General features: G+C 47.6%; 5 protein-coding genes across 5 annotated transcripts; 3 read left to right on the plus strand and 2 right to left on the minus strand.

Annotated features, from left to right (window-relative positions):
• The first annotated feature begins 15,227 nt into the window (after positions 1 to 15,227).
• LOC128717002 (dihydropyrimidine dehydrogenase [NADP(+)]) lies at positions 15,228 to 19,582 on the plus strand. The gene is made up of 5 exons (XM_053811407.1): positions 15,228 to 15,275; positions 16,083 to 17,382; positions 17,666 to 19,203; positions 19,277 to 19,434; positions 19,495 to 19,582. The coding sequence occupies exons 1-5, from the start codon at positions 15,228 to 15,230 to the stop codon at positions 19,580 to 19,582; spliced, it is 3,132 nt and encodes a 1,043-aa protein (XP_053667382.1).
• Positions 19,583 to 21,157: 1,575 nt separating this feature from the next.
• Positions 21,158 to 24,881, plus strand: LOC128718548 (uncharacterized). The gene is made up of 5 exons (XM_053812174.1): positions 21,158 to 21,598; positions 22,043 to 22,819; positions 22,889 to 23,130; positions 23,307 to 23,844; positions 24,222 to 24,881. Exons 1-5 carry the CDS (start codon positions 21,158 to 21,160, stop codon positions 24,879 to 24,881), a joined length of 2,658 nt encoding a protein of 885 aa, XP_053668149.1.
• Positions 24,882 to 28,585: 3,704 nt separating this feature from the next.
• LOC128712030 (outer dynein arm-docking complex subunit 3) lies at positions 28,586 to 30,545 on the minus strand. The gene is made up of 2 exons (XM_053806928.1): positions 29,365 to 30,545; positions 28,586 to 29,297 (listed from the first exon to the last, which is right to left on the minus strand). Exons 1-2 carry the CDS (start codon positions 30,543 to 30,545, stop codon positions 28,586 to 28,588), a joined length of 1,893 nt encoding a protein of 630 aa, XP_053662903.1.
• A 5,712-nt stretch (positions 30,546 to 36,257) lies between these two features.
• Positions 36,258 to 109,568, plus strand: LOC128718593 (neurogenic locus Notch protein). The gene is made up of 11 exons (XM_053812218.1): positions 36,258 to 36,339; positions 66,698 to 66,776; positions 83,643 to 83,914; positions 84,004 to 84,205; positions 91,272 to 91,405; positions 98,787 to 99,299; positions 99,364 to 99,546; positions 102,423 to 108,034; positions 108,113 to 108,437; positions 108,629 to 108,988; positions 109,054 to 109,568. Exons 1-11 carry the CDS (start codon positions 36,258 to 36,260, stop codon positions 109,566 to 109,568), a joined length of 8,277 nt encoding a protein of 2,758 aa, XP_053668193.1.
• Positions 109,569 to 120,903: 11,335 nt separating this feature from the next.
• On the minus strand, positions 120,904 to 123,934 carry LOC128718559 (uncharacterized). The gene is given in 4 exon segments (XM_053812185.1): positions 120,904 to 122,106; positions 122,108 to 123,388; positions 123,435 to 123,737; positions 123,848 to 123,934. Coding segments are annotated over 4 exon segments (2,874 nt in total).
• Between the last annotated feature and the right edge of the window lie 20,245 nt (positions 123,935 to 144,179).

A 144,179-nucleotide genomic window follows, 5' to 3' on the forward strand; every position in this document is an offset into this window, starting at 1 on the left:
TAACACTAATGAAAAGATGGTGAACATTGTGACTGAGAAACATACAGTCCCCCCTTCCAATAAAGCAAAAATGCTAGCAGCAACAAAACTTCTTAATTATTGTTTCAACAGCTAAAACCTGTTTGAAGCATACTTTGTCCTATAATGGGGCAGAAGCAATGGAGTGGTTAATATGCTTTGTTTCGGCCCCAGCGCAGCCATCGGGTCTAAGTTTTCGATCGAGCGCAAACGGAACAGCAAAACATACCCATTACGTTCCCTCACCGGGAGCGCCTTTGTTTGTTGTGCTGGCCGACTCCTGAAAGTATGCAATAACTATGCGTGGAACAGTTTTTGGTCAGTGTGCGGCGCATTTGGAGATTTGGTCAGTGGGGCTTGGTGAACTCTCAAGCCCCAACCCCGTCGGATGGTTACTGGGCTAACTTTGTATTGCAAATTGCATACTTCCAGGCGCACGTTAGCAGAAAAAAAAACAGCTCCGAACCGATGTCCGGCGAAAGGGATCTCAAGTTTTACCCTTCCAGCAAGTGCAGAAATATATTACACACAGTTATTACAAAATCTTCAGCTGCTTCACCCGGTGCGAACGCTGCTAAAGCACCAGTTGGGATTTTAGCCAGTTATGGGTGAGTCCCTACTCAATTACCGACACAATCTCTCGCCAAACATTCGCTTCGTTTAGCTTGCGCACGAAAACACAACCAAACCGCTGACCGTGTTCGCCTTTTGTTGCACGTCGATGCATTAAAGCGTGTTCAACATCATTTTAAATTAGTGCGCTAGTATGGCCGCTTGTAATCCGGGCCGACCCAAACCAGTCGTATCAGATTACGCTCTCGCCCGATCGAAAGCGTCGCACCTGAACAAAGCGGGTCGTTCGTGCACAAGAATCAATCGAACCGTACCGTGGCAATCTGCCAAAATGCACGAATCAAGCAGGTGGAATAAGGATCTTTGTGTATGTTTTTTTTTAATCCTTCTACTGTCTTGGCAGCTGCTCGCCGCATTCTTTCCGACGGTCAACCGATGGAGCGCTGGCGCGGCAAATGATGGGATGGAATGTAAATCAGCGTGCAAATAACAGCGAAGCTGTACAGCTTTTAATAATGAACCATTCTAAGTTAATTACACAGCCCGGCAACCGTTTCGCCAACGTCCCGCCCTGTTGCAGCCTGCATTAAACCTTCGACGTCTTGATATCGAACATCTTACACCGCACATCTTACCGCACTGATTTGCATGCAGACGCAACATTCTCCGAAATGCATAATGCATGAATTGCTTTCTATCGCTTTAGTGTGTTTTGTTTGTTTTTCGTTTCGATTTTGCGTGCTACCGATTCGGCACAAATTGAATAAATAATAAATTTTCCCACCATCCCGCCTTTTGCGCACGGGTATTGCATACGTTCCGGGCGCATCCGAGAGTAAAGTTGCATACATTACGAGGTGTACGGGGTTTTGCGTCGGAAAACAATCAACGTACTGCAGTCACAGGTGGCGATCTGAAGAAGTAAAAAAGCGAACGCCAATTTTTGAGAGCTTGTGTGACAGTTTCATCAAGGATGCTGATCGTGTTACGGGCGGTGGACGGCTTTAATTAAACGCACCAGGCGTGCGATTGACGTACCTTTAAGAAGCTTTTTTTTAATTAATGTTGGAATGAATTGAATTTTTCCCACTTCTCCGTCAGGGTTGTGGTTGATTGATGCGCTGCGTTGTGGGCATTTGATAGATGGCAGGATTCTTTCGCATCTTTCACTTACCGGCCAATTACAGTTACAGCTAGCAGTACGTTGCTTGCAAAGTTGAGCCTCGCTTGCTTTTTTTCCTTGTCTCGGCTTTTCTCGTTTAAGCCTACACTTCATTCACTGCGGTACAACATAATCCTGAAAAGCTTCGGCGGCTTAAGTGAACGGCTGCCCGGCAAATATTCGCCGTTGTGTTGTTATTATTGCACACGCCTGGATGGTATGCAATGCATTTTTTTTCTCATCCCGATATCCCATAAAAAATCCACAAATACATTTGTTTCACATACCTTCAGGCGCACTAAACGATTAAAAAGGGATTTCTGACGGTTATATTTCACTAAAGCTTTCGTTTCACATTAAACGATACTTTCCGGCTTAAATGTACCAGCATCCTGCTTGTAAAATTTAATACACCCAACCATGGCAATGGTGTTTCGCGCAAATCATTACCAAATCACTAGCAAACGCCCCGCCGCAATCACAATCCAGTTTGGATGCGGTTTTTTTTTTTGTAATTTTTTTAATGTATGAAAAGCGTTAGCAACGCATATTTATCCTGTTGTCGTTTGCCAATCAACCCATCAGACGGATAAATTGTTGCATACATGAGCCGTGAAGGGGCTGCCATTTTTTCTTTTGCTTAGTCACACACACACACACAATCATTAGGCGAACGGTTGTCATCTTGATACACCTACGTCTACGGTTGATTTAAAATTTGTGACATTCGATTTCGTGCGCGTGTGTGGTTACGGCTTACGGGTTGCTTTACCAGAGTGTTCGATCAACCCTGTTGTTTCTTTTTTATTATTTCTTCAAGCGAAAAAAGCCTGACATTCTCTTTGAAAAAATCCTTTAATTTGGTATGTTTGCTAGAAGTAACCCGATGGGGATGAAATGCTCGATGCTGCTGGAAGCATTCGCGATAATTCATCCCTCGGGTTTTTTTTGTCAACCTGCACGTAATGAGATTTGGGAAACTCGTTAGTCGTCCAGGTCATTTGAAAAAAAGAAACCCCGTTCTTGTTAAGCGGAAATCTCGTTAGCTGACAATAGATCGTTCTTCATCCCAAAACTCCCACCGAAAACTGCACCTTCCCTGCACGTGATTGTAGCCAGTCCTGCGGGGCACTGTATCCGGAACGAGCTTCGCGCTTCCAGCTTGGTTGCACTTTGCCGCAGCCGAACCGATGTAACGCGCAAAAATGGCCAACTAGCGTTTGATTGATGTGGCAGATATGTGGACCAATGGTGGAGGAGGGGAAGGGGTGCGGGGAGGGGGTTTTGATAGATAGTCCCCGTTACCAAGTTCATTGCTACCTCCAACGACCTCGTCTCGCTAAGGTCAAACGGGCCATCCATTCACGACCTACTGACACGCATGCGAGGGAGCGGGGGTTCGCTGTCACCGCCGCCCACCCAACAGGTCCGTTACACGCACACGCGCGCATCCGGGCACCGTGGTAAGGGGTCACGTCTTTCGGTAACCTATAAGACCACGACCAACGAGCACATCCCAAGAGGGGGGGATTGAGTTGTACAGTACCACCCCCCGTAACACTGACTTCCGGACAACGAGTTCCCAAGGGGAAAGAAACATCATTATTCTTCTGTACGTTTGTGTCACATACACACACACACACACAGTGCTGGAGTGTGCAGCATGCAGTGCAACAAATTGAGTTCCAGCCAGCTGACATTCTTTTTTACCCCATTCCGGCGTGGTGGAATCGCTCGCGTAGTAGTGGCCCCGGGGGCAGTTGATCCTGCCTGAACTTCTTGGGGACTTCCTGCCGTAATAATGTAGCAGCTTCCGTGTCGCAGGCTGGGATGCCGACTACCCACTTCCATTTGCGTAATCGAAACCACCCCGGGCAGTGTGACAGCCGTAATAAAAATGTTCCCCCTGTCCACCCTAGCTATTAACTATTCACCTGGCTGCACCTACGCTCGGCGTTGTCCAAAGCCCACCAAGTGACCTGGGAACCTGTAAAGCTGCCGCTGATATCCGACCCGATCCCGTTGGAGGAGGGATGTATGTCCAGTGCTGATTATTATTAACCACCACCACCAGCAGTTGCGCACGAAATAAAAATAAAAGCAACACGATCCACCCGCGGGCCGCTGGCGAAGGCTTCTTGTTTTATTCCTTGTGCTCCTTTGGAAGCGCACCCCGATCACACAGCGTGAGCGGTAAGGCTAATAACCCACAGCGATCACATTTAGCACACCGCGCTCACGAACCCGCTCGGCACGAATATCCGCCCGTAACTAAACGCACCAACACCGTCCGATTCTGCCGTGTTTCGTTCGTTTCGTTCGTTGGAAAGCTTCCTTCCCGAGACCGGGTCAGCAACGGATGCTCGCAGTGCGTGACACGCAACCACCTGCGTACGGAATGGTACTGAATCCCCACGGCGTCGACTGTTGTCGCAACGTTCGGCACCGAGCCCCGAGTCCTGTCGGGCGCTTCGGGTTCGCTTCGGGCGCGCCGTTCGGCGCTATCGCAAGAAGCTGCGAACGGGAGCGTTCAACGCTGCATTACTGGCGCGGTTTGCTGCCGTGCTGCCAGCGCCGCCCCACGATCCATCCAAAGGATCGGAAGATCAAAACAAAGGTGTCCCGCACCTTTTCCGCCTCCCCCCCCTGCCCGGGAAAACCTGTTGAAGTGGGGTGCGCCGAACGAGGGCAAGACAAAAATGTCGCCAGTAGTGCAGAAACACACGCTGCGTTCCGGAAATGTTAAAAGTTTTGCGCTAAAAATGAAGACATGCGGACAGAAATAGCTACTGGTCCACGTTTCACCACATGGACATCACCTTTTGCTTTCTTTCTTTGTTCCTATTCCGGACACGAAATTGGCAGGAGTTGTGAGCAGCAGGAGTCCGGAGCTACTTTCCTTCCCTGCATAAAGATCTCACATGGGGCACACATTCCGCACTCCTTTCCAGTGAATTTCCTTTTCTCGCATTAGCTGAGCGGGCAGTGTTGCCAGCGCTGTCAAATACTCATCACACAACAATTGCCGAATGATTGGCAGTGCGAATCCCCAAGCGAAAAAGTGTTGAAAAATCAATCAACTGGTGAGGTTCGGGAGGGGTGTTAATAGGGCTTGCTGCGTTGTGTATTTATGGTCTGTGGGTATAATACTCGCCAGTAACCCAACTACCAAACCACTTTTTTTCTAATCGCTTCAATTAATTCAATCCATTTGTAAAGGCGCACCACTGCCCACTGTTTGACCTCCTGAGCATTGACTGTGCTTTGTTGATGTCCAACGGCGCCAGCCCTAATCCGCACGGTTAAGTCTCCGAAGAACGGGCTGCACAGGCAAGAAAGAACTGCTTCCGAGCACTTCTGGACAAATAGACACACACACACACACACACACACATCCACACATCCCCCGTGTAAGAAGAAAGAATACCCACAAAAGCTGCTTACTCCTCGCTTCCTAGGTTTGCCAGGATATTCTGGGACCGATTACGTTACCATTTATCGTTGGTTTTATTGGTCATTTAGGCTAATGTTTACTGTTATGATAAGGACTAGCCAAAGTGAGTATCTCCCCTTTGCGTTGGTTGTGTGCTTACCTTTCACTGGCTGTGTTCTGAGCGCTCCGGTGGCTTTGGACGAGCACCGATTGGCTGCTTCCGGTTGACCACACCAGGTGGCTAATCAAGCACATGTCGGATGTTGTCGAAGTGTGTGTGGAGGGGGGGATAGAAGCAGGAGTCTGTTTACATATGTGAGATCTCTTAACCTATCACACACACATGCACATTGCCACAACAAATTCACAATCATCAAATGAAGATCAATGCGAGATAACCGTGCTATATTGTGGAAAGAACAATTGCAGACATCGAAAACGTTGTCCGCATTCTTCACATTATGGCGTTACTGTTGCTGAATTCTTTACCCGGTCAAGAACGTTCTGCATCCGACAAACGTTACCGAGCCGTTCCTCACACATAAGACACCACACGGCCGCTTCCACCCGCGAGGAGTTCGGTTTCGGCACCTGTCAGTGAACGGGAACGTCAAGTGTGGCAGGGTGTATAGTTTGTCGGTCGGATAATCTTTGCATCTTACAGGGTCTCCCGGTAACAGGGAGCATGAAACGGAATCGGTTGCGTTAAGCATGAAATTGTGCCGCCCGGTAGAAAATTGGAACCGACGTATTTGGGGGCATTGTGCTCTGCCTGACTGCGTCGAATTCGCTCGCCTTTCTTTAGAGATTGCTGCGCTCCGGGCTGCGGGAATGACTGCAATAAAATTGATGATTGGGTAGTAATTTCTACAGTTGGCACTCGCAGCCAGGCCCACCATCCAGTCCGGGCGGTTACAGCGGTTTCGAGAGTTTCAGTTAGCGTAAGGTCATAGTTAATCCTCGTCATACCCCGTAAGCGATACAATCGTAAAACACGACATAATTTCCTGGCGTGACTTCGAGTATGCCACCGATTTGCAAGGAGCTTTCCCATCCCTTGTACGGTTGGGCACTGATTTTGGGGGCGGAAAGGAATTAGAAGCCAACAAAAATAGACTCACACAACCACGCAGTGCAATATAAACGCGATGGGTTCTGGAAATCCCTTGCCTTTCGTTCTGATCAGCACACCATCAGCACAATCTCGCAACTGCCCCCGGACGGGGCCGGCATACGAGGGGTTAGTAGTTGCTGTTTTATCGCTCTTTTGTTCAGTTTGTTTTCGTTGTCGGAAGTCGTTACAAAATCGGGACGAGCCATTCTCTCTGAAAATTGATTAGTTTAATTGGAGATCAATTAAAGTAATCAATTCGGACGCTTTATTGGGCGGGGTCCCAGAACGGAACCCGTGCGTTGCTAGGTCGATAATGATGCTGTTCTGGGACGATAATGTGACTGTACAAATAATTCTTGTTTTTTAAATCAACTATTGGCGGGTAAAGTAAACACAAATCGTTTTGTTAATTGCAATTAAATCTGCCTAACAGCAGCTATTGCATGGAGGTTCGGGACAATCAAAACCATTCCACGAACGGAATGCCATTGATCGAATGGAATATTTTGTTCTTCAAGCATTGTCACAGCTAGTGCAGGGGTTGCCATCTGTTGTTTGATAGCTTCCCAGCTTTTTTTTGAATCCGTTCCGAGATTTTTTTTTTTACTGCGTCCAATTTACGGTAGAACGTCGATTATCCGGCCGACTGCGGACTGGCCGCATGCCGGTTAATCGAACTCCACGGATAACAGGTCCTTCTGCTTTAAACTGAAGAAGATCACCAGTCAACGCTTTAAACATTCATATGTTATTAATGTAATAAGTAAGAGTTTATTAACAATATGGAACATTTTTCAGGGAGTTTAACTTGGTAATCTCTCTACAGAAAACTCTCAAGTTCCTCTCGGACCAACCAGTTCAACGGTTAAACAAGTCAAAACTATTCCATATCTATTCCTATCATTTTTTAGCTCACGGATAATCCACCCGCCGGTTAATGACGCGCCGAATAATCGATGTTCTACTGTATTTTTGAATCCCATACATGTTTGAATGCTACTTTATCGAGCGAACTTCGCAACTGAAAACATCTCAGCCCACTCGGTGCTTCTGACCAGGTGTGAAAACATTATGTTGAAAAATACTAATAATGAGGATGCATGTAGATATAAATATTATTTATAAAAGTTGTAAAGTAATCAACATTTCTGGAACTAGCCATGCGTCTTAAAAGAGAAAACAATAAGTATTGAAAAGACCATGATCTCGAAAGTAATCCGTAGTAAAGTCTTATAGGTTTTACGGATTGACGCCACATTTTTACTAACCGCGTTGATGGTGTTCCTGTATGTTAGATTTACCGTCAAAAAACCTTGGTACGGATTTAAAAATACATGGGACGCAGTGAAGAAACTTTGGAAAACTGTCCAAAAATTGCGGGATACCCTGTATTGGAGGCAAGAGAGGATACCCTGTATTAGAGAGGTGTTGGAGGTAAGAACTGCTACAATGCAGAGCTGAAAATCTGACAGAATATTCTACAGTATTATAATATTGCAACTTCAAAAGAGAACGATCTATTCTCCAGAAACTCTAAAAACTTTGTGGCTAAGTTCGTCAAGGTTACAACACATGGTCAAGTTGTATGGTTTATATGGGGAATTGGTATTTGCGTGAATCGCTAGAACTCGTTATTTCTATTTCCTCAAGTACTTCATGGACAAGCGGAGACAGTGGAGAATTCTGTCTAAATAATACTGATATAGATGGCGCTTGCTTCACACGTTTGCACAACACTGGTTTGTATCCGATTCAGACTAATTAGTCACTGTTTACGCAGCACCAGCAGCAATAGCGACTAAAACCCATCCCACCCGGAGTCTTGATTCCTCAACAAGATATCATGCAGCATGTGTGATTTCCTGTTTAAAACTGTATAAACTCATTAAAGCGGGAAAATTTATCAGATTGTTTCCGTTTTCCATGGCTCACTTACTAACAGACAAGCCCACAGTTGGATCAATAGCCGCATAGCCTGGGGCAGGGAAAAAGTTTATTCGCACCGAAATTCACGAGATCCTTCGCCGAGCCGGACGCGCGTGGTGAAGAACAGGAGGAAATTACTTTGATTAACTCATCGTGTTTAGTTCTTCTTCCGTGCGGCAATGATCGTCCCATGGAAAGTTTAATTAAGTTAAAGAGCTAACACTTACCCTTCTTTAGGCGAACGAATAGCCTTAGCGCTGGACGGATGTAGGCGAGACATACCATTGTAAAGACCCATTTCGAGGTGTGGAACAACCTGTCTGTGGGTGGTGTTTTAGTAATTTTTAACTTCGGACACCTTCGACCTTAGAAGTTTGGTGGGTGACCACTTGGGAGTTCCAAGTTTCTTCAGCTCAGTCTAATCAGTTCTTTACTGTCGTGGCAACCATTTGATGCTGGCCGGTACGTGTTCATATTACGGTTCAGTAAAATGGTTGAACATAAATCTAGCGCACCATTATATGCGATGACCCAGTACGTTGTCCAACCATGTAGACGACGTGCCGTTTTATCAAACGTTTTCGGTTCCTCGCACCAATTCTTTCCATCTGTGCATGGTGGCAAGCACACACAAAAAAGTGTCTTTTCCAGTTTGCCTTTAATCTTTGCGCTAGATAATATGCATCGCCGCATGTGATTCATGCAGCGTGGCAGATATATGTAACCCCTTTCCAACACGGGGCACTTCCTGCAATTATATGAATGTAAATGTGTCCCAGCTAACAAACAACCGTCAACTGTAGGCAAGTGTTGCAAAATCTTTCCCTACAGCGCAGAATTCACACACGGGTACACTTTGAATGATGCACAGCGAAGGATGCACATTTAGCAGCTTTTCCAACCACACCTGTGCAAACATACGGAATGGACGGGAAAAGAATGCAGGAAATTTGATATGCATGATTGCAGGAAGGAGATATTACTTCCACCGCCAAACGGAAACGCGCGGCACATGGAGGAGTGCGCGATGACATTACTTTCATAGCCTGTACCATCTCAACCCGAAAGAGCCGCCAGCGTGCTCCAACCGAACCAGTTGCTTCCTTTACGCTCTGCCTAGCGCATTGTCTGGCGGGACGCCGATACGCTTTTCGACAAACCGGCAAACCTCGTCAAACCAGTTTTTTTTTTTTGGGAGTGGGAATGGAATTTCGGAGTGCCGGAACACGGAACTCGGCGCCGGACCAAGGTCACTGGTTTGATACGCGTGTCTAGTAGTGATGTGCACAATGATTCAGAATGAATGAATGATGTAAAACCTACTAGGGAGTGAGTTAATTCTAAACTCGAAGAAGAGTATTTATAACTCGTTGCGATTGAACTCATTCCCAAAGAATTAAATGATTCAAAATAATGAAGAATTAATTCTCCACGGCAACCTTCAACTCAAGATTTAAATTGTGAATGAACTCTTGTGGGAGGTACTTCGCGATTTAATTCTTTACGGCGACCTTTAACTCAAGATTTAAATTGTGAATGAACTCTTGTGGGAGGTACTTCGCGATTTAATTCTTTACGGCGACCTTTAACTCAAGATTTAAATTGTGAGTTAACTTTTTTGTTAGTTAACTCTTGTGGGAGTCCCTTGGTGATTAAATTCTTTACGGCGACCTTTAACTCAAGATTTAAATTGTGAGTTAACTCTTTTGTTAGTTAACTCTTGTGGGAGTCACTTGGCGATTAAATTCTTTACGGCGACCTTTAACTCAAGATTTAAATTGTGAGTTAACTCTTTTGTTAGTTTACTCTTGTGGGAGTCACTTGGCGATTAAATTCTTTACGAAGACCTTTAACTCAAGATTTAAATTGTGAGTTAACTCTTTTGTTAGTTTACTCTTGTGGGAGTCCCTTGGTGATTAAATTCTTTACGGCGACCTTTAACTCAAGATTTAAATTGTGAGTTAACTCTTGTGGGAGGTACTTCGCGATTTAATTCTTCACGGCGACCTTTAACTCACGACTTGAATTGTGAGTTAACTCGTGACTTAATTCCTCACTGCCTTTAACTCCAGATTTAATTCTCCCCTCCCCGTTACTTATTTGAAATTATTAATATCTTGAAGAGTGAGTATAAGAGTCAAATCTTCATTCTAACTCTTCCACTCGTCCACTAAATCCTAAATCAAAAACCTTAAATTTCCCATCTCTAGTTTCTAGCACTCACAACGCAATTAAACTCCGATCTATACATACCCGAAACATCACCAGACCACTTGGTGTAGGTTATGAAAATTGATCAGAATTTAAATAGTCAGATTACAGGTGAGTGCCAACGGCGTACGGCAGGGGTGCTAAACAGGAGCGTTTGTTTGTCTCTCCCTTTCAGTTATTTGCCTTGCCGTTGGAACACTTCCAGCTGATGTACCATTTCCTGGGACCGAGTGTTTCGGTACAAAGTTCGGGATGTGCCGGTGCCGGATATAAATCATTAGCCACTTGCAGCTGACATCCAGGCAAGTTTCCCGTGCACGGATGTTAATGGAAAAGTTTCCTAATCATCGTTGACGTTAGTACGGGTACGCGTATGTACATCAGCTTTCCCCAAAATAAACACCCAGTGGCATACCACGCCACGCAACATCGGATCATCTTAAGCCATTCCAGGAGATAACGCACCCTCGCTGATACCCTTCCGCTTCGCTGCGTCCATTTGCGGCTGTGTCGTGCTGTATCAAACCGAGCGCACTTCTGACGCAGTCAGAAAACTCAAGAGACTCTACGTAACGCTCTTAATATCGGGATAAAAACCATCGCTCGCTCACGTGGCCCGTCGGGACATTAGCCTGCGGAGGTGAGGCAACGGAGTTTCGCACAGAATCGCTTCCAATTTTTTACAAGTACCTCATCGGCTCGGTTCGTTCGCGCTTTCGGGTGTGGTAGATCAAAGCTTCAAACACTGCCGGCCCGTCCACTGTCATCGGTTGTTTGTTTCTTCTGCTGCTTATACGGCGAAAAAGCAGCCTCGCTTTGTGTGCGGATGAAGCACAGAAAGCAACAAACAGAAGAAGGAAAAAAGTATGCAATCCTTTTGTCTGTGTGGCGCAGTCCCTCCAAGCCTGTGGCACGTTTGATTACTAATTAACCGAAATGGAGCTAATGGATAGGAAAAACGAAACACAAAAGGGCGAGAATTCTTCACCACCGTTGGTGTACGTTGATGCTTTCGGCGAACATCATCCAAAGTCACTGTTGGTCTCGTGGGAAAACCCCCGGCTAAGATGTTGGCTCTAAAGATAAAGCATGTTTGATTTCTAGCCTCGATAAGCGCCGACTCCACGGCGGTAAATGAAAATCGAAAAAGCTGAGCGAGAACGTTCCAATTTTTGCGATGGCTTTTAACACCGGCTCACGCTCAACAGTTTCGCAATGTTCCGACCATCTTACCAACCGATGGGAGGGGGCGGTATTAGGGTGGCCGGCTTGCTTATCTACCCCGACCACAGTGTCCGCTGCATCTCATCATTTAGACATCAGTGAGTGGCGTCGTCCGCTGCCAAACTGGCACGGTGGCAGGGATAAACAGTTCCGAAACAACAGCATATGCACCCCATATTGATTAGTTGCTGCAAATTTATCCATCATCACTTTCCAATCATCCTTCACTCGGTCCTCTCCCCCCAAAGGCAAGGCGAACCGTTACTGTTTGTTGTTTTGCGTTAGCGTTACAGCGTCTATTCGGGGCACTCTGGGACGGTGAACTTTTCACTGCGTTCGGAGTGTGTGTGTGTGTGTAACAGTGTGCGGGTGGAGCAGGTTACGGTGGAACAGCGCGAGAGAAGAATGACATTGGAAGAGGGAGAGAGAAAAAAGAAAGAAAGAACGGATGACAGCCCAAAAACCCGTCAAGACACCGAAACCATTTGCTGCTAGTGCTGCTTCGGCTCGTTATCAATTCACACCACGCTTGTCGGTTACCGATACAGGATATATTGTTCCATATTCATCAGTACTTGCCAGCGCCAAATGGAATGTCGCTAGATTTTGGTGAAGGATGGAAATGGTGGAGCAACTCGTACGGCGTACTGTGTGGTTTGTTTCTGATACTTTCTTGGTGTAAGATTTCGCTTAACAGTACGCAGAGCGAACAGGGAACACACAAACAAAAAACCACTGGTTAAACGCTAAACTTCCTGAGTCCTGGCGGTAGTAATTACAAGCGCTCTCCCTCTCTCGTCCTCTGCTTCCCGCATTCTTCGCAAACGCGCTACGTGCGGCATATGCCAGGCATGTGGGGATGTAGAAATACTGATGCGATCTCCCAAGAAAGCTCTGTATTTGTCTAAACACTGCTCCGGTATGCCGTATCATTTGACCCGGCACCGCCAACCAACCGTAGCACAGTGATTTATGTCCCTCGATGGGTTCCAAGGACCCACCGAAGGAAGTGCCTGCTTTGCGTCAATCCAGCGCTAGCGTTCTGGGTGGTGGTGAGGGAATTATTATTTTATTCTCGATTATTATACCAACATTGTTCTTTATTTTTTTATTTTCTCTTGCTGTTTTTAGCTGAACAACACAACAGCAGTGGGACTTTCGGTTCCTCGCAACGCGTAGAAGCAAGTGACGCACACCGAATAATGTGAACTTTTTGACATCCAGCGATTACGGGTACGCGATGGCTGATGGCCGGACCGACTTTTATTTCACGCTTCGTCGGAAATGGTACGCCAACGGCTGCAAATGGCATCACCCGTGCCGACAATCCGACCCACCCTGGCAGCAGTGATGGATGCGCGGTGAGGATGATCGCTGACAGTGCAGGGCTAATTAAATCAAAAAACCGTTCCCAAAAACGTTCTACTGCGTCCTGGCCTTGCTGGTGAGATGGGTAGAAGCAGCCCAGAGTTATCGCATGTTTCAGCAGGATTTGTTTTTTTTTTGTGTTGTAGTCTTCCTTTTTTGCTGTTGTTGTGCCATGACGTCTAGACAACGTTTTCCAATTGCGCTACTGTTCGAGGAGATAATTCAATAGTCGCCGGAGGTGGTGGAACTTTTAAACGCTTTCAGAATATACTTGAATGTTTCAATATGTCGATTGCAACATTCAGAATTACCGCGCAACGGTTAAACACATATCCAAACAACTAAACGCAGTTCTATGAACATTAATATTAGCTGGAGGACTTTTGTTGGTCTAATTTAAAATTGGTATCAGCAGGAGTTTTGACAACGTGTAGCTGAGCAGAACATCAGTACTAAGTTTGAAATCTAAATTGTAAGTTTCTTATGTCTACCAATCATAGACAGAGGAATCAACATGAGTCAGAGTCAGAGTCTTGCCATCTGAGTTAGCTAAAAGTTCTGCAGAGTACATCAGACAAAGTAATTCCAATATTTCTCAAGATTCGCACGTACTTTAAAACCAAATTGAAGCTTCAATGATCCTTCCTTTCAGAGTCACTTCCCAACGAAAGAGTACTGTTCCTTTCTTTATACAAAACTGAATAGAAATTAGGACTCCAAAGTACCTAGAGCTACAAAAGAGGCCTCTTGCCATCTGAGTTAGCTAAAAGTTCTGCAGACTACATCAGACAAAGTAATTCCAATATTTCTCAAGATTCGCACGTGCTTTAAAACCAAACTGAGGCTTCAATGTTCCTTTCAGAGCCACTTCGCAAGGAAAGAGTACTGTTCCTTTCTTCATAGTTATAAATGAGACCATCAGACGACTGTTTAGAAATAAGGACTCCAAAGTATCTAGAGCTACAAAAGAGGCCTCTTGCCATCTGAGTTAGCTAAAAGTTCTGCAGAGTACTTCTGACAAAACAATTCCAAGATCTCTCAAGATTCGCACGTATTACAAAACCAAATTGAGGCTTCAATGATTCTTCCTTTCATAGTCACTACCCAAAGAAAGACTACTGTTCCTTTCTTTATAGTTGTCCATCGGACGACTGATTAGAAATAAGGACTCCAAAGTACCAAGGGCTACAAAACAGGAAATGAATTCTTCTTTGTTCTAGTAAATAGATCTCTAGGCGCTATTAAGAAATCTCTGCCCTCTTCCAATACGATATGTTTGGCATCAAACCGTCAGAATACCCAGTCGCGATGTTTGTCAAACAACCAATCAGCAAACTGACAACAAGCCAAGATTGCAATCGTCATCGCTATGCAGCCTCTGGTGCGGTGCTTATCACATTGCCGGGGCAGTACAGCTAAAGCGCTCAACATCGTGTGAGCTCCACCACCATGCAGCCAATAAACGATAATAGGTCGAACCGATGGAGAGACAAAGCGTTAGCCGATATCGCAGGCGTCCCCCCTCCTAGAATGTTTAGACCATGCGCGTGTTACCATGCACAATCAGCTGCTACCGAACGACAACATTCCGTTCGTTCGGCAGTGCCTCTACCAACGTCACCACCGCTACCGATGGCTGCTACAACTGCCGCATCTACGGCCAATCAGGTTCTTGAGGGCCGGTGCCCACCGTGCCCCACTGTTTGCCCACATCTCGTTCGCTGGCGGCGTAGATAACATGCGACCCTAGACCAACCACGCAGAACCCGTCGTTATGTCGACGATGGTTACAAGCGCGTTGCGCCGTTGCGCTGGTCACATTCAGTCTATACTCAGTGGTCGTGCTGAGTAGCCGTGTGTCTGTTACGTGGTGGAATTTACGTACTAGGTAAGCATGGACAGGTTTTTCTTTCACTCGTGCCGGATAGAACGCAGGTTGGTGAGCATGGAGGCTACGCTTGGTACAAGTGCACTGCCCCCCGTGAAAAGTGAAAGTCTGTCTGGGAGAATGTTCCGCCAAATTCTACGAAAGGCATCGGCATCGAACGAGGGAATATCTACCAATGTATTTCCATTTATCTTCCTCTATTACGCTTCTACTGAATCGGCCCTCCAGGGGTGCTCAACTCCACAAGCAACTCAACACCCGCAATCAACAAATCGTAGTTAGCAAACCGTGAGAAGCGAAACATCTCAGCATGAGTTGTGCTAGTGTTTTGACCAGCAAAGACCTGCCGGACATTGAGGTAAGCGTATAATTTTCAACCGCAGGTTAACGGCATCAACCATCAGGCAACCTTCATCTTCAACCGCACCGTATCACCCGTATCACCTTCGCGCAATTGAGCGCAGAATTTCGCTGCGCAATTACGTCAACCTTCCGCTGGGCAGACATTGTGTAACCGCCTGGTGGGCAAGTCGGCGTATCAGTTGATGTGCCCCGACCGTGGTCTGAGCGGAGCAAATCACTTACACTGTGAAACAAGAACAATCAGGCGGTGATGGTTGCTCCGATTGCCGTCATGCGGGCAAAGTTCAATAGAACAAACACAAAATTAGCATTGTTCTTCCTCTTATCTCTCTCTCTCTGTTTATCTCTCATTCATGAGATGGTTTAATGTGCTTTGTTTGCGTTACTGGGCGACTGAGTCAGTTAACCATGAGCTAATCAGTTAGAAATAATCATCAATTCCGCTCATCCACGTATCTGTTTCATTCATGAACAATAAATCGCTCAACTTGTCAACAGTTCATAAATATCAAAACGCACGTCACCGACATCGGTAGATTATGTGGTCCCATTATGACATCAATCAGTTCACACATCAACCAATTTTCATACTCCAGCAAGGGATGCAATCGACACAATCACACCACTTCTTGCTGCTGTGGAATGGATGATTAGCGGTAACTTTAATTACCATAAATTCTCCAATTAGTCATGTGTTGCCTATGGGGAAACATCGTTCCGTAGAAGTATCAACCCGCAGCAGGTGTGTGACGGGGTCGTTCAATGAACCATTACATATTCGCTTTCATTCTCCCTTCTACAGAGCCTGCTCGCTCTCAACCCGCGGGTGAAGCAAACCTGCTCGCTCGTACCGACGACCGTTACGAAAAAGGTGAAGAAACACTGGAAGCGCAATGTGGACAGGTCGTGCACCAGCTGCACACCGCTGACGAACGACTTCTCGGACATTAAGCACACGACACTGTCGGAGCGGGCCGCACTGCGGGAAGCGTCACGCTGTCTGAAGTGTGCGGACGCACCCTGCCAGAAGTCGTGCCCGACGCAGCTCGACATCAAGAGCTTCATAACGAGCATTGCCAACAAGAATTACTACGGTGCCGCGAAGGCTATCTTCTCGGACAACCCGCTCGGGCTGACGTGCGGTATGGTGTGCCCGACCAGCGATCTGTGCGTGGGTGGTTGCAATCTGGCCGCGGTGGAGGAGGGCCCTATCAACATCGGTGGCTTGCAGCAGTTCGCCACGGAGGTGTTCCAACGGATGGGCATTCGACAGATCGTACCGCCCGGGGTCGCTCCGCTGAAGTACCCGAACAAGCGTATCGCATTGTTGGGTGGGGGGCCCGCCTCGCTATCCTGTGCCACCTTTCTCGGGCGGCTCGGCTACCGTGATGTGACGGTGTACGAGCGTCGCTCGTATCTGGGCGGTTTAAGCTCGGCCGAGATCCCCCAGTACCGTTTACCGGTCGATGTGGTCAACTTTGAGGTTCAGCTGGTGAAGGATCTGGGCGTACAGTTCGAGCTGAATCGATCGCTCTCTATGAAGGATTTAACCGTGCAAGGTTTGCTGGCGAGCGGTACGGATGCGGTGTTCCTGGGCATCGGGCTACCACAGCCGAAGGTCGACAAGGTGTTCGAAGGGCTGACCGAAGAACAAGGGTTCTACACTTCCAAGAGCTTCCTGCCGCAGGTCGCGGACGGTAGCAAACCGGGGCTGTGCGGTTGCAAGCAGTCCGCTGCCGCCAAGCTGCCCGTGCTGAGCGGTAACGTCATCGTGCTCGGGGCAGGCGATACGGCGTTCGATTGTGCGACGTCCGCGCTTCGGTGCGGTGCGCGCAAGGTATTTGTCGTGTTCCGGAAGGGTAATAACAATATTCGCGCCGTACCGGAGGAGGTAGAGCTGGCACGCGAAGAACGGTGCGAGTTTATCCCGTTCATGTCACCGAAGGAGGTCGTTGTGAGGTCGGGCCGTATTGCGGCAATGGAGTTTTATCGCACCGAACAGGACGAGGCTGGTAATTGGGTGGAAGATCAGGATCAGACCACGCGGCTGAAGGCTAGCTACGTTATCTCGGCGTTCGGTTCCGGGTTGAACGATGCTGACAGTAAGTGATTTGTAGATCTAAACTCTTGAAGTGTAGTTAGGAAATCTATTTACCAGAATCATTCGTATGAATCTTCAATAGGAGGAGTGAATCTTATGAAATTCAGGAAGCTTCATCAATCCTTCCAGACGAATGAATTCTCAAGCATTCCTGAATCCTCAAAGATGAATGAAAATTAGCAGATCTTTGAGGACTCTTGAATCTGCAAGATTCAGATTCAAAGTCGTCAACACAAATTCTTATTCTTGGGTCCTGTACTTACTCTGGGCATACCTCTTTGCAGCGATTGCAGCTCTTGATGGATTGAAGATGAACCGCTGGGGTTTGCCTGATGTCGACCCGAAGACACAGCAAACCTCCGTGCCGGCCGTATTCTGCGGCGGAGATCTGGCAGGCGCCGCGGAAACGACGGTAGAATCGGTCAACGATGGTAAGACGGCGGCCTGGTACATGCACTGCTACCTGCAGGGTATATCATTTGACACCAAGCCCGAACTGCCGCTGTTCTACACCGAGATCGACCAGGTCGACCTGTCCGTGGAGGTGTGCGGTGTTAAGTTTGAGAATCCGTTCGGGCTGGCGTCAGCACCGCCGACCACCAGCACCGCCATGATACGGCGCGCGCTAGAGCAGGGTTGGGGCTTTGCGGTGACGAAGACATTCGCCCTCGACAAGGACATGGTGACGAACGTGAGTCCGCGCATTGTACGCGGTGTAACGGCCGGTCAGAACTACGGTCCGCAGCAGGGTGCGTTCCTGAACATTGAGCTCATCTCCGAGAAGAGTGCCGATTACTGGTTGACGGGTATCCGGGAGCTGAAGCGTGACTTCCCGACCAAGGTGCTGATTGCTAGTATCATGTGCACGTACAACCAGCAGGACTGGGTGGAGTTGGCATCGCGAGCTGAGGCAGCCGGCGCCGATATGCTCGAGTTGAACCTATCATGCCCGCACGGCATGGGCGAATCGGGCATGGGATTGGCCTGCGGCCAGGATCCGGAGCTGGTGTACAACATCTCCCTGTGGGTGCGCAGTGCCGTGCGCATTCCGTTCTTCGTGAAACTTACGCCGAACATCACCGACATTGTGTCGATAGCGCAGGCAGCGAAGCGGGGAAACGCGGATGGTGTGTCGGCCATCAATACCGTGCAGGGGTTGATGTCGTTACGTGCCGACGGTACACCGTGGCCAGCAGTCGGTATGGACAAACGTACTACGTACGGTGGGGTGTCCGGAAATGCGACCCGCCCACAGGCAATGCGTGCCATTTCGCTCATCGCGAACAAACTCCCTGGCTTCCCAATCTGCGGTATTGGTGGCATCGACTCTGGGGAGGTGGCACTGCAGTTCATCCAGTGCGGAGCACCGATCCTGCAGATATGTTCCTCCGTGCAGAACCAGGACTTTACCGTCATTGAGGACTATATCCTCGGGTTAAAGGCGTTACTGTACCTGCGGGCTAACCCCCCACCAGAAGCACTCCCGTGGGACGGTCAGTCACCACCAACGGCTAAGCTGCAGAAGGGCAAACCGGTCGCGCCGCTTCGTACCGATGACGGCAAGCCACTGCTGCATTTCGGCGAGTACAAGAAGCAGCGTGAAGATAAGCTCGCCCAGCTGCGTGTCCAACATGGACCGCTTTGGGATCCATGCTCGGAAGAGGCTCTCAATGGTACGAACGGTCACGGTACTGGTACGGCAGACACTTCTGCCACAAACAGTGTGCCCCGTGTACAGGATGTCCTTGGAACTGCTCTGCCTCGCATTGGTGACTATAAAAAGTTGGACAACACCAAGCAGGTGGTCGCACTTATTGATGATGTAAGTAGAGTTATCCTAACCAATTCTTAGACGCCACTAGCTTGAATCTCTGAAATCTATTATCAATACGCAGGATCTTTGCATCAACTGTGGCAAGTGCTACATGACCTGTGCAGACTCCGGGTATCAAGCGATCGAGTTCGATCCGGTAACGCATCTACCTCACGTTAATGACGACTGTACCGGCTGCAACCTCTGCCTTTCGGTCTGTCCCATCATAGATTGTATCAGGTACGCGCGAAGGTCGCGATAATGTGTGCAGCCCCTCATTGATGTACATCTCTATTTCAGCATGGTTCCGAAAAAGATTCCACACGTCATCAAACGTGGCCATCCGAATGTGAATGTCGCGGTACATGCGCTAAGCCCATCACAGTAATACGGAACCCGCCATAAATCCGCCGACAACGCCTAGTGAGTGACGTGGACGATGCTCTGGTTGCGTAAATCATACGTTTAGATGAATGTTCATTAGAAACATAAGTGTTGAAAAACTGTATATCATATATTAACAAATAAACAGCAACTAAATGAAAAGTGCTGATCGATTCTTGCTGGGAAAACAAACTTCACTTTTCAACTCTCCCATTTAGAACAAATCGCTTAACGGCAGTGTTTTAGAACAGAACCGAAATTTGAACATTTAATTCCAAACTCGAGCAGTCTGCATGACAGCTGTAGCGTTCTTGATACAAAATTCGAGCAGAAGGTGTTCGCAACAAAAGTACGAGCAGTGGTACACTCACTAGGCTCATGGTTTTTTTTCTATTTATTGGCTGAAAATTATGTAAAATTATGACGGAAATTGTTATTTATTGAATTATTGAACTAATTTGGTTTCTATAAAAAAAGAAAGAATCTACCGACTTCATCGTATAATGTTGTCGTCAAACAATGTTGTCGTGAACTGCATGTGTTGTCTCGAACGATACAGAGCTGCTTCTTCCTTTTCACTCTTGAGAAATAGGTTCGATATTTCGTCATATTCGCTCGTACTAACATATATTCCAAGATGTTGAACTTTAATCGCAATAGAAGATGAGTTGTTTTACTTGAAAACTAACTTTACAGAGCGACCAATGGAACAGTTAAAAGAAAATATAATCATTTTAAGCAAACAATAACATTGTCTTGCTATCTCACTCTGGTACGTACCGGCAGTTTGGTTTTCAACCTTTTGCCTAGAAATTTTTCCCGCCCACGGATAAAAGGTATCTGTTCGTAGCAGAAAATGCAATGTCAGCATAAAAGCTGCACTGTTGCGCTACTCAGAACAGACATACTCTATCGGTGCTGTCACACCTGAAGTGGTAGGTGTAGCTGCACGGTGTGACAAAATTTTTCAGCTAGCGTTCGTAGAAAATTTACCATCATTCTCCTAATCGTTCTGGTACGGTATGGATGTGCCGTGCGCATGCTGAATAATTGTGAGCAGGAATTCGAGCGTGTGTAGTGTTTTCGCATCTGGTAGAAATATTCAGGCTCAATGTTCGTGTGTGCTGTTGCGTTTGCGTTTCTGTGAATTTCGAATTAAAAGTGTAGGATTTTTGTTTCGTTGGTTTTTGGAAGATTTTATCGCAACGCTACGCGCCATCGCCCCAGGTATGTAGATGGTTAAGGGATCGCACATCCTTGTGTGTAGTTTCCAAGAAGTAGTCACACACGCGCGTACGCACACACACTCGCACTCTCACATGCACTGAAAAGAAATATTCTTTTCTGTGATGTGTGTGGTGAGATCTGCAAAGTTTGCTTACGGCTTGCTCTGCTTGTGCACAAGAGGATGTGAACCCGTTGTAGGTGAAACACGAATAATACAGTGCATGAATCTTTTGTTTAGTTGGCAGGTTGTATTCATGGTAGACACGGTTTCGGCACTGTAGCAGACGCACAGGCCGCTACACATTCGCATTGCTGCCCCGTATTCTTCTAAAGCCGTTGGCGTGTGTGTGACATGCTTGGCTCACCAGTGGAAGTGCGGTACGACGATGGTGTAGTGCTGATACAGACCGATGGCGGCGGACCAGCACGTGCCAGCGATGGCGGCGATGGGGCTACTGACGCACAGGACGCGAACCAAAGCAGCAGCCAGGGAAGCATTGCTGCCACTTCAGAGTCGTCTAGAAGCATCATAATTCGAGATGGGCGTAGAATAGAAGGATGCGGCTCAATAACGATCGTAACAACACCTAATAATTTAAAAATTAGCATAAACACTAAAAGATACGATCGACAGAGTGCATTTCAGGCAGCAAAACGGACCCTTGCGAACGATCTGCGGAATAAGTTGGGCGAGTTGGACGAGTTACTGAAGGCGTCGTGTGATAACGATGATGGTATCCAGCGTGGTGAACCATCAGCCGGCATGCGAAGCTCACCAGTAACTAAAACCCACGTTACCACTAGCCACGGAATGGCGGAAAACACCTCCACGACTAGCGCGAAGGAAACCGGTGCCGAACGGAGCGTCCCTACTAGCAACGGAATGGATAAAAATACCGACACGATTAGTGTGACGGAAACCGCCGGTGCGTGTAGCTTAGATACGTTGCAAGAGCCAATATGCTTACCAAACGATGTACCCGTACGGAGCACTAACGAAACTGAAAACTTCTGTTCTGGCACCGTTGATCTAGAACCCAATCGGGGCAGTCTGATGCGGTGCGGTGATGCGACAAATCGGCATTCCTCGCGCTCGAGCAATGACGAAGATGGTATCCAGCGTAGTGAACCATCAGGCGGCAACCGAAGCTCACCCGTCATCTCACCGAACGCTATCACCAGCAACGGAATACAAGAAAATATCCGCGCGACTAGTGTGACGGAAACTGGTGCCGAGCCAAACGTCACCACTAGCAACGGAATGGAAGAAAATTTCGGAACGATTAGTGTGACGGAAACCGCTGGTGCGTGTAGCTTAGATACGTTGCAAGAGCCACTATGCTTGCTAGACGATGTACTCGTACGGGCCACTAACGAAACTGAAATCTTCTATCTAGGCACGGTTGTTGATCTAGAACCCAATCGCGACTGTCTGGTGCGGTTCGGTGATGCGACCATGCGGCGATTCTCCCGCTCTAGCATCACACGGTGCAACGGAAACGATCGGCAACTAGGGAGCATCACACAACCAGTGACGCAGAATGGTGACGAACGGCAGCTGGACCAAATCGTATCGCAACCTCCACTGCTTCGATTTCCGCCGGAGTTCTTTTCGATGGTTTCTATCACGCAGCTGCCGTACGATTTAAACAATCTGAAATGGGATGCGAGCCATCGGGTTAATACGACCGGCAACTATTGCTACTGCGGTAATGATGGCGATTGGGCGCGGGAAATGTTACAGTGTCGCCGCTGTGAGCAGTGGTTCCACGGGCGGTGTGTGCGTAGCTTACAGTTTCCTATTTTCCACGGCGACACATTCTACGTGTTTATTTGCTCGATCTGCAACCATGGGCATGAGTTTGTGCGTCGGCTTGTGGTCAGTGCCAGTAACCTAGCACATCTGGTGCTGTACAACCTCATCATGCGTAACGGTCGCCGGTTCTTCAGTTTACGCACGGCGATACTGCCCTACATCGAGGATAATCAGCGTACACTGCAACTTTCAGATAAAGTAAGTATTGGGTATGATACTAATCGATAGTAACTAATTTTTGTTTTGCTTCCCTACGTTCTTTGGCAGTTTTTGAAACTCTCCACTAACGAGAGAGCGGATCTGTTGCTTAATACATTGAAGTGCAACAAGAATCGATTCTATAACGGCAAGGATTTTAACCTGTCGTCTCAATTGTGGTCTCTGAATCAACCCTTACCACCGCCGGTTGAACCAATCACCATTCCGATACCACCGGACGAAACTGTAACAGAAACAATACTGCAACAAAAGCTGGAAAATACGGAACATTTTCGGTTTCTGCCAAGGGTGTAAGTATAATTGTTCTTTTTTTTGCTTGTCTTGTTCTAATTACTGAAGCTCAGGTTGATTCAAACGTTCTTGCGGTTTGGAATCGAGTGATAGTTGTAGTGATGAAAATCGTATGTCCCTCCATTAGTAGTATTGAATTATACACGTGTTAACCCCATTTTCGTTTCATCTGCAGCTACCATGAAAGAAATTATTTCATGGATGGCGCCACTCGCGAACGGATGGTCGGCTTACCTTACGCCAATCATCCAGAATCCGTCGAGGATCCACGGACGGAATTTTGTTTCCTTGGCGAATTCTTTTCGTCCACACCGGCATCAACATCAAAACAATCAACCATAATCGATCCACCTTCTGGGGCAGCGTCATCAAAACCACCAGCATCGTTGGCACAATCACCGGCTGTTTCCAGCGATGGGAGTAATCGACGAGTCGGTGCGAGCCGACGCAAGCGTTGGGGCATCCGACCCACTCCGGTAACAATGCTGATGCCAAGCGGCGGTCTGGACAAAATAATACCACCACCATTAAATTTCGACGGGCCCAATAATCCTTTCTATGAGGAGGATTCTACAACATCGGTATCGACCAGCAACGGGCGTATGCGGTACGCCTACCGCAAGTTGGGCACCATGAAACGCCGCGCATGTGATGACAGTCAACCCTACATGTCGAGCACAAAACGACGTAAAATGGGACACTCGGGTAGCTCGGTATGTATATTGAACAATTGTTTCCCCGGGTGATGTTAGTGAGAGTATGAAATGTGTAGTGGAAAGATATAGGGGTGAGAGATTGGAAAGACTTGTTATGGTTTCTTTGGATATTCCGTTTGCTTTAATATGTTGCAAATGCATTTGTTGCAATGTGACAAATGTGGGGTTTGTTGATTTTGAAGGAAGAATGCGATCTTTAAATTTTTTTTTTAATGATTCGAGATATAGTAGAATCTATACTCGAACGCGCGGGGTGCCGAGTATAGTTTCTACTATACTTGCCAAAGAAATGTATTTGTTTGTTTTGTTGTTAAATAATTTGTAAAATACGCTTACCCTAAGGATCGTTATTTTTTCCGTCCTTCTTCTCACAGTCTTTACGGAGTGCTGCTAAACCGCGTATCCGTCCCATGCGCAAAAGGGCACTATCCGCTGTGGCGGAAGAATCACTCGAGGATGTTTCATGGGACAATGTACAACGTCACTACAACATTGAGCCCATTATGAACGGTGGAAACTTGTACTTACAGCGGCGTTCGTGCGCAACTGGCTCCTCTTCTTCGGGTATGGCCGAGCAAGCGGATGCGACGGTTGCTGCCGGCCAGGTTAGTTCGGAGGGCTCAAGTATTGATATAAAACCGTTAGCGAGCGGCCGCCGAACGTCAGGCCGGCTGATAGCGCTCAGAAACCAAAACTATTCCGAAAAGCGCAACTACAAGCGGCGCCGGAGCCAGGATACGGTGGAGCAGCCCGACGGCTCTGATGTATGGCACCGCCGACCCAAGTCGGGCACCGTGACCACCACCACCGACGACACCGATCAGTCTTACGGCGATCGAGTGTCTCCATGTAGTTTTTCAACGAGCGGCCAAAGCAACTCGTGTGAGCTGCGAAAAGCATACTCACAGCGAACTAAGTTTTTCACAACACCGGCTAAACAACAGCAGGAGGCCAGCTCTGCGACATGTACTGTGGTCGGCCGGCGCATTCTCCCTGACGGGAAGCAGGAATTTTTGATCGAGGAAACAAACTGAAAAGGGAACCGTCCACCCCTCTCTCGGGTTTCTTCTTCGAATTGCAAAATGATGTCCATTCGTTTCCTTATTGAGTTTTTTTTCTGTTTGACGGAACTAAAACCAACAATGCGGATGCATCGATTTAATCGCTGCATGTACATTCCTCCCGTACAAGAGGAAATAGATTAGTCGTTTTTCTAACCGAGAGAGTTAGGAGTGGGATGGGTAAAATTTCGTTTGCTCACTTAAGGGTTTTTTTTGTTTAATTTTTTCAAATTTGTTTTCATTTTTCAAATTTGTTTTCATTTTTCAAATTTGTTCAAGTTGCGGAAAGCAGTAAAAAAAAATTTTCCAATAAGCATTTTCAACCCTTTGCCGAAGGTAACACAAAGTTATAGAACTTAAACGAAACTGATTAACAATTTTCCAATATGCTTCAATTATTTTTTTACGACAACACAAAGTTATAGACATACCTCAACCTAAACTGCAGAAATATCTTTCCAATACGCTTTTTCAACCCTTTACAGAAGGCAACACAAAGTTATAGATTCATAAAACAAAACTGAAAATTGCATATATTTGTCCAAATACGTAGCGATAAGGGCATATTCATATTTTTTCCCTTCAAAAAACACAATTACTACAGATGTATACGCGCATGTAGAGACCGTAAATCAAGTATAAGAGTGTTCATCGGTAATCTAGCGCATTCAGGAACGTATTTACAATATTTTAGTTTTGATTGTATAAAATGAGTTTTCGCACCATTCCCAGCATCGTTACGTTTAGTTCGATGCGCCTAGCTGTGCTAGGAGAAAGATGTTGTAGTTACAGAAAACACTCCGTGCTGCTCTCCGGTAGCAACTCTTTTATCAACCGTGAACGCGTGATAATAATAGATTTCTGTAAGAACGGCAGAGTATCACCACAATATGTTATCGAAACTACAAACATACGAACAAACAACCAGCGAAAAAGAGCAAACGAATGAATTGTATTGTGTTTGGGGGAAATAACACGCAAATTTCTCCAGCAGGAATCGTATCAACGGCATAATTTTTGTTTTCATTCATTTCCAACATAATTTTCTTCAAATGTATACCATATTTTCTCGTGCGCAAATCATTGTTGTGTATCGCAAACCTCTTTTGTATCCACGATTGTTTTAGGTCGAATAATAAGCGATGGTGTACTGTAAATAAAGTCACAGAAAGCCAGCAATGGCACAGACCTAGACCTCTTGAGGTTGTTGTGCCGATAAGGAAGAAGAAATACTGTAAGGGTGGTGCTATAAAACACTGCAGAAAAATACGTTGTAAACAAACATCTTCGTACTGAACCTAACTCATAAGTCTGTTAAATGAAATTGAGAGTGCATCTGCCGCAACGGTGCATACTAGTCTGTGAAGGGGGTGGCAAACGGTAGACAACCGCACAAGAGAGATGGAAAGAGGCCCTAGCGTTTAAGTGCATATTTTGGTGCTGTTTGCCAAGTGCAAACGTTAGCGCTCATCGCTTATTTCAGTCAGCTTACACACGCGCGGAGAAATGTTATATTCCATTCAGGTTAAGTTAAGGTACAATTATTTATCGCATCGTAACGAGCGTTCCCTCCCCGGGGTCCGGGTCAGGCCATAGGCTGATCCCCGGAACGCTGGAAACGGGCGTCATCCTATTAAAATGCGAGCGCAACGCTCATCCCCTAAGGAGTTTAGTGTAAAAAAAAGGAACAGTTTTAAGTTGCTAGCCATTTATGTTGATCACTGCCCACTGGTAAACATCTCACTGCCTAAGTTATCTTTCACGCACGCCCAGGTTTAATGCGCCTTTGGATGTGCAAAGCTCAACCTTGTTGTTTTTAAGTCTAACAAACAAAAAACCGCCTAGTATAATTAACTCGTTCGGGAAGGACGTGTAACGCATGATAGGGGGAGGGTTGTTAACAGACCCTCCCACCCCCACCAAGCTCATATTTGGCGCGCATATACATTCAGGTGTGTGCGTTGGCCAAACAATCACCAAAACGAAATGTGGTGCGAGGTTAGAAATGAATGTACAATACAAAACAAGATGGCACACAAAGGATGTGCCGTGTGTGTGTGTGTGATCGCGCCAACTAATACACTTGTGTTAAGGACAAGGGAACTGAACCTTACGATATACGGTGGCGCTTATGTACATGGGTGTGTGTGTGCGCGCATCTCGCCGTACGCACAAAATGGACGCTGTTCCACTAGAGCCCACACACCATCCTTCTTCCGATACCCGAAATACCCGCAACCTCACACTGCCAATGAGATGTGATATGGTGATACGATGACGGGAACTGTCCGAGAGTAGGTACATCGTGGGTTTTTTTTTTGGCCGAAACCCGCAATTAAACAAAAGTAGCCACACATACTAGCTCGAGAACTGCGCTCCCATTGCTGCGCCCGTTACTTGGTTGCAAACTCCAATCTATTGTCTTTTTCCCACTATCCGTCTAGCTCTCTCGCTCTAGAATAAAGTTTTTCATGCACACTCTTGCCATGGAGCACATTAGGTAATAATTGTAGATAAATAAACTAAGGCAAAGAGATGATGTGATAAAGGGCAAAATAGAAAGGGGGAAAGGGTGAGCGAGCGAGTGAGGATGGATGGGAAGTTTAGAGGGAACAGAACTTTTAACACGCGACCGATGGGATCGTATCCAGGGGCCTACTCTAACTCACACAGGGATTTAGTCAACGAGTTTTGTTTTTTGTTCTTTTACTAGAAACGGAATCAACGGCTTTGCTTTAAATGCAATTTCACAATGGACTGTCAATTAGTTGTTAAGTGTAACGCGGGTTAGGTAATCACTGATGTACATATAGATATGATTGTGCCCCTGTGGCTCCCGACGAGCCCACCCCCCGCGAAATTCGCACACAAATCCCAAACCACCTCACGATGGTACGGGACTGGGCTCCTGTACAATCTATGTAATAATAGTTGCATTAGTGTGGTCGCGCGAAACAACAATCGTTTCGCATCAATCGAAGCCTCTCGAACCTAACTAGCGAATCGTACGTGTAAGTTTGCCAAGTTACATTGGGAAGCGGGGAGAGCATAATAGGAAAACAAAATAAACGAAAACACGAAAACAAACAAATAAATGTTGCAAAAAGAGCTATAACACTACCGTGAAGAAATATAAAGATGAAATACTTTAGCAAAAAATTGATAAATTATGGTGTTTTGGTTTTATTTTTACATGTTTGTTTTGTACAATAGCTTCCAGCGAGTTCTTTTCAAAGAGACCTTATAGGATGGTAAGTAGATTGAGTTGTATCTAACATGGTAAGCTCTGTAATATCACCATAGAACGAACTCAGTGCCATGGATGAGGCTGTTACTTTGCATCATGATGATAATGGTTTTCTTCGAAATGAGATACTTGGTATAAGTGATTTAAAGAGGTGCCTGTGGGATAAAGACTACGTTTCGCTGTCTTGTTATAAATCTTTGACCAGATACACGAAGTTTCTTCCAGTATTTCAATCACTTTTTGGTGGTGCTTTCTTTGTGATCTAACCTCGACCGATAAGCAGCGTGTTGGAGATAGGTAAATGTGAAGATTTATCGTACTGAAATATCTCGAGGCCACTAACCAGCTGGATCAAGCTATGGAAGTGAATGCGCACGGCACGGTAATTCTTGAAGCCCAGCACGAACGCATGAGCAGATGTCCATCCGTACTAGCGTCTTTTCGGTACCGGCATCCGGAAGCCCTTGCGCCGTGATTTGGCCTCAATGATCATGTTGGCCTGCCGTTTCAGGTAGCTGCGTGACGGTACATCACCCTCGTCGTCGGACAGTACGACGGTCGTGCCCTGGCCGGGTGAGGTCGACGAGATTTGCGTGGTGGTGCGGCCAGCGATCAGGTTCATGTAGACGGGCGGATAGGCCGGTGGCTTTTCGCGATCTTCGGCCGGTGAGGAGGTGGATAGGACGCTGCTGCCAGCGGCGGATGCGGGTCCACCCGGACCAGGTGACAGCTGCTGCACGGACGGCGTTGGTGGCGTGGCCGGTGACGTGCCCATTACTGCCGGCTGGCCCGGCTCACCCTCATCCTCCGACAGCCCACTGTCAACGTCGGCCGCCAACTGACCGCTGGCGATGAGCCCAAGCTTGATGCGTTCCTCCAGGAGATTGCCGAGCTCCTCGACCGCCAGCTTGCCGGACGTGATATCTTTCAGCTCGGCCGGCTTCAGCGGCGTGCGGCGGCCGTACGGTGAGGCCGTATCGAGACTCTCCTCAATTTCGCGTAACTTCAGCAGTAGTTCGATCAGCGCATCCTTGATCGTGTCGAACACGTTCCGCGTGTACTCGATCGCCTTGTCGCACTCTTCGCGCCGTTGCTTCTGCTCCTCGATGGAGTTTTTAATCTTTTCCAACTCCTCCTGGTTGCTGTAAAAGGGAAAAGATAAAGTTGGAATAAAACGACCATAACCTTAACGTAACCGCATCAACGTACACATCACTATCCTTGACGTCGGCGAACTTGAACGCGTCCAGCTGCGCCTTCATCAGTTCGCGCTGTGCCTCCAGCTGCTTCTTCTCGTTCTCGGTCACCGTGCGCAGGTAGGTGAGTCGGGCGGACGCTTCCCGTTGTGCCAGGAACCGGTCGACCACCTCACTGGCCGCACTGACACCCGTCGCCTGCATCAGCTTCTTGAACTTCTGCTCCATCTCCGACGCACCGTCCTTGTCGTGCAGGCTGCTCCCATCATCACCGCCCTCACCACCCCGCCCATGTTCGCCCGATCCGGACAGTATGCTTTCCTGGTGGATGAGTGTTTTGCCGGACGAGAAAATTTTCCGCTCCAGCCGTTCGAGCTCGAGCTTGCGCTCCTCCACCTGGCGCCGGAAGTCTTGTGCCTGCTTTTCACGCGCCTTGTTCGAGTAGTGTGTCGTCTGCTCCTGCCGCTGCAGTATCGTCTTCGTGCTGTCCCGCATCTGGACCGCCTCCTTGTGCACCTCCTCCAGCTTGTTGATTTCTGCCTGCTGCTCCGTAATAGCCTGTTCCAGCTCCAGCAGCGAGCTTTCGAACTTTTCCGCGTCGCGCATCAGCGACGACTTGATGCCGCGGTACTTCTTGCGTATGTGTTCCGCCTCCATCCACTGCACCGTCGTGCGGTGGATTTCGTTCTCCAGCCGCGTAATCAACTTCCGGTTTGCGTCCTCCTCGATCGTTTCTGGCGGATTCGAACCGTCACACTTGGCGTCGCGATAGCCGACGAGCGCTTGGTACTGTTCGACCAGTTGCTTGAAGTGGCGCTCCCGCTTCCGTATGCGGTCCTCCGTCACATCCGTCTGCTTGTGCAGATCGATCACCTTCAGGTCGACGATACGGAGCGCGTCCCCGACCGATTTCGCACCGGGCGGCAACGGTACGCGGCGCTTGATCTCCTGCACATTCTTCTGCGCCTTGGCGCTGGTCGGATTGTGCAGGTAGGACAGCTTGTTGGTAAGGTCACGCACCTCCTTCCGCAGCTCTGCCATCCGGTCATTCTGTGCCTTCTTCTTGTCGTTCCATTCTTCCGTGTATGCCTTCTTCTGGCCTTCGGCCAGCATCACCTTCTTCTTCAGCTCCCCGATACGCTTGTTCGTTAGGGCGAGATTTTCCGCATTCAGTATCGGTTTCGGTGTCGACATTTTGAACCGCGCGACGTACACACGCCGTACTACAGAGGGAACTGCAACCACCGCACGTCACACGCTTTATCGATTCAACAATGTGCCAGGGTTCCCGGGAAGTTTGTTTCTCGTTGCCGGTGGCAACTTCGCTCCGAAGTGATGTCTTGCTCCGATAATTCTATTCTCGCAAGGTTTGTCGTCATAGCGAAATAACCTCAATGTAGATATAACACAGGAAGCTCTCACGATACACTGTTACAGGGAATCGTGAAGTTTCACGTATCTTAAATTTCCATCGTATTCGAAACAGGATGCATTATCGCTTTCATGTGAAAGATATAGAGCGGGAATCGGTAATGAAAGATATCTTGCTTGTGCAACATTGACTTTACAGAGCTAGCTGTATTGTCTACGCTTGTCAAAGATGTCATTATTGTCTTAGTTCCTGATGGTCATCTTCATGATGCGGAAAACAGGAACGTTTTCGCTACTATATCTTCTCCTGTAGATTGTGTCAGTCTTCAACGTCAAGAGACTTGTGCTCTGGTTGGGGTTTGTCCAGTTTTATTCGTGCTCTCTCTCTCTCTCTCTCTCTTTTCTTGGCGTAACGACCTTCTAGGCCATGCCTGCCATTTCTGGCTTACTAGAATTATTTTACCACGTAGTCGGATAGTCAGTTCTTGTTACGGGGGATTGGTCCGGATGGGATTTTGGACTGGTCCTGTTCGTGCTAAATGTTGTATAATCCTCTTTTACCGTTCCTTTGGAGAACTAAGGGCATTCAGAGGGTATTTCACAGTAGTAGATCTTCGACTGTGTGTCATAGATGTCATTTGGCTCAAGCATATTTTGCACCAGACCCAGTAATGGTAGAATCCCATTTTTTCCACCTGAACTCCAAATCTTCACATCGCGCACGAGCATAATTTCCACATCGACCCGACGACAGTGCGCATTCTGCTCGATTCGGATCGCCAGCTCGGTGGTTCATTTCCAACCCTCATGTTGCCGTTTCGTAGCGGATTGTGCGTGTTCATTCCGTTGCACGGCTGTGTCTGGTGGCGGAGGGATTCATTCGACGATATCCGTTGGGCGATTTAACTATGTTTTCCCCTCCCTATCGACCACTTCGTAATGCTACGATATTTTGACCCGCTTGTACAAAACCTGTTCCTCCGCTGAAGGAGTGGTGGTTTTGCGTCTGTGCGGCTAGAAATGCTGCTAGAACGGTTTATGTGTCCGATGGTTAAGGACAGCAGGGCACGCGTACTGCACGTAGGGTTTATGTGCGCGTGTGTGTCTCGCTTGCTGTTGTGCTCTGCTTACTCCGTGCCTTTTGGTTTCGGGAGGTTTTATGCCAGCCCTGCCAAGCGTGTGGCATGCGTTTTCTGGTAGACAAGGGTCCTTTGTTATATTTTCGTTGCCTTTCATTTGCGACATTTCATAGCTGCCTGTGAAACAGTACAAAAAAAACCCCGATTAAATGCTGATCAGAAAATTATTTGCAACGTCCAGTTGCGACGGGAAGAATACATACGCGCTGCTACCGCGCCGAATATAATAAACATTCCGCGACCGTTTGTTTGGGGTGGTTACGAGTAGTCTAAACATTGAAGATTCCTAAGATCCGGTGGTCGGTGGTCTTCCCATTTCCAAATAGCAGCTTTCCGACGAATTCGAGCATGGCACAAAACGGGTCCAAGAACAAATCATCATGCAAATGTAAACCATCGTGCAAATGTAAACAAGCGGCAAACATCCAGTGTGTGCACTTTTGTACGGCGAGAAGCGCAATATTTGCTGACCGATTCGGTTTCGTTCCCTTTGGAAGGGCTTGGATTGGATTGTTTGCCCGACTCCCGAGGCAGAGCGAGAGATGTTTCTTTGCTGCCATCATAAAACGTTCCCGCAATGTTTGGAACTGGGTACAAGATTCCAAAGGTCCCATGCACCGTAGTGTATTTCCGCTAATGCTTTTAGACCCTACAAGTAAAAATCAGAACTTTCAGGGTGCGTGAACTGTATGAAACCTCATTTACAAGGTGACTAATTTGCCTGTGATGGGTGCTTTGGTAGGTATTTCTTTGATTGTTTGCTGATTGATGCAGTTGCCACTTTGCTGCGCAAGCTACTTTTAAGGCGGAAGTATGCTTTAACAACTTCTTCAATGTTGCACATTTTTCCTGCACTAGCCGGACGGCTTCGGCATAGGCTCTCGGAGGCTGTCCTCTTGAGTTTCCTCAACCAAATGTGAGCGGACCTTCGGTGCAATAGTTTCATTTACTGCTGCCGGGCACAATTATGCTGCTCCATGCCTAGTTTCATTCCAATATCATCGGTAACAGCGCGTCCTCCACCTCGTTGCACATTAGACCGCACCGAAACCACTCATAACCTCAACGTCCACTAGAGGGGAAGAAAATAAAAAAAAAACGCGAAAGAAGCAAACAAAAAAACAGCAGGCCGAAAAAGTATGGAATTAAACAAGAAAACAACCACCAGCACAAGCTTGCGTTGGTCGCTTTGTAGAACGGCACGGCGAGCAGGGAAGGAGACGGGGTAAGATCGACTGCGATGAGAGCAAGCGAAGGCGCGCGATTTTCATCTTGATCGAGTTCGACACTCTCGAAAAAAAAACGAGCCTTCTGAACAGGCAGACAATGGGAAACGCACCCGATGCGAAAGCGAGCAAGCAACACAGCGTGCTGCTCGCACACATTTATAATGCGTGCACTGCAGAAAGAGAGCGCGCACACACACTGATTATTTCCTGCAGAAGGAAGCGAAAGAGGTAGTAAGCAATAGAAGACAACAAAAAAAACCGGTTACTGCCATCGACCCCTAAAGGCTGGTTGGGTTCTTTCGTGCAGTTTTGGGCCTGCCGAAAAACGAGACGCACAACGGTGAAGAGCGAGACAGCGCCGGGCAATTTAACGATGGTGGTGATGTGTTTGTGGGTTTGCTTGAATTTTCGGATAGGGTTTTATTTTTCTCAGAAAATTGTGAAACTTGTAAACCGCTCGAATACTTGCTCACTCAATTCTGATTAGCTATAGCTGGATGCGTGTGTGCGTTTTATATGTCGCGGATGATTTATTCACTCGCCTTCGCTTTCTCGCTCACACGTAACGCTTTCGCCGCTCTTGGTCACACTAACGGCCGCTTATATCCTGCTAGAATGTAACGATTTAAAAAAAAAACACTATCAAAGTTTGTTTTTTAATCTTTTTTTGATAAAAGTTATAAATGTTTTTTATTAAATAATTATTCATAATAAAATAAATATTATTATGGAGTGAAAAAGATCGTAACGGATCCTGTTGCTCCTACACGTCCAAAAACAGCACCGTCGCCATCTTGAGCCTGTGTCGCATACACGCATACACATTGGCCGTGCGTAAGCGGCTCTGCTGCTGCCGTTTACCCGTTTCGCTTTTGCGCATACGTCGTCCCGCTCGCACATTCGCACGCTCGTGGGCGCGCAGCGCTGTGTGCGTGCAGGCCTGCGCACGGAGCGTGTTTATCGTGAACAGTGGGATTGTACGGTACGGACCAATGGTCACAGCGGGTAAAACCAACACACACTCGAGCATATCGGATATTCGAGTACTCGAGCAGTTTGATTTGAACAGTTGAGGCGTGCGGACGTGCAGTACGTCGTCCGTGTCGAGAGCACACAGCAGCTGTAGCAGCACACAAGGGTGCTGTGGAAGCAATATAGTGTTTTTTTTTTGTTGTTGTTTGTGTTGTGTTGCCTCCTTATTATTATATGCAGTACGTATCGTTATATTCCCGGGGGAGATCCATTGAACTTGGAGCAACTGTTGGCTTAAGTCAAACAGCTGAGTGATTCGTGTGGCGAACATTGTGCATTGTTTGGCAAGGATAATTGGCAAAGGATATGCCAACTGTGAGGAATGAGTGTCACAGTGTGACACTGTGGGTCAGTGTGTGTGGCAACTAGGTGATATCAGTGCGCGAGGAACCTGCTGCTTAGGCTAGATCCTACAAATCCAGTGATGATCGTGCTTGTTGGTGTATCCATCCTACCAACAGAAAGAAAAACTCACCCTTCGATCAATCAGCATCCCGCACTGAACGCCTCGACTGCAGAGATGTGCACCAATATCGCGTTGTTAGTACAGGAAGAAGTAGTATAATTAACACAAACACACACTGTACCGCCGCGGATGTAACGCAAGTAACCACAATCAACCCGAGAGGAACAGAGATTCTTCTATATCGACAGTCAACCTCCAAAGCATGTTCCCTGTAGCGAAGTGGTTTTTTTTGCTGTTGTGTTGTATTAATTCGAAAAATTGGTGCTCTTCCGTTTGCCTGCAATAAATCTTCTCATTGTGCGTGTATTGCTTTACCGTGTGCGTGGTGTGCTAGTTGTTAATGAGAAATATTTTTCAACCCAAAAGCGATATAAAGAAAAACCTCCTCCAAGAGTCTTGTTGTGAAAGCCGTTTCGGGTTTAAAGTTTTGTCCCATCAGTGAATTTTCCATTGCAGTGCATTTGGGGTAATGGGAGCATTCTGGAGCAGATCTCATGATTGAGGTTATAAGCTCTTTCCCCTTTTTTTCCCATTCAGTGATGGAAGCCATGTGTGGAAAGAGAAAATAAATTCAAGGAAGTGAGTAAAATAGATAGAGTGCGTACGTGTGTAGGTCCTTCTTTTGTGCATGTGTGCGTGTGTGTCTGTGTGTTTGGAAGAAAGGGAACAAGAGTTGGGAAGTCGAAAACATATCCACAAACACCAAGGGTTCTTCCGTTTGAGGATGAGCCGTTAGCGCCTTGCCACCAGGTGGCGCTGTTCAACGCGTTTAGTATTCAGTTCGCTCCATTTATTCGCTTCTTATTCGGGTTAATTTAGGGTAAAAAAAAAAAATATTTCAACAAAACATAATCTTTCGTGTGTTCGGTAGATCGTGTTCAATTCATATTTATAAATTTCTTCTTATTTGATTGTAAATTTCTACATTTCAATTCAACAGGAAACCGTAAAGCAAAATACACACACAATTTTTTTGATGCTTTTTTGCATAAGTGCTTTAGAAATAGTTGCCGTATCTCGCGTGTGCGTGTGTATGGGTGCGTGTGTTTGTGTGTTCCGGTACGTGTGCCCAGCGCGTTTGGGCCCGGCGCAATGTTTAGCCGACGCAGAAACGATCACCGGATTAAACCACTGAGGTGTTGCTAGCACCCCGGGCAGGAAGGAGTGTAATAGTGAAGGCATATCAAGAAACGGGCAAACAGGCAGGGTAAGAGCCTCCCTGTGCCAAAGAGGAGTGCGGGTAAAAAAAAGGACTCACCGCGGGGAGCGGGAGTGTGTGGGCGAGCTACGAAATCCCGCCATCCTCCTCCCGGAATATTCGCGGCAATATTCCCGAGTGCGTAGTCACGTCGGTCGCAACGATCCGCGTACAAGAATTGTAGTGGTGTGAACCGTTGTTCCTCTCTCTCACACTCGCGGGGAGTGTTCCAGTATAAAGGGAGAGAGGGAAAACACCAAGTCTCAAGTCAGCGACGAACTTCCTAGGACTCTTGGAAGCGACGACCTCCACGTGTCAACCGTCCGTTTGCTGGTAGTAGCGTCCAAAACGGAACCAAACGCTCAATCATCACATTCCGAAAAAAGGATTTAGCTGGAGCAGCAGAGAGAACAACTCCCTTCTTCTCTCATTGGCCAAACCAACTCCCCCACTCCCCCCCCCCCCCACACTATGATGGGGAGCCCGGGAAGGATAACGGGCGTCACCGTCCTGCTGGCGATCGTGCTGTGCAGTTTCATCGGTAACGCATCCGGTAAGTAGTTTTGAGTTTTAGCTCTTGAAGAAACATTCCAATTTCCCGACGACACTCGGCGATGGTTTGGGAAGTCACCACAGCTTAACACTATACCACCTTGGTTCGTCCTTGGTTGGGAAAACTCCAAGACTTCTATAGCGCTTCCAAGTTCCCGACGACACTCGGCGAAGTCACCACTACCACCAAAGAGTGAGCCTTTTTACTGGGTATGGTTCGTCCTTGTCTACAAGACGGTAAGGATCGCGTCCCATCAAAAAAAGGCCAAGATCTCGTGCTTACCATCTGGTGATGGTCACATTGAATGCGGGCCCCCAGGTGCACATTTCTGTTCGCCTTCCGCTATAGCGAGGACCCTTCCTTTTTTTTCCCTCCGCTTGATAGTAGTGGTGGAATGTGTTGCGTCTAACGCACGGTTCTTGTGTGTGCGTGCATGTGCATACAAACGATCCGATCCCCTGCGGGTCGCTAGAGTAGGATATTCGAGTCCTACCAGGATATAAGGGTGCATCCGGCATCAAATGTTCCTTCACAACACATTAACGCACACACACACGCACGTCGGGTCAAAGCCAAATGTTTCACAAGGGTCGAAAGATACGTTGGAGATTTCAATACCTCCAGGACTGGTGTACAATGCGATGAAAAACACCATGTGTTTTACATTACATAAACTAATATCAACTTAGAGATACATCATATTCATTGCTTAACAGTTGTAGAATTTTTACTGAATGTTTGAAAATTATATAACTGTTCTTTAACAATTATTTTCAATGAAATGTTTAGACTTCAGATTTCAAAAGTGATACGAGTTCTAGTAATTATTGTCATTATAATAATATTATATACTGTTATACATCACTTAAACACCAGTCAATTTTTTAAATAATTTTAATTTAAGTACCAGCGTTTTTTTTTCGGTAAAAAACTGTAGCTCTTATTTTTTTAATAAATAAGCATACTAAAATAATTCCATCGATAATTAGCGCACAATATACATTTTTTTGGTTGATCCCACCGTTGATCCCCACTTTATTCTAATCTTTTATTAGTGATCTATGATTTTTTGTTAGTAGATATTAAGAAATCAGACTTTTTCTTTCGATTTTCTTAACAAATCACTCCAAGAATTGTGAATTTTAGGTTAGCTTAGCTTTCTACTTGGTAATTAAACCATCAGCAATCAAAAGCTAGAAATTTGTTACTTTAAACACCAATCATATTGACGTCCGGATAGAATTGGAATAGAAATTTCATATCTCCTAATGAATATTTATCGTCGCTTCACCAAGCATCTCACGAGTGTCCTTTCCCTCTGGTGCTCAACAACTCCCCGGGCAGGTGTGTAATAATCTTGGCAGAAGCGCCTTTTTGAAAGCACTTCCGGATCGATTCACCCGCGACCAGTACGATTACAAACTCTTCCATCGAAGCGAGCCTTCCCCCCCATGCCCAAAGCTCACCTGTTTGCTGCGCGGTAAAAGCAGCTTACGCTAATGGTGGAGGATGCTTTAAGCGGATTCATCATCGTTTCACCGAAGCAATCCTACTCGCTCCTAGCGATACCGTTGGTGATTCGGAATCGTATCGTTTCTCACGGTTACCGTACGTGGCGTTTCCCCTGTTTTGATTGGCAAATTTTTTGATGCCGATTATTGTTTTCGTCTTCGCGGTGCGGGTTTTTTTTTTGTTGGTCAACAGAACCCGACTGTGGACGGTTTTTCCGGCTCGCGACGCACGTATGTGTGTATTTGTGCGTGTGAATACATCGCCAGAAAGGCCGTCACCGTCTAAATAGATAATGTTTTTGCAAAACTAATTTTCAGCAGGATTTGCATAAATTTCGAAATGAATTGATCATAATATAGCAAGGGGGGAGGCAAACAAAAAATCATCTGGTCTAGGTGCATAAATTAAATTTGAGCATTTAATGCACATCATAGGAAAAGAGGAACAATTTACGACCTCGCTCCATAAAGCACACCCCCTCCCCCTTCCTAAAAAAAAAAAACAATCCGTCACAGACAAGGACGACGGACGAACGGGAGGATTAAAATGTAATTCCCCGAAACTATGGGACCGATAGCCGTCTCGATACGCCGGACAAGGATATTGGAAAAAAAAACACAAGGTGCCAAGCAAAACCCGCGTCTCCGGGCGTTGATTTATGTGCGCATTAAAACGATCAAACGCCCCTACATTAGCGGTCACTTAACACGTACGAACCACCGAACCACCGGGCAAGATTTATGGTGGCATCGGTGGGTTAGCATTGTAAAATTCACACAGTTTGCAAATCGGCGCGCAGCCACAAAGCGAAGTATCAATGTTGGGGCACTTGCTAATAGGATGATTTTTCGGGCCAAAGGGGTTTCAATTTGGCCACCGGGATCACCGGGGAGCACGCTACGGATCATTTGGTTTTGCGGTATCCTGGTCACGGCACCAAAATATGTTTCATCCCTTCACCTCGTGCGGCGCTGGTTCGGGTGCGAATTCGATGCAGTTTTCGATGGTTCATCGTGCAATTATTGTACTGCACCATCGTTCCGCAACGACGTGGGAAACAATAAACAGAAAAAAGGGCTCGAACATACTAGCAATGGTGGCCAGTGTTAATTGTGGGCACACGTTCGCCCACCATACCGATTTCCTTCGCGGCCGCGCGTGGTGTGCGAAATAATTTACGATTTGCATATGGAGCTGTAAATAATGCACATAAACGGATTGTTCGTCCCGGCACCGCACCATGGGCTGAGGGGGGTGGGGAGCCCTAAAAAACCCTCCCTTTGCTTGCGGAGGGACTGACGGAAGCTGCCGAAGCGCATGTTCATTTTATGACTTTATTTTGCAGCCCTGCTTGCTCGGCTTGGCTGTGTGCGTTTGTGTGTGTGTGTTTTTTTTGGGGCGATAAACGGCTTGTTAACGGCATTGATTTTACGAGCACCGGTATGCAATACAGCGTCGGTGCGTTCGGCAGTCATGAGGCCCGGAGCGATCCGTTGCTGGTAGGATGCAACCATAATACCGTCAAAGGATGTTTGCACAGGGAGGTGGCACCGGATAATGATTGGTTTGTTCAGCGGTTCTCCCTCCACCTCCGTTGCGTTAATCTCCCATTAGCCCATTTTTGTTGTTGTTGTTGTTGTGGGGTTTTTAAAATTATTTTTCGGCAGAACTTTTGGTGGCCCTTATCGGGTTAGGCCCTTTCGGGTGTTATTTCCACCGCAGGCCAACGCCCTGATTAAATCCAATGTGACGGAATGTGGTGTTGGTCTGTGGTGGTGTTTTTTTTCTCTTTCTCTCTATAGTATGGGTGTGTGTGTGCTGTACTCTACAACCCTATGATACCCTTTCCAACCCTTTCTTGCCAATCTCTCAGCATCATCTTCGTCGGCCCTTCCCTTGGGCGGGTTCGAGTCGCCTTTGCGGTGGTTATTTTGCTTAAACCCTTCTTATTTTTTTTCGTTCGTTCGCCTTCATCTCGCCTTGCTGTTACCTTCATCTTGCACCGTTCGCCGGTACGACATATCTCAGCACAGGTGCGGGTGGGAATGGGGATTGAAGCGGGCAGCGGAGTTTATATCGAAAACAGGTTCTCGCTTAGTTGTCCACATGCCTCTCATCGCTCCTCGATGATCCCTTTGGTCACCTCTTCGCCATGATCTCGCTCTCTCTCTCTCTCTCGCTCTCTCTATCATTTATTTTCTGCCCTCTCCATTTCGGTTTGTGTCCTGAACTCGCGACACAAGCACCAGCAGAGCGCATATATATTTATATATACACACCAACATACGTTGGTGCTGTGGGACCAGTGAATGGGGTACCCACCCTGTTAACTCCCCCCCCCTTCCCCCTCCACGTCTTCCCCTGTATGTACTTACCCTACGTCAACAGAGCAGCAGCGAACGCGAAAACCAGAAACGGCTTATAGATGACGACCGATCGACGACAATCTCGCTGTGTGCGCGGGGTGTGATGGGGAGGGGGGGAGTTTATGTTTTCTTCTTCTTACCGCCAGCCCCCCAAACATGCTTGTAGTGGTCTTTTTTTTTTGCCGCTTTTTCATTTCTTCAAGTACATGTTGCATCCATCCAGCGGTGGTTCACACCGACCGATCCGAGCGAAATCCAAGCGGAATCGCGTTCGGCCGAAGCAAATGACCCCTCTCTCCCATCTCCGTTTTCCCTCCCTGGGAGTGAGGGGGGGGAGGACCAAAGCCACAGTACCACCCCCGGCGCTCTGGGATTTGTTGTGTTTGGGGCCTAGGTCTAGACGGGCCCAAAAGGGAAGGGCCATCCAGCTTACAACCGATGCTGGCACTAGATGTGTGTGCGTGTATGTGTGATAGCAAACCACCACGTACTCGTCCAAAGCTACATGTTACAGTAAAAAAAAGGAAATAAAATCAAAACTAACGCAAAACAAAAAATCACAACCCAAAATGCACCTTTTGCATCAATTAAAAACAGCTTTGCTCTTGGGTACAAATGACACACAATTAATATATAATAAATTTCCTTTTCTCGGCACCACCTTTCTTGCTTGTACAACTGCAGCAAAAAAAAAAAATACGAAACAAAAACAGAAAAAAACCATCGCTGACACCAACAGACCCGGGCCGAAATGAACCGAAAAAATCAATAGACTTAAATGCCGTGGTGGAAACGAACCCGGTTCGGTTTGTTCGGTTTTGTGCCGCGACGTGTGCTTTGCCGCTGTATGTATGGACCGCGATATGCAGATGGAGCGCAGTTTCCCAGCCTCGATCTCCTACCCTCCCCTCCCCCAATTACTCGCCCTTCCCTCCGCTCCGCCCGTGTGTGTTCCAGCTCTTGGTTACGGTCACCTTATTCTACACACACACACACACACCGCGCGATCGTCACGATCTCCCTGTTTGGTGAAGGGGGGAGGGGGGGGGGGGGGTTCCCTGCTGGGTCCCCCAATCCCACCCGTTGGTTTGGTGGCGTGCGCCCGTTCACCCGGTGGTAAAAGTCAAATGAGAAATAAAGTAAAATATGTAGGTCGCCCTTTTGGTGTAGGACCCTTGTGTGTCGCTGTTGCCCTGGGGACTACCACAGACAGTGAGAGCGAGATCGCGAGAGAGAGAGAAAGAGAGAGGTTTTTTTTTGCTTCCTTCTGTTACATTTTCTCTTTAATCGAATTGCCCCAATCGGTTCGGTTCTTCCTAGCCCAACCGTGCTGTCTATTTATGCAAGTGTGTATGTGTATGTGTGTGTGTGTTTTACAAAATAGAAATGGCGCAGATCGGGCTGCGTTGCTTTCGTTTCACGGTTGGTGTTGGTGGTTGATATGAAAGTGGTGCAAAGCTTAGACCTTAGCCCCGGGGCCTTGCAGGACCGCCGATGGTTGGTTGTCTTTTTTTGCTCGGAGCAGTCGGAGCAGTCGAAAACGAGCAACCAAAAATCTCAATCTCACCAGCCAAAAACCAACCGCTTTCGTGCTTGGAGATGATCTGGATTATGCTTTATATGTTGCTTTTTTTTTTATTTGCGGTCCCGCCCACCCGCTTATGCTCGATGCTGCCCATCCCGGGTCGGTTGTTTGTCTTTTTTGGTGTAAGATGTCCGCCTGGATTCTGCGTCCAGCCCCCCTCCCCCGGAGAAGGTGCCCGAAAAATGCATCGCGCGGCTGTTTCTCCCCAAACGCCCGACATGGTTCGACATTCGAACCTATGCATATATTAGCATAAATCTGCAATAAAGCAGTCCCGGCGCGACGTGATCGCGCAAACCATTTCCGAAATAAATCCCCGAAAAGAGAGAGAAAAAAAAGCGCGACCCGTCCACCTATATGATGAATATTGTTTCCGCTGTCGCGCGCAAACGAGATGGAAGGTGAAATGTGTAGAAGAAAAAAAAAACGCACACAAACACACAACAGGCCTGTTTGGCCTTTTCGGAAGGCACAAGTTGTGTTCGGGTGCTGCCCACGCACGGGTTCGACTGAAAAGGAAAGGTTGTGCGTTTGGGTTGGAAATGTTATAGTTTTTTTTTTGTGTTTTAAATTCAGCGCCGCACATCCATCGTTGCTTTACATGTTTTTACTTTTGCTTTATTATGTTTTATTAAAACACGCTCGCATTTCCTTCCCCTACCGCCCACAACTAACCTTATCACTGTCAAAACCGTGGGGTTCGTCGCTTGCCTTTTCTTTGCGCAAGTCTTTCGTTTTGAACAGCGTTTATTCGCTAGAATATCGACTCGCTGTCGTTGGGGATGGTTTTAATGGGCCGCTTTGGTGCGAATTTAGGGTCATAAATGGCAGCTACCTGTCTTTGGTGTGCCCATGTTGCACCCCGGGACACGGAAGGACCATCAAAGCCAGCTTGCACCTGGCATCGGTGTTCGGTGTTGGCTGCGGGAGTTGTTTTATGGCGGACCAAAAATTGCTGTCCCAAATCGGACGAGCGTTTTCCTGCTCCGGCGAAATCCGATCCGGGATGGGTCGGCCCAAATCCTTCAATCTCTTCTTCTCGGGTGTGACGGATTTGGCCCGTTCGGATGGGTTCGGATTTCCAAAAAAAAAAGGCTCGTTACCTTGTCAAGGGATGGCTAGCTATAGGTTTATTGTATCCGTTGTTTTTTCTTCTTTCCATCCCATTATGAAGATGGAAGAATGATATTAGAGTGAGAAAGAAAGAGAGAGAATGAGAGGAAGAGAAGGAGTTTTTTTTCTTTTCGCTATCCTTTTGAATGCACCTTCTTGTGCAGGCTGCTATGAGCACTAAATGCAATTTCAAAAAGTAAAATAAAGTTTCTTATTTTAAAGAAATTATTATTATGGTCGTATTGTAATGCAGGGGCACAGAATACGATTTAAAAAAAATAAATAAAATAATAATTAAATAAAAAACTAAATTAAAACAATATAAGCACGCATGACAAAAAACAAAAGCTCAGGAAAAATCCCTTCTACACACGTCTCTCAAGAAACCAAGAAAACCAATTCCCTTTTTTCACCGTTCTACCGAAACCGCGTGGGCAAAAGGGCTTGGACGATGGCGAGAACAACCCGTTGATAATGGGCGATCGCCAAAGAAAGCGGAAGATTTCGCTGCCCCATCCGCGAGCATTAGTCAGAAAATTCCTCCCGTGTAACCATCTTCACCCTCCCACCACCACCACCAGCACCAACCCCAAAAAGCCACCCTCTGGCGTCTTGATACGTACAAGCGTATTCGCAATACCGATCGCACCATAATTGAGGACAGTGTAAGGAAAAGTAAGAATATAAAGAGAGAAAGAGAGAGGGAGAAAACCCAGGGTAGAAAACAAGAGGAGAGGAAGAAAAGAAAAAGCAGCTAGCTGAAGCAAGATTTTCAGAAAACACAACGCGCACATACACACATCCAGATAGACGCTGGGATGGAATGCTTGTGTCTACGATATTATGCTGCGTTCTCCCGCTAGATGTGCCTGCTTCTATTTCCCTCCGTTTCTGTTTCTGTGCGCCTCCTCGCCGTCGCTTATCCTTCTTCGTTAACCATTTTGTGATCTTTCTTCTACCTCGCTGTCGGACTTTAATTCGATATCGTTTCTTTCGTTCTGCTTGTATGTGTTTGGGTTTTGTGATTTTTTCTTCTTCTGTGTGTTCTCCCATTCTTTTTTCACTTCTAGTTCGTCCGTTGTTTTTCCTTCCTCCTGCATAAACGGCCGTGTGCGTACTTGTGTTAAACTTTTTCCTTTATATTGTGTTTTATTTCTATTCGTTTCAGTTATTTTCGATTGCTATTGTTCTGTGCGCTCCACATTTTCACGCTGTTCTCCGAAAGTATTTTGTTATAGTTTTTTTGCTTTACCTCTTGCCTTTCACCCTCTAATCACTTTCCGCCCGCGGGAGGGTGGATGGAAATAGATTAATAATTTTTCAGTAGCCATTTCGCTCAGTAGCCACCAGCGCTGTTGGGTGTGATATTTGGAGGCCGTAGCAAGAATGATGCGCTGTGAAAACTGTACCGGATATCCAGTGCAGGAATTTTCTTTCCTTACACAAACACACAAACGCATACACCTTTCCATCACACTTGTTGTGAATGCAGTGGAATGAACCCTTTCTTCTTCTTCTTCTTCTTTTTTTTCCTTTCTGCCCCCTCCCCGGCCTGTCCCAAAAATGGCACACACTGGTACTTAATAATTGCGGGTAAATGTATTCCGCTCACATACACCCCGGGCACCGTCGGGGTTCGCTCTCGCCTCTGTTGCTGGCCGAAGTTCGGGACCGCCGTTTCGAGGATGCGACTGTGTTGACGGGTTGATGATGATCGCATATTTCATACGCGCACACGGATGGCATGATGACGGGCCGCGGATGACAATCGTGTTGCGGACCGCGGAGTTCAGGGTCACACGCGAGCGTCATACTATCCTTTACGTCCATCTCTTTCTGTCTCCCTCTATCTCTCTCTCTCTCTCTATCTCTCTTAGTGTTAATCACATTTCGGGCCACACATTGATATGTGTACGTGGCCATAAAACTAAACAACACCCCCCCTGCCCCCCTTCAGGGGAGATTGTAGGGGATGATGATGTTTTGCATACAATGTTACGATGATGTGTGCACATTCTGTTCATCCCCCGGACACAACAAAACGGCTAAAATAAGCAAATGGTGATACTGCCATAAATAAAATAAATTTTTATTTATCATATCACAATTTGAAAAAAAAAAATTATAAAATAATGGAGTTGCAAAGAAGTTTTCCACCCCAAATTTTCTAGAGAGGGATGCAATAAGGGGAAAGAAAAACAAAAAATGTAAGACCCACTTAATGGTTTTTTGGATTTTTTTTCCACTTTCCTGGCGCTTATCCTATTTGCCCAACTAATTACCAGTTCAACAAAAAAAAAACCCCTCGAACGTGTGCGTTAAGTGTTTTGTTTCTTATCTGTTTTTTTTTTTGCTGTTTTTTGCACAATTTTGTGCAATCTACTTTAGTTCATTCTTTCCATGCATGGTTCTAACTTTCCTATGGTTTTTTTTTGTGTAACGTTTTTTTTTTTCGTCTATTATTCTTTTTACTCCATATTTTTCACCCCTTCGTGATCCCCCACCCTCCCGGTCCAGCTCTCCCCTCACGTCTTATGACTTCTGCACTCCACGTTTCCAGTCTGGTCAACGCTCCTCATACCAAAACAGGAACATATGTCGAGTGAGTTGAAGGGGGTGGGGGGTGAAAGGGGGTGGAGTTGAACGAACAAAAAAAAAATTAAAACAAATCTTTGCCTGCTCGCTCGCCCCAATACGATGCCGGATTATGATGAGAAGAAATAAAATATTTTATATAAAAAACACACACACACTCACTCACACACACATATGCGCAACATGATGTTGGCACTGATCATACGGAGTGAGAGAGAAAGATAGCGCCCAAGTCATCATTACACGGTGACGCAGCGACTTCCCGTTTTTCGATCGTGGATTTTTTTGGTTTCTTTCTTACACACACACACACACACACACACACGTTGAAAAGGAGCAATCTTTCGCTCCACTCCTCTTTTGCTCCCAAAATTTTCCTCCACCCTTCACCCACTTTCGGGGGTGTCGGGGTGGATGTTGGATTCAATTCTCCTCCAGCTCCACATTTATTTTTCATTCTTTTTTTTGTGGTTTTTGCTACCCCGAACGTCCACAATGTATTCGTGCGTTCGTTCTCTTTCTGTTTCCCCTGCTGCTGGTGTTGATGTTGTTGATGTTGATGTTGTTGTTGCTGAAGTGTTTTATTCCCTTTCGCTTTGGCTAGCATTTTTGGACTTGACTTTTTCGATTCGTATTTATTCGTCTTATTGCACACGGCCACACTAACACACACACCTATGGTGGCTTTCTCGCGATGATCCGTCTCTTTCTTGTCCAGCAGCATGAAAGGCTATTGTGCTCGCCTGCTCGTTTGGCTGTTTGCGATGGGATGCTGGGCATCCCGTATCCAGTTCGGGTTGCTTGTAATGTTCTTCTTGCTTTCGCTGCTTCTGCTCCAATCAACTCCGCACCCGCAATCCCCCCATACCCCTATCCTGGAAAGGGGAGAAGTTCTCGGGCAAAGGCTCTTTTGCTCGGCAGTGCCGGACGATGTTGTTCTTTGTTCTTGCGCCTTCTCATCCCATATCGCGGGCGCTTCCATCGGTCCCAGGTCGCATCTTCAGCCTTCACCACACCGTTTCACGCGATCCACCTAAAACGGGGCTGGAAAAGACTAATGCGCCTTCCCTTCTATGGTCTGTTCTCGTGCTTCCTTCTTATTTTCGTTCTCTTCCCGTCTGCAATTATGATACTTTTTTTTATTACCGTTGTTGTTTCTTTACCTCGTTCTCGCATCACCTCCCCCCCCCTTTTCCCCTTCACTTCCCCTCTCGTTCTCTTCATTACAATTTTATGCTTCAACCCCCTCGGGCGGGGTTGGAGATCCTCAAAATGGAAACAGATTTTTAATGTTTATTTTATAGAGTGGTTTGCAGCGAACGTTGCAGGCTGGGAGTGAAAGAGAAAGGGCGCAGAAAAAGGAAGCGATTCGCTTCTTTGCTTTCCTTCCCAACCGTTTGCTGGGATGCTGCCGATGCTCAATGTTTAGTTTGTGTTTTATAACCCCTTTTGATGCTTTTTACGATCGGCTTACGCCAGCTCGCACTTTTACGATCCTGTTGGCTCATTTTCTGCTTGTACTGCTGAAAGGAGTTTATGCGTCCTTGTTGAAAATTGATTTGCTTCCCGTTCGTCCTCCGACTCCGGGATGTGCACAGTAAAGCAAACAAAATAAACATTGCCACAAGCAAGGGAATCAATTAAAACAATATCAAAACTCACCGAAAATAACAACCAAAATCGAAGTGAAAATTGTTGGCGTCGTACAAATTAATAATCCGCAAATAAATTTAAAAAAATGGTAAAGCTCGCAGAAACCAGAAATATCCCACGAAAGGGTTGAATTGGCAAATTGTCAACGGCAAAATGTGGGGTGGGTTTTTGGGCGGGGTGGTGAGAGGTTGGGAAATTAGAAGGTGACATCGAGATGTCGCGATCGGTGCGAACGAGATGAACCAGATGCGATTGCAGCGGCAGGCGCAAAAAAAACCGCCATAAAATGAAGTTACCCAAAGGGGGTTGATGGGAGTGGTATGTAGGGGTGAAGTTGTGGGGTTTTTTTTTTGAACTGGGACGCGAGTGTTTTGATCCATTTTGACGCAGCCAATTTGTTCCCCCACTACCCTACCTCCCCCCCTCCCCTACAGGGTCTGGGAAAAGGCGCGTGTTTAGTGGGGCTGCTTGCAGTTCCCATCTCGAACCGTGCGGGAAAATTTGGTACCCACCAATGCCGATGTTTTTGGTGTATGTGTGCCTGCTGCATGTTGTGTTTTTTTTTTCGTGGTAAATAGATAATTAAACGTTTTTTTTTTGGAGGTAACTCTCCGGTCCATTGAACAGTGGAAAATGTCAATCGTTTTTCATTTTATTTTTGTGGGATGGAAAAATGTCAGCATGATGAGAGGCAAGGCAACAACAACAACAACAAAAAACACCTCATTCGATTCTCTGTTAACAAGCTAGTACAGTTCGTAGCATAATTATACGATAGTTGATTGATAAATGTTTAAATTTTTGTTTCATAATTGAAGCTTGCCATACCAATGAAAGTGGAACAATTCTTGGGCATTTAGGAAATCGTGACTCTTTAAAGATTCATTACTCTCTAAGAAAAAAAAAAGACTCCCTAATCTGAAGAATTAATCTCAAGAATCTCAAGAATCTTTGTGAATCTTTCCAATTTCGTGTATAAATCTGTTGATTTTCATAAATTTCTGGACCGTCCTAATTCAATAAGTATTTCGAAACTCGTGAATCATTAGAGATTCATGACTCTTGTGAGAGTTAACTCATAATTCTAGTGACTTTTTCCACTTATTCCCACTTAAAAACAAGTAGTCTTACAGTCCTGTTACGCACTGTGTGACGGTGTCGGTGACTGCAGGGAAAGGCGCAGTTAAGGAAGGTTTGGGGTTGGTCAGACGGGGCAATTTTAATGCAAGTGAAGGCCTAGTTTGGGTGAAGCAACAACAACAACAAAAAGTACATCCCCAACCCTGGTGAATGAAAACGAGCGACAGAAGAAAAAAAAATACAGCGTAATGCGTCCCATTCGAGTTCGATCGATTAAAATTCGATCCCACAATTTTTTTTTTGTTGAAGATTGGATAAAACTCCCTCCTATTCCGGGGCAACGAATTGCCCGTGCAGGGAAGGGAGGATGCAGAAGAACCGAAGGGTGAAGGGGCCAATCACGCACACATGAGTGTTCGTTGGGCGGGCATGACAACAGCAGGCAACAGACAGAAATGTCCAAAGTCATCGTTCAAGTGGTTTAATACAGCGTTCATCCCGTGCCTCCTTTCTCTTTGAAGCCAACCGCGCAACCAACCGCTTGGCCCTTTTTGCCCGCACTGTGTCACCTACCCTATGTGGGAATCGGGGCTTTTGTTGCGCGCACGGGTCGAACGTTCGCTTCCCTTTCGCCCGAAATCGCTGCAGTGGAGCTGACCGAAATGCCGAATAGTTGTTGATCCAAAAAGCAAAAAAAAAAAAAAGCGCGTAAAAGATGACATTTTGATGAACTTTTTTTTGTTAATCTTCTCTTACCTATCCGCCATTGCCCGGGGTGGACGGGGAGGACTGAGAGATTTTGTTTTTATGTTGCTATTTACTCCACTCACCGCGACGGGATGCGATTTTCGAAAGGGGGAGCGTTGCGTTGGGGAAGCTTTAATCAACGTTTTGGAAGCATTTTAATTGCTTTCCACCCTTTTGGCGAACATTGCACGTCGCCGGACCGTCAGGTTGTTGCCGGTGGGTGGGAAAATGGGATTGCCAACCCGTGGCCACGCGACCGCTGGGAAAAATCTAACCCCATCTGCCGGATCGGATCGCCCGATCGGCCAGATTTCCAATCAATCTAAATTAGGGTGCAAACAGGGTGGCGAGGTTATGGGAGGTTGGGACGTTGCGGAGGGTTTCGGAGTGTGGAAAAGTGGCCGGGTGCTGATGGAGATCATCAAATAGCCTTGTGGTGACATCGAGCTGAACACCGCACGCATTTAGCTCTGGCAACTACACGTCTAAATAAAAAAAAACTGCATGGGTTGTTTGGTGTCATTCCCATGACATATACAGGGTGGGTAATACGACACGCGATCGATCGCGTTACAATAGAAAACAATACTAGAGTTGTGTGAAATTCTCCATGAATCTTTAAACCTACGGAATATCTTTAAAGCTCTGTTATAAAGATGTCCGATATAGCGAACTTTGCAATCTAAGGCTATTGGTGCTTGAGATAATCCATAGCGTGTAGTTTTAGTGCAGAAGATGAAGTATAACAATTGTAATCCACCAAAATTGAATTGTATTCAGTAATCCAGATATCTTCGGAAATTCAGAATTTTTCAGAAACATAGAGATCTTCAGAAATTCTGAGATCTTGAGGAACTCAGAGATCTTGAGGAACTCAGAGATCTGCAAAACTTCAGAGATCTTTAGGAAATCAGATATTCAGATATAAATTTAGAGCTCTTCAGAAACTATGAGATATTCACAGAGAGATCCGCAGAGCTTCATACATCTTTTGAGAATGATTCAGACCTCTTCAGATATTATGAGATATTCAGAGGGAGAGAGGATCTCCAAAGATACATATATCTTTTGAAAATCATTCAAAGCTCTTCAGATATTATGAGATATGCAGAGAGAAATCTCCAGAGATACATATATCTGTTGAGAATCATTCATCTACAGATATAAATCTTCAAGAATTCAAGACCCTGTTGAGACTCGATTCAAGTTTCCAATAGCACAATATTCATATTGACTACTCTTCTAAAAAATAAACATCAAACACTACAGTTGCATCCAAATGTCAAAACAAATTCTTCAGTAAATCGGAATTCTTCAGAAATTTAGAAATCTTCAAAAATTCTTAGTTCTTCTGGGTCTTTAGAGATCTTCAGAAATTCGGAGCGCTTTAGAAATTATGAGATATTCCGAGAGGGATCTTCAGAGATTCATATATCTTTTGAGAATCATTCTTCTACAGAGATATATATGAATCTTCAGGAATTCAGGTTTCCAATAGCACAATATTCATATCAAACACAACACCAAGCAATACAACTGCATCCAAATGTCAAAACTCAGCCAAAAAAGCACAACCGTTCCTTTAACCGTTACCACAAATTCGTGGACTTGCTTCACTTCAGCTTCAAAGTCACCGTTCCTTGCTTGGAAGTAAAAATAACACTCTATTTGCTTAGCTGTCGTAGCACGACTTGATGGATCCTCTGCCCTGTAGCGTCCAGCGTGTGTAAGCTCCCCGCTGCAAAGGGTAAGAATGAAGAAGAAGAAGAAGAAGTAGAGAAAAAACCTAAAACAAACAAAAATAAAGGAGGGGTGACGCGATCACGACGCCATCAATATCTTCCGTTTTATGGGCGCGATGTGCGCACGCAAATAGCGTAAAGCTGATGGATGCACGCCACACCGCGCCTTATCGGAGAACCAGCGTTACCCCGACGTTGGTTTTTTTTTCTCCTTCCCCATTTTTCCGTTCTTTCTCCAACCGTTAACGCGGGGTGACCGCGTCGGGTAAATTACATAGGTGGTGCGCAAGGTTCGATATTATTGCTGTGCGGTACACGAGCAGCGACTACTTTCTGGGTGATGGTGATAAGCAGGAAGCGCGTTCGCGCATATTTTTTTTATGATTATTTTGCACGGCTATGTTTGCGTTTGCGACGCGCGCGCCTTGCCTGGGTCGTGTGCCTGGGTGGTTCGGACGCGTCCATGCGGCTCCGTTCGGGAAGTTTTGGAAAACATATTTTAAGTCATCTAAATCCGATCCAACTCGCCGGGCGGGAAATTTACACACAATTAACCGTGTGTGTCCCCTATCGCAGGGCGGTGTGGCGGTTAGTTGTGGCGCCAAAGCAATGGGCGTACGAACCAACGGCCCGGCAGCGTCCGCAGGTGGTAGGAAGTGCAACCCGATAAAGGAGAAGTCGGTGCATGGATGCGGGTTCACCATATGCACCGCCATGCAAGGAAGATAAATGTGCCTGATTGTTTGGTGCGTTGTGAATCAACCAGCCACACATTCTTCGGTGGTACCGCTGCCCCTTAACTGTACCACCATATGTTGCGCCAACAGCGTAAATGTTCTTGCTGGAGTGAACAAAAAAACAAAAGTTGTACAACGTCGTAAAGAATACGCCAAACGTTTGCTCTATTGAAAAGTGTTCGAGTAAACACACATCTTCTATTGAAAGAAAAACAAAACACCTACACAGGGCCCAACATGATGTTGCCCGTCAACGGGTCAATATACGCGCCTTTTGCTCATGAACGATATATCAACGCCGTAGGGCCCGCGAGACGATGCCGAAGTTCGCTTAATTTGTATTTATTTTTATGCACCCACCAACGTTGCCGTCATCGCACCCCGCACCCTAAGCACATGCAACAAGTGGGGGCCCTGTGCGCTTTGTAGGAGACCGGCCAGCCCGGATGTCAACCATGTGTTCCGTGTGCCGCGGATGGTCGCTCTCTTGCTCCGCCTTCCTTTTTCATTTCCTTCTGCGGTGTTACGGACGGTTGCGGGACGTTGAAGTCCCTTCAGTTCAGCACGTACAACCTAACGCGCACTCGCGCGTTTCCGTTGACACATATGCTCGGGTGTCACCAGCAACGAGATACATGCATATGATTCCTTGACGCCCTCCACACCCTGCTGGATGTCTAGCGGTACAAAAAAAAAACGTGCAAACACTTTACGTTCGGTCGGCTGGGTTTAGATGGTTCCTTTTTATTGAGCAAGTCGTCTAATGGCGCGACATTAGGTGTCGCATGAAAAATTATGTCTCGCGCTCTAGACTCATCCGGAAGGTCTTGGTGGCTTACTGGTGAGCGATGAAGTTATTGGATATCATTTGTCTGTTTGTTTTTCTTGGTAAGGTGATGAGAGTCTCTTGATGGTTGCTGACATCTTCGGGTATTCGCGAGATCTTCGCCGAACAGCGTGGTATTCTTGGAATACAATGTTTGGTGGATCGTAAATGTTATTCTTGATGTCTTCAGCTACTTTGAAGGTGTATGTTTCGAAGACTATCTCAGCTTGCTTGGACATGTCGCCTTCTATGTCTAGCCCTAGAAGAGCGTCAACTCGCTCCCGCTTCTAACTGTTAGAGGGTGAGGCAAGATAAAACCGCTGACCAAGAACGTTCAGCCCCGCTGAGAAAGTCAAACATAGCCATTCCCTTCCCATCTACTGCCTCTCACATCCAAATCCTCTGCTGGGTGTGGGGTCATCCTACCGCGCCCGCTCGCTAATTGAAAGCGAATGAATGAAATTGTTTCATTCCCGGTGCCGTGTGAATGAAATGGAAAGAAGGGATGAGCAAACGAGTCCCGCGCAAGGTGCTGTTCGGCCAGGAACATCCCTCGTCCACCCGACGGCCATGATGATGTACGGTGTGTAACGCGCGTGTTGCACGGCCGTCTATTTACACATTAATAAAGCTTTTGTTTGACAAGTCGCCGGACACGGGGCGACACCTTCTGCGTCTGCGGCAAGCAGGCGGTCGGAATGCAATGTTTGACCACCGCGCTGGATGTTGGGCGTCATATTTGGGGCGTTCAGGAGAGTAGACATATGGGTGTACGGCTACCCTTACCCTCGCGTCCAGCAGACATTGGGGATAACTTTGTTTGTGGCACGGTGCGAATGCTACTGCAGTAGCAGTTACACCACCCGGGAAGCGCAACGTGTTCCGGGTGAGAGTTTTTTATTTTTTTGGGGGAAATATTTCCATATCAATAGCCACGCACTCCCCTGGCCACCATTCCGCTGGAGTATGTCGCGCGTGGTTGCTAATAAACAGTACAAACACACGGTGAGACATCGGTTCAGTGCGCTTCAGAGTGTGCCGCTGGTAATGCTGTCAGTGTTGTGTCGAGCCGAAGCCGTGTAACAGAACCGGGCATTGGTTGGGCGTTCTCATTAGCACGATTTGCGGGTGGATGAAGGTGGTTGCCAACATCTGTCATTTGTTTCGGTTGATGCTGTTTTATTTTTGTCTTACACCGGAGAAGTCCTTTTTGTCTTTTGCCGACTCTAAACGCCGCTAATGAACACTTCATCCAGGAGTGAGGTGCGCGTTCCGGACATGATTCCGGAGAGTCGCTTCGTTGTGACTAATTTCTGTATCATCGTCTTGGAAGATTGTGACGGAGAGCTTGCGAAGAGCAGACGAAGATACTTCCAAATGTTTGTATCATGAAGAGGAGTTATTTTATTGCAATGTAAAATCAATTTGATATTGTTGGGTGACGTAATTTACAAAGATCTCTTAGAGTCTATAGAGCCTTGGATCCTTAGAGTCTTAGACCTCTAGAATCCTAGAGCAATAAACCTTAGAGCCTTAGAACCTTAAAGTCTTAGAGTCTTATAGCATTAGAGCTTTAGAGCCTTAGAACCTTAGAGTCTTAGAGCCCTAAAGCCTTAGAGTCTTAGAGTCTTAGAGCCTTAGTGTCTTAGACCTCTAGACCTCTAGACCTCTAGAGTCTTAGAACATCAGAGTAGGCCTTCGATAACTGGAGCTTTAGAGTTTAAGTCGTAGAGCTGAAGTTAATTTCGCCCCTTCTCTAAATCTGCCTACGAGTTCGACAGATCTCCGGGAACTCCGGCGTGGTGACATAATTCCAGCAAAACGGTATCCCTTGCATAAGTTTTACTGTTTGGAGTCGCACTTAAAACAACGCAAATGCAACAACACCGCTCGTTGCCCAACCTGCCCCCGCTCTGTTCGCCTTTCTCCAGCGCCTGTCACCGTCCGCGCATGGTGCGCCGCGCGTTGGGTGTACCGCTGGAGGTGGTTTATGATGCCGCACTTGCTAGCCACCTAGCCAGTTGCGGCGTATGAGAAACACCAAATTCAGGTGATCATGGCCGCTGTTTTATTTTTCTCCTCTCGTTTCGTGTGTGCTGAATTCGCACGAGATTTTGGGTGCGCTTGGGAAGGGTGGCTCACCGGTAATGGTGGAGTGCTGGGCACGCACGGGGCAGGGTTTGGGAACTGCATCAAGCACTAGCGCACCAACAACAAAAAGTCTGAACGAAATGAACCACTATTGCGCCCGAAGTTGTAACGGTGAATATGTTGTTTGGAGGTTTTTTTTAAAAAAAACTGTTTTTCGTTGTTGTATGGCATCACCTGCCGTACAGGGTTGGTGCTATTATTATTAGCGCCCTTGCGCAATCTCGCGTGCGTGGTCACCTGAATGTGCAAATTGGGTGTGCAACAAGACGACCCCTTCCAGTGTGGAAATTACTGATCGCGATGGTAGCGAGTTTTGTATTTTAGATGAATTACGGAGGGTTTTTTTGTCTGCCAATTGTCGCTTGCTGTCCTTTTGTGTGGGAGATGAGATGGAGAAGGCTAGTGGCGGCGTCAATTAAAATTAGACATGATTTGATATGTACCGCGTCAAGGGTGTTGCGCGGTGTTTGCAGATGCTTAATTTGTTTTTTTTTTGTTGCTCGAAACTAGCACTTAATACCACACCTACGCTCACGGTTGGTAATTGGGTGGGTTGTACAAATAGTAAATTAGATTGTAATTAATTCTCGTACCTCCGCGGGCCCTGATTGTGTGACCCTCGCACAATTGGGTGAAAGAGACGTTCCCAAAATGCGACACCCGCTTCAGCGATGGGGTTTGGCGAATGTGTTCGTTTGCAGGCGCTGGGAATGTCTGGTGTGGGGCACCATTTCGATTGGCTTATGTAAGCTCACTTGCACCACCCCCCCGGGGGGGAGTTTGCACCACCTACCGTGAATGGGTGAGAATAGGAGCGGTTCCGGCTGGTGCTGCGAACGCTTAATGTAGATGATATTCTAGCACGGCATCGTTGGCGAGCGACTGTTGGCGAAAATCAGTCTGTTGCGAAATTTAAGACACCAAAACCCAAGGAGTTTCAGCATGTAGGGACAGCAGCAGTACCGCGAGATGAAAGTGTTTTGCGATTGATATGCAAATGGTGCCGCCTCTCGCTCGCTGTCATTAGGTAGAACATAACAAACATCCCAAAAGGGGTAATAAACCAGTAATGGATTTTCGGCTGTTGTAGGCGAAAGGGGGAAGAAATTAAGGGATGAAGATGCGTCCCCGAAAACGGTTCACCGCAGGCAACCGTGTGCGTTTCTTGCGGTCGCGACAAGCATGCATAAAAAGCTCCCAATCTAGTGCACAATTTGAATTTAAATGTAAGGCAGACTGGGTTTCTTTTTTTTTGTCGGTCTGGTGCAAAAACAATTTTCAAAAACACACCGCACTGGCAACACTGGCCCCAGCCAGGGCTCCACGATGCTGCACGATTGGCCCCCGGTGGTGCTGTGCGATAAATTAAATCATTACTGCACTGCGCTACCGAGGCGCACGTACGGCCGAACGTTGGGCGGGTTGTTTTTTTTTTTTTTTTTGAGAGACACGGTGTCAATTGTTGCCGCCGCTGGCGAATGGAGCGAGATGTGGTTGAACTCGCGGCTATATTAAGCACTGACCCGGGGCAATCGAATTTTGCTGCCGATCATTTGCGGTACGTTCAATTGATGGCATTACCAGCGTCGCGGAAAGGGAAGAATTCAATTAGTTCAATGATTCCCAATGATGTATCGCCTGGTGCGGTGCTGGCTTGGGTCAGCCGCTGGGGCCATCGTGCTCGGTCGTGCGGGGCGCCATTCGGGTTTGTGGCAGCCCGCCGTCGAAATTGTCAATCAATTGGGATTCCAAGATGTCTGGAATTATTGGAGCGGGCGAACGCTTTGCGTAGCTGCGGCTTAGCTGCCTCGCCGCGGAGGCCCAAGGTGGCCCCACCATACGCCACCCGGAGTGCACACTCGAACACTGCCCGGGAGAGATGCTGTAAGTCGAACCAATGCCGGCCCGCAACGACGAAAGATGGTACGGTCAGGGTCACACGCACACGCGGGGTTACATCCCCGGCGGTCGGTGGTGTGGTTCGTGGGCGTGCGAAACTGATAAGCAGCATGGTCGCACTGCGGACCACATCCCTCCCCCCCCCCCCCCACCCCCCCCCCCCCCCCCCTGGAGGCTTATCACGGTGGTGTGAAGCGTGGTGCAACTCCCAGTGCCGCTGTGGGCAGGATTTATCGTGTCGAGGCAGGGGTTCACTGATGTTAGCTCGCAAACGACTTTCCGAACGATACAGCCTAATCTTGCGCACCCGATCCGATTCTGTTCCGGTCGGTTCGCAAAGAAAAGGGAGGGAAAAGGGGAACCGCGGAGGGGGTGGTAAAGAAATAATAATAAGCAAAAAAAAAAACAAAATTGGACAAACGATGTCTTTACCGCCTCCACCGGCCCGCTGGCGTTTGCTGGTGACAGTTATCGCGTGTGAAAAAGTTATTCCTCCCCCCCCTTTCGGGGTCGTCTAAGTGGGAAGGGCGGCAAAGGATTGAGTCGCTAACGCTTGATGCTAATCGTGGAAGGTACTGACCGTGGGCCGCAATGCACAGCGCGCCACTACTAACCGACATCGTGTGGTTAACCGCATCCGCATGGTGTATGGTTGCTCGGCCTACAACAGCACTGACGTCGACCCGGTAGTAGGGTGATAAGAGCGCCTACCAGCTCTTACGCCAGCGGACAAGCATGGACGTGAATGGACGTGTTTTGTGCTTCAGACATGCACGTTGTTCTTTTTTCGGGGAATTAGCCATACTGTGTGACCCAAAACCGGCTTACTGGGTCTTGCTGTGATAAGCGCACTAGGGAAAGAGTTGCAGCAGTGTGATTATAGACAAGAATTCTCCAATAAATCGGATGCATACTGGGGCTCTTCACACGATAGGTCTTGGTGCAGAATCTTGTTTGCTGAGGTTATGTCATATGAGCTTGGTCTGAGAATGTGATTGAGGGAATTCATCTTCACGTTTTGAGGTACTGCAAGACTACCTAATTCTTGATGGAAAGAGTTGCAGCAGTGTGATTTTAGATAAGAATTCTCCAATAAATCTGATGCATCTGATGAGCTACAGCGTGGTCTGACAATGTGATTGAGGGAAATCATCTTCTCGTTTTGAGGTACTGCAAGACTACCTAATTCTTGATGGAAAGAGTTGCAGCAGTGTGATTAAAGACAAGAATTCTCCAATAAATCGGATTCATACTGGAGCTCTTCACACGCTACGTCTTGGTGCAGAATCTTGCCTGCTGAGGTTATGTCATATGAGCTTGGTCTGATAATGTGATTGAGGGAAATCCTCTTCTCGTTTTGAGGTACTGCAAGACTACCTAATTCTTGATGGAAAGAGTTGCAGCAGTGTGATTATAGACAAGAATTCTCCAATAAATCGGATGCATACTGGGGCTCTTCACACGATACGTCTTGGTGCAGAATCTTGCCTGCTGAGGTTATGTCATATGAGCTTGGTCTAACAATCTGATTGAGGGAATTCATCTTCTCATTTTGAGGTACTGCAAGACTACCTAATTCTTGATGGAAAGAGTTGCAGCAGTGTGATTATAGACAAGAAGTCTCCAATAAATCTGATGCATACTGGGGCTCTTCACACGCTACGTCTTGGTGCAGAATCTTGCCTGCTGAGGTTATGTCATATGAGCTTGGTCTGATAATGTGATTGAGGGAAATCATCTTCACGTTTTGAGGTACTGCAAGACTACCTAATTCTTGAGCATACTAATCACAGAGGAGTTGCCTGCTTTGGTTGCCCTTATTCACACTCCCATGTGTGGCATATTCTACGTCGGAACGAGCATCCAAGACGGTTCGCGTGGGGAGTGAAGATGTATCAGGTCGATGGAAAGGGGTGGCACTGTCCGCAGGCTGTCTGGTGTGCTTTCCAGTACTTACACTGCTCCGTTCGCTTAATTAATTACCATAATTGGACGAATCGCTCCGAGCGCAAAACATCCATCTATCCCCCAAGCCTCATCTAGATCTCCCTCCAAGCGCCCCCTTGCGTTAGTTCCGGCAGGTCGTGGAGCTCCGGTGGACAACCGGAGTTGCACAGAGTGTATCAGCTCCACGTTCCACTGCTCACTGGCGCAGTCTGTGTAGTTCCCGGTCACGCTCGACCTGCTCGGCGAACAGCCAGACCTGGGCCCGGTCGTACTCAGTTCCCATGACACTCTTCGCTTTCCTTGGCGCGAGGGGTACCGTGTGCGCGGTGGTTCCAGTGTGTACACTCCGCGCGCCTTCCCTGCCCGTCGATCGATCGGCTGCCGCCGCCGCGATGAGATGAGAATGCTCCACACTGGCAAAAAATACGGGAGGGGAGCAAAAACAAAAAAAAAAAACTTCCCCATTCTCAGCCCCAGGGCCGCTGCGCTAGCAGAAACGGAGCACACTGGGGACGCCACGAGATGTGGAACAAAAGAGGCGGGAAAGTAAATTAAATTACAATTTATTTATACGTAATTAATACCGACCGAGTTCGCGCGCGCAGTGGAACCGAAGGGGGCTGGGAACAGCGGGCCGCCACCGCTGATGAAGATGATCGGCAGCGATCTAAAGTCGAAGGCACTTCCTCTGCCGAGGGCGGAGTCCTACACCCGGGGATCGTCTGCGGTCGGAACTAGGACTGTGTGTCCTGTTTAGTTTTGGGGTGTGGGTGGCGTGTGTTTAATGTCATTAATGTTTCGCGCGACATCTTCTCAGGTCGCCCAACGACAACGACAGTTTTTAATAAAATGTAAATGAGCTTTTAATTTCATGTAAAACGCGAAGATATCCCCTGCCGTCACTTCCCCCCTGGTTGGTGGGCTTCATAGCTCTATCAACACGGAACTGGCGAAAAAAAAAACCCACCAATTGGCCGAAGAAAGCAAAACAAAACCCCCATCCCGGGTTGCGGTGAGCCTGCTACCGGTTACACCCTGTGCATTAGCGTGCCCTGCCGTGAGTTGTGTATCGGCCTGGATGCTGCTGGCAACGCTCCCAGCTGCTGGCCGTAGGCTTTGGCAGGTCGTGTCGTGAATGCGATCGACATATTTTAGAAAGCAAATCGTGCATCATCCCCGCCCCCGGTAGGCACCCGGTTCTTCTCGATGTTTTGGGAAGAATCTCATGCTGGCTCCTGTCGGAGACACCTTGCCCGGCCGTGGAATTAGAGGCTCATAACTGGAGCACTCGGTCGGTGGGTGGTGGACGGTAGCGGTGCAGAAGCCCTGCAGTGTGAGTGCTGGACGTAGAACGCTCCGTTGGTGGTAGTGTGCGCCCAGAGCGGTTTCGCACTCACACCGACCACCAAATTGGGTAATGACAGTGGCTCCCCGGTGACGAGGGCTACTGGTACCCGGGGGGTTTAGTACTCAAGTACTAGTGGCAGATGGCTAACGGTAAATCACCGCCTCTTACGTTCGCCCAATTATCTCCTTCTCTCGCAACTTCGCCCCGTTCGCCTCCGTTGCCGTACAGCGGGTTTCGTTCCCGGGAACTCTGGAAGACGCAGCAGAGTTGACAGACCGCTCACCGGATGCGGTACACTCTCCTCGTACGGAGAGGTTCTAGCGCGACAGCAACAATTTTTCCTCGTTTCTCGCCTTTTTTTTTTCGTCGTTTGCGTCATCGTTGGTTTGGGAAAGTTATTTATGAGGTTATTCACACACGTGTTTTCCTAGGGCAATCCAGAATACGAGTGCGGCGAGTCTACGGCCGCTTGCCACTGGTCCATATCTGGAATGGGTTCTACATTGCTCACCATCGCTACCCTATCCAGTGCTCAAGCAATGAACCGAAAGAATAAAAAAACCTTGGGATAGGCACTCCGGAAACCCCTGGCGGTACTCGAGTTGACATTCTGCGGTAACAGAATGAGGTTCCTCCACACAGCTCTCCACACAAGACACTGCATAGTGCGCGTAGATAACGCACGCCACTGCCTGGGGTGTCGTTCAGAATGTGTGCTTGTGGTTTTTTTTTCGTTGTCTTGAAGCTGTTGGAAACCTTAATGTCCAGATGGACGACCTCATCCATTAAAAACAAAACCGCCACGACACATCATCTTCGCCTCGCATACAGGCTGCTCTTAACTGCACGCACACACGCACCGCACTTCAGCCGACGGATGGGAATATTTCGTGAGGTTAATAGACGTTCGGCCGTCCGCAAGACCCGCCAGAGATCAAGATCTTCCGGAGATACCTCTCCCCGAATAACCGTTCGCCTCTCGGGGGTATTAGTACCTCATCTGCCAAATAATGCGCTCCGTCTCGCTCTCGGGTCTCTCGGATGTCAGGAGACAGGATGATTGTGTGTAAACCCCCCCAACCCCCCCCCCCCCCCGCTCCCTCCCGGTGGCACATTCCTTTCTAAAATTTCCCGCCGACACTCGGTGAAGTCTTCCGCCGCTCCTTCGGGAAAGACTATCGACATCCGGGACACTGGCAGAGTGTCCTTAACGGATGTTTTCTTTCTCAACCACGCTCACGCTCTCGTCTACGTCCTCTACCTCAGCATTCTGGCTCGTCCATTGCGGTGCTCGAGTTACAGTCAGAAGAAAAAAGCCAGAAGTAAGGGAGACCCCTCCGCTCGTTACTTCACATTGTGGCTTCAACTGCGTGCACCATTGTGGGCTGTCGGTGTATGTGTGTTTGTGTGCTCTCGGTTACTATCCGCGCACCCTCCCTCCTCCTCTACAGTACGGTCCATCGACTGGGCTGCAGTAAGACCCTAGTATTATTATTTCCTGCTTGAGTGTGTGTGTGTGTGGGTCTGTTGCCGTGTTCACGTCCTGTACCTTTCGATCGCCTGTTCGGCTGCGGGGACTGACGTGCCGTTCCCTCGTACTCCGGTGTTCCGCAACCCAGCCCAACCCACCGGTTCAGCGCTGCCTCACCATCAACCGTTCGATCGAACCATTCTTTTTTAGGCTCGATTACGCCTGCGGGGAGGAAACACGGCACGGTAATGGGTGAGAGATGCCAGCCAGTAGGGGTTGGTGTGCTTCCCTCCATTCTGCTTTGTGCCGTCCATTCGCCTGCTCTTACCCTTCTGCTCGTCACGTGTGTGTGTGTGAGTCTTCCGGCGAGATCGGTTTTATTTTTACTCACTTTGCGTAAGGCCCCGGTCAGCCGCGCCGGAGCTTCGCTTTTCGCTCTCTTTGTTGGAGTCGGCTTTAACCAATTTCTTTTTTTTCTGCCCACCCTCTGTTGCTCTTGCGGCCGGGCGTCCGTTTCGGAATTGTCTCTCCTGTGTGTGCGAGCGCGCGCGCGCGACCACCCGCTCGCTTCCCCTCCCGTTCCTTTCCCCCCGTTGCTGGTGCTGCTCGCTCTAGCTCTCGCGTTTCGTCCTGCCGTGCGTCACCGCCGGGGCCCCGTTAATTTCATCCAGATTGATGCCAACAAGTGGCGGAGAGACATTTTCCCACGAGTTTGTTTTCAGCTGTTCGTTCGCGTCGTGTTTCGGGCTCCCTGCTTCGCTTCGCTCCCCTCGTCGTCGCCGTACCGACGCTCGGGCCCATATGCTCCGTGTGTCCCGCGTTATTGCTGGTTGTCGTTTCGTTACCCCGTTTCCCGTCCGCTTCTTAGATTTTTTCCGCCGTGCGGCCGATCGAATGGAAGTGCAGCTTTTTAAATACGGCCAAAAGGAATGGAATGGAAACTGGGCGAACAAAAAAAAAAAAAGCCAACCTTTTATACAGCAACCGATCGCATGCCTGCTGGGGTTTTGCCTCTGCTGTACGTGCCGCCGCTAGCAACATAATTTCATACGCAGCGCTACCACGGGGCCGGGGATGGTTCCTGCCGGGTCGCATCAGCCCGTGAAATACACGTACCCTCCACACGCACACACTCGCAGGATTTAAAATGTCCCCGCGAGCGTGTGTTTGTGATGTTGCAAACGCAAACAAAGGCTAACAGCAACGGGAAAAGGACGAGAGCGTGCTTATAAATGACGAACGATAAAATGTCAGAATTGTTCCCCTTTTTATTTTCCCTCAGCGTCCATCGATACCGTAAGCACAAATATGCTTTTATTCCTGTACATTTCCCAGCCTAAACTGTTAGTTTTAGCAATGTTTCTTGGGGAATTACACCACACCGTGAATCATTTCACTACGAATGCATTGAGAAACACGTCCAAATGGATTTGCAACAAAAGTGCGTGCCTGTTTTTTTCCGTTTCCTTTCCAATCGCTTTTTGCTGCTCGAAAGAGGAACAATATATAGGGAGATAGCCAGAAAGAGAGAGAAAACGCAAGATGAAACGAAATATTTGCTGTGCTGCTCTCGATCCGTTAGGTGGTTGGGCTAGGGGAATGGTTTTCGTACCACAGCCCTCGAAAGCCACTCACACAAGCGCACTGACGCGGTTCGGCATGGGCGAGCAGGAAAGAGAAAGAACACCGGCAGCTAGAACGGGTGTGCGTGCCTGTTCCAACAGTGTAACGCGCGTTACGCGGATGGAATATGGGGAATTTTATCAACGGAATGTCCCGTTCGTCCTTTATTGCTGTACGAGGTTATGAGTTGTTGTGTCCTTAAGGTTGTTTGTGTGTGTGTGAGATTGGTGTTAAGCGTCTAATTACAGAAAGTTCGTTTGTTTCACACAAACTCTTAGTTTAAATTGAAAATTTCTTCGTATCCTGGTCACGGCACCAAGCGTTTTTATTCGTTTTTCAACCTTTCCACTAGACTTTCTACTGATTTTAAATGAAATCTTAACAATACCAATTTTAAAATAAACGGCAGCATGAAAATCTTTACGGATCCTGGTCACGGCACCCAATTCTTTGCGTCTTTAAAACAAATTTATTGAAAGAGCGACTGTTGGCCGTGGCAAACACAAAATGTTTTACCGATTCCTTGTATTTTTTCTTCTCACACTGTACGGTGCCGTAACGGCATCGGTGTGTGGTGTGCATCATCACACCACACACATCTGTTTGCAATTGTAGCATGAAGATGTGCCCTTGTGCTTCCCTGCTTGCTGCAGCGTACACAACGGCAACTATGTTGTTCCCGCAGTAGCGACCCGCTTTTACACGCCACCTGCGACCGATCAATCGGGCATGGTTTCGAGTGGAATACGGAAAAAAAGGAAATAAAATACACACACATGCACAGACAAAATCTCACACGAAAAAAGGGCCAATATATACCCTCCGCGAGCACACTTGTTAACGAGCAGATACTCCGGTTACACCACTGTCCCTGCCATCCCGCAAACGAATACACTCACACGTGTGCGCTTGTTACTGTTGGTGGCTGCATGTGTGTTGTTGTTGTTGTCTTTTTTTTTACTTTTATTTCCTTTCTACCTACACCCTCCCTCCCCCATCTTCCCCTACCCCTACCACCATCCACAAGGTCCTGCAGTTTAATGTGTCCCGCTGGATGATGAGATCTGCGCCATCCACAATTGACGCCGCCACGCCGATTTTCGATGCATCAGCACAGCGCACTAGAACGGTAGTGCATTCGTAAGATGCGCTCGCGGCCCGGCATTCCGGGTGGTTTGATGAAGCCCGAAAATAACACACCGAAACGGAGAATTTTTCCGACCGCGCGTAATGCGTGAGATTGAGCGGGGGACGAAGGTGGCAGGGGACTTACTCCTCCTTGGGAAAATCGTTCCTCTTTGATGTGATGTGTCGGCATGAACGCATGAAGGAGGAAAAAAAAAATGGAAAACAGTCACAAGAAAGCAAAAAGCAACCCGTAAAGAGTCATCTGTCTTGGGTGTGTTTTTTTAGTCGTTTTGGTGCCGTGACCAGGATTTTCCCATGTAATTACGCACCGCAGGGGGTATAGATGGGCGGGCGCGTTTCGGAAAAGGATTTTTCTTCTCGAGGAAAGCTGTGTGTGTTGCTTCAGGCGGGGCGAAAACAGACGGGGGAAAGCCGATAAGCAATGGTCGGGAGCGATAATTATCGTTCCAGCCCTTTTTTTCGGTGTGATTTTTTAACTTGTTGACATCTTGCTCTCCCCACGGAAAGCTCGAATTATTTTGTGTTCTTGCTTTTCTTATTTACGGACTTAAACAAAAAAACACACACACACACATACGCAACTGAAACAGTAGATGAACATAATCGAGCGTGAAAGAAGAAAGGGAAAAAACCGCGCGACAAGTAGCAGAGTGGGAGACACTTTAAGACATAAATTAAACCAACCAGTTAATCGTAACTCCAACCGTGTGTCAACTTCGTCAATGGTGCATAGAAGACCCAGGAGCGCGATGATTTCCGTCTGGTTGCGTCGTCTTGGGCGTGAAGGAATGTCTTTTTTTTTGGTCTTTATGAAGTGTACTTTTTGTTGCTGTTTCGTTCTCTGCGTGTGGAAGAAGCTAATTTCTACTGCCTTTCTGTTTGTTTCCCACCGGCCCAAAAGGAGCAGCTTCCTTATGGGAGGTTTTTTTTTTGTCTTCCCTTCCTAAAACCCAACACTGGTCCGCGTCAGTTACGTTCGGGCGCGAAGATCTAGCGAGCTAAAGCTTCGCTTTGAAAAATGCGTATGCGTCCAAAGTGATCAAATGTTGCACTGGGGCCGGTGTATACCGCCACCGAGGGTTGGAAATAAAATCCGCACCGAGCCAATTTGTAATCGACTCGGCTGGAAACGGAAACCAAGCCCCTTACCCAGCCCCCATTCCGCGCACGCATTCCCCCCACCCCCCCCCCATCCGACAACCACGTCCCGCGCGTCGAGTGTCGCCATAATTCCCGGAGCTCGGCACGCGCTGACCCACCAACACACACGTTTGCTGTTTCGCGGTTCGAATACTGGCCAATTATTTAGAATCTCGCGTCAGCGCGACCACACCACCCCTCCACCCGGGGGTACGCCTTATGCCCGCCGGGTGTGTGTATGTGTCATGGATCTATCAGATGGGGGTTGACAGCAGTCAAATGATATGGCACTGTCAGCATATTTTGAGCCCCGTACCACGCTTCGCCTTCCCCGCGCCGCGCGCTTTTAATCTGTTTGATTCGCCCGCAAAAATGCTACCACACACACACACACACTCACCCTGATCTATTTCTACACGTTGGCAGCGATGGAAGGTATGGATTTATGTTGATGAATAAACTCCAATGAGCCCGCGGGGTGCTGCTGGAACGTGCTGTCAGTGCATGATTGATAATAAATAGTGGAAAGAAAGAGCGAAAGAAAAATAGGTGTATATGCGCACTGATCAGTTGCAAACGTTACGAAGAAGTGGAATTTTTCTTAGACTTGATTGAGGATTGGATGTGTTCCTTTTTTTTTTTTGGAGTACAGGGTGGTCCAATAGAATTACAATAAAGTGCACATATTTAATTTTTTGTTTTGATTTTCGGGCGGTTTTTATGAAAATTTTAGATAGAAGATACAAATATGGAGACATCGAATCCGTCTTATGCATAACCGAAAAGGTAGAAATTTCTATCAAGTCCGTATCTCAAGTCTCAATATAGTCAATATAGAGTAGAAAAAACTCTTTAAACAGCGACGTTGAAGCAAGCTTTTTCCTCCAATAATTTTGGGAGAGTAAACACTCTGTTCTTGAACGGAATAGACTGAAAGTGGCTTGAGTAACAGTGACGGAGCAATTCCTTGAAGAATTCCCAAAAATGGCCAAATTTAAGCTAAGATTTGGACATCTTTTGACCAAAAGATTTGATTTATGTTGACATTTGTCAAGCAGCTGCTCGAAAATAATTGCAGTCGATTGTGGCTCCAGTCCAGTCCAATGTCCAGTTTAAAGGCACTCCCTAGTGCATCACCCTGTACCACGCCGTTACCATTTCTCCTGGCTGAAAAAAAAACGACAGTTCCGGAGAAAAAAAAAACAAGTTCTCCCGTAATGTGTGGTTTGCAACGCGTGCTCCGAGCAACCACCATACCGAGAATCCGTTGGCCGTAAACAAATCTTCCAAACCCCTTCCCCTCCCCACCCCACCGAAAGGGTTCAATTGACGTAAGCTAATATTAACCATCCGGTGCAGTGGAATGGGTGGGGTTGGGTGGTGGGATGGATTGGGGGGAAGGGATGTGAAGAAAGGGGGGGATTGGCAAATTGAAGCGAGCCGGGATGGGTTACGCCCGGGTGTCAAATAGATGTCGCGACAAAAATACATCCGGAGCGGATAAGAACCGTATGAGTGATTGTGTGGCTTTATTTACCGTTTTTTTCTCTCTCTCTCTATCCTTTTATGTTTTGTTAAGCTATGCTCAATTGCGTTTCTTATAATAGTCATGAAAATGTAAATAAATGAATCACCAGCTTCATATTAATGCTCTTTATGCTTTGATCGTTACAGGTTTCCTGTCGTGCTCGCCGTCACCCTGCAAACATGGCGGCACGTGCGTTAGCCGCCCGAATGGTGCATCCTACTGCAAGTAAGTATAAAATTGGCAACCATAAACCGAATTGGGGCTTTGGCGAACCTGCAACGGGCGGTTCTTCACCTTTTGGTGGAACAATAACGCTGCGTAACGCACCGTAACGCACGCAACAGCCACCATCAGGCGCTGGTAATACAGCTCGTTAGTTATTGCTAATTAAACAGCGATAAATCAATGTACAGTAAAAAAATAAAAATAAATTCTATCATGGGATTGCTAATTGAAACTAAAAATACCCAACTGATGGCATGGGCGGTCAAACCGGTTTCCATCCTTTTGTGGCTTAAAATCCTTCCTTTATGGGGTCGTCATAAGAAGAAGAACCACAAAAAAAGCCTCCAATAATTCGCATGTATTTTAGCTGAATGTTTTGTTGCGTCATTTTAGTCAGGAAGAGAAGAAAAAAACCTTGTATCATATCCTTTTTATTTCCCCCATTTCGAACGGGGTTGCTTTTACGGTTACTCCGTTACAAATCCCGAACGCTAAACTGTCATCCACCAGGTTCGCCGCGATGGTGACCGGTGCATGGAATTGGTGTCCCGGTTTGCTTTATCGTTGCTGCTGTTGCCACGTTTTCTTTTGCCAACTGCTTGCCGCGCACACCGCCACCTCGTTAGCATCAAAGCGAAACCATGAAACGTGCCATAAATCGCCAACGCGCGCGTTCTGGGGCCCGCCAAATAATAATGGCGAACAACGGTCATAACCATAACACTTGGACGATAATGGCAATAAATTCTGATGCCGCACCATGTCTCTCCGCTCCAGTGCGAATGAATGTGTGTGTGTGTGTGCGGATGGGAGCTGCAATTTCCATCCCCCCCTCTCAAGCAGTATGGGGTCGTTCTATATGTCAATGCATATTTGGTTTTTTTTTATTCAACTTCACCCCGTTCGTTAACGCTCGCTGCAGTTTATTTTATTCCATGTGTTTATTCCCCTTTACTGTTTCCCTTCCCTCCCTTCCCCATTTTCCCTGCAACGCTTGTAGTTGGAGCAACCCAAAAACATACAGACGAGCGTACGGGGTGGCCTAAGCAAACGTGTGTTGTGCGCACACGAAGCGCGAAGGGATATGTTGAGACAATCAGATATTGTGTCGCGCCTTTTCGCGATCCACTTATTAGCTGCCAGCGGAGCAAGAGCGAGGGTGCAATGGGGAAAACCGTGGGCAAGAGGGCGAACACACGTACGGATACATGTGCGTTGCGTATTCCTTCGCGATCCAGAGTGCAGTGCGGGAATATTGACACATGGGACCATTTCCTCAAATTCTTCCACTTATAAACCCAACATGCAAAAGTAGAATGGAAGCGCAGGAGGAAAATGAGGAGAAGGTTGTTAAAATCCTTTTGTATCGGGCTGTAGCGATGAGACGAAACGCGGAGCGAGCATCATCAGCACCGTTGCAAAACAAAAGTAAATTGATAAAAATGAGCCGTGGCCAGCAAAGCGGGGTTTGGGGAAGGTTAGTTGTGAAAGTCGTAAAAGGGTAGGGGTTAGCAGTCGTGTTCAATTAGGAACGATGGTAACCGCGAACGAAACCACCATAGAAAAGCAAAACACAATCGAACTCGGCACCGTGCCGGATGATATAAAGGGAGAGGTGGCAAAAAGCAGCTAATAAAGTGGACAAAAAAACACCATACAGCCAACCAGTGGGCGAACGAAACGAAAGATGATAAACAATTAGACGTTCTTAAAATGCATAAAACAAAGGAAAGACACTTGAAAAACGAACTTGAAGAACGAAAACTAATAAAACAACAGAAAAAAAAAAGAACACTGCTAAGTGATTCAAAGTGCGGATGTTTGCAATTTGTGTTAAAATAAAAATAAACGAAAAGATATAGAAAAGCGGGAAAAAAAGAAACAACCAAATACACAAAAAAGACGGGATAAAAGAGTGAGATAAAGATTTGCCACGCAGAAGAAATGCATTATTGGTTCGTGTTTTGCGTTGTTCTGCGGTGGTGATGATGTGTGTAAGCGGCACAGAATTATGCAAATCGACTAGTGTGGCGGGGGTGTTCTGGATAAAACGAACGGAGCGAAGAAGATGGATTAAAAAAAACATAGAAAACAAGCAACAAAATATGTAAAGAAATGAAACAGCACATAAAAAGGCAACAAAGTAATAATGCATAAAAAGAGATGAAAATGAAGCAGCAAACATTCGAAGCTGACTCAAAACCTATAAATATAAATGTACCAAAGAGAAGAAACGCAAAAGAGATGTAGAGAAAAAAAAGCGTAAAAGACAAAGCAAGCAATAAGATAGAACCTTCAAACGGAAGAGAAGCTCAACTGAGCAATATAAGAAAGAGAGTGAGAGAGAGTGAGGAGAAAAAGAGCAGACAAGAACACAAAGTGGGAAAGAAGGTATATATAAACCGAGACATAAAGATAAGTGCAGCGCACACTGCTGTTGAGCGCGCGCACGCCCGCGAGCGGCAGATGAGCAAGAACTAGTGGACACACACACACACACTATTGTCGTCGCCTTCCCGATGTCGATAAATTATTCAAATTAGCCCGACGTGGCCCGACGTGAATATAATTATTTATGAACAAGCTTTTAAAAGCACTGAAAATGTAAGCACTAGCGCTGGGTCGCGCCTATCGCGGTGTCCAGCTTTCCTGGCGTGGCTGAGCCAAAGAACACGCGGGGTGGGCCTTAACGACCACGCCGATACGATGGTAGAACCGTATCGGTTTTTAAGCCGTTCTGTACGAACGATGCTCCCATGTGCCGTGCACTGAAATGGGAAAGCATCCTGAAAGAAGCCCCCTCTCCCAAAAAAAAGGTCGAATTGGCAAGGGAAGTAAATCAAATATTTTTTTTTTTTGCTCGTTTACACTCGAAACACCCTCTTTGCCGGGGGTTGTGGTGTGCGTTTGTGCTGCCAGTGCGTTACTGATTGATTGCACTTTTATTGCACCCGTCAAAATATGCTTCCTCCCTTTCCACGCCCCTCCAACCTGTGGGACGACACGTGGCTTTTTTTCTGTCACAATGTAGCGAACGGTTCGGTCAGTTCTGACTCATTTATGGAAAGGATTTTTTGGTGTTGTTGTTGAATTTTAACGGTTTTTGTTTAAAAAATTCAACAAAAATGTGTGTGCATTATTGGGCCTTGGCCGGATTGGAGTGTTTTCTTCTTTCTGGTGAAATTAGTTAGCCTGTTTGAGGTGAGATAAAAGACACATTTCTGGCAATCCCGTCGTGCTTCCCACCATGGGAAGCTGTTATAGAGAATTTATAATCAAGAATGGGCTGAAATGAATGTTGGAAAAAAATGCTTAAAATAAGCTTCAATATGATTCCCTTCCCACCTGCCGCTACCTCTTACCCCTCCCCTTGCGCGCCCACATTGAAAGTTGCGCGCGTGGGCGTCACTTGAAGCGTTTGCTTCCACCCCAAAATCCTTTCCATTTTTTACAATCCTTCGCAACCAACCATAAATAAATATTCGTCGTTTATCATAATGGCGGTGGTATACGTGTATGTGTCACCATATGTGGGGAGGGGGGGGGGGGGGATGGGGAGGTTGTTTTATTAGGATTTTTTATTGGTCGAATGTTCGGCCCCGGCCCAGGATGACAACACATTCGAAATCTGAACACTGGTCGTTTACCCTCCGCAACGCAGCAGGGGATGAAACGATCATCGGGAAAGCTTTCGAAAAAATGGTGTGGGTAGGGGGAAAGGGGGGAAGCGCAAGGTGGGTGTAGGTAGGGTACACAAATGACAACTTATCGCGCGATGATTATGATGAGTGTATTTTATGATTTTCGATCGGTTTGTTATGGTGGCTGCGCCTAATGAGGGGTGGCATGTATGTATATTTTTTTTTTGGTTTGATTAATATTTTTCTTTATGACAGCTTGGAGTGTGTTTTATGTGGTTGGATTTGTGTTTAAAACGCCAAATTAAGGAATTATTAAGCTAAATCTATTTTTATATTAGTTTTGAAAACAAAAAAAAATGATCAAAAACAGTTTCGAAGCTGAGAAAATTTTCACAAAAATAATGAGAAAATTCTCATAAAAACACTTCCATCTTCAATAGGGGTTAGTTTCATATAAGGGAACATTTCAACGGCCTTACTAGACCCCACAACTACAGCAAGCATACTTCAATGCAAGCGCAACACCAGACGACACCAACACGAAGGTAGCAGTGAAGTACGATCCGAGGAGTATAAACGTGTCCTAGGATAGATTTTCACAGCCAGACGTTGATTGTTGGTAACATTTGCTGTATTTTTCATAAAAGAAAGCATATTTCATTCAATAAATGCAAATTTTCATTAATTATTGCTTCGAAAACAAACATCATTTGGTTGGCAAAATCCTTCTCAGAACGCGTTTATACTGGTCGGATCGTACTTGACTGATATCGTCGCATGAGTTTTGTGGTAAGCTGTGCTGCGATTGTGATATCATGTGGTTGCATTGAAGTTGTCATGCACAAACATTCACTAACAGTTTGTCATTGAAGATATCATGCACTGTAAGGGTTGTTTTTTCGGTTTTTTTTTGTAAATTGTTATAAATAAACTGCCAAAAGGGGTTTTCTAGATGGAATGCTTATGTTTTTTTTTTTCTTTTTCTTTTTTTCCTTTTTTTTTCCTATGCTGACGGCCGTATGTTATTGCCATTAATGGAAGAATTCTCAAGTTTAAAGTTTTCTTGATCTAGCTGTTTTTATATTAATATTTAATATTGGCCCCAGTAAAATAGCAAAATAAGTGATGTTGAGGAATACGTTTTTTTTCCCCCGATTTTATGTTTCCTGTTTTCCTACTCCATCTTTGCAGCTGTAACGCTCCTACTATAGCCACGATTTTTCAAGTGATGGTTCAAGTGTTGCGGGCAGTTTTAGGGATTTCCTTCACAGCTGGGGTTTTTTTTTACCTCCATCCCTCAAGAAGCGGCTTTGTTGTTTGTTATCTCAGTGAAGAGCAAACGGTTGCGTCACCGCGCACTCTAGTGCGCGTGCAAATGCACGTGCCCAGCGGACAAATTGTGCCATATGCATAAGGGGTGTGCGGTTTAAAACCATTCAGGGCGCATTGATGCTGTTTTGCACTCACATTCGATAATTGAAACAGTTTAAATATCACATAAACTTGGTCATACATTATGCAGACACATACTGGCAGTAATCTCATGATAGCAGTGCACCATTTGTGAACTGCATCCCGAGGATAGTAAGGAGGATAGTGCGCTGTAAAGTATAATTAAATGAAACATTTCGAAGTGCATTCCCTGTGCGAACAGCGTTTCGCTACTGCTGTGGTACCTTTTACGTATGTGCCCTTGTCGTACTGCCTCATCATTATTTAAGCCCGCAAGGGAATTGGGGAAGGAGGCAAAAAAAAAGTAAAAAGACAGCAAGGAAATTAACGAACCCGCCAGCAGCTTCCCTGTTCGCTTCGAAAAACCGAACAAAACCTGGTCTGGAATGGACAGGATTGCAACTTAGACATACACACACACGAAAAGAACCGCATGCTCTGCTGTAGCCGTCAAGGTTTTGCCGGGATGGTGACGAGGGGGGGTTTTTTTTCGGCGAGGTGGAATGTCCGATTATGGTCATCGAGCCCTTCGAGGCTGGCTGACCGTTTTACCCCCGTCCCTCCCCCGATATGGGCCTTTTTGCATAAATTATTCGCTCACATTCGCATCGGGGCTCTATTGTTATGCTTCCCGGTATGCCCGGCGATGCTGTTTTCGCGATGTTTTGTCCGCATGGGGCTGCATCTTGTCAGCCCTGCATCAGCCACGATTCGCTGTGCGGTGCCGGCCGCATCCTCGACGATGGGGGATCGTTTGTTCTATTTGTTATTTGATGCATTATTTCATTTATTGTGCTGCACTCAACGCATTAGCAAAAGCGCTAACAAAAAAATGAAACATTTTAACGATCTGTCCAGATTTCATAAACCCCCCCCCGCGAGCTGAACATAAAAAAGGGGGAAAAAATAACACACTTCGTAGCGTAGACTGTTGCATCCACGTGCCGACGGTAAAGGGAAATAGAATGTACTTGAAAAAAAAACTGCAACCAACGAAAGGAACAGGACAATTGGTTTCTACGTTGAGGGGCAGAACACAAACAAAAAAAACCGGTTCGTCGCTTGGCGTGTCATTGTAGTTCTTCGTTTTGTCAAACTTCGTCTACCACCGTTTGCCGCCGGGCACACGGTCGTGATTTTTCCTTCCCAGACACGGCCCGATGGGGGTTATATTGCCAAACATGGTGCCCCCCCCCCCCCCCCCACACCCCCCTCTCCCCCTCCCCATACGTCGTCGTCCTGGCTGGGTGTTTGAAAATGCACAATCTTCCCACTCGTAGAGTCCTTTTGGCGCATTAATGTGGGCTTTGTTTTCCGCTGCATCGCCTGTTCGCTCTCCTCCACACGCGCTGTTCTTGGTGTAGGATTGTGCTGGAAGTGGTTTTGTTTTTGCCGTGCCGTTTTCTTACTGTGCCCCATCTTTCAAGGTCTTTATAATCACATACACACACAGCGAAGCACGAACGTTGCGGCGAGATGTGAAACATCCTGTGGGTTTTCCGAGGTTTTTTTGCTGCTGCTGTTGATGCGTGTGTGGTACAGGGAACGTTTTGCGATGAGATTGCAGACGGAAGATGATGGGCCGCGCTACCCCGTGTTTGCCGTACCAATGTCCTCCCCGCAGGAATGGATTCAAACGAATCAAAAGACTTCGATGCGCCTCCGGGGCGACCCGAACCGCCGTAAAACCGCATACCGAGTTCCACCCACGTTGCGAACCGGGGAATGGACTTTTGGTGCAAAAATGGTGTTCCCTTAACCAGCGTGGCATGGATGCGGTCGCTCGCCGTTCGTTAGCAGTGTGTTTGGATGCATCAAACAGGCCCATGTTTCCTTATTTAGGTGGGTTCGTCGCTTGCTGCACGCCGGAGCCAATTTATTTATTTTTTCTCTCCGCCGTCTTGACGTTCCCGTGGGGAAAGGCATGGACGAATGTGATAACGATGTGTTTGTGGTTTTGCTTATTTCCTTGAGGAAAAAAAACCTATATAGTATTGAGCTATGGAGTTTATAATATTTTAAAATTTATCCAATTCAATCCAGCTTCAAGGTTGTGAAAATGTGTGTCTAGTTTTTCCACGACTTTTATAAATCGGTGGAAAACACACATTTCACAGCAAAAAAAAAAATAAAAATAAAGCCAAATCACATCAACCATCCCACCGTCTTAAGGACAAATACACATAAAAATCAATTCGCCAAGAAACAATGGGCAATCACGCGCTGAAACGCGGTACGGACGAGTGAATGTGAATATTTCGTCCCAATGCTCAGCAATCGCTGCAGATTTATTTATGTGGACCTTTGAGTGCGGAAGTACGAAGCTCGAAGGCTTTCCCTCTCTGTAAAATAGATGCTCTCCATCTTACCGGGTGCATAAACCAAGCACAATTCTCTCCTGTGCAAGAGCTACATTTCCGTGTGACTTTTCCCTGTGCTCCCCGGTGGAAAAAATAACGTTGCCAACCTCTACGGGGTTTCGCTTTAGATGGAAAGCCTCCCCCTTTAAAGGGTGTGCCTCGGGGGTGGACAGGGGAAAAAGGGGTTGGAAAATCAACCTTCGAAAACCCGCACACAACACAACACGCACACAGTCGTATACATTAAATTACTTAATTATGCTATTTTATGATCCGAACGGAGCTGTTGCACGAGGATCGTTCCTCGCTCTTTCTATCTCTCTCTCTCTCTCTCTCTCTCTCTCTCTGTATCGCTCTTTCTCGCTCACTCTTAATCAGTGCAAATGGGCTCCTGGGGCCCCGGTTGAGACGGCCGATGAAGATGATGATAGATCGGCGAGTTGTTTCTTGCTCGTCGTTTGCCGATGCGTTTGCGTTCTCCATTTTCTCACCGGCCGTGAAGTGAACGCGCTCCCACATGGAGCGCTGTGCCCATCGGTTCATATTTCGCCTGGAATCGGTTCGTTCCTTTGCGTCGAACTCTTCACCCTTTTGGGAGCGTTTTGCTGCTGGCGCGAACAAAAAACAAAAAGGGAATCATCATTTCCCGTTCGAGCGGCGGGGTGTGTGTTTCCCTTTGCACCGAAGATCGAATTCCAGACACGCAAATCGATCGACTATTGATGCGTTGTGCGTGCGGACGAGTGAGCGGTTCCTTCTTCCCTCATAACGTAGCATTATTACTGTTTTGCCCAAAGCCAGGGTGCCTGCAAATTACGGCCACAACATTCGGCTTTCGCGTTCGCGTATCGGGACTGTTCTTCCGGCGGCCACAAATAAAAAAAAAGCCAAACTCTCGACCGCCACACAGCCGTAACCTTTGCGGATAAAAAAAACACCCGTGGGCGAACGATTGGTGCTAGCGAATTTCAGCCATGACGGTTGAATACACCGATAGCATCTTAATGGCATAGATTAGCACCTCTTAGCAACGACACCCGGTACGCCCGGTCGCCGGAAACGGGTGGGCAGTGGGGTGGGTGGGCGAAAAAGCGGGGAGGCAAGTGAGTGAAATATAGAGGGATGCTAATGCGGTAGAAAGGTGGAAAGAATACAACCAACGGTGGAAAGTGGAGCGTGGGGGGAGGTTGTTTTTTGTGTACTTTTTTTCCCCCCATTTTGCTATCTTAAAAATGTTAAACCAATTTTAAATATTTAGCAAGACTTTGCCAATAGTTTCAAGGAATGTTGTCTGCTTTGTTTTGCATTTCATTTGTTGTTTCAATTTGGATTTTGGTTCTATAAGTTGTATATCCTTTTGCTCATTTTCGCTTGCTGTTGCCGTTCAATCAATATTACACTTTATTATCTTCTCCTGTTACCTTCTTCTGTTTTTTTTTCGTGTGTGTTATTTTGTAGTTAACATGATTTTGTTTGTCTTCGATGTGCATTGTTGTTTTTTCTTCAAATACTTATCGTTTTTACTTGGCCATAGTTTCTAGTTTTTGCCTTTTTTGGTTTATTTGCTTTTCTTTTTAATCAATTGTCTATTTTATTATCTTCTCTTGTTAACTGTTTGTTTTGTTTTACCTGAACCTTGTTTTTTGTTTGGATTTACATTATTTCGTTGTCTTTTATGCTTTTTCTTGTATTTTTTTCTGAATACTTCCTGCTTTACAGTAATATTTCATCATTTTTCTTATTCATGTTATTTGCTGTTGCATTTAATCATTCTTGTGATCTATTATCTGCACTTGTTATCTTATAATTTTTTGTTTGTTTTATGTGGTATGTTTTTTTTTTGTTATAATAGTTTCCTAATTAGTTTTTAATTTTATGTGCAAATGGAATATCGTTTGCCTAGTTATGTTTAGGAAAAAAAAACAACAAACACACTTCTCAAAAGCTGTACCTGAGAGACTGTGGACAACAATCCGGGCGGGAAATTTTTCATACGGTCACCACAGTTGATAGCAGGAGACATCGCGAAATGGAAGTAAGAAAAGAAGTCATGCGAATTGCTGCGTGTGTGTCGTAAATGTGTTCTTTGCGGAGAACAATCCTAATCCGTCCCAGTGGAAAATGTTTTTTTTTCCGCGGCAATAATACACAGCCAAGCGAGCAGGCGACCCGGCGAGGGCCCGGTAGAGAAAGAGACACCAAGACGAAAATTGCCATACCAGGGGGGAGATTTTGGGATGTTTCGGAGCAGGTTTAAGATTTAAATGTTTCCTTTTTGGCTCGCCGGGACAAGTTGGGCACGGTATGCTAAGAAAAGCATAAAGCAGCCATTTGTTCCTCCTTTTCCAACCCATCCCCCTTGCACCGTTTTATCCCACCCTGCTCTTGATGGTGCTTTGCGGTTCGCGGGCCATCGACCCCCGGGTGCTTGGGCTTGCACTTAACGGCTTAAGATAGTGTAAAGACCTTATTTTTTTCTTCCTGTGCCGGGTGACATTCGTGTTTGCCGTGGGGGGAGGGGGTTGTATGTCCATAAGATTGGTTCATAAAACCCTTGTTGATGGTTGGATTTTGTGGCCAGGGTTTTAAACCGAAATTGTTGGCGTGTCGCGATTTGTTGCTCGCGACGATCATAAAACGAATCAACCTTGAGCGGGGCGGGGTTGAGAGGGAGGAGCGAGGAGAGGGTGGCAGGGAGGTGGAGTAAAAGTTATAAATTAATAAAACACATCATCTCCGCTGTGCACATTCATTTTCTGCAGCGTGATAATGCGTTGGAATTGAGAACTCAGCCGGTATGGTAATGCTGGTGGTGGCACGGTGGGTGCACTTAAGGACATTTTTAAATTAAAATAAAAAAAAATCATAATTCAGTTCTTTCGTTTCATCAAACGAATTTGATCAATTTTACCTTTTAGATGACGGTTTTTTTTTGCGGTGTGAAAGTTTTATCCCCAAAGCGTTATCGTCCCGTTTTTCCCCGCCTTTCGCAGTGGTCCCACTGTGCGTGAGCCATTGTAAATCCTGCGCGGCATACCTGGTTGAGTTTAATGTGTGCGCTTTGGCGTCTTTATCGCATCAGCAGAACGAATGCATCTTAAAGTGCATTAAACAGCCATTTTTCAGTGCGTTTCGCAATGAGCCTTTATAAAACCTCTTCCACCGATTCCCTCCCCCCCCAGGGTGTAGTTTGACAGTTTAGCGATCGTAAACGATCCCAATGGTTTATCCATCGATCTCAGCTGATGCAATAAAACAAAGTGAAGGCAAACAAAAGAAAGAACAAACAAAATTAAAAAAAACATAACCAGCGGGGGTGCAATAAACAAATAACAAGGGGCGACACGCAGAATATCCTCCGTTTTGCAAAGGTTGTTGCCGTGTTTTATGTCGCAAAAAAAACGGTCCTTGAACGGTTAATTGGTGTCTCTTATTAATATATGAGCCGTACGAAAGCCGGCCGGTCAACGCTGCCGTAGAGGTGAAAAGGTCCAAACGGATGTTGACCCTCCCCGAAACGGCAAACGAGCCGGTGTTTCTTCCTTCGGTGACAGTTTATACATTTTGAGTTAAAGGATTTTTGATTGGTGGTGAAAGGAACTACGCCATTTACTTTTTTGTTTGTTAAAACAATTTTTTGCGGGACGGATTTGTCTCGCTTTTTTTTTCCTGCCCCGCTTTGCATTTGCCGGAGCTAGATGGGGTAATTCGATCACTTACAGAAAAAAAAACCCAACCTGTCACAGCTCCGTGTTGTGATGGTCTTTTCCTCCGTGTGTACGGTGGGCTGGCATTCCCGTTGGCGGGGTCAGATTACTTTCGGGAAGCTAATAATCGATCAACCTTGCCTGGGTGTGGAGCAAAACTTTGGCAAAAACCTTTGCTTGGGTTTATTGTTTTTGCGTCCATTAAATGTCATTATTCTTTAGAATCATTGTAATCTTCTTTTATTTTCGCGAGCTGGATAGCCACCTTAATTGCTATCACATGCGCACCATCTCTCGGAGGGTGGAAGAGCCGTCCGGGAGGAGATATTTTGTGTCTTGCTAGGCAAGAAGTGGCTAGCGAATAGAAAAAAAAATAATAAAACACACTTCGAGAGCAATTCATAAACCGGTTCCAACTCCAACGGCCAGCAACTGGACGCCCATTTGGAGTGGTCCGGTGCTTTAATTATCAATGCTTTGCCGTGTGTGTGTGTGTGTCAGAGTGTCAGAAAACTGTACAGTGGGCCGCCTACGAAGGTTAACGGGGCGTTGATCGGCAGCCGGGCGGCTGATAAGTGGCAGTGCGGCGTTAAAGGGATGTCCAGATATCTCACCTTACGCCCACCTCGCTGGGGAAGCATCTCGGCAGCGGGAGTTTCCATAAGACGCGTACAAGCGTCCGTTACGGAGGGGCGTTCTTGGAACTAGTGAGGTTTGTGCCCGTCTCTAAGACATCCAGCAGGTTCTCAACAATCTCGCAACAAGCTACCGAATCGACCGAACGCGAGCGATGCAGCGTTTTTCAGCAACTCGTTCGGTGCGGATGCTGGTGGGGAACAAGTAGGCAAATTGGCGCACCGTTGGGTAAATAAAAATGAAGTTTCTGCAGTTCACCTTTCACCGGCACGTGAAACTCGACACTCGCGCTGGGAAGGTCGCATGAAGCGGAGGGCGATATCGTGTTACGGCAGGGGAGGATGATTATCCACGAGAGCACCGGGCCCAACTCCAAGTCCCCTCCCAGGGGGGTTCGAAGATATCCGATCCGTTGCAACGCCATTGTTGCTTCGTCACCGGCTCTGATTGAAATTGGTTCCGATCGATCGGGTTCGCGCTGGTGATGCTTCTACCATCACTGTCCCCTGTTAGACGAGCGCTCCCCAACAGCGGCAAGCGGGTAGTTTCTTGGGTAGAGGGATAGAGAAAAAAAGGAGGGGGGGGGGGAAGAAGTGGAGCCAGAACGACAAGTCGCCCATCCAAGGCGCGTTAATCATTTCGTTTAATTAATGAAGCTTGCGCGAATGGAAACGAAACGTGTGGAAGAGGAAGCGTTGGGAGAAAACAACATCTCCAACAAAAATGAGCTTGAGGAATACAAAAAAAGAAAAAAGAAAGAAGTCAGCATTACAAACATCATACTTTCCCACAGCAGGCGCGTGTACGATGGATGTCGCGGGTACCCACCGCTCGCATCGCACCGGAATGGCACCGAACCGGAAAAGCAATAAAATTAGTTTTATGCTCGCGGAAGATGGAGCACGGGAGAGGGCGGGGGTACACATGTTGCACCTAGCCATATTGGGGATCGCACCAACCCCCCTCCTCCCCCCAATGGTTTTGATAGAATCATTCCGGCCCGGAGCAAATGTGTCGCGCACATGTGTTTGCGTCCTCAAAGCCCTTCCCGGGCATTAGACCAGAGCTCTTTTTTTGGTAAAGAACAAAAAATAGTTAGAATTTCTTCATTTTAAACCTTTTTTTATAACATAAGAAAAAATAAGTGTACGCATGCGCTTTTATGCTCAGTGCTGGATAGGTTTACTACAAATAAGTATTTACTCTATGGTAAGAAATTTTGTTCTGTAGATAACAAAACAGAAGGTTAGTGGAGACTTACTGTTAATGAATCAGCATGGGCAATTATGGAGTGGAAAGCGAAAAATATCGTCTTTCATACTTGACTTGATATATATATATATATATATATAAAAGGAGGGAAATCTTACATCTACTTAGTCACGATAAATTAAACTAAAAATTATCAAACCTATTACTAATGTTAATTATATTTATAAAAAAAAATTTCTAATGATTTCTGATTGGGAATTGCGTGCTGGAATTTATAAGTCGATCCCAAATTTCTACCTAGGCTCTCATTGATTAGCGATGTTTAAAGCTAATTTGTGGAGGTCTTGGGTACTGTGGCTCACAGGCAAGTTGCGGATCAATTGAAAGGACTTATTTGGAATTCTTTGTACAATAAGAATATTTCCCGGGGTGCATGTTCCCCCCTGCATTTGACCCATATAATACTGCCGGTAGTATGCACCTGCTTGTACAGAATGCGCTTGTTTTCAATTGTTGGTCCTCCGTTTCTTTTAATTGGGGGATAAAGGCTCATCAGAGTCCGTAGGGCTTTAGTTGTTATGCGATTGATGTGGTGTTTGAAAGATAGTTTGCGGTCTATCACTACGCCAAGATAACGAACATGAGCGTCCCATGTGATCGCAGGGCCTTCTAAATTAATAGATTTAACTCTTCGCCTGATGGTGGATAGCTATAGATTGTTCCTACGAGGTAATACATTAGCTTGCGTTTCTGCACAGTTTACCACTATTTTACGAATTTTTCTAACGCTCTTTGGAGTCCACCAGGTAAACAAGCAAGATATTTGTGCTGATATAAGATGGCAGCATCACGGGGCGACCCGGTGGCATGATGGTAGCGGAGCCGGTCTTCACACGAACGGACCGGACCAAAATCCCATCCGGGGCAATCCCCCGTAGCAAGGACTGACTATCCGACTACGTGGTAAAATAAGTCGATACGGCCGAAAAAAAAAAGATGGCGGCATCATCAGCATAAGGAGCTGGCTGAGTATTATTATCTGCTGACACTGCTCTGTGGTACACCAGCCTTGTAGTCGTAAGGATTCGAGTGTATCGAACCTAGGTATACGGCCGATGTTCTGCAGCTTAGGTAGCTTTGTATCATTTTAACAATATACATAGCGAATCCTTGTGTTTCAAGCTGGTGGAGAAGGCTCTGATGCCAAACATTATCAAACACTTTTTCTACGTCTGTGGATTTTCCAACAGATTTACCATGGTTTATAATGCTTAACATCCTCTGGAGTCGCAATGTCCCTCCCTATTAGACCAGTGCTCCGTGGCTTTGTTTCGCCAACAAAATGACTTTGCGGGCGTTAGTGCGGCAAACCCTAGCTCCGGCAGCCCTACGAAAACCGCGCCGTCACACCGGTGGCTATCCCACAAATATTGAATGACACCCAAAACCCTACCGACGGTGCCAATTTCGCAAACGTTGAGCGGGAATTTGGGAAGCAACCGCAACCGCCATCCCCGGGAGCACCTCCGCTTTCGGCAGGCGGATGCAGGGAAACCCCTTCAGTGCAGGAGTCACCGTCAGTGGAAGGGAACGGCACAGCAAGGTGACGGTGTGTCGAAGGGGATGTATTATTTCTTCTCGCTTGGTTTTGGTTTTTTTGCTTTGTTTTTTGAAGCAACAAGCAAGGCTTGCCCCGTCTGTGTGACCTGATGCAGCACCACTGGGTTTTTTTTGTTGTGGTTGTTGTTGCGGGAACTGGCGACATCTCTACGACCGGTCGGTTCTAGTTCGCCGTTCATTATCCGCGTGACGGCGGAAGCACCATTCGGGCAGGCATTTATCGACGCGGGCTACTCCTATTACCGTTCGACATTCTTCCATGCTTCTGCCGGTGTGCCCACATGCCCACATGGGTGTTTCAACCTCCCGCGGTGGCTAATAGCCACACATAAAGGCGTCGCTCTGCTTGGTTGTTCCTGTTACCACCCAACGCGCGATACATACTCCGTAACCAGGACCGTATCGAAACCGCGAAGGCCAGAAGATGGAAGATTTGTGTGTGTGTGTGGGGGGGGGGTTTTTTTTCGCTGTTGTTGCTTTGCCTTCTGCTCATCGCCCCACACCGCCTCACATCCGCGTGGGGAGTTAATTTGAGCAGAAGAAAATGTAATGAACAGCACGCTCGCGTTGCTTGCATGATCGGCTGATGCAGAGGGGTGGATATCCCATTCTGGGAGGGGGTGAAGGAGGAGGGGTAGTTCTATAAAATGGCCAAACAGACAAAGGCACTATGGGAAATGTAACGCCCGAATGTGTGCGCCCTCGACTGGCTCTATCGGACGGATGGATGGTAGATGATCTCGCGCGACTCTCACGGCAACCTCGGGGCTTGCATGGCTCGATGTGGCTGCCCGCGGTGCTAATGGGCTCTCGTCATCGTAGGCAGCGCGTTTTTTCGATTACTCAGCGGATCGAATCCCCGGCACAATCTGACCTGCCAGGTGGGGTGCACCCGTTCGGTGGGTGATGCTGAGAACACACTGGTCGCGCAGTAGATGAGCAACCCTGCACGGTGGAGACAAAGTCACTGAGCACTGCTGGAAATGGGAATGGTACCGAAAACGATGGCGGAAAGGCGCGATGACGGGCCCGATGGACCCATTCTACGATGCAATTCGCCCCGCTCGATTAGAACAACGTCCGGGGCGAGGGATCTCTCGGAGTTCTGTCGACCGCCGGTCCAACCAGAACTTCGATCAGTTCGCGCTCCTCGAGACATCAATTTTCCTGTCAGCCTGTGCAAACCAAAAAAAAAATCTCCCCCACCCACCCCCTCGGGAAAACAGGGGATGTTTTCTGTCATTTATTCCCTCCAGCTTCCAGCCAACACGCCAGGGCCAAGTTCTCACGTTTTGGGCAGTGTTCCCCTCGGTGCGCCGTACACACTCCCACGGTTGTTGGCCGGCGATGGTGAAAGATTGCTGGCTCACGCGTAATTGGGCACCGGGGGCATACAACCGCCCGGCATCCCCCGGCTTTTGCTGCCCCTATTTGCGGTTTGCTAATTTTCCGCCCCCCGAACGACATCATTCCCCCGTGTGTGGTAGCAACTTTCACTCCACGTGGCGCCCGTTCGGAGGTTGTTGCGGGGTGACGATTTGTAACGTCCGAATATTACATCCACACCGCCCTGAACGATGGCCATACAGCGTACTGGTTCGTTGCTGTACGCGCGGACGTTTAAAGTGCCACCGAAGTACGTTTAATTGCGCACTGCAACTACCGGGTGCTTGGGTAACAGTGCTAAGCATTGTTAAATGACGCTCGGTCACTGTCACAGCCGAGGGTTTTAAGGTTCGCTTGCGAGGGAAATAGATGCACCACATTCTTCTGGTGTGACATCTTCATTCGCTGCGCGAGTACGTGGCTTTATGGCAAACCTTGGGGAATCTTCACGAAGCGCTGGACGATGAAAGCATCCCGCACCAGCATTCCGTTCCCTCGCAGTCGCGGTGCTCAGCACCAAAAGTCCACCGTCATTTGGAGGTAAAAATTTCGAAAAAATCGTTAAAAAATCCCTCATAGCACGATCCGGTACCTTCCGACGTGTGTGGTCGTCTGGTGCCGTCCCGTGGGATATCTTTCCGTTTTCTCCCAAGGTTTCCCTTTTTTCCCCTCCCTAGCTGGCGCCCTCTTACAAGCATAATAATTGATCTCTCCCGGTTTGGGGCGCAGAGAGACAACAAAACAAAAACAAAAAGATTGGAGCATAAAGTTTCCAAGTTTATGTCCCAATGCGCGCATTTATGAGTTACTAAAAAGCCTCGTTTTTTCTTCGTTTCTTCCCTATCCACGCAGCTGCACGTCACGCTACACCGGAGATTTCTGCGACTTCCCGAACCCGTGCCACACCGGGGCCGGTCCACGCTGCCAGAACGGTGGCATCTGCGAGACGACCTTCCGGGACGGTATACCAACGTTCGCCTGCCGGTGCCCGATCGGTTACACCGCGAGCCTCTGCGAGATACCGGTGAAGAATGCGTGCGATTCGTCACCGTGCAACAACGGTGGCAACTGCAAGCTAAAGACGCTGGACGACTACACCTGCCTGTGCGCGACTGGCTATTCCGGTAAGCGCGGTTGGTCTAACGGACGTGTACGCGGGCGACGCGCAAGGATTCGCGTTAGTGATATGCCTTTTCTCTCTTTCGATTCGCAGGCAAACACTGTGATAAGCAGAATCTGTGCGCCTCGTCACCGTGCCGGAACGGGGGCACCTGTACGCTGTCGCCGAACGGCCACGTCAAGTGCATCTGTCCGAAGGGTTTCCGCGGCATGTACTGTGCGGACGACATCGACGAGTGTCTGAAGAATCCGTGCGAAAATAACGGCAAGTGCGTTAACACGCACGGTTCATATCAGTAAGTATCTTCCGGGGCGTCCAATTGTTGCTACCGAACCCCAAACAGTTGCATCCGTCCAGCAAACGTTACATCACGGCGCTCAAACTTCTGGTGCGCCGAGAATTCACTCCGTTCGAACGTACCACCGATTGCTAATTAGCAAGCGCAGAAAGGGAAATGCGAAGAGCGTCAGTCTCGTGGCAAGAAATCTCGGCAGCAAATTCTCGGTTCGCACCGCCAGATGGTTTGTCGAGGTTCTCGGGGATGCTTTGGTCCAGATCCCGGCGGCCAAGCAAGACCACTGCTGCGCACCCATTCCCGTTGGATAGTGTGTTCCGTTTTGCATCGCGCCGAAAAACCCAAACTCCCCGATCGTTGAACCGAATGGGTTTCGATCGATGTGTGCGTATAACTCCCAAATTGGCTCAGAAATCGTTTCTCGAATGCCGCGCAGCGCTCGTCAGTGCATTGAGGTTATGATGTTGGTAGCAAGCGAAGCTGAACCTTTTTTTTCCAGGACGCCGCTATCCAGCTTGAACGGTTTTGCCAGGATTTGCAACGGTGGCAATTACCCAGCGCCCAAAGTCCCTCCGTGTCCCCAAAGTCCCGTGGAGTTATAGGCGCAGTGGAGTCGGGAATTAGAACACTGACACTATAATCAATTTCAATCCTCGTAGACATTTGCATTGCCCTTTCGAGGGGGGGAGGGGGCGGAGTTGGCGGACACATTTGGGTGGGACAGCAGGTGGACACCGCCACAACCGGGTTGCCCCCGAAGGGCTATTTCGCTAATTTCGCGTGTAATGAGCGGAGCGATGGTAGCAACACCGGTGCTTCGGAGTGCCGAACGTGCTGTGATTGTGGAATAATTTTGTATCCCACTCGTAAAGCCGTCCGGTGCTATTAACCACAGCGCTACCGGTTCCGTAAAGCCGGTTCCAGCGGTAGCTCCCCCCCCCCCACTGGGTCCTTCTTCTGCCTCGCGCTTTATATTGCACGACGGCATTCTTCGGTTTTATTGCCTCTCATTTTTTATATCATGTTTTGTTTTTTTATGGGGTTTGGGAAGAGGGAACGCGCTCTACTTTCCGCGGCTGGAGTGATATTATCACCCAAGAGGCACAGCTTTGGATAGGTGCACCTCTAATGCCAAATGTGCTGTACAATAAATATTGAAGAATAAATGAGCCAACCATAAACGGGAGGGGGGGTGGACAGACACCCCTCCTTTTAGGGTGGGGGAGTGGAGTGGAGTGTGCTAATTTGCTTGGTGTGGAAGATTGTTTTTAATAATTTGGTGTGTGTAATACGGGGCGTCCCGGGGCTGGCTGTGTGTTTTTAGTGGCTTTATAATTGGATGGTGCCTTTGTTTGCCGGCAGATGGCGCGGTGCGTTTCACAGGTTGTAAACGGTAGTGTCGTTGCGGCGTATGCTGACCATGGGGGGGTTTTGCGAGTGGGCAACATTTGTGATAGACCGGCTAGTCTGTGGACTGTGTGCTGGCAAAGAATTGAGTTGGTTTTTTTTTATTTTGGGTAGCAGAAGTAGATTCATAACTCCCAGTTCATTGACCACCGGGCAGCGGACTTGGGGAGTGTGCGCGCGTGAAGCGCAGCTGGGACCTGGGCAATTTGGGCGCGTAAACCCAAATGGAGGGCTCTCAGGCGGCTACTCGTTCGTTCGTTCACTCCGTGTGCTTGCCCCCCCCCCCCCCTCCCCCCTCCCATACCGCTTGCTCCTCCAAAGCAATCCCGCGCTAGTGGATTATGCCCTCACACCACGGCATGACGCATGGTTTGTACCGCGAGCTCGCGAGCCCGAGCTCGATTTGCCTGTGATTTGGGAATGGCAATGGTGAGCGAGAAAGCAGGAGGGAATGGTTCTGCTGTTGCGTGTACTCGTTACCACTTCATAGGTCGAAGGCGTCCGTTTGACGTCGAGTCATCGCCGTCTTTGAAGCAACAAAATCACGGTGAAAGGTGATGATGTCCGATGATGATGATGATGACGATGATCTCCATAACATTACCACCGCCGCGCCAGCGCTGTGTCTAGCAGCCGTGGCGAGATGTTGAAGTATATACGCAACGTATGCCTGTACGCGTATGCCTCTAACGGAGCTGTTCCAGCCCTGCTCTACCTTCGTCTCGTGTTTTGCTTTGTATTTGCTTTCCGAGCCACACAACGCGCCACATAAGCGGGGAAGCATTGTGGTGTTTTATTAGCTTTCTTCCTGCGCGTATTCGATCGAAACTGTTCCCAGCACGTTGTCGGGGAAGTTGTCAATCACGGCGCATGTACCTCAGGTGAGCGAACCACTTCAGCCAGCCAGGCCCCGAAACATCGATGACGCTTTCACGTATCCGGGCAAAATGGTGGCTGTTTTTGTGTGTGTGTGTGTGTGTTGGTTGATGGTGGCCAAGATCACCCTCGGCCGAGTACCGGCGGTTAGTTTATGACCTGGACACTCCCGCTCGGGTGGGACCGGGGATGGACCAAGGGTGTCTAAACGGTCAGCAGAGAATCCGGCGCTGGAAATCTAATCCCCATGCCCAGGACCTTTGGGTGTGTAGCTTTCTATATGTCTCTGTTAGCTTGGTTTAGGGGGGGGGGGGGGGGGGGGGGGGTTGGTTTTTTTCCACTCTTCTCTTCACATTTTGGCCACTGGTGCCCGTGATTGCAGTTCCCGAAACCCTGCAATTTACCTTTCAATCTGCACTCAACCACCCGGTAAGATGCTGACATCCTTCGCCGCGGCATCGGCGGAACATGTCCGGTGTCCGGTGGCGTTGGAAATTATAGCCGTGCAATTAGCATCGACCCTGGTAGGATGCAGCTCGGAGGATTTGGACCCCGACCACCGACTACCGAACGTCGGGTCGAATGTCTTCGATGGTCCGGACGCAGTGGGGTAGGTGCTGTGGGACTCTTTTTGCTGAGTGATCTCTAAACACAAATCTTCAACGTTCGCTGCTGTGCAGCCCAGCGTTTGATGGTGTTCCAAACGTTCCAAAGTGCCATCTAGTGGGACCTGTGCAGGGGTTTTGGTTTTTTTTGCCGCACGAAGCACTCTTCTGTGGCCCGACCCGAACGGCTTAGACCACACACTCAAGATACAATTACTTCTCGAACTCCCTCAAAAATAGGCATCCGTCGCAGCTTTTTTTTTAGCTGTTGTTTTCAATGTCTCGCGTGAGAAACGCTCCCTTTGCCGCACTGTCCCCCCACGGGGGCCTTCCTATTTGTCGCATAGCGCCCCGTAACGAGTTAATCACCGCACGGGCATCGCCACGTACTCCTGTGCTCGTGTCGTCCACCCCATATGGGGCCCAGTTGCCAGTAGTCTGCATTTGGTAGGCCGAGTTCCCAAATCGGGCACGGAAAATGTGTACAAATCGGTGTACAAATTTCCACCCCGTAGAGTTGATCGGTGTGGGGAAGGACGGGTGGAGTTTTTGTCTGGGAAAACTCACTTTCGTTGCAAAGTTTCCCGCCCGTTCCCGCCCGGCTTTTGGGGGTTCACCATTCCGGGCATTGGGGTTTGGGGGTGGTTGGGCATGCGTTGATGTCTTCCGCGGACGCTGCCAAACACCTGCGCGAAGGTGTAAGATGTTTAGCAACGCCAGCTTTTGTTTGTCGACGTAACAGTATGGCAGAAAAAAAGTGCTGGCGTGGCGTGTTGGGTCTGGTGCTGTCTGGAAAAAAAAACAATAACATCCCGCGGGTGAGAGTGGAACAGAGATGGAATCGTCTAAAGCAAAAGGAAGTGCACTAAGGAAAGTTTTTCTGCCTTCCAACCTGTAAAGAGTACTAAAAGAATTGAGGGGAAAACAAACCCTTCAACCCGTTAAGGGTTGTTTTGTACAGCCTTTTTTCTTCATTAAAGTAAAACAAGATTAAGTAACCTTACACTGCAAGCGCTCGGGTAATTGGTCTCATTTTTTTGCTGCGGTCCCCTTGGTGGCACCTCATCATCTTCCCTCTATCGTTGCCCACCCTGTTTCGGACATGTGTGCAGTTTGTGAGGAAAAAATTGGGAACCCCCTATCGCTGTCGCCCACCTTGTTTGGTGTGCCTCGCGCTAGAAAATGATTCCGTAAGCTTGAAATCAAGAAGAAACTATGCACTTAACCCAAAAACCAAACTTCTTCCCTTATTTGCCACCCCAACTTCCAGAAGACTTTCTTTGGTGGTGGTGGTGGTGCAAAAAATAAACAAAACATCTCCACCTACGTACGCTATCTCGGGGGTTTTTTTTTATCCAGGCGGGTCTAAACAATTTGGCATAAATAATCACAAATGGTGTTTATGTTTATTCGCTTGCTGCTGTAAACAGTTTTCATTAAAGCATCACCTTCTTGGCAGTCATAATTTTGGGTGGTCTGTTTGCTTTCTTTACGAGAAGTTATACAAGTTCTTTTGCAAACTTAAAGTTTTAAAACTTTCGGAACCATTTTTTCGTCTTGTTTTGGGGGTTGGATGAAAACAATAAACAAAAAATGGTGAACTGTCCTTGGTAAATATTTTTTTAAAAGCCGGTCGAGAATTTTTCCACTCAATGCGAAGAAAAGTTTCAAAAATGGGTTTACCCAAACAAAAAAAGGAAAGGTTCAACTATTTTACAAAAGTATTTTTGTTTGTTCTTGTAGTTTCTTTCCGCGCGCATTTTGCGTGCGTGGTCGACCTCAAAAAAAGTCATTTTGCCTAGTCTCGTTCAAGCAGTTTCTGATGACGGGGTGGCTTTTTTTTCGAGCAGAATGCTTTCATAGCGCTAATTTCGGCTAAATAATCGAATGAGGGTGACGGAAACAACAACAACAACCAAAAACCAACAATTGCCACTAGAAATGTTGTTGCTAAACTGTGAATTGCATGAACGTCTGTTGGTTGCTTACGAGGAATTTTTCATTCAAAGTGAATAAAAGCAAACATTAAGCGGTTGTGTGAAGGAAGGAGCTTTTTCGAAATGGTTTGTTTAACGTTTAAAGAAAGGGGTTAAATTATTTGACAAGCAATGGTGGCTGTGCAGTAAGCTTTCCTAGGGAAAATTGTTTAAGCAATGGTGGAGGTCGTCGTTTTATTGTAAATATTTTGTTCTTATGGATTGTATTTATAAGGATATTTTTTTTATAACCCTCTGCCCTAGAATGGAAACTTCAACGGTTTTGCTCTTTTTGTTTTGCGTTTTAATGTTTTCTCGCTTATCGCCACTGTATCGCCCGTAGCGCGTTTCGCGATTCGCAAACGCATCGCAAGTTTCCTAATTCAGCCGCTGTCCACTGATTAATTCTGTCCACTTCTGTCCCCGTCAGCAACATTTCGTCCGCGCACTGCGTGTTGTTTTTTTTGTTTTTCTTCAATGCTGTTCGTCGCTTGACCGCCCGTTGAAGTCTTTCGTATCGCGTTGTAACGCTCGCCACACAAACACGGCAAGGACCACGGGGAACGGGGAAGGATTTTTCTGCACCAAAAATGGGAACAAACAGTCTCTAACAGTGAGTGCGTCTATTTGCACGAGCACAGCAAAAGAGAGCTGAAAGAATAAGTGAAAAAAAAGTCGCAACGCGCGCAGAGGAAATAAAATACGAAACAGAAGAAGGGGGGGAGAAAAATAAAGCACAGCAAACAGCACAAATGCAACCACATGCCATGCTGCCCTTTTGCGGTTTTGGTCCAGCCTCGCAGTGGTCAAGCCTTTCCACGATATTTCCCTTCTTTCCCCACCCTCACGCTCCTCCTTCCTCCACCATGCACCGGTTTTATGCTGCTCATGATGTGTCGCGTCCTCCCGCCCCGGCATACCATTTCGAGCGCATTTTCCAACCCTTTCATGGAGTGATTTCAGCGTACCAAAAATGGCAAAACCCGGCTCCAGCAGCAGCATGCCATGTCGCAGCCCGTACCGGCGGTGTTCGTCCTTATCCCTACCGCTCCACACCGTTCGCCATTCCCGATTGTGAGTTCCCAATCCGTTTGGGCTGTGTGTTGGGGTGCAAGTTTCCTTTTAGCGGTTCCGCATGTTGTCCCCTTTTGGGGATGCTCCGGCAGTGCGACATCTAGCAGCAGCATTTTTTTTTCAATGCTTTAAATGCGGGGACGTGCGATCGGGTGCGATTGTGTGCCCGCTGATGCTGTATGGGCGCAATGGGACGTGATAAAATTTTCGTACCGTCGCAACTCCGACCACTTGGACGGCATTTTCCTACCGTTGAAGGGTGGGGGTGGGTTGTTGTCGGGGTGGGCAGGAGGTGCGGAAAACGGTGGGATAGAATCGAACGGCCAAAAAGGGAGCTAATAAATGCTGGTGCGAGTTTTTTTGTTAGCGTTTACTCTCTTTAATGTTGCATAAAATAAACTTTGTTTTGTGGAACATTCGCAACATTTATACATTTTTTGTTTTGCAAAAACCCTATCTTTACCCAACCTTACCAAGAGTTTGCAGTGCAAATCTACCAGAATCTCCATAATGGGTTGAGTATATACATCCATATCATCCGGTTAAGACAAGAAGAAGATTTCTCTCATCGACCTATAGAACTCCTCGTTGTTTGTGATAAATTCCTTTTTTTTGACCTTATTCCGGGTTTCCATTACCTGTCAAATTCCACCCTCTTAACCCTGACGTCAGCAAGGCTCATCACAACCATGGCACTCAATCGTTCCGAAATGAACACTGGCGTTTGGAGCGAATGAATCTGCTGATAAAAATTGGCAGATATTTTGACGCTTGACAGTGATTCAACAAATATGTATGCAAGCATCTGTCAAAGTTGTGAAATACCTTTGCAACAACATCGTCCTCCCTTGCAACAACAATTCTTCTTGGCAACAACAATTCTCCTTTGCAACAACAATTCTTTTTGGCAACAACAATTCTTCTTTGCAACAACAATTCTTCTTTGCAACAACAATTCTTGTGGGCAACAACAATTCTTCTTTGCAACAACAATTCTTGTGGACAACAATAATTCTCTTTTGCAACAATATTATCCGATTACTGTAGCCATTATATCTTCCCTGCACATTAAATTGACCTATCACTACAATGTTTCTTCTGTTCCATTTCTTTCCCTTTCCTCTCCAGGTGCATGTGCGAACCAGGCTACACGGGCAAGAACTGCGAGTCGGGCTACATTCCCTGTTCGCCCTCACCCTGCCAGAACGGTGGCACCTGCAAGCAGTCGACCAAGTACTCCTACGAATGCAAATGTCCTCCGGGTAAGTGCAGTGACTGTTCAACCTAAGACGGATGATAAAGCGTGTTGTTTTTGTAGTTGTTGTTCTTCTTCGATCGGTTCTGGTGCCGCAACAAAATTGCCTTCAAAAACGTAGGAACGTCCATGAGGGTGTGTGCGCGCTTGGGTGTATGGGGAGGGTTTTGTGGGTAACATAAATCATAAATGGCGGGATGCTCATTGTTGGATCAAAAGTGCGCGTGTGGCGCACACTTACACCCCTCCCGTGCTCTAATTTCTTCGCTCGGTCCCCCCCACCACCACCCTCATCAACGTGGGGGTTGCTCAATTGCATTCAAATTGCAATTGCCGGGCACTGAATCCGTTCTCACATCGTCGTCACCTTCACACTGGCCCGCACGCCCTACATTGTTTGGGGAGGGGGGGCCCTGCTCCGTTCATCTCAGTATTCTGCGGAGGCGTGTTGCGAGTGTGTGGAGCATAAAAGCGTGGTTTGCGGTTCCTCTTTTTTTTTGTACAAGAGGAAGCGTAAATGGACGCCTTTTTAAACCATTCTCACCTTCGCTTCGCGCGATCGGTCGCGATGAAACGATGCGCAGAGAGAGAAAAGGCGATGTGTTGATTGCTTTTTTCCGCAAATGAAGTGTCGTGTTTTTTTTTTGTTATTTGCTTCAGCCACTCTCACACCACAATCCCCCGCCCCATCACCAGTACTTCTTTTGATTCTGTAAAGGGGTGGGGAGGGATGAAATGGAAATCGAATTAAATTGCGCATTTTCCTTCGCTTCACCTCGTATATAAATCCCTTTCGGGCATTGTGTGCGCCTTCGCCCCTTGCGGTTTTTCCTTTTGCAACGGCGGAACAATGAGCCGGGCGCAAAATAAAATGTTGCACTGCCTTTTCCAGCCCCGGCTAAGAATTGAAACCGCGCGTCAAAAAATCATCATCCATCATGCCTGGGACGGAATCGGGATGGAATAAGTGGTCACCATTCGATCGTTTCTTTATCTTGCGCGAAAGAAAAAAAAACACACAATTCACTGCTGGTGGCTCGAAGAACGATTCCAACTGCACCTTGTGCATCCCTTTTGAGGGGGGCACCCTGGCACCAAAGGGGTGCGTACATTGCCGTACAATGTTTCGGCGGTGGACAAAAGAAACAGAAACAGCTCTTCCTTCTTCCTTAGCGGCGCGATTCGTCTACGTGTCAACCGGGGCAGCAGCAACAATCAAACCGATATTCATCAACAATCAACACCGCGGCATTCAACTCAGTGCAAACCAAGAACCCCCGTCCAATCAACAATCAAAGGAGACATCAACGCAACATGAAGCGACAAACACTGTTGTGCGGAAACGAGTTCTTTGAGATGCATTTCAGGGTGGGGCTGTACATATTTTCCTTTTTTTTAATTAATTGTTTTAACAAGGGCAGCATTTCATGGTGTCAACCGCTCCGCACCCTCATAAACACCGAGCGAGAGTACAAAACTCCAAAAATTAAGACCAATCAAAAAACCAATCTTAAATTCAACTGCATTCGTGGTGTTCGATTTACGCAGGCTTGCGGCGGTGTGCGTAAGCACCATTTTCTGACACAAGACACAAACACATCCACACTGCACACGAGAGGTGCCCGGGTGTGCGTGAAGTTGTGATCTCGGTTAGATTTTCATCATCATCGGAAATTCTTTTCCTTTTAATATCGTGCGGTATTTTCACCACACACAGTGACAGGCCGCTGTGTTGCTAGTGTGCGTGCGTCTCGATTCATTGTGCTTTCGGTTCCTTGAACAACGTCAATCCGTCGTAATCCGAACCTCTCCCATTCCTTCGTTTACTTCATTTTCCCCTTCGCTTTTCCCTACTCCATTATAATCATCATCGTTCGATCCATTCCTTCCCATCTTCTTCTCCTACTCCACCTCCCCTACCACACCATCACCCCCTTCGCAACAACCAGTCGATGAACGATTTTCATCCACAACCGTTCTTGCGCCCCTCCCTGTCCGGCTTCGTTCTCGAACGTTTCCGTACCGGGCGCTCGGCATTGTTGCTGCGGTTCCACCACGATTCGCAAAAGATCGAAGCTCCCATCCAAATCGCCCGAGGTAATCACGATGCGCGCTCGTACCAACATCAAAACCATCTTCATCATCAGCCAGCGGTCATCAACATGGTCATTTTCGGCTGTCCGGTACGGCTTGGGCATTCGGGACTTTCATTCCCAGCGCCCCGCGCACCGACCGACAAGACGCTGGAGCCGATCTCCATAAACTGACCACCCAGCCCAATTCCGTTCAGCTTCAAATCCCCATAGTGCAGGGGGTGGAAGGGGTAGACGAGGTGCGCGCCAGCGTCTGACTGATTGAGTCGAAGATTTTCTTGCGTCCATAATCGCTCGGTTCCCAGTGGTTTCATCCCTTCATTGCTCATTCACTCCGACCGTACACCAACACACGGGCACGCTCGCTTAAGGTGCTTTCTTTCTCTTTTATCGAGCCCTTTTTTTTGGCGAATGTCGCTTACAGTTCGCTGGAGCGCGGAGCGAAGCCCGGGTTCGTCGCCTAGTCGCGCTGCGCAAGTCTTTCGTATAATGTCCCACGATGTGGGGTGCCGTACGTGATGGAACCTCGGCACAAAACGGTGGCCGTGGCGACATATATGCACCGGTAACTTGGCGTTAATCAATAAAACAAAGCAAACATTAGCCTGTCGGAAAATTCGGTCACTTTTATGAGTCTTTTCCGGAGACTTGGAGGCGAAAGCGACGAACCCCGCTGGTGGATGTTTTCGGGGCGCGCTCGTTGTGGTTGATGTGCCGGATGTGTTCCGTGGTTGTACGGCGTTGATCGATTGCCCCGACCGATGCACTGCTTCTCATCAATCCGGCCAATCTTTCCCTGCCTCCGCACTACCCGGCACCACTCCTCTGGGAACGTTCGGTTACAGGCATTGTGTGTTCCCATTCTTCGGCTGTGTTGGCATCCGGGCTGGCCAAAGGTTCTTGGCAAACGCCTCGCAGCGCTATCGTGTCTCACGACGGTCCGCAAGATTGACCTCCCCCCCCCCCCCCCCAAACTTTTCCCCGTTGCTTTCCCAGCTCAAACACTCCCGGTAGGATCCTCCAATGAGGAAGAAGCGCGTAACTTCCGGGTCCGATACGGTTGGGTCCTACTTGCAACGAAAAACCCCTTTCGGGGTGTCACGAGCTGCATAAAGCCATGGGTTTTGAAGCAGGGGGGGGGGGGAATAAAAAATAAAAAAAAACACAAAAAAAAACAGCAAAACCATTTATCATTTTACACACTGTATGGCGCTGAGAGCTCTAGTTTTTTGCCCCGCGGAAGAACGTGCGCTCGAGTCATGGTGCAGCCATTAAAAACGAGCAAAACGGAGCGTGAGCCACTGCTCCGGCGTATTGCCGGTTTGAGAGCATAACCATTTTGATGTGGCTTTCGAGCAAGCAAAAAAAAAAAAAACACGAAACATAAACGCCCCAAGGTTTTAAGAAATGGTGATTTTCCCATTTTAATGTATGTTACTCTCCGTACATATTTCGCTCCCACTCTCGCTTTCCCTCTCTTTCTCGTTTTTTTTCTCTCATTCCAATTACAACCCCCCAAAACCGTGTGCGTGTTTGTGGGCCGGTGCGCGCAGAACCGCAAAATTCAATCTTGTTTTATACGGCGGTACGTAATTGCAATGATTACTTGGTCGGCCACCACCGGTCAAACATTTGCAACATCCAGCACCACTGGTGACGGGGGCACAGCAGAAACAAAACGGCTTTGGTAATGCCCTCGGGATGTGTTTCCGCCCGGTTCCTTGGCGGGCCGGTTGATTTACGGGCGATTTGTGCGGAACGAAAGACTTGCGTGCGCGGTCCGCAAGCGACGAACCCCTCGCCATGCAAAATGGCACAAAACACTGTTACGGTAGGGTAATGCATCGGGTTTTTCTTATGAACCAGCTAGAAAATGCATCGACGAGATGTAAAGCTACTGCGTCGGGACACATAAGCGTAAAGGACAGCTCGTAAAGGACAAACAAAATAGAAAAAAGCGCATACGAAACGCAATCCCTAAGCTCGAAACAAAGGAAAAAACAATCTCAAATCTTTTCCCTGCAACCGAAGGCGAACAATCGTATCAAGTTGTCCCTGCGTAGAGCGTTTTTGTGCGGGTGCATCTGCATGTTCGGGTTCGGGTTTTGTTTGCCTACCGAACCTTCCCGCACCGTACCTTTTTCGTGGTCCATTTTGACAAGGATCTTCTACCTGCTGCCCGTAGAGCGAGTTTGTGGTGAGGTGTGTCGGTTGGCAAACAAGGCGAAGAGCTCGAGAGGATACGGTTCGAGGTCAAATTTCCGCCTCTAAAACCTAACCCAGTTTTGAAGGTTGTTGGGTTTTTTTTTGGCATGAACTAACTTGCAACCACCGTCTCACAAACCAGTGTGGGAAGCAGCAGGGAAAGAATGCTGTAAAGGAAGCGATGGAACACAAAAGGATCCTCGTGTTTGATGAGCTTGAACTGTTTGTGTGTGTGTGTGTGTGTGGAGAGGGGGGGGGGGGGGGTTTGTTTAACATTCTCTTTCAAAACTGCTCTTCTTTGCGTTTCTGCCCAAAACGACCTGCGACGTGCAGCTGTTTCGGGGTTTTTTTTTGCTTCTTTGGGTTGTTGGGATTTTGCAACAAAACACACCAAGCATGGTGTTTGCATTTTAAACACACTCGCAAGGTGGTTGATGACCCACTGAGCAGTGCAGGGAAGGAGAGAAGCAAAAAAAAAACCCGTCCCCCTCCGACCCGGGAGATAAACGTTGAAATTGCGATTTGCGTAACACCGGTGATGGTGCCAGGTCGCAGTTGCAATAAAACCCCTGCACGTTTCATATCGCTGCCCCGCTTGCACTGGGATGTGATTTTTGTGTGGCAGTGCGATAAAATATGCCGTTTAACGACTGTCGGCTTTTGCGGAGCGATAATTGTGCGGAGACTTGCGAGCCCAACGCGACGATTAGGCGAGAAACCTTCACCAAATTGCGACAACAAAGTAAGAAACACCACCCGGGCGGTATGTTTTTTTGTGCAATATCCTGTGCTGAAGTTTGGAAAATGGAACCCTCGCACAGGGTTGTCGTCGTGAATTTCCCACTGTGCGGTTCGGATTGGGTGCCCTGGACCTGGTAGAGTGGGGAAGGCATCATGATATTATGCTCTCCCCGCACCGGTAATATACATTTTTGTTTATCTTCCGCGCATATCCCGTTTTCGCAACGCACTCGTATCGTTTTTTGAATGGTTTTTCAACAGGATGAACTCTTGCACGGTATCAAACCAAACGGGGTGTAGGCATTCATCCGTTGTGAAAAGTGCTCGAATAAGCGGGTGCCGCGTGTGAGAGTGCTCGATTTTAGTTTTGCTTCTCCATGGTCGCTCTCCCTCACTCTCCCTGCTTGAATGAACGCTAACGGTGAATGAATATGGCAACGGATGAACGCGATCGATCGGTGAGCAAAACGCGATGCGGGAATGAATCTTTTTTTTTTTGGTTTGATGAGAAAGAGCTCGGTACCAACAGTACACAAACGGGCATTAAAAAAAAAGATCACTTCCTTTCGATCCTATGCTGTTTATGCTGTGAATCGCGAGTGCGAGAGAGCGAGATAAAACCTGCTGAGTAAACTGAAAGAGAGATAGAGCGATGAATTGAGAGGGAGCAAGAAGGAGAACTTTAATTTCGCCGTGTGATGGAGCGGGATGGTAGCCAGATATGAAACCGTGGGAAACTGTTCCCTGCAGACCACGCAGACAAGCTGTTGTGTGGTGGCTCTGGCTGTCGCGGGCTGTGATGCTGTATTAGTACGCCCCTTTCCCGTACCACCCCCACTCCCCTTCGCCACACACCCTTCACCCCACGTTCTCTACGGTCGGGTCTCCGCACGTATGTGTGGTGGCGCGCGCGCGCACGCTTGTTGAATCGAGGTTTTTTTTTTGGTTTTTTGAATGGGATGCGATGGTGTGGTGCCAGCTTTCCCGGGACCACGTTTGGGACCGCTGCGTATTTCTGTTTTCGGGCTTACGCGTTGCGGATGGAATCGCTCGTTTCTATTTTCGTTGCGCCGGTGGTTGCTGCGTCCGTCTGCTCGGTGCCGCGCACGCAACTGCTGTGTGTGCGAACCGACACGGGCCGCGTTGCGTAGAGCGGTAGGTGCACGCACGCTCTCGCACGGCCGTTCATTCTCGTGTTCGTTCAGCATGTCGCTTCGTCTATATTGTTGCGGCCACGGTTCCGTCCACCACAGGGTTGTTGTTGGTCTTCCTCCTGCTGCTGTTACCGCTCGACTCTTACCACACGTTCGTACGGAATCTGAGCCGGTTCCTGCAGCGTGTGCGCGCAACCTCACACACAGACACATGCCAGCAGAGATGGTCACTTGGGAGCATCGCTTGAGTGTGTGTGCTTTTCCAATCTCCAATGGTCCCATACTCAGGGCTTCAACATCCCGCAACACCGTATGCGTGATCGTAATATTTTAATGCACAACCAATGATGCTTTTGCTGCTTCCTTTTTTGCGTAAAACTTGGTAACAGCTCTTGTTTTTTTTTTGTTATTCTCTCCGTTACCGCTTCAATTGCTTGTTCGCAATCAAAGCGCCCCGGGTGTAACACCGATCCACTAAATGACCCGTGCACGCGATGCCTGCGTTACACCCAGATCTTGGCCATAACCGGGGTACCGGATTATGAGCAATCGCAAACCATTTCTGGTGCCCCAGTGGTGCGGTGTGAGCTTGTGCATCATATTTTTCGCCGAACGTTCGGGTTCGGGTAAACGCCTTCCACTGTTCGACGGGAAAATAAAAGTAGTACGCCAGACACACCTTCCGGGCATGCGATGCTGCCCGGTGTGCAACAACAATCAAAACGCTTCGGGTGTGTGCGGATCGCCTGTTCTGTTTAATCACCCGACGGATTAATGGTTCCGTTTGCGAGCATGTTTGTTTGATCACGTCATATGCAGCGTCGATGGTAAAACTGTTGTACCACGGTCTCGCCACACATACACAGGTGCCGCCACGAATGTATGGGGGCAGGTGATTATGCCCGACAATGTTGCCGAGGTTTGCCCGGATGAGCAATGTACAGAAAAACAAGAAGAAATCTCCTGGTCGGGTTCGTCGCTTGCCGTGCAAGATTTTGGTACTGTTGAAGTCTTTTGTTTCTTTTCAGCTGTTTGCATTGGAATTTCGCGTGGAAACTGATTGCGGTGATTGGTTTTGATTTGTGCTTCACGTTAAGAATAGTTTTGCGACGTGAATAATACAATGTTTAATTCAAACACGACTTGAAGTTGGTTTGTTTCACCTCAATAATCTTTCATACATCTCCGCTTGCAGGCTTTCAAGGGAAGAACTGCGAGGAGAACACGGACGACTGTCCGGGGAATCTGTGCCAGAACGGGGGCACCTGCGTGGACGGCATCAACGCCTACCACTGCAGCTGCCCGTCCAGCTTTACCGGCGAGTTCTGCGAGAACGATGTCGACGAGTGTGCGCTGCGGCCATCGATCTGCCAGAACGGTGCGACCTGCACGAACACGCACGGCAGCTACAACTGCATCTGCGTGAACGGTTGGAACGGTCCGGACTGCAGCAACAACATCGACGACTGCGTGGATGCGGCCTGCTTCAACGGTGCGACCTGTATTGACGGTGTCGGCAGCTTCTACTGCCGGTGCACACCGGGCAAAACCGGGCTGCTGTGCCATCTGGACGACGCCTGCACGTCAAACCCGTGCCATGCGGATGCGATCTGTGACACCAGCCCGATCAATGGGTCGTTCGCGTGCTCGTGTGCGGTCGGCTACAAGGGTATCGACTGTTCGGAGGATATAGACGAGTGCGATCAGGGTAAGTGTGGCACTGCTTGGTCGTCGATTGTCGGTGTGCTTCACTAGCGTTATTGTTATTTCAGGATCACCCTGTGAGCATAATGGTATCTGCGTCAACACGCCCGGTTCGTTCGCCTGCAACTGCTCGCAAGGATTCACCGGACCGCGGTGCGAAACGAACGTCAACGAATGTGAGTCACACCCGTGCCAGAACCAGGGCAGCTGTCTGGACGATCCTGGGACCTTCCGTTGCGTGTGCATGCCAGGTAAGTGTCCCCGCGGATTATTGTCCATAAAGTTTTTCAGAATTCCCAAGTGAGCTAGTGAAGAGAAGGGACTTAACCCTAACACGTTAGAATTATCCGTAATAAAGCAACTTCGCAACCAAAACCGGTTCCTGGTGTGTGCCGGATCTGGGTGGAGTTGCTGGAGTCTGCCGCCCTCACGTTGCTCTGGTTTACCCGAACCGCCCACACTCGAAAGGTGCTCCAACCAGAGCAGTGATTCCAGTTTCAGAAAAGCAACAGCATCAAGAAATGGCAGAGCGATCGCACCAACACCTCTTGGACTGGTTGACACTTTGAGGCTGTGAGGCTCTGGGACCGCCCGATCGGTCCGCTCGGAGGTCGATGATTAATGTTCTGCTAGTGGTCACCGCCAGCGGACACCAGCGCTTTTATTCATTCGTGAAGGCGGAAGTCCACAAAAGCCTCCCAAGATATGATAAATATGTTTGATCCACACCGAGAGTGACCTTATTTCGATCATGTCTCGGCGAACCGGACTCGGTACATACAGCGCACGCTGATCTTGATTTACCCGGGGCTGAGATCATTATTTCTCGGCTCAAAACAACGGCAAAAATCTTGTCACTCCACTATTGCCCGCGATAGTTTATTGTCATATTGCGCCGACTCTCGGAAGGAGTGTGTTGTTGTTGTTTTTTTTTTTTTAAAGCAAATCCCACGGTTTGTGTCCCGAGACCCATGGTCCGGATTTGATTTGACGAATTCTCGGCATTCCCCACCACTTTCTTTGATAATGCTGTGTGCTGTTGGTTGTTCTCCCCCTCCCCGGTGCAAGATCCCGGTGGAAATGGTCTTGAGCAACATTAAGCGACGGCGGCAGCAGCGAACGGCCAATTTACATACAAATCACGTACGATGGACGGGTTCTGTGTGTGTTTGTATGTGCGCAATCCGGACTCGTCGTCGTGTCCCGTACGTCCAGTTGTACGGTCAAACGATGACGATTTACCCACGCTTCGCAATCGTATGCGCGCTGTGTTCTCTTTGCCTTCCGAGGACCCTCCGGGGCCAGTTTTCCCATGCGCACGGCAAAGGGGACCTCCAGGGAAACGCGGGACACGAGGCTTTTCCTTCCCGGCTTGTTTGGACGGCTTGGGCATTCCGCAACTCGCCACAACCAGCTCTCGGTACCATTAAGCACATCATCGTTCCGGGCGGGTTTTCCTCGCCTCCTCTCCTCCCGTTGGGGGGATGGGGGGCTTATTTTTAAACCTTCTCCATTACCCAAGTTGCAACGATACGCGGGGTATGCCTGCACAACTGCAATGGTATTCCTGTTATGCTCTTCTTTGGCAGTTAATTGCGTGCACTAGTGTGCGGATGACGGGCGGAGGGGTGGGATTCATTTCTTTTTTTGCGGTTACGTGCGCTCCCAACACTCTTCACCCTCCGAACCAAAACGGAGTGCGCAATTTTTCACGGTCCCCAACGGCCCAAGTCATTCTGGACACTGTCATCTTACAAATCTCACGAAATGGAAGTACTGGGAATAGTTTTCCTGCCTTCTGCTCATGCTTCTAACGCGACCACATGAGGTGCACAAAAGTGGCCCGGTTGGCGAAAAATCGAAACGTTGCTGCGCGCAATCAACCATCATAATGATGATGCTTTCGTCCGGCAGCGTGGTGCGGATGGGCGAGCTGCTCCCGCACGGAAATAACGCACATACCAACATCGTGTCCAATCGCTTGCGCGCGCACACATCCTCTACGTTTTGGGATGTCGTTCGTCTCGTTTCCCCCGTCCGGCCCGCGCTAGTCCGGGGAAGAATGTTTGCATTCCAAACCCCCATTCCGTCAGTTGGTACTGCTTTACTTCTTCTCTAATTCGAGCTAGTTTTGTCCGCAACCGCTCCACCGCGCGGAAGGAATGAGCTTCACATTGGCGGGCTGAAGATATAATTTGTACCTTTTTGTGAGTGACGCAATGCTGGAATGACGAACGCGAAAGAAAAAAGAAAGAAAGACAACTTACATACTTGAGCCACCTTTATTTGTTCTCATGAAGTCGTCCATGAAATTTAAACCGAGAGAGGTAAACACTGTACTAAAAGGCACTGCGTCTGCGCGTGACATCGGTGACTTAAACGCTCGTCAGGCAATGTCACTGTGAGATGGTTCTATTTGCTCTTGAGAAGGCGGCGTGTTCCGGTGATAGGAAATGTTGATGCGTTATTGCTACGGTAATGTCCATTTTCTTTGTCGTTTGCTATCCACGTTAGTACCTTCAATAGCTGTATACAACTTACTTCATTTTGCGTTCTTGGTCTATTGCTAGAGGAGCGTATCGCATATCCTCAGGTTTTCTTTGTGTGAGAAAACATAAATGTCATAACACCTTCTTAATTGGAATCTACCACGCCTAATCAGGCTTCAGCAGGGTTATCTAAGAAGGCTTCTTAGTCTGAGTCATCCAAAGTACGAACTCCAGAAGATTCTGACGAATTCGATTCCTTTCAATTCCTAATCAGACATCTCGTCTTGTGACTTCTCTATTATTCTGCCACAACCACTATCCGAAGAAGTCTTCCCTATCTGACATTCTAGCACATACATCAATGTTGTTGGTGTTGGCTTTTGGCATAAGTTAGGTGTCATACTGGACATCTGCAAAAGAGCCTCATTATCCCAAGTGACTTCATCTCCATCCTTATTTCGGTCTGGAGATCCTCAGTTTGTAGTTGTTTTAGTACTCTGTTAATGCCTCTGGTTCCAGAATATCCACAATATCCTCTCTATACAACTCAGAAGCTGGAATTGGAAGCGTTATTACATTCTCCACAAGTGCATCTAGGACTTCTGATACTGATCAGTTTCCTTTCCTCCCTTTTGCAGGTTATACCGGCACGCAGTGCGAGATCGATATTGACGAGTGTGCGACGAACCCGTGCCTGAATGGTGGCATCTGCCGCGATATGGTCAACTCGTTCAAATGTACGTGCGCGATCGGTTTCTCGGGGCTCCGGTGCCAGATCAACATCGACGACTGTATGTCGCAACCGTGCCGGAACGGTGGCATCTGTCATGATTCGATTGCCGGCTATACGTGCGAATGTCAGCCAGGCTATACCGGGCTATCGTGCGAGACGAACATCAACGACTGCCAGTCGAACCCGTGCCATCGCGGGATTTGCATTGACGGTGACAACTCCTTCACCTGTCTGTGCAATCCGGGGTACACCGGCTATCTCTGCCAGATACAGATCAACGAGTGCGAATCGAACCCGTGCCTGTTCGGCGGACACTGTGAGGATCTGGTCGGTGGGTATATGTGCCGCTGCCAGCCAGGCACGTCTGGACCGAACTGCGAGGTGAACGTGAACGAATGTCACAGCAACCCGTGCCGGAACGGGGCGAAATGTATCGACGGCATTAACCGCTACACGTGCCAGTGTGTGCCGGGCTACACCGGGTTCCATTGCGAGACGAACATCAACGAGTGTGCGTCGGATCCGTGCGCTAATGGGGGCGTCTGTATGGATCTGGTGAACGGGTTCCGGTGCGAATGTCCGCGCGGGTACTTCGATGCACGGTGTCTGAGCGATGTGGACGAGTGTGCGTCGAACCCGTGCATCAACGGTGGCCGGTGTGAGGATGGCGTGAACCAGTTCATCTGCCATTGTCCGCCTGGGTACGGTGGACGGCGTTGCGAGATCGATATCGACGAATGTGGATCCAATCCGTGCCAGCATGGTGGCATCTGTCGGGATGGGCTGAACGCGTACACGTGCCAGTGCATGCCGGGCTATACCGGGCGCAACTGTGAGATTAACATCGACGACTGCATCAACAACCCGTGCCGGAACGGTGGTTCCTGCATCGATCTGGTAAACGGGTACAAGTGTGTCTGCCGTGGTCCGTTCACCGGGCGCGACTGTGAATCGAAGATGGACCCATGCCTACCGAACCGCTGCCGGAATGGTGCGAAATGTTCGCCCAGCCCGAACTATCTGGATTTCGCTTGCTCCTGTTCGCTCGGCTACACCGGCCGGTTGTGCGACGAGGACATCAACGAGTGTGCACTGTCGTCGCCTTGTCGGCATGGCGCGACCTGCCGGAACACGAACGGTTCCTACCACTGTATCTGCGCGAAGGGTTACGAGGGCCGGGACTGCACGATCAACACGGACGACTGTGCGTCGTTCCCGTGCCAGAACGGTGGCACCTGTTTGGATGGGATCGGCGACTACACCTGCCTGTGCGTGGACGGGTTCGAGGGCAAACACTGCGAGGTGGACATCAACGAGTGTCTGTCGATGCCGTGCCAGAACGGAGCGACCTGCAACCAGTACGTCAACTCGTACACCTGCACCTGTCCGCTTGGGTTTAGCGGTATGAACTGCCAGACGAACGATGAGGACTGTACGGAAAGTTCGTGCATGAACGGTGGGACGTGTATCGACGGCATCAACAGCTACAACTGCTCCTGCGAAACAGGATACACCGGCTCGAACTGTCAGTATCGCATCAACAAGTGTGACTCGCAACCGTGCCGCAATGGTGCGACGTGCCACGACTACGAGAACGACTACACGTGCCACTGTTCGTACGGGTACACGGGCAAGCAGTGCATGGACTACGTCGACTGGTGTACGCAGAACCCGTGCGAAAATGGCGCAACCTGTACGCAGCAGGACAACACGTACCATTGTGCGTGTGCGGCCGGTTGGACCGGGAAGTTGTGCGATGTGGAGATGGTATCGTGCAAGGATGCGGCCGCGAGAAAGGGCGTGGACGCGAAACATCTCTGCCACAACGGAACGTGCGAGGACTTTGGCAATTCGCACCGGTGTCGGTGTGCGCGCGGTTACACGGGTTCGTACTGCCACCATGAGATAAACGAGTGTGAATCACAACCGTGCCGGAATGGTGGTACGTGCAAGAACCTGATCGGGTCGTACCGGTGCCAATGTCGGGCAGGATTTCAGGGACAGAACTGCGAGCTGAACATCGACGAATGTAAGCCGAATCCGTGCCGCAACGGTGGCATCTGTCACGATCTGGTCAATGGGTATAAGTGTTCGTGTCCGCCCGGCACGATTGGGGTGCTGTGCGAGATCAACACGGACGACTGTACGCCCGGTGCGTGTCACAACAATGGCAGCTGCGTGGATAAGGTCGGTGGGTTCGAGTGTCGCTGCCCGCCGGGCTTTGTCGGAGCGCGGTGCGAGGGTGACATTAACGAGTGTTTGTCTAACCCGTGCTCCAATCCGGGTACGCTCGATTGCGTGCAGCTGGTGAACGATTATCACTGCAACTGCAAACCGGGCCATATGGGTCGGCACTGTGAGGTGAAGGTGGACTTCTGCGCGAACAGCCCCTGCCTGAACGGTGGTCAGTGTTCGACGCGCCAGTCTGGACATCATTGCGTGTGCGCGGATGGGTACTACGGCAAGAACTGCGAATTTAGCGGCCACGACTGCGACTCGAACCCGTGCGTGAACGGACTCTGCCAGATTGCGGATGATGGTGGGTATCGGTGCGATTGCCCGCTCGGCACTAGCGGCGTTAACTGCGAGGTGGACATACTGGACGAATGTACCTCGGGACCGTGCGAGAAGGGTGCACCGTGCCAGAACAAGCTGGGTGACTTCGAGTGCCTTTGCCCGCCGAAATGGAGCGGCAAGACGTGCAACACGTATGATCCGCATTATCACGGTTGGTACGATACGACGCAGCAGCAGCAGCAGAGACCGCACAAGCATGGAGGTGCCGCGCTGCCGAACATCTACGCGATTGATCTGGAGTACCAGCGGGCACAGTGCGTGAAGAAGGGTTGCCGGGAGAAGCAGGGCAACCATCGGTGCGACGAGGAGTGCAATACGTACGCGTGCGATTTCGACGGCAATGACTGTTCGCTCGGCATCAACCCGTGGCTGAACTGTACCGCAAGCATCAACTGCTGGGAGGTGTTCATGGATGGGTTCTGCAACGAGGAGTGCAACAATGCGGCCTGCCTGTTCGATGGGCGTGACTGCGAGAAGAAGCTGCAGCCGTGCAATCCGATCTACGACGCGTACTGTCAGAAGCATTACGCGAACGGGTTCTGCGACTACGGTTGCAACAATGCGGAATGTAACTGGGACGGGTTGGATTGTGAGAATGAGAAGGAACCGGCCCAGCTGGCCGAGGGTGCGATCTCGATCATACTGCTGATGGATGCCGCAACGTTCCGGGCAAATGCGATACAGTTCCTGCGGGATTTGGGACATCAGCTGCGGACGACGGTACGGATCAAGAAGAATGCGGCGGGCATGGAGATGATCTACCCGTGGAAGGGTGGAACCGCACTGCAGGGCCTAACCGATAGCGAGTTCGGACGGAAGCATCACGTAGTGTACACGGAGACGCGCCAGATCGGCATCCAGGTGTATCTGGAGCTGGACAACAGAAAGTGCATCGGCATGAGCGGTGCGGAATGTTTCGGTACGGCGAACGAGGCGGCAGAGTTCCTCGCTGCGACCGCTTCCAAACATTCACTCTCGAAACAGTTCCCGATCTATCAGGTGAAGGGTGTTAATCCGGATGATGATGGGTTGCCCGGCGCGACGAACGTGAGCTACGTGCTGGTTGGGTTCTTCGGCCTGTTGACGATTGCGTTCTTAATCGTGCTGGTGGTTAACAGGAAGCGTGCGCACGGTATCACCTGGTTCCCGGAGGGTTTCTTTACCGCGAATACGAACGTGAGGCGTCCGTCGCGTAGACGTCCGGACGGGCAGGAGATGCGTAACCTCAACAAAAACCCGTCCATGGTGGATATGGTGGTGGCGAATGGGGTCGGTGGTCATGGCAGTGGTGGTGCTGGAGGTCACGGAATGATGGGACACGGGCAGCAATGGTGCAACAGTGACGATGAGTCGGAGATGCCGACGGCACGCAAGCGTATGCGTGCGATCGATCAGGGCTATTCGAGCGATCACACGGCAATTACCGATTACGAGGAGACGGAACCACGCGTCTGGGCGCAGCAACACTTCGAGGCGGCCGATATACGCGACCACCCGGCAATGATGACACCACCCACGCACCACGACGGAGATGTGCGGGATGTGGATGTGCGCGGCCCGTGCGGTATGACCCCGCTCATGGTGGCTGCGGTGCGCGGTGGAGGACTAGACTCAGGCGAAGACATCGACTCGACGGACGATTCAGCGGCCCAGATCATCTCGGAGCTCGTCGCGCAAGGTGCAGAGCTGAACGCAACGATGGACAAGACGGGTGAAACGTCACTACATCTGGCGGCACGTTATGCGCGAGCAGACGCAGCGAAACGGCTGCTAGATGCGGGTGCCGAGGCAAACAGTCAGGATAATACGGGCCGGACACCGTTGCACGCGGCAGTTGCAGCAGATGCGATGGGTGTGTTCCAGATATTGCTGCGCAACAGGGCGACGAATCTGAACGCACGGATGCACGACGGTACGACGCCGTTGATACTGGCGGCCCGGCTCGCCATCGAGGGCATGGTGGAGGACCTGATCCAGGCCGATGCGGATATTAATGCGGCCGATAACAGCGGCAAAACGGCACTGCACTGGGCGTCGGCTGTGAACAACGTGGATGCGGTGAACATCCTCCTGTCGCACGGGGCCAACCGGGACGCGCAGGACGATAAGGACGAGACGCCACTGTTCCTAGCGGCACGGGAAGGTTCGTTCGAGGCGTGCCGGGCACTGCTGGATAACTTCGCCAACCGGGACATCACCGACCACATGGATCGGCTACCGCGGGACGTTGCGAGCGAGCGGCTCCATCACGATATCGTTCGCCTGCTGGACGAGCATGTGCCACGGTCGCCCCAGATGGTCACCACGATACCGTCCGGTAGTGGGGGCAGTACGGCCGGTGGAGGAAGCGGTAACACCATCATGTCACCGACCCACGCCCACATGATCACGCACCCGACGATTATTGCGTCGGCGAAGCAGAGCAAGCAGAAGAAGCAGCGCCAGCAGAAGATGAATGGTGGAGGAGTGGCGGGATCGTCGGCGGCGGCAGCAGCAGCTGCTGCAGCACAGGCCGCGGCAGTGGTGGCCGCCAACATGGGCGGTAGTGTCGGTGCGTTGACGCTCAGTCAAAACCCGACCAGCCCGCAGGACGGTGGTGCCGATCTGGTGGCGGGCAGCATGCGACGAAAGGCGGTGGCGAAGAAGTCCGGCAACGGGGCGGCGGGCAAGAAGTCGAACAACACCGGTGGCGGTGGGGCAGGTTCGGGCGGTGGTACACCCGGGCACGGTGGACTGACCGATCTGGGACTCGCAGACGATCAGCTCAGTTCGGTGGAGTCGCCGATCGCGAACCTCAACAGCCCGTACGACTCGGTTAGTCTCTACTCGAACGCGATGACCGTGCACCAGCTGGACACGATCAGCCCGAACAGTGGAAGTTCCGGAGGCGGCAATGGCATGATGCCAAAGAAACCTCCCAGCTATGAAGACTGCATAAAGGTAAGTACAGGGAGATGACTCTAAACCAGTTTGTTGTACACGGTGTAGCTAATGCCCATCTTTTTCTCTTTTGCACAGAGCGCACAGTCGATGCAATCGCTGCACAACATCCAGCTCGATAACTATGGCTACTCGCTCGGCGGCAATGTCAATGGCGGTGGAAATCAGTTCTCCGATCTGCTCATGAGTCAGCAGCGTACGTTGAACAGTGGTGGTGGTGGAGGTGGAGGCGGAGGCGGCATCGGGTCCCTGTCGTCGAACGGTATGGGTCCGGCAGGGAACAACCTGATGCACACGGCCATGCACACGATGGGTGAGAGTGGACTCAGTCCGCCCTACTCCAACCAGTCACCTCCACATTCGGTCCAGAGCAATATGGCGCTCTCACCTCAAGGTTATATAGGTAAGGCAACGGCTTTTTCTTTCTCTGCTACCTCCGCCCATCTTAATGGCTTTTTCCCCACCCGCACTATGCTCAATATTTCTGCTTTCGACTACAAACTACTGCAATTCCTAACGCTTTCTCTCTCTCTTTCTTTCTCTGTTCTCTCATTCTGTTTCTGTTCCCTTATATACGTGTTGCGTGTGCTACAGTGTCTCCCGATCACAACGCCTTTGCAGGTTCTCCCTCGCCCGCCAAAACACGCCCCAGCCTGCCGACCTCACCGACCCATATCCAGGCGATGAGGCATGCGCAGCAACAGAAGCACAACATACAGATGATCTCCAGCGGCAACCTGCAACAGCAGCAGCAGCAGGGTGGGAACAGCTTAGGCTGCAATGGTGGTGGCCAACAGCAGCAACAGCAGCTCGGCGGTGGGTTGAGTAGTAGCAATGGGGGCAACGGTGCCAACAACAATCCCACATCCAACAGTGCAATGCTGGCCGGTCTGCAGATGAACTTCGTGAACGGTTCCAGCGGGCTCGAACTGGCCGGATTCTGCAGTCCAACTGGTAGGATGTTCGCAAAACTATTACGACGTACGCAGCGCTAACTTTCCAACCTTCCCATCCACTAGGTCAAGGATCTCAAGCATCGACCTCACAGAACACGACCGGTACGACCAGCACCGCGATGACGGTAGCATCGGCTCATCTGTCACCACTGAGTCAGCAACAGCAGCAGCAGGTGCTGGCTATGGTTGCACAGCAGCAGGCACAACTGAACAGCCAGCAGCAGCAACAACAGCAGCAGGCTCACCATCAACTCCAGCAACAACAGCTGCAGCAACAACAGCAACAGCAACAACAGCAGCAACAGCAACCACAGCAGCAGCAGCAGCAACAATCGTCCTTCTACCAATATCTGACACCACCGAGCCAGCACAGTGGCGGCGTGACGCCCCAGCATCTTGTGCAGACGCTCGACAGCTACCCGACGCCATCGCCGGAATCGCCCGGTCACTGGTCAAGTTCCTCGCCGCACTCGACGTCCGACTGGTCCGAGGGCGTGCAGTCGCCGGCCAACAACGTGTACGTGACGAGTGCGGCCGGCCACCAGGCGAACAAGGGTTCGGAGGCGATCTACATCTAAGCACAACGCGGAACGGTTGTGTCCGTGCGTCTAAGCATTGTTATAGATGATACTCCGTGTTTTATGGAGTTTGGCGAGCCGCCACCGTGATGGGTGGGCACGTCGTTGAAATTACGCTCTGGTTTTAGGTGTAGTAGGCGTGATCAGATGCAAGTAATTTTTTTTTATAAAGACAAAAGCTCTTAGACTAAGCAAACAAAAAGATACATTTTATTTTATTTCTTTTAAAACAAGCATAACAAAAATAATCGTAATGTTTTAAGTTTTAATCCACATAGTAGCGAATGTGCGTGATGAATGGATGAGATTAGGGGAAAACTAGGATAGCGAGAAAGCGGAAGTATGTGCGTGAATGTATGTTTGTGCGTGTGTATAGATGAAAAGCAAGGGATGGGGAAGTAAAATGCGGCGCTGTAATTGCACATATCTGTTTTTAGTGCGTAGTGTAGCAAACCGTGCTAGCTTGTAAGTATAATCTGTAGGAGTCGCGTCAACAGATAGTGAAAAGGCGAGTGAGGTAGAGCTAGAGAGCGGGAGCGAGTGGGCGAGAATGAAAAACACAACAAAAAACGCGAGGAGCAAACCTTATTTAGCCTCTTTTTTATATTTAGAGTTATCCCTTATCGTCCGTACGTTTCTGAGTGAGCGACATTGGTGCCGTATACCGGTTTGGATGAAGGTGCAGTTGCATTTTTTCTTAAAAAAAAACGAAACCCCGCACTGACTGCGAGGGTATTGGGGGACCAACGCGCACACGGACTAGTGGTACACCCATCTGATCGGTGCTGCGTTCCACCAAAAACAAAAACGCCCGACAACAGCGGGAACAATTGTACATAGACACTGTTTGTTAATTGTTTGTATAAGCTCCGTTTCATTCTTTCCCACTCTCTATCTCTCTCTCTCTCCCTCCCACTTTGTGTCTGATCCAATTTTCCCCATTCTTCATATCGCTTTTAGGCAATGTTCTCATGCTCATGCACCTTCCGACAACCGGAATGGTCAATATATTTGATGTTATTCGACAGCGTGCGGTTTGATCACGTGCGACGACGAAGTATACCGCGATAGACACGAGCTATTGCCACGCGTTTGCGAGAGGTTAACGTCGAGGAACTGTGTATTTTATGTTTTATGTATTTTTATTACCGTATTAATCACTCAGCAAGTAATCAGGACGCGACGATCGCGTCAAGCGAGGTACACACATTCATACAGTTAATGGATCTTATGGATATGAAACCAGAGCATTTCTGCAAGCAAAAAACACAACGAAGGAGCGTTGACTTCTTTACCCCTTTTAGTCTGGTGTGTTTTCTATGCCTGCACTGCCCGGTACCGCTTTCAGGTACAAGCGACCTTTTATGTGCATTTCCTCACTCATAACCGAACCGGATACAAGGCGGTTTTGGTGTTTCCAATAAACTTGGTGGACGTAGTATAAACTCGCCTCCATGTTGTCGCACCCCACGCGGTTGGGTTGTTTTCGTATAAATAGTTTTTTTTTACCAACACCTTTATAATTTGTACTTCTTCGTATACACTTCGCCTCCGTATTAGCTTAATAATTATTACAAAATATTGAATTATTTTAAAATCCTTAGCCGTAAGTGTGTAGAATTTTGAATTTGTCGTAATCTCTTAACAAAAAGCAGAAGAAGAAAAAACACAAACTCATTGTTAGTAGAGTCTTTGTTCGTTTTAAATGCGATTTTTTTTTAAATGCGTCGCTGTTCGGTTGTCAGTGGAGAGCACTTCTGAACTGGTTCAGCTTGCTGCAGGCTCCCGATGTGTTCATATCAATCGCGTGACACAGACAGCTTACGAAGGAGTCTCTCGCTCTCTTTTTAACGTGGCACTTACCGTGCCAAGCTAGATAAATTACAGATTAGTGAATCGGAACGGCATCAATCCTGTGGACGCTCTGTTGCATTTTACTCATATATGTTCGCTGCATGTAGGTGAATCCCCCACCCTCCGATCATACTCTCGAAGTTGTTGTGCGTTTAAAGCACCCACCGAAGCGGTGAAACAAACAATGCAATAGTATATAAATTTAGTGCCGATTTTATTAGCAAGAAGCAACAGAAAAAAACTGAGCAAAATTCTCACGACACTGCCACCCGGGGCCTAACACAGCGTTATTCCTGCGTGCAGCGGCAATAAACGATCATTTTACTTACGCTAACGTACGAAACTCATTTTGAACAAAGAAATTCACGCAAAGTGATTGTCGGCCCGACTTAATGGTTCGGAGTTTGCCCGAACAGTACGGACCGGGGCAGTGGTGTGGAAGGGTTAGCTTAAATATATTGATAAAACACACACAAACATCAACAACAAAACCCGCATTAAAACTAATGACAAAATAAGGGGTACATGAGCATTGTTATACACACATGCACACACCGAACGGGTGTCGTAACGCGACGGACGTAGTAGGACTAGAGAGTGGAGAAGTTTTAATTGCGCGAAATAGATGCAGGAATTTTAAATAAAATATCTTACAAAAATAATACTCAAAACCGGACTTTGTTTTTCTTCTATTTATCGAATAAGGATAGTTAGCGAAGTTAGTGTTGGATTGTTAGACGATACAGGGAAGTTTTGATTTTGACGAAGATCTCGAGTCGTGGCTTTCATTAAGTGTCTTGAAGCCAGACTCTTCAAATCAAAATTGTCTCTGGAACTCTTCCCAGTTAATGCAGCTTACAACTCTGTTATATCTTTAGTACTATAATCTACAGCTGTAGGGCGTTGGAGACTTCTCCTAGAAGAAACAAGTCTCCGTAACGACGTTACTTGCCCTCATAAAATGAGATATACTCTCCAATTTGGGCGAAAAGAAACGATAAAGGAGTTGTAGAAATCCTACGGTTATGATTTAAATTTAAAATCCAACGTACATGGTGCGCGCCACCTATCGTAATTTGTTGGAAGCATTTCCCTACGACAAGCGCCATCTAGTGTGCGCATTAGTCAACTACATTAAAGGGCTTTTGAGGTTAACGCTCAATCGTAACGTAACGCTTGTAACGGTTTTTAGGAGCGAAAGGGAACAATAAAACAAAGCGAACTGGTTTAATTACTAATACCTAAGACTAAGATTTTAAAAGCGAACTATTATATATTCTCACATGTCAACCCAACTGTGACATGTCAATGTTTTCATTGGGACGCGTGTGTCAACGACACACACGAGCTAGTTTTATTAATAGTTCTGTTAGTGGCATCAGCATCGGAACGTCTCCAGCGGGTGGTCGGTACCTTCACCCCGCAGCGAGATATCCTTTTCCAGCATGCTCCAGTGTAAGCTGATGAATATTTTGACAGTTAATTAACAATACGAGCCTGTTAAATGTGTTTGACTTGCGTGAAGGGTTTGTTTGCGGGATTGGTATCCGCTACTTCCGACATTGTCAATTCATAATCGACTATACTGTAACTATCTCCCTATAACTCCTACACCCCCTTTCTATCCCTCGTTCCACCAAAAAACCCTTCTGCTCACGGGAGCATCCCGCATGGTCGCAAGATGCTTTTAGTCTAATGAGTGATAATGGATTATATTTTCCACACACGGCTTTCCGACCTCCCTTTCCCTTCCGCTGGGGCAAAAAAAGGGGATGGTGGGATGATAGTTTCACCCCCTCCCCCCTCCCCGCAAACAGGCCACAGGTCCAACGCGTGGAAAACGGGCATTTGCGCCAAAGTGAGACAATCGGTGAAGATAAATAATCGTTTCTGCTCGTCTCGCTGTCCTCGCGTGTCCTTAACCTTCCTTGCAGGGTGGGAGGGTAGGAGCGGAACTAGAAGTTAAGTGAGTATGATAAATGGTTTTTTTTTGTTGTAGTGTTCATCTCATCCTCTCTCTCTCTCTCTGTGTGCGTTTGTGCCTTACAAAGCACAATCCCCCGAAAAACTTCAACAATAACCGTGTGCATTTGCCTCCCTGTTGGATGATGATGCAGGGTAGGAAGAAGAGTAAGAAGAGCAGGGCAATGTAGGGTTTTTGGTGAAGTTGGCAAATGGTTCGGTAGGTGATGACACGGTTACACTCGCATAAGTCATTTCTACTCGCTCGCGTTTGGAAGATGGAGGAGGAGAAGGAGGAGAAGGAGCATGTTGAAAAACCTCTTCGTCTGTCGCGTATGCTTACCCAATATTACCAATAATTGAACTTGCTCGCTACAAGCGATATTTGGTTGCGATAATGGATATCCAAAATAGCAGAAGGTCCTCAGGCTATTATTAGGCCAGCAGACTCGGCTTGTTCGAATGTTTGCGGTGCGTGCGTGCGGTTCAGTCTTTGTCAGAATGCTTGAGGACATACGGAGCCCGGGACTAATTTCGCTAAGTAGTCCCTTTTCCACCTCCCCCCACCCTCCCCCTTGGTACGGTTGACGTACCGTGTACGTTGCCATACGTATGTTCATTAATCTTCCGGTTCGGGGGGTCGAAAACCGTCACCCATCCCGAGTGGCTGACCGCCTTTTCGCCGATGTGTAAGTCATTGACAAATGAATTTGACAGTTTAATCAAAGCTAACACTTGACAACACGCGTGAAAACCGGCCAGCAAACGGTGAAGAAGAAATGTCTGCTGACAGCTTCATCATTCGAAAGCCGCAGCACTGCGCGAACCCTATCGAAAACTACGCCGCGGTCCGGCCATTGCAGGACCGTCCGGCTGACCGCTTGACCGGTAATCACCCTAACCGGGCCCTCGGTGATTGGCGGTGCATCAAAAATGCATCAGCCCGGTCCCGGTCCCGCAAGTAACAAAGGGTCCCCTGGGTCGGGAGGTTTTGTTTTTCACTCCGGCCCGGACTATCGATTATTTGCGATAAATCAATCAGTCGCAGTCGCCGGAACCGGTGGCATGCGTGCGGAACGAAACCTTCACACCGGTGCATCTCCGGCCCTCGCAAGCTGACCACACACACACACACACACACTGATCGCCGCGTTACGAACAGCCGTAGAAAGAAGGGATCGCCCCGAAAAAGGTAATTAAATTAAAACCATCGGACGAGTCCGAAATCACGGTGGCTATCGCACGGCAGCCAGCCCCTTGAGAATAGGTGGCTTGTGCCGAAGATACCGGCGACACACATCCCGCTCAAGGACACTTTCGGGGACACAAATCGGGCCCCGGGCCCAAAACACGTGGCACGGCGTGGACGTGGGAGCAGAACCGCCATAACAAGCCCGTAATTACCGCGTGTAATTACAAACGGTACGTGTGCGGTGAAGGTGTACTTCTGCTGCGGTTGGCCTTGGCCAAAACCCACTTTCACACGCTACCGGACGAAGCAGGCGGGGAAAGCGCAGTGAGGGGACTTGAGATTTGGATTTATTAGCAATTTACAAGGTTGAAACCTCAACGGTAGCGCCAAATAAGCTGTCACCTTTCAATAAGAGATTATTTGTTTTTCGGATTGCATAACTTCAGGAGGGAAAGTCGACGGGCAAAAATGATTTAAAATAACATTACTAAATGTTGAAGACATGAATGAAGGCAGTGTTTTTAAGGGTATTTGAAGGTAAAATTAATGTCCGACGGGTGAGATTAGAAAGCTCGATGCTAAACAGCATTCAATAATCAAAATAAATTAATAAATCCCCAAAATTTCTTAATAATTTCTTGATTTTGAGTTAGTTTTGGGTTGAATATTCAGCTGATATGATGTCTCTATACAAATTCTGCAATTGCTTATAGAATAATATCAATAAAACTTGAAATTGGTCAGTATTGATGGGTTTAGTATTTTCCGAAGAATCGATACTGATATTATTATTACATATTTAATATTTTAATACATTTTAATAAAAAATATATTTCTTTACATCATTCAAAACCATAAATCCGTGTACCGTGTTTTCACTTACATAAGTTCTTGCGTATTCTGCAACGCGAATTACACAAAAATAGTAAATATAGGCTAAAAAACTCCTAAAGCTATGCAATACGCCTTACAGAACATCATTGATTAGACTTTAAATCATACCGTTTTTTGTGTAAGAACAAGATTTTCGATTGGGTTTTCGAGCAACATTTGTACGCATTTTCTTTGTGTGGTTGCCGTAAAAGCCTTAAGTGTATGTAAATAGCACGAACGAAGCCTTAACAGCCGAGAAGCGTCCAGTTGTTGGGCGAATTGAAATTAGCATTGCAAATCTCGGCATGAACACTAGCAGTCAATTGCAGTTGTGCTGATGCTGTTGTCTGAGTGCGAGCAGTGTGGTGCAAGGCAATAGGTGGGCTGAGCCACCCGCTCTAAGGATAGTTCACAGCACGACTTACATCGTGTGTGCAACCCCGCCTGTTGCACATTTTGCCCGTCCACTGCCTGCGCAGGAGGTGGCGTACGTGCGTATTGCATACGGTACCGGGCGCCGTGAACGTTTGATTTAAATATAAAATAATTTCGAATTTATTTTATGGATTAAAATGGGCGGACACGATGGTGATTTTTCTATAGGGCTATAAATTTCCACCACTTCACCTAACACCAGCGCATGGCCCACAGCCGGCGATTGTAATCAGGTGATGACAGGATTCGGTCAGTGCCGGGACCGGGCGGAACGGATCGACCCGAGTCCATCAAATGCAATTGCAATTGCTGCTCGTTGTTTTCGAATTCGGAACACCCAGGCACAATGAGTGATGGGGTGGCACGGGTAAAGAAGGGGTTAAAAGTGAGGTGGGCTGTAGTTTGAATGGGTTGTTCTATGTAAATTATTTGCCCATTCATTTTAATACACCGGCTGCACGGGATGCACTCGCGTATTATTTTGCAATGAGTCACATATTCTCTTTCTCTCTCCCTCTCTCTTGCATTCTCTCTCTTTCTTTGCAGGGTTTTTGTCCCAGCGAGATGCATTTTGTGTGGTGCGGGCAAATGTGCAACTGGATTTGTCAAATGGGGTAAGCGTAATATGTAAATCGGTTATTTTAACAAAAAGCACTTCCAATTGCGCCTGAAAGGTAGGCAAAACCTCCCCCGGTACACGTGTACCCATTCAACGAACAGCGTGCCCCAGATCGGGTAGTTGGATGGATTTACTTTTCTAATCTGTTTTTCCCGCTCGTATGTCACCTTGCCCCCCCCCCCCCCCCCCTCCCCCTTAGTGCGGAATTAATTGACAATGCAGTAAATAGTTTTCCAATAGCGCCATTTCAGGGCGTTAGCAATGGTGGGTGGAAGAAGCGGGAAGAAAAAATTATTCACCGGACGCTACTGTCATAACAATTATGCTGCCAGCATAATGCACTCAACCGCAGCCGAAACGTCTCGTGCATTTATTGCAATTTTACCCCCTGTCCTCCACCCCTTCACCCCCACAAATGATTGTTGTAACATGGGGGTTTCTTTCTCACTCTCCCACAGCTTAATAGCAGCTCATTAGCGGTGCTTCATTATACATTTGTATGCGAGGATCAGGAAACTTTCCCCCCCCAATATACACATGTCGTACTATAAATCTCTTTGTGAGCGTGTGTTTTTTTTGTTTGCTCTTCCTGTTCCTGTAACATAACTCCACCCGGGGTGACAAGTGCATTGTGTCCCGTGTGGTTGTTAATAATTAATCGAATGAAATGCATATTGATTATTTTTTTGGTTGCTTCCATTGCCACATGTCGAATGTCAAGCAGTAAAGTCAGTGCTGTTGTTGCAAAACGCGAGTTTATGGTGGATGAATAGTTAACCACCGTAAGGTAACGGATAACGCTTGGTGGTGTAGCTCGATAAGTGTAGCGAGGCGTGGTGTTAAATAATGTTCAACCTCACAAACGAGCTTTAAGCAGGCAAAACATTTTTAAACATGCTCGTAAAACTGTCTTTGTCTCTTTTAACGACCGTCTTGGAGCGGTGAATCCGTAACACTGCGCAAAATAGTCGTGTATGATAACCGGATTGCATACGTTGCGGGCGCTCACTGAGCACTTGATAAATAATTTTTTGGTTCAATTTTATGACATTTCTGGCGCCTGCAATTGCACATCCGTATGTTTCTTTTTGTTTTGTTTAGTAAAATAATAGATCCATCCGAACATAAAAAGCCAGCAAGCAGTCCGCAACTAGGTTGTTAGGTTGTTTTTGCTACACACATTGCCTAGATTCGGGGGCATTTGGTTGTAACGCTTGTCACAGACAGTTTGAACGATGAAACCTTCGTTCCTTGTCGAGTAGAAAAATAAAACAAATGTCCTCTAAATCAAAATATTGAACATTATTGCTCTCGTTAAAGTTTGCCGGAAGACTGTACCGTACCGTTTTTCCACAAGCAGCTAATGCTGTTTAGTATAGTCTCCGTCTATGAGCTTCTTAGCGGACGCGCTTTGCATTCGGTGCGGTGTTGTTTTAGGCTATTATTTTCCACTTGGGACAAGTTTGCTCGAACTACCACCACCATCGAACCCGAAATGGAAATCCTTGAGCGTATGAGGTTGTCCTTGTGCCGATCCTGGCGAATCTTTCCAGTCCGGCGTCCTTCCGGTTCGGGCGTCTCAAGTGGCTTTCGCTGTCATAAACTTCCTTTGTTTACCTTTCACCTTCGCCAGTCCTCTATCTCCTTCCCCATAGCAGATCAATAGTTTTGCCGTTTTGTGTCCATCGAGGCGAACGAACATCCAGCAGTGCAGCGAGGGCGAGGAAAAACAAGCTACAAAACGAGTTAGAAAATATTCAACCGCTTCGAGGAAATGCATGTCATCGAGCACCGTCCCGTTTGGTGGTACATAAAGAACAAGCGACTCGTATGAAAACTCGATTTTCATATCCCCTCCCCCCCCCCCCTCCTCCCGCTCCACCCTTTTCACATGCATTCATTTTTACGGAACCATCGCTACACGCCACAGAAGGATTCGGATGGAGTTTGTCAATATTTTTACTACCCTTAAAACTCGCTTGCTAGTAAAATTCGTCGCATAATTTAACACACACAGTCATACACGACTGCTAGTAAAAGAACACACAACGACAACCGTGTAAGGGGACATCCTTGTGACTGTCCAGCACAAAACCATAATTCAAAAATCAATGGAAATATTATTATTGTTTTGGGCAGACTGTCTGACCGTCGCGATATTGGGTTAGCTTCCTCCACATCCCATCTCCCTCTCCTCTTCTTCCTTTTTCATCTCTTTATATTAATACTTGAGGCTTGTATCCCCTCCCACATTATCATCACCCTACGGTGTCCTTGAATTCTCAAAGCGGAGCTGCATTAGTGTTGCTTTAGCGCTGCAGTAGTTCCGATTTTACCCTCCATAGTGCTGGATTAGTGCTGCACGAGCACTGCATTTGCGCTGTATTTAAATTTGAGTTAATACTGCAATGGTGCTGGATAGGTCCTGTATTAGCGCTGAATAAGCACTGCTCCAGTACTGCATTAGCGCTGAAATAGCGCTGGATTAGGGTGGCAACAGCTCTACATTAGTGTCAGATCAGTGCTGCACAAGGATAGGTGCTGTATTAGCGCTGAATAAGTACTGCATTAGCGCTGCATGTGGAACAAAGCACAGGGATGAAGATCCAAAGGTGCTCCTTATCCGATAAGACCCTAAAAGCCGACTACCGTCAGATACGCCACTGGCCGTAGCTGAGTGTCTGGTTTGTTTTTTACGGTCATTCCATTTTCTTTTCGTTTTTGGGCACTGTTTGATATCGTGTGCACTGCTGTCGACCGTGAAGTGGTGCCCAATGCATAATTTAATCAGAAGGATACATTTCCTTGCCCGCATCCCTTCTAATCGTGGTGACAGTCGGGGAAAATCGCTAGCGGGAAAATCAGAAAGGAACAAAAAAAAAAACAAACGCTCAATAAGTGTTATGATTCGCGTGTTGTGCTGTTGAAAGGCAGCGAACAACAGTAGGTGAGAAAGGAGGCAGGGATTGGGGTGAATAAAGGAAAGACGACTGCAGGGAGGGTGTTTGCGGTAGGGGAGGAAATCGTTTCGAAGTATAAATAAAAGCGTTCAAATACGCTTGACCAACCGACCAGGACAAGGACCGGCTAGACACGCAGCTGTTGCTGGGAATCTTTGCTCGATTTGTCCCGAAGAACAAAAGCCCCAAACCCGGGTATAGATTAACCGGGCAAGGGAGGTTTCGGCGAGCGAAAACTTATGAAATATGGTACACACGACGGCTTGCGGGAGAGACGAAGCAAGTGGATAATCGAATTTCGATCGAGAACTTGCTCGTTCGATTACCGCTGCGACAATGCAATGAAGTGCACCAGCGGAGTGTGTTGTGTGTGCGGGTCCCAAAAAAAGAAAAAAAAAACACTCCCAAACGGAACAAGCACACAAACCGTCGTACGGCAGCGGAAAGCAGAATGGTAACATTGCATACGCTAGACGAAAAAAGGGGAATTGAAATGACGATGTTTCGATGCTTCTATTGCACCCATTTTTCGCCTGGTGATAACAGATATGGATCGTATCGGCTAATGGTGCGTCGGAATCTCACGAGTGATTTCGTTGTAATTCAAACAATTTTTTTTTATAGCACCTTCACACTGTAGCATACAGCGATAACACAGTGGTCGGGCGAGCAGTACATGTCCTCACTGCTGAGTTCGCGGTCCTCACTGGAGGGGGGGGGGGGGGGGGGGGGGGGGGGGGGGGGGGGGGGGGGTCCCATTTCTAGGATACTTTATGCACTTTTCCTACTAAACAGTTTTCCCGGGGCCCTAGACGGCCGCCCACCGTTAGATCCGCCAATGGCTGTTCTAGTGAAAACATACTGCATACCACACATTATGTCATCCCCTCATTATCTGTGTGAGACCGGCAGGGTCTCTCGCCAGGTTCTGGTGGGTTGGTAACATCATGAGAACGACACCGGACAACCCAGCCCCGTAAACATCACACATGGAGTCGTGATAGGCCCGAATTGTGATGGAGCGATGGCACCGTAAGTGTTGTGGACGGGGGCCATCGCCTCGAGATGATCCCGGTGACGCTCCCAGGCCGGATTTGGTTTTCAAGCGTGCAGGCGGAGATTTTAGTAAAGTAATGTGATAAGTTTTATTGTAATGGGTGTTTATGTCTTGTGTGTGAAAACTATTCCCCCGCACCGGGACGGTATAATGGATTGTCAGACGAAGGCGCTTGATCCTCTGCGGTTCACAGGACTCCTGCAGCAGCCCGACACCGCAAAGCGGTTGTAGCGCTGAGTAAATGGAGTGCGGAGATGGAAGTCAACTATGTAGCTTTGAAGTATAAACGATTTTGCAACAGGATTCGACATACGCGGATCGTTCCCGGGTTATAGCGGTCCGCTATAGCAGCGTATCTCGGGGATTTGTCTATTAATAAAGTATCAATCCATCTTTGTTTTGCTCGATTCAACGCTGGATTTACTCGCCTGTTCCTTTTCGATGATGCTTAACGCTTCGTCCACTACCGATTCGGGCGCATACGCGCGCAGTGATTCACGAAAAACATGAACCCCGGGAATGTTACACATCCTGTGCCACGGGAACTTAACGATTGGCATTTCGCGAACCTTCGCACCGTTGGCACTGTTCGTCTGCGTTGGTGGTTTGACGTGCACCATTATTTTGTTGTGTTCCTTCGTCTTAATGTGTATGCGGCACTGATACTCGGCGAAGAAAGGCTTCGGAAAGCAGCGCTTCAGCCAGGCCGGGTACAGATTCGCGACGCCTCGTTCGTACTGCTCGAGCAGCATCACCTTCTTGCTGATGCTAATCAACTCCGATTCCCGCCAGATGGCGACAATATCACTAATCATGACTGCGTTGATCAAGTTGGAGCTAACCGCCGCTACGATCAGCAGAAACAGTACGAACAGCCAAATCTTTGCACCGTCAAATTTTATTGACGACGCATCAAACTCGCCGAAGAACATCGCCAGCGTCTTCACGAAGACGTGCGGGATCGTGGTAAAGCTATGGAAGTCATCCTGCGCGTGCTCTGCTGGTGACCTGGTGTACATGACGTAGAACGCCACCATGAACCCACCGATGACTGGTGAAAGGCAGCCGAAGCTTTTGAGAAAATTGATCAAAACCGTCCTGAACATGAACATAGTCATAGCGAATTTGGTTGTATAAGTCAATACCATCAGAAAGGTGAGCTGTATGGAAAGGCTGACGATTACAAACGGCGTCAGTGTGGTGCAACCTTGTGCCAGCACCACAACCATCGATACCGCGTTCACCATAACCAACGCATTCTCGAATGAAATGTATGCCCGGCCCAGAAACAGCAGCTGTAGAAGCTCCCGTGTCCACATAAGCGCCAGACCGCAGATGCAGGACAGCAACCACACGGTGCTCGGACCGTCGGCCGAACAAGCGGTGAGTGAGTAAACGACAAAGGACAGGGCCGTTAGGGCAGTGAGCAGCAGGTTCAGGAAGTTCCATTGGCCTAAGCGCGTCCACTTCACCATAATGAATGTATTTAGGACAGGATGCAGGAGCAAATGCTTCAGCTTCTTTGAATTGGCAATATGCTGCAGGGCCGTCATTTCGTTGGGGACGACTGTGGAGTTTCGGGGCTTCCAGCTGTCCAGTAAGGTGCTCTCGTCTGTATTGGAGGATGGGAGGGGTGTGGTGTGTGTGCGGTGGCGAATAAAACCCGTTCAGGTCGAACCGTATCTCGTCGCGATCCGGCACCGAGCGGTTCACATCAGCATCGATACACGTGTTCAAATAGTTCACCCAGAAGTCGTACGTCCCATAGTCGAGTGGCGTTAGGTTGTCTTTGTTGCGCATACCGAAGCAGGAATGCTGCTGGCGTAATAGAAACTGTGACACCGAATCGAACCTGTACTTGATCGCTAGGTGTAACGATGTGTTGCCGGAGCTGTCCTTCTTGAAAATGTCGATGTTTTTCCGCTGCATGAGGTCCGCTGCTAACCCGAGCAGGGCAACCCGCTCTGCGGGGCACTTGGAACCGTGCGCTTTGCTGAGCGTGTGCACCAGCAGCGGATCCTCGTTCAGCAGGATGGGGTCGGATATCATGGCCAAGAAGCGATGCAACAGGGAAAGATCCCCCATCAGGCAGACCTTCTTTAGCAAACCTTTCAGCTCCACGCGATGCTCCAGTTCGGGCGGATCCTGCACCAGCTCTGTCTCCAACCATTCCAACCATCTGGCATTGAAATCCTCTGCCTCATTATTCTCAGCCTGTACGGGATTGCGGTAGATCTTCCTGAAAATGGCCAGCTCACCACGATCGAGAATCGATCGCACGCAGTCGGATAAATTCTCTTCACAAGCCGTATGCAACAGCAGACGTATCACTTTCTTTACGTTCGTGCCGTCTACGAAGAGTTTTTCCATGTAGGTGGCAAAGTTGTTGCGATCTTTGTAGTGCAAAAAGATTTCCAGCAGCTCAACGTTGACAATGACATTGGGATTGTTCTCGTAGAAACCAACCACACGCTCCTCGCGATCGTTGATACTGCAGATGGCCAGTGCACCGCGCGCCAGCCTCAGGCACTCTACGGAGAATTGTTCATCGAATTTGCAATGCTCCAGCAGCAGTTCGAACGGCAGCTTCACATGCGAGCTACAGATGTTAAAGAGCGCTCCTGCCTGCAGCAGCGTTATGATGAGGGTCCGTATCGTGCCCAATGGATCTACGACGTACGAAGGGTAATCAGTCGCTGGGATGTCCCGTCGCATGTACTGGTCGTATTTTACGCAAAGCAGCGCAAGCGCGGTCTGCTTGCTGCGGTTGCGCGCATTCACATCTATCCTGGGAAGCAGCCAGTCGAGAAATGTTGCATTCAGCTGACGGACGGCACAATGTACCGGGGCGTCCAGTTCCACGGTGCCCTGAAATGACAGCAGAAAGCGGAGATTATTGGGCAAAACTTCTTACCGAACCGTGCGCTACGGGTACCTCATTCGCCGCCTGGAACCGGATGATGAACCGCTGCAAGTAGTCTCGATACTTTGCAGTGTTCTGCAGCATCTGCACCAACACCCGTTGAAGACGTGCGTAGTAAATTAAGCTTTTCGGTTCCAGTATCGCATTTCTCGTATCCCTTATCCTCCATATCTCTGTTAAATCTTCAAGCCGGTGCAAATCTTCATCTCGCAGCAGATTGTCGAAGTCTTCCAAACTCTCACTAGTCGGTGGTGTGATACCAATGATCGCCATGAACTTCTTTTCAAAATACTTCTGCAATAGCATTCGATTCCATCATTATGCAACAAGCAATGAATCATTTTCATTCGCGCCCACTAGCGGCATTACGTCACACAACTCACGTTCTCTCACCGCTTACCTACCTCCTTATAATGACGCTGCCTTCGTTTTACGGCTTCATCATAGCCCACTTCAGGATCTACCGGCGTGTACGTACGTTCCTGGCGCATATATGCTGAAACTGACAAAGATTCACACATTACTTGAAGATGCCGAGCAGACACTTTGATTTACTTTACTCTACCTGCCCCCATTTTGAACTACACGCGCGTCGGACCTCACGCTCACCAGCGTCCACACCGGTCAGCAGTACGAACGGCACTGCCGATTAGGTTATCTCCTCGTTTTTTTTTCTTCTTCTTTCAGAATTCTTCTTCCCAATCGATTTCCCAAGAATTCCCACATTGACAAAGACCGGTTGGTTTGAAACTCAGCCCCAGTATTAGCATACAAACGATTAGCGGCGTTCAGACGTACGTAGAGAAAGGAAACAGTGTGATCGAGCTCGAACGCTGTCAGATTTCACGAAGGAAAAGTGAAGTGCGACGCTGCCATCGAACCGCTAACGGCCAACTTTAAAATTAAATAACCTTTTAATGCGTGATCCAAACCGGATGAAATATTCTAGTGAAAATTAAGAAAAAAATATATCTTTTTCAATGTATAAATAGTTTTCCTCAACTCGTTTAAAATTATAAAAAACAAACACTGTCAAAGGTTGTTTTTTTTTTCAAATATAATATTGTTTTAATATTAAAGGTGTTCACACGTACGTTGAACGATTCGGAGCGTGAACGGCCACTTTGGCAGCGTTCGCGCCTAGTTAACGCCTGTTTTTTACATACGTCTGAACACCGTTATTGTTTTCAGAATTCTACTGAAAGTAAGTAAAAACTAAAAGTAGCTTAAGTTTGAATTAAAACCGGTACATAAAACCCATCTTCATTGTTAGACTCATTCCCAAAAATAAAATAACACACAAAACATCAAGTTCACTTTGTTTCCAGTCTTTTTAATAATCTTATGTATCCAATTTGTTAAAATAACTCAATATTTTTTTTATTAAAAAAACAGCACTGAGTCGTTAGTAACGGTTTTAATTCAATTTTAAAATAATAGAACTTGTCACTTATTTTCACTGAAATTCCGAAAAAAAACTATGTTAGACTCCTGCTACGTTCCAGAGTTCTAACGACCATAAAAAGCAATTTGTTGTAGAAATAATGTTAAAGTTGGAGCGTGTGTATCATCAGCTAATGTGGCACGCACAGGTGACAGTCGATCTGTTGATGTGGACACCGAAATGCGGGAAGGCTACCATGAGGGACACACTCCATCCTCGACCGTAAGAAAGACGCTATTAACGATTGTATCGTTTAAACCCTGTTAATTATTGTATTTTAGTGAATGAACAACAACATTTTGAAGAATACAAAAGTGGCGACGAGGAAAAGAACCTGACACCGTAGCCTACATAGATAAAGCGACATAAGAGGCTACACGGTGCTGACCCTTGATGACCCCAGCAGTGAACAGCAGCCATCGCGGAGATTCATGGCTTCCACCGACAAAACGACGTCCCTGAGCCGAATACCGCTTCGATACACTAAATGTTCAAGCAACAACAGTACATCCTAGCAATACGGTCTGGTCGTCCTTATTGAATAACAAAAAACAGTTCATCCTACACCAACATCAGAAAGCGAAAGTGCCGGCTAAAAAAGGCTACCGAAGAAGCGGCACTAACCGGGATCGGCTTAGAAACATTGAAGTGTTTGATTTTCGTCTGTGGCCTGAAGGACGGCCAAGATGCCAATGTGCGCATCAAACTGCTGAGCCGTATGGAAGGAAAGAAGGATTCAACTCTAGCACAACTAACGAAATTGTGTGTGAACGGCTGACGAACCTGAAAAACGATACGGCCTTGCTCGCGGGAGAAAGTAAAGTGCAAATGTTTGGCGAGGAAAAGTGTCGTAGCACAAAGCAACAGTCGGAAGCTGTACAAAAGGCCGGCGAAGAGTAAAGTGATATGTTTTTTTTATGTAGAGAAGGCCAATGGGCTAGGAAATGCACTTTTTAAAAACACATGCAGCTGTTAAAGACAGAACCTTGAGCAAGTTCTACAGTAGGCGAGTGGCTTTAGCTATGTTTGGTGAACTCTAGGTGAAGGTGAACAGTCTAACTCGCCTAAATATAGGCAACGGGTCCTTTATCATGTTAGTTCTAGTGTTGATCGGTATCAACGATTGTTCAACGATCTGTCCCATACTTTCATCCCGAATGTTTCTGTCCACCAATCGAACCATCTGAAATAGAATGACCTTTCTCCGATCTCCATGAGGTATTGGACAAGCTAGCAACGGTTGTCATAAGAACATTTTTGTCCATGTTTTCTTTGTTGTACCAATCGAACGACAGCATTACATGGCATCTTGGGTCAATTGTTTCCCCTGCATCCATTTGCCCAAACCCAACCGAACTGCCTGTTACGCCTTCCGATGGCGTCGGTCGGGTGGACGGCACATAAATTAGGTCGCCATTTCCGGTGTGCAACCATCCACAACGGGACGGAATGGAAAGCTACCGGATAAATCTTTTCAACAGCTTCTTCATCGTTGCTCGCACCGTTTCCTAACCGCTTGGTGCGGGAATGGAATTAAGGTCAGCGGAAGCTGAATTTTCACACAACCACCACTGACCAGCCCGATTGCTGTGTTGATTTTGGGGACGCGAGCCACCCGGTTTGCCTTCCACCGTTGGTTCACCGATGCCTTTGTTCGTGTGCCGGGACGGACGTCGATTCCACGGTGAAGCAATAAATAATTGAATTACATTCACGTCGGTGACCGTTCGAAGCGTTAAACGGCAATCGGCGGCAGTTGAATGAATGCCGCAAGGCCCGGTGTACACGGCCCAAGGACACCAACGACTCGGGAGCTCGGGTGGACAATGCGCGAGACGCGCCAACCAAGCTGGAGCCAAGCGGTTTTTGGTGTGACCCAAGACGCCCAATTTCCGTAAACCACTTACGTGCCCTTCGTTGAGCATTCCACCCACGGCACAAAGTGACAAAGCGACCAACGCGACAAAAGGACGAACTGAACGCGGACTTTTCTTTGTCGACTGTGTTGCATACGCTGCAGGCGCACGGTAAAAGGCGCCAAATGCGAGGCATACACTCGCTGCAGCCAAGCTGTCGCACGTTGAAACGAGTTTCGTCCAGGAAGGAACAGTTTAATGAGTTGGAATGAGGCGCTCAATTTTGAACTATTCCTTCCGCAACGGAGCGTCCGCAAAAGTTAAGAAAGTCATAAAACCCAAGATCGAATTATGGGATAACAGTCAACCCGGCGGCGAGAGTTAGAATTGAATTTTGAAGTCACCGAACGGCACATTCGTTTAGCGCAAATTAGAAACCGGTGATCGTTGGTTGGTGAGAAAGTTTCGTGTTTTTTTTTTCACACACAGCCGGAACATTCACCGTTGAACCGTTCGCACCAACCTATCCAGCCGTCTGCCGTGGATGTGAAAAGCACAAGGAAAAGCCAATCGAACCGTAACCCACCGAGCATTGACCGCTACATTTTTTTTTTTCTCTAGAACGTAAACTAAACAAAAGCCATCGACGAAGATTTATCGTGCACCGTCAGTGGATGAGCGTTTGGAGGTTATTTTTTGTGTGTGTTTTGCTTGGAATGAGCATGGCATTTTACATTGCTTTGTTCCCCGGTTCCATAAACAAAATTGCACTCCAAAGCTTTTGCAGCGTAACAGAAAAATGGAGGCGACCAAACAAAACAGCGTAACAAAAACTGCAAGAAAACATAAATTTAAAGCAAAAAGCATCACCAGCGAAGCAATACAAATAGAATAGCAACAGCAAAAACCCAAAGATGGAAAACAGACGATGATGATAACGTGGAAAACTAACCAAACTACACCAGCGCAAAACGTTCGCATACCGGCAACGGTTTGCGTTGTGCGATGAGATTTCACTTTTTTCCCCTCAATTTGTTGCACGAACGCATTAGATTGGGTGTTTTAAAAGGTGGAAATAGCGAGAAAGTAAGAAAAGTAACGCAAATTGCATAATTTTAGGCAAATTGGTTGTGTTTCGAATTTCACGCCTGAATGTGTGCAATTCGGAAACAACATGGTTTGGGATTCAAATGATGGAATAATTAAAACATAAAAAAATTTCGTCTTATTAAAACAATCGTCTTAGGTATATAATAATACATCACAAAAATCCTAAAGAATAATAAAATTTCACAATTTTTAAATTTGGTTATTTAAAAAAGGATATATTAAAAATAAATAAAGAAAGAAAAAGATTGTCCATGCCTAAACAACGTGCACTACACTGCACTATACCGTACTGTACCTTAGAACCGTAATGAATGGCTAAAAAAATAATGCATATTGCCTAACTTTAGGCGATTCGATAGAATTCAATTTTCAACGCCGAAAAGTATGCAATTTAGGTTAAAAGCTATGTTACTCTACACGACATGGTAGTGGATTTGTATCATAAGATATAAAACTGTCTAAAACCTTGTCGACCAAATCGCCGCAATGTATGCAATCGGCATAACATATTTGACTTTTTAACGAAAAATGTGTAATTTACTGAATGAAAATGTTTTACACGCTTCGAATGTAATTCACCAAACTCGAAGCAACACCCAACAGTAACACCGGGACGCTATGGGGGAGGGAGAGAAGAAAAAAAATCACCTAAATTAAGGAATCAAGTACTAAGCGAGCGTACGAGCTGCACGAACAAAGTATTTTTTTTTTTGTCGATTTATTCATCACCAAACGGATCGTCGCTTGTTGACTGCAAAAATATTTCCATGTGCTGCTGCACCGATGGCGATGACGAAGCCATATTTCTGTTATTTATCATGCTCAAAATGGGGCAAGCTGCCACCTCACCGGAGGGAAGAAGGGAAGAGTTGCTGTTTATAGTTTGCCGAGATAAAACTGCATTCTCCATTTTTCTGCTGGGTAATCAAATTATCGTCGCGGAAAGGAAGACGTAGTAATAGTAACAAAAAAAGCATCCAGCGCATTGCACTTTCAGTGTGACACAGTTTCAGGACAAACGGTTTCACTAACGGTGTTTGACAGCAAGAAGGGAGAGGGGTTTTTGGGGTGGGTTGGAGAAAGGAAAAGGGTTGTGTTTTGTTAATTTTCAACTTAATCCATTCCATTACGTCCATTGATTGTTGATCGGTTGGAACGTTTTTCGAGCGCGCTAGACGGTGCGTGACTCTCGACTGCACGCCACTGCTTACGAGCTCCTTCGGAAAAGCGTTTCCGGGGGGGTTTTCTTTTTTGGCGCGATGATGGTGTGGAAAATTTTAATCAACATTCGCTTGACTCAACGGCAAACAGCCCCGAGGCCCCGAGGTTGATGGTGTCGGGAACTCGCGACCTTTATTAATCATGTAGCGGTGGAGATGATTACACAACTTTTTACAACTCTTTTATCGTGGGTTTGCCCCAGCATTATTTGGTCCAACTGCGTTTGGCGCTAGCAGTGAGTAACGCCATCTGAACCACCGTACCAGACGCGACTGTAACCGGCTGAGAGGGGAAAGGAAAGCGAAAAGGGTAATGTTTGACGGATCAGGACAAAGCCATCCTGCGCTACCCACGCCGCCTCATTATCCTTCTATCTGGCGGAAAAATTGTCCCTCTGACCCGTGTGTCACAACCACTAGCTCATAAACGAAACCACCAGCACTCAAATTTCCACCCAAGGAGTTACTCGTAAAATAATTAAAATTATGAATTTTACAACACTCTCTCACGGCCGAACGCAACCACCACACCACAGCGAAACGGGTGGGATAAAGCAATAGCACCGATGGTTGCTGTTTATTTGTTGCCCCCATATGCATGACGATTAAAATGGAGCAGTTAAAAAAGTAAAGTTGTAGCCCACACACATAAACACACACACAAAAAGAATTGCCCTTCACTGGATCGTTGGGTGTAAAGCGCGAATAGATCCCAGGATAGCCGTATTCGCGCGTTCGGCATTGGTGTGGGCACGTCGTAACGCATTTATCAACCGCACATACATCTACACACATCAGCCAAAGGATATAAAATTTTAAATTTAATTAAATTTTATGAAAATGTGCGCGTCCGTGTGAGTGTGTGTGTGCTTGAAAGGAAGGTAGTGTGTGGGTGCCTGGCCTCCTAAACAGAGGATATCCATTACAGTGAGTGCTGGGTGCTAGACGTTGACAAAGAGGACATACATTGATAGTGACGCCTGGTGAGCGAAAATTAATTTCGTCCTGCAAGTAATGTGCGGTTGTGTGAGTGGTTAGGTTGGCTTGTAAGTTGCTTCTCCATTCTGGAATGTAAAATATAATAAAAATAGTATTTTTTAATGAAAAATATTTCATGTATTTCATAGTATTAATTAATCTATTTTTATTGCATACATTTGGGCGTACAAATGCTGCTAGGGTCTAAATGGCTGTAATTATTTAATTAAATTTTATTTTTCTTTGAATTAGAATTTGAATTGGAATTTTGAACTTGAAATTGTTTAAGAACTCACAATACAAGTTTTCGTTCCAGTCCCACCAAATGTTTGTGGGCGCCACCAAATAAGTTTTGTTAATGAAAAATCCTCTTCGACCTTGATTCGTTTCTGCGTGTCCTGAGCATGCCTTTTAATGTTAAATGTGCAAAATTCCAGCATGTTCCGTGTCGATCCTGCTCCACTGGCTCGCTAATTGCATTCGCTACTTCAGCCACATTTTGTCCAGAGCGAGAGACATCTTTACGCTCAAAATCCTGCAAAGGAAGCGAACAATCTTGCAGAGGTGTCATTTAATTCCTGTACATAAGTTAATTCTAGACACAAAACTAGTATTTCAGCCTGAACTCCCGTATGTTAGACGTCAGACCAGCTCAATCCAAACATGTGAGGCTACTTTCCCGAAGACCTAATATTTAAATGCTATCACTTTTCTAGACCAACATAATAGTGTTTCCATCTCTCGGAGGCTCTCTCCTCCACGTGGGATGTTGAAATCGTGCAACAGGATGTCCCCTCCGGTTGGTCGACAGTTTGTCGTAGGAGCGCATTTGCTCGTTAAATCATTACGATGCCAGCAGAAGGCCACCGGGGAGTCCCCAATATCCATATACGCAAGCCTCCGCCTTAATGTTCCCTCCATTTCGGGGCCCTAGTTGCCCGAAAGGTACTGGAGATGTGGTCGCGATATTACAAATCGCATAACTATAACTTCGCTCCGACGTAGTTGCAGATGAAAAGCAGAAAGGTTTCGCCCAGCCAACCACTCGCTGGATGCCGCTCGCTTCGCCGTTGTGCGAGGCGAATGCATAATCTTCACGCCCGAACCAGTGCTCAACCCCTTTTGTTTGTTGCGTTCCGGTTTCGTGTGCTTGTGCAGTGGTTGGTGATTTTGCGGTTGACGATTTCGGCGAAAAAAGGGGCTGTAAGAAAGGGAGATTAGGAATTAACTGTGAAAAATCTGTTCCAACAGCACTGCTGGAAAGGACGGAAACTTCCAAACATTATCGTAAAAATCGTCAAAATATGGTTGAAACAGGGATTTGGATGTCCTTTCACGAGATGAGTTTCAGGTTTGCGCCTTTGGGTGGGAGGTTTTTGGTGGTAGCTTGGGCATGGGGAGGAAGATGATATCATCTCTGGCAAAAGCTGCACCGGCTATCAGGTTGCTGTGTTGCATGTATGCAGAACCGTAGCAACGCCTACCCCAATCAGACCAGCTACATTTAGACGAGACGAGCGTTTGAAATCTACGGTCAATTCACCAGGGCGAGGAAGTGCACGTGGGTGATATCGGCATGGGGAGGGCATCGTACGCACTCTCCGTTTGCGAGTGGATCATAAATGTGGAAAATTGAATCCAGAAGCCCGTCAATTTGCGGATCCCCGTCGGGAACGGAACGGTCGGTCGTAAAAGTGAATCGTCATCTCGGATGTTGGGATTTTTTCGTTGCTAGTTGTGCTTGTTTGGGGGAGATATTCGACGACACCGAGCAATTCCCGAACCGTAGGCAGAACATTCACAGACCGCCGCACTTAATGGTGCCCGGCCGGAAGACGAATAAAACCCTCTAATCCACGGGATCGTCCGACAGCATCCGACAAAACTGACACACAGCGGTTGACTTCTTCACACGCCACCGTGTCCACCGCAATGCCGGTCGGTAGGGTTATCGGCAATGACCCTCTACCTTGCATGTGCTTTTGGTGCCATTGGTCGAAAATGCGTAAAGGGTTTTTGCAATCGAACATCGGTAGGCGAAATTTTAGCGAAATTGGTTTGTCACTTGCGGATTCGGAGGGTACTGTGCGGTGACTTGCATACATCGTAGGCGCATCATTTGCCCCGGGATTAATGAGGCTTTACGAGGCGTTCAGTTTTATGTGGTTGGTGGTGACTTTTTTTCTCTGTTCTTCTCTATCTTGTCGCTGCGCAATGCTTCGGAGACTAATAATTTCGCACACCTAATGGGCGACGGCTTGACAGTCGTAAAGCTGTCTTCGAGCTATCGGGCTGGTAACACTTTACCAAGCCAGCTGGACAAATCGGTAAGATTTGTCCAAATGTCAGCTGCGTCTCAAACAGCAAAACGGTTTTAGAGACAACATTCCCAACCCGGGACATCCGCGATTGAACCCATTCAACGTGCGCTCGCACGGAGCGGTTGATTGAACCCGGGTGTCCTTCACCGGCCGTGGAACGTATTGCACAATGGTCGTTCAAGGCACACCCCTATCGGGGAGTACAATCGTTTTTGTCAACCGTAGAGCGAATGCACCTGGGTTAGAGGGTTCCCCGAACAGGTAACACCGTGGCGTCGTTTGCATACGCTTACGGGCAAGACACACTTCAAGCGAAGGGGACGTTCAATCCCGGCGTCTTAAGATGGGCCAGGTGTTTCCGAAAGGTTTTTGCCAGCCCGTTAACGGAAAACAGTGAGAGAAGGATTTTCTATTGTGTCGTTGTTTCAAAATTGCTTCAGAGAAACCCTACTGCCACCGCGCCTACAGCTGTCGGTGCGGAGAGCGAAAGATTTAATAAGGCAGGTCAGTGTATGCGAACGGATTGTAGTGCATTTTTCCTGCCGTTCTCTCGGTTTTGTTCTAGGGCATTGCAGTTCTAGCACGCTGCGCTGATACTCCATAATTCCCCGTCTGAGATGGGATTGACTTTACAATGTGCACGAGGCTAGTGTTTGGACAACGCAACAACTAAGCTGAACAAGCGCGCCTGGAAGGTAGTCTATCCGTGTAGCTACACGCTATCTCGCTCTCCTACCTCGCACAGGGTACTAGCGGAACGGTTGCAAAGGGGGGGAAAGTAAATAAATGTCACTGGCAGGAAACCAATATCCGATGTGCACATACGTACGCATACGCACCTTAGCCGATTTGGGCTTTGTGGAGAGAAGGGCTCGGAGGGTGGGCGGTGCGTGCGGGTTACAATTATCCCCACAGCCCGGCCACGTCACTTAATTGCCATCCGCTTGTTGCGAATTTTCGCCAAACGATATAAATTTAACAGTGAGGGGCATAAAAAACCACTAGCAGTAAAACAAAATACGGTAAATCGATTTTAAATATCGTTTAAAATGAAAAAAAAGGAAGAATGTATAAATTTGCATACATTTAGGCGCTATTGTATTTCTGTATGTATGTCACATACTCTACAGCAAAGCTTCTAATTGGAGTGTCTTTGTTTGATTTTATTCTAGCTTTCATTACATTACTTGTGCCTCCTTCTACTCAGCTGTATCGATAGCGCCGGAATGTATGCAATGAATATTTTTAACATACGTTTTAGATGTTTTCTTGTGTTTGTCGTTACTTTATAGACAATTTTGACGTGCTGCTTTTTGTGTATATTTATTCATATCACTGCTTTGCAGCTCTCGTAGCAATATTGAAAGTTTTGTACTTATTGCATACCTTTAGGCGTTGGAAAAATTTAACACACACTGTGCACGGGTTGCAAGCCTTTGTTTGCTTCACTGTTAGTCATCGGTTGGCCACAATGCGGTCGTGTGGAAACATCGGTATTGTATCAAATGTAGTGGGTGAAGGGAACGATGGAAGGAAGAAGGAGGGGGAGGGGGGAGGAGCTGGATTGACGCTGCCTTTACATAACCACCTGACTGATCGGTAAGATAGTGGAGAATTGCATCAGTTCACCCCGTTTCGTTCGAGCAAATCGAAACCAATGCTTGTTTTCAATCCTTGTAGAAGGAAGCCATCCTCTTCCACCCTTCCGTCCTTCTGGTCCTGTTCGTGTCCGTTTCGTATCACCGGATGCATTTCCCTTCAAGACAATTTTCGCCTTTGGCAGGGAAACGCAAGGAATGGGGTGACATACGCGGGTGACGGAACGCACCTCCACCAAGGATTGCAAATGGTATATCAAACCCACCCCAACCGAACGAACTTCCCTTGTTGCGTGTGTGTGTGTGTGTGTGTGTGTTGACAAAGAAACATTCAATTACATCACCGAGCGCTTCAACGATTAACGCACACGGTGTAAATAGCGATGGTTTGGTGCGCTCCGCTCGCTTTCCACTTTTCCTACCCCTTTCTCACCCTTCTTCATCCCATCCCCTGCTCATCCACCCCATTTCATTGCCGTGGGTTTCCTGCGTGCGGTTCTTTGTTACGTTCACACTTTCCCTCTCACTCTATTTTCTATTTTTCTCCTCGCCCTTCCCACCCAATAAATCCGCTCCACGATGCGTAGAGCGTCTTCAGGGGGTATGAGAGAGTATCCTTCCCGTGCAGAAAGGGCACAATGGTCGGTGGGCAGCATCAGCTTGGGTAATGGGCGGAGGTTTTTGCGGCGTTTTGCACTAAGCCTTGTTGCATCTCGCATTCAAAACGAGAATGGGATGCCAGGTGAATGCCCTCGTAAAAGTGAGCATTTGCATAAAACCTCGGCAAAACCCGGTACCATCCCTAAACGATGCACTTTTCTGCAGGCCCCGAAGGGGTTGATCGAACATGCGATGCTGGTGTGTGTGCGGCAATATCTACGGATGCAAATGCTTCTTTGTTCGTGGATTTCGTACGCTTGGTAGCGGTGCCTAAAATGCTCAACACGCCGGCACTGACCTATCGTCGTGTGCGTGTTTGTGTAAGAGATTTTCCCCGCAAGCAGGTACGCTATGGATGACTTTGTTTCGCTAGGGTGCATCGGAACCGGGCGTAAGAAACGGTCTTCTTCTGCGGCCTTCTCGAGTCACGCATTCTCATTCGCCACTGCCTTGAGTTTGCCGGTCGTGAGGTGCTGCGTGTCTAAAATGGGTAAATAGAACATTAATTGTTCCTGTAACGGATCCGTAATCAACACCTTGCATCAGCGACCGGGAACCGCACACCTCGTGTTGCTGGTTCATCACGATGTGACAATACAGGGGGGAAAGGGAGAGGGGAGAGAACAAAAATCTTTCCACCGAGATCAAACTCAGATACATACAGCCTTTATCGTGTTACAATTAGAGTGTTTTGTACAGCCCAAAAAAAAAACTCAATTTTATATTCTTTTTCTTTACTTGCTTTGCCTGCCTGGTAACAACACGGCTTTACCATTTAGGTGATGCACAATTACCATACTGTATTGTGGATTTTTCATTTTTTTTTTTCGGTTGGTCAGAACAAACATCATCTCCGCAAACAAAAGATCACCCGGTAGCAGATCGAATGCAAATAATCTACCGGGTGCGCCTGGAAGGTAGGCCGTGCGCATAACACCAGCACGAATAGCAGCACCTCAAGGGGTCGCACAAACCATCCATCCATTTATACAAGCGAGCGGTTCTGTAATAGTTTTTTTTTCTTAGCAAAAATTTATGTCATGCACTTCCATGTGCTCAGCAACAGAGCAGATGCAACAGCATGGTACAATAATTTATCACCCTGTCTTAACAGCGCGATGTGACGGCACGTTGAGGTGAAGGCTGGGGAAGAAATACATTAACGAAAACAAAAAAAACAACAGGAAACGTTAACGTACATTTCAATGCAGCTCGGTGCAGCTTCAGAAGCGCATTAAAGCTAATCCTGCTAATCGGTTTAATATTAGTCGTTGGTCGTTTCACTTCCGTACGTTGCACTTTGATGTGACACAGCGAGTAAAGATAAAGAATGCATTGTTCGGTGCACTTGCTAGATTGGGGGTTGTGGTTGCCTGGTGGTTGCCTTCCATGTGCAAACCACAACTGGACCTTATATACGTTAGCTACCTATATTGAGATACCCTTTTTGGCTTGAAGTTTCAACCATCTTCGAAGAAAAAGCTGGTGGAGAGTGGAAAATGAAAAGGAATTTAAATTATTCATAAGCAGGAAGTTGTTTATTGAAAAGCAAACTAAGACCGAGAGTTGCCATTAATATGTGTCATGCTACTCTTATAAGGGGATGACCGTAAGGCAATAAATAAAAATCAGGTAGTGGATCAATTGGCACATAAGGAAGATTGGTAACATGTGTAGAAAAATGAATAGAAAAAAAGCCATCTTACATATACATGAGACGATTGGATGTCCAGTAGGCCTGCCTGCGTACCGTACCCGACCCGGTCACGGTTAGTACAGGCGCCTTAATGTATGTAGAATAAAATCCAATTTCCCTAATCGCCTCAAAACCAATAAATCATCTTTTCACTCCACCCCCGCTACCCCTACACGTGAGGAAAGGACTCTCTAGGGGGTAGGGGGGTTGGTAAGGGTGGAAAAAAAAATTAGCAACCCCATAATGTCCGGTTTCTCTGGTCCCTTTTTTCTGCGGAACCGTTGCACGATGCGTCTTATAAAATTCGACAACCGGGCAAATCAATTCCCCTTGTGCAGAGGAAATGGAACGAAAAACAAGATGCTGGGGTAGGGGGAGGGGGAGGGGAAGGGGGTATCAAAACGCAAAACGTATCATTTGTCCCAATTCTAAACCCTTTATATAACTAAAAAAACACACAAAAAGCTGACCGCCTGACATTCATACAAGCAATTGAGTTTTTGCGCCTGCATGGTAGGCACCGCGCAGTACAGCACGCAAAGGGGAAACCGATAAATCACTTTTCGCGGGTGGAAGTAGAAAAAAATAGAAGAAAATACTGCCCAAAAAATTCCATCCATTCGGTCATCCGTCTGTCGCTGGTTGGACATACGGAGCACAAAACCCATTCAGATGTAAATTCCTTATCGATTATAAATGGATTAAAGACGGAGCTAATGGAGTGGCGGTCGGGTCCATTCCTTCGTATTTCGGTGACAATCTTTCTGCTGCGGTATGATTTATCTGTTTTCTCCCGTGTGCGCTTCGCCTGTACGGGGGTTTCTACGATGTGGTGGAGAGTTTTTTTTTTTTTTGAAGAAATGCTCACTGTTCGTGCTGTTCCGGTACGGCCGGAGCCACCAAGCTGCCGGGCAGTCGGAAAATCCGCACGGAGACGGAACACGCCGCACACAATAACAAGATGCGTCCCAGGTCCCAGAGGAGCATGGATCATGAATAATCATTCCACGGGGTTGATTGTATGATTTATTGCGCTTCGCATCCGGGTGCGTCTGCTTTTGCCCGGTAACTACCCACTATCTTAATCGAGTCCGACACCGACTCTAGTTTTGCTAGCGCGTCCGTAGCGAGATTTTTTTTGTTCTCTCTCGCCACACTGATGGACTGTGTGGTGGAAAATTGTGCCACATCATGGCGACGGGACTCGCTTAGCTGATACTGATTTTGTTTTTGTCCTTTCCCCCTGACACGTCCAGGATTAGCCGTTCCTTGGCTGTTCCGGCACACTGGTTTAATTCGTTTGCGCGCTTAAGCCCAAAAGCTCCCACTCACCGCGTGTGTGGCGTGTTGTGACAGTTGCGCGGGCCCACCTAATCCCGGGTACACCGGGTGGTGGTTGGGATGATGATGCTGTGCGCAAAAGGGACCTCCGGATGTCCCGCTGTGTCGGGAGGGAGAAAGAGCACGTGCAGTCGGGGGAAAACAAGGGCGAAAAACGTAACAACATTGTACAGCATTAATTTGTGTGATGCCGAGGACTTTGCAACGAGTGTGAGGTGAAGATGTCCCGGCAGTCAGGGAAGTGCAGCTTGTTCGCATCCAGCTTAGCTTCAATTATTTCCGATGACGCTGCAACCCATATCCGGCACTCCGGTGAACCACTTCATAGCCCTCTGTTACCATTTTTTGTTTTGCTGGTCTCTCTCGCACTCTCCCCTCTGCTTCCCAGATACAGAGGCATGAAAAGAAGACGCGATACAGATCTCGATAACTTCGTGCACCGGTGTGCTCCGACACCATCCGGCAACGGTTCTAATGGTTACCGCGAATCAACGCCAATTCGTCAGGGATGTCCGGGAAGTCGTCAGCGAGCCTGTCACCACCGTGAGGTATTCCGTCAGTCGCTCAAAATTAACATATCACACGCCCCGGGACCGTGACCGAGGCGCATCTGGGCGCACCACATCCCCCGGTGCCGCAATCGAACGCCGATTGATCCGTGCGCGACGGCCACATCACCCGGATCTGCATGCCCCGGTGTGCAATAAATTACAATTTACCGATTCGCCGCGGAAGATAAAACAAAATTTATCTTTATTAATCCCGATATCATTATCGCAACCGATCGTGGCCCGCGGGAAACGGCGAGGCGCACGCATCGGTGAGGGTCAATTGCCGAACGCTGGCGGCATTGCTTTGGATTTGGACTGACTGGGACGGTTGAGTTTGATAATTGAACAAAAAAATCGACATTAATTTCGCGCAACCAAATGTCCACTGCGTGGTAAGTACCGTGCCGGGTTTTGTGTCGGAGTAGGCGAAAAGAGGGGAAAAGCGGTACCAGAGTAACCCCTCCCAGTGGTGGCAGAAGAAAGTAGGTGCACCCTTCGGCAAAGCAGGCAAGCCCCCTCTGTCAGCCCGTAACGCGAGAGTTCAATTGCTTGCGTAAACATTGATTTATCACTCCGATGTGACGGGGAAAGGTCAGCACGGTACTGACGGCCCTGTCAGCGTTACGCGTTACGCCTGGCTACGAAACCACCGGCCTGCCGGTGGTTGCCAACTGATGTCATCGGGACAGGTTAAACACCAGCCATTAAAGGGAAGGTCAACGTCAACGGGCACTGTTTGCGCTCGAGCGAAGACGCTTCCTGGGGCCGATGATTTCCCGGGCGCTTTGTGTGGGTATTACCGAAACGCCTGCGTGTAGGCAAACAGTGCAGCATTGACACACGGTTAGCGCGACGCGTGTATTGATACGATGATTAAAAATGCATTACGAGGCGGGTCGGTGTGATAAGGTGTGCTTGCACTGATAGCTACCGAGGTGAAAGACCGCATTGCATGCAAACAAATCCATCACCTTAAATGGGCAGATTAGAAAAAAATATAGTACATTACTTATAGTTAAGTTGAAGTACATCTATACTGCAAATTTATTGCTCCCTCAGATTTGATAAAGGCTCTGAAATGATTTTCAAATCATAAATGAAAGAAAAATTAAAGATAAAATGAATATTCTATTCCTTGCTAATTTAGAGCCTGAAAGTATGCAATCAGTAGTCTTCATATAAGCAATAGTGTACTCCTGATTGCTTCTTTCAGTGATTTTGTCCACAGAATATAACAAGCAAACTTGAGGAATTGTACTACCGAATTGACAGCAGACTAACATAATTAATGGTGATGAACGATATAACACGTCAGGTGACTGAAAATTTCCATAAGCTATTATTATTCCCCTGTAGTCTTCGACTAAAGCCAACGAATCTTAAAGCACAGGAAAAAAAATCAAGAAGGGAATAAAATGACATGGATATCCTTGGTACGCTGATTAAAGTGGTAAAGCTGGTTCCATGCAAAGGTCGATTGCTTTGTGCAACAAATTGCGTGACTTTCGGCGTACTGCACCGCCGCAAAGTATGCAATTCGCATCTCATAATCTCCTTTATTGTCGTTCTTTTTATGTTCCAATCTTGCCAAGCTCCAGCAGGAATGTGTGTGCTGTGTGTAACTTCAACTCCAACCACCGGTTGCGCAAATACACTCCCTCACCCCCTCATCCCCGTCACCCGTCAGCACGGTTGTGGTTTTGTTTAATTAAGCCACCGTTTGCGGGTTGGGAACGGGGTAGTAGTACCGTGCAAAAACCACAAAACCACGCCACCGTCACCGTAGTATCTCGTCAAAATCTCGACCGACTGTTTGATGTGCGTGTGGATGTACCTGTTCCTAGCGCGTAGGTGCGTCCGGGACAATGCCCCCCCCTCCCCAGTCTGTTTAGTTATGCCGAAGGTAATTGTTGATTAATGAGCCGGAACACGTGCTCGTCAGGTTGCGTCTTCTACCCCGTTCAGGATGCGATGGAAGGATTTATTGTTTGTACAGCATGCGTGTGTTCCATATCTCGTGCAGTAACGCAGACACAATCGAACAATCGGATTCGGTTCAATACCGCTGGCATCCTTCAGTCCCGTACCCTATCCCAACCGAGACTTTGCAACAATGTCTTCTTGGGCGGATGCGAAGATGTATGTCTTCTTTAATAATCCTCCGGAGGGAAGAGTGCGATGAGGTGTTCTTAACCACAATCTTACGGGAGACTTTCCCAAAGACAAGATCGATGGTATGAACCATTTCGTATTCATTGAGTGAACACACTAATGAATTATTGATAACTACCTCATCACGGTGCTTCCGGGTGTGGTCCAACGGAGTGTCTTTCGGGTCAGTTTGATTTGTTTCCTTCCGACATTGGCAGCAAGCTATGTGATGTTTTTATTTCCTACCCCCGGTTTCTTTTTTGTTCTCAAACTCTCAAAAACCCGTACCAGTGGTGACCATTCATCGTTGGGATCACAGGTTAAGAGCTGGCAAGTTTGACCAGTTGGCCCCAGGAGAATGATTTAAAATCGAATAGATCTTCGTCGATGTTGCTTTGCCAATGTTTGGTGTGCTGGGTTTAGCCATTCTTCCACTATTCTCCATCATCTCTCTCTCTAGCCTAACCTTACACCAAACAGGGGGGAACTATCCTCACATCAAAGCAGTAATAATCCTCCCTCTGATGTCTTGGTCAGTGTCCCCCTACCAAAAAAAAAACGACCCTTTAAGTCGATACCGATACGTTGAGCATACGTTTATGGGATTTAGAACAGCTCTTACCCCATTGCTCCACCCAACTTCATCCGACGAAGAATAAAGGTGAGTCTACTGTTCTACACAATACGTCAGCTTTCTTCAAGAGACGACGATTTATAGACGCGACACGGATACTTCCGCACATTATTATCCTTCCACCGCGGGTCGCAATTCGTTCGACACCCATCCAACCAAGGGACCGCTTGGCTGAGATAAATTTGACCATAGGGAATAGACCTAAATCAACCACACATAGCAAATAATAAAAAAAGAAGGATCCAGAATGTTAAGTTTTCCTACAACAGAAAGATGTTTTATTTATTTCTTCTCCCCAACCACTGCGGTGATCATCGATTGGTTTTTCTTTTCTTGTTGTAGGCAAGTCCCGATGCGAGAGGCTCTTATTATTTGCAGCATCTACAACAACAAAAATCGTTATGATCGTGTACTAAACGATTCGTTTTATTTTTATTGTCCCTTCAAGTGGACCAACAGGAACCTTCGTTTTTGGGCTTGTAGGGAGTGGAAAGAGCAAGAAAAAAAAAAACCGGAAGCTCGTTCGGGCGTGATCATTATCGTGACGCCCGAACGGTCCTCCTCCGGCAGCTTAGCTCAGGCCGTTTGGTGAAGGAGAAAAAACCGGGGGACACAAATCAACGCAATCCCCTGGACGGGTAATGTGTCTTTGGCGCACGATAATTTAATGCGATTTTGATAAAGTCAAATAGGTTAAATTATGATAGATTTATTATTGCTGATAGTGACACTTGCCGGTGCTGATTTATTGCAACTATGGTTGCCTTGCGGGGGAAAAAAAACAGGGAGCGCATGTGTGTGCGCGACTCCACCGGAAGATGATTTGCCCTGCAAACATCGATGCTGGCTGGTGGTGATAATGTACACCTGCCAAAACTGATTGCTAATGCGGTTGGAATGGTGTTTGGTGAGAAAAATAATCATATTTTCGATTGCATATTACAACAGTGCTCACTAGGTGGTCTCACGATCGGTTGCATACATGCAGGCGTATAAAGGCGTGTGTTAGGGTTAAATAGCTGTTTAAGCTTACAAAATGGTTTTTATTTGTTAAAACCATCTAAAACTAATTAGAAATCGCACCAAGTATTTTTTTTTCATTTGTTTTCTACATAAAATAAGTATATAAGGATTGAAGAAAAGGTTTACTGAATTGTAAAACTAATAAAATAATAAATAAACTTCATTTTTTTTATAATTGTTTCATTAAATACGAAATATTTATTTCAACAGAAATTGGATGCTTTTAGAATTATTTTAGTGTAAGGAATAAATTATATCTACTTTTACAATGCTGAATTCAACAATTCGATAATATCTTTTTTCTTCTTTGGAAGTTCGTTTGTCTTGTAATCGGAATTTTTATTGGTATTTTAATATATTTAATATTAATTTAGAAATCTGCACCAAACCAAATTACTCATTATTTAACTATAATTGCAATAATAAGATTCTTTTCAGTAGCAGCACTTGTGGCTGTTACACCCTAGCACCTTTTGCACGCCTGCATGTATGCAACCACTCGCACGAACACTTGTTTGAGCGCCTGCGAAAGGTTTTACGATAAATACTTCCTATTAATAATTCTTTCCTAAAACTAGGAAATATTATTGGTAAGCGCAAGTGTGTTTATGTGCCTTTCTAATGGCTTTAAATACAGGGATAAGCATACAGTACGTGCTCGAGAAGGAAGACAAGCGCAATTACGAGGTTGCTGGCGTTAAGCGAGCGTAAAGTGCATTTTTCCGCATCCTTCGTGCCGATTATCATCCCGAGAATTTTTCTTCCTTCTCGCCATTTTACTACACTGATTGAAAAGATCCGCTTAGCTAGTTAGCGTTATAGGAGAGGGTTTGCAACAGAAAAAAAAATCCTCACTCACCGGATGCAAATTAATTTCCGCGTTCGCTTCATCTTTCCTTCAAAGTGGGAGAATCCTTCGGATAGGATATCTTCCATCGAATCAATTAAATAGCATGTAGGGGAGGGAAGCAGAGACGTCAAGGTTGGCAAGGGGATGGTGAGTAACACATCCTGTTAATCTCCTTCTCCATTCCGTACCATTGCGCGGATGCACTCGACGCGAACGTTCACGTCCAGCGATGGCTTCAATGGCGCTCCACCAGGCCGCCGATAGAGCACGAGTGGAACAGCACTTGTACCTGGGGGCTTGGAGGGAAGAAAAAACTCGGAATAGAAACTCCCGCTTACGGTTAATCGTTCAATGACACAGTCGATAATCGGTTTACGAGCGATATTATATAGAAATGAATTGAAGTTGAGTCCCGAGTTCCTCTCCTTTTCGCCCAGTTATTGGGGATGTCCTGGGGCGAAAGGAAGGAATGGAAGGGTGTTTGGTGAAGGGGGTCTTGTTTGAGGATGGGAGTTTATCAAGTATCGAGGGAAGAAAAATGCTTTTTAACTCGATTGTAGTAAAGAGAGAGAGTAGACGGCTAGTAGTACGAGTATTTCCAGTAGAGGGCGCCACCAGTGGAGAAGGTGTCTTTGCGGGCGGCGAACAAATCTGAACATTGTACGGTGCGGATTGTGCAACGAGATGGAGAGTTTGAAGTTATTTACTCGGACGGGAATTCTTCACCATAGCAGCCGACTCTTATCCTGTCAGCTGTGTGTCAGAAAATGTAAAGCAAGCGCAGCGCATGGCTGCCGGTCCACCTTCGGTGACGGTGGACCTGAACATACCGCGCGATTGTGTGGAAATAATAACTCTCCTCTCCCCCCTCCAACGAGGCCGCGGCAAAGTACCGGTTCCGTTTGGCGGGCTTGACAGTTGAACATCTGTCAAAACAATCGCTCACCGATTTTGACGTAATTGGTGCGGTGAAGCGTAAAATCGGGCATCGGTACCTCGCGACCTGCACCGATATGATAGCTTTGTGATTGTAGGTGTGTGGGGAGTTAGGGGGGGTTCTGGAAAACATCAGCTTCACCGGCTGACGGGCCGGTCAACCTTTCCGAATGGGATGGGTTTTGGAAAATTGGAAACGTCATGTGTGGCGTTACGGAGATGGGTGCAGGGCTTACGTTAAGGGGAGGTTTTTTTCTTTGGTTTGGTATCATACTCTGGTCACGCTACTACTGGTTGCTCGTACCATAAATACCGCACCGCAGGCACGCGAGTACCAATTTCGATCGATGGCTCTATTTTGTGCCGC

The sequence above is a fragment of the Anopheles marshallii genome, chromosome X (assembly GCF_943734725.1).
Source record: "Anopheles marshallii chromosome X, idAnoMarsDA_429_01, whole genome shotgun sequence".
NCBI classification, from domain to species: Eukaryota; Metazoa; Arthropoda; class Insecta; order Diptera; family Culicidae; genus Anopheles; species Anopheles marshallii.

Coding starts and splice junctions, on each gene's coding strand:
- LOC128717002 (XM_053811407.1), top strand. CDS start 15,228: ATGAGTTGTGCTAGTGTTTTGACCAGCAAAGACCTGCCGGACATTGAG. Junction 15,276..16,082: donor AAGACCTGCCGGACATTGAG/GTAAGCGTATAA, acceptor TCCCTTCTACAG/AGCCTGCTCGCTCTCAACCC. Junction 17,383..17,665: donor CGGGTTGAACGATGCTGACA/GTAAGTGATTTG, acceptor ACCTCTTTGCAG/CGATTGCAGCTCTTGATGGA.
- LOC128718548 (XM_053812174.1), top strand. CDS start 21,158: ATGCTTGGCTCACCAGTGGAAGTGCGGTACGACGATGGTGTAGTGCTG. Junction 21,599..22,042: donor CACCAGTAACTAAAACCCAC/GTTACCACTAGC, acceptor ACTGGTGCCGAG/CCAAACGTCACCACTAGCAA. Junction 23,131..23,306: donor TTTCGGTTTCTGCCAAGGGT/GTAAGTATAATT, acceptor TTTCATCTGCAG/CTACCATGAAAGAAATTATT.
- LOC128718593 (XM_053812218.1), top strand. CDS start 36,258: ATGATGGGGAGCCCGGGAAGGATAACGGGCGTCACCGTCCTGCTGGCG. Junction 84,206..91,271: donor AACACGCACGGTTCATATCA/GTAAGTATCTTC, acceptor TTTCCTCTCCAG/GTGCATGTGCGAACCAGGCT. Junction 108,438..108,628: donor CTCACCTCAAGGTTATATAG/GTAAGGCAACGG, acceptor CGTGTGCTACAG/TGTCTCCCGATCACAACGCC.
- LOC128712030 (XM_053806928.1), bottom strand. CDS start 30,545: ATGTCGACACCGAAACCGATACTGAATGCGGAAAATCTCGCCCTAACG. Junction 29,298..29,364: donor GACGTCAAGGATAGTGATGT/GTACGTTGATGC, acceptor TCCCTTTTACAG/CAACCAGGAGGAGTTGGAAA.